Source organism: Oncorhynchus mykiss, chromosome 6 (assembly GCF_057628025.1).
Source record: "Oncorhynchus mykiss isolate SJ-2025 chromosome 6, ASM5762802v1, whole genome shotgun sequence".
Lineage (NCBI taxonomy): Eukaryota > Metazoa > Chordata > Actinopteri > Salmoniformes > Salmonidae > Oncorhynchus > Oncorhynchus mykiss.
The window spans coordinates 2,366,212-2,510,390 of record NC_143027.1 but is presented as its reverse complement, the minus strand read 5'-3'; the positions used below and the strand labels follow the sequence as shown (position 1 = coordinate 2,510,390).

General features: G+C 49.7%; 2 protein-coding genes across 23 annotated transcripts; both read right to left on the bottom strand.

Moving 5' to 3' along the window:
- Positions 1–29,230: 29,230 nt before the first annotated feature.
- mtmr12 (myotubularin related protein 12) lies at positions 29,231–59,472 on the bottom strand. The gene is made up of 16 exons (XM_036979210.2): positions 59,278–59,472; positions 53,795–53,852; positions 53,096–53,235; positions 52,117–52,189; positions 51,779–51,915; positions 51,595–51,685; positions 41,577–41,700; positions 41,318–41,393; positions 41,062–41,159; positions 40,658–40,861; positions 38,225–38,295; positions 37,248–37,420; positions 36,802–36,978; positions 31,552–31,710; positions 30,998–31,260; positions 29,231–30,031 (listed from the first exon to the last, which is right to left on the bottom strand). Exons 1-16 carry the CDS (start codon positions 59,467–59,469, stop codon positions 29,677–29,679), a joined length of 2,391 nt encoding a protein of 796 aa, XP_036835105.1. The 5' UTR covers positions 59,470–59,472; the 3' UTR covers positions 29,231–29,676.
- Positions 59,473–60,442: 970 nt separating this feature from the next.
- LOC110525160 (zinc finger RNA-binding protein) lies at positions 60,443–123,268 on the bottom strand. Of its 22 annotated transcripts, none has more exons than XM_036979203.2 (22): positions 123,138–123,248; positions 122,824–122,905; positions 113,889–113,942; positions 105,607–105,898; positions 104,232–104,424; positions 103,411–103,746; positions 102,963–103,117; positions 100,473–100,559; positions 99,598–99,801; positions 97,907–98,183; positions 80,693–80,859; positions 76,418–76,537; positions 75,699–75,859; positions 74,774–74,948; positions 71,393–71,613; positions 71,081–71,231; positions 70,755–70,917; positions 67,350–67,441; positions 66,291–66,386; positions 65,104–65,215; positions 64,831–64,928; positions 60,443–62,519 (listed from the first exon to the last, which is right to left on the bottom strand). In XM_036979203.2, the coding sequence occupies exons 1-22, from the start codon at positions 123,172–123,174 to the stop codon at positions 62,334–62,336; spliced, it is 3,459 nt and encodes a 1,152-aa protein (XP_036835098.2). In that variant the 5' UTR covers positions 123,175–123,248; the 3' UTR covers positions 60,443–62,333. The 22 variants fall into 22 exon arrangements, 16 of the variants coding, with proteins under 16 accessions (XP_036835098.2, XP_090092970.1, XP_090092976.1 ...); XM_090236844.1 differs by having other exon boundaries at positions 75,714–75,859; XM_090236850.1 differs by having other exon boundaries at positions 103,528–103,746.
- Positions 123,269–144,179: the final 20,911 nt, after the last annotated feature.

Genomic DNA, 144,179 nt, shown 5'->3' with positions numbered 1-144,179 from the left:
GCAATTTATTTTCCTTTAGAGTTTATTCGCCTAAGCATGACCTTCACCCACATACCCATTTTTTTTCCCAAGCTTTGCTTTTTTATCCGGCAACAATTAGACACCCTATAAGTTAACGAACAGAATCAAAACTCAAAAAGGAGAGAGATCCTGGTAGGTACACCTATAGCTCATCTCTTGGCAGTAGTACTGTAGATTACTTTATCACTGACCTCAACCCAGAGTCTCTCAGAGCGTTCACAGTCAGCCCACTGACATCCCTATCGGATCACAGCAAAATCACAGTCTACTTGAACAGAGCAATACTCAATCATGAGGCATCAAAGCCAAAGGAACTGAGTGATATTAAGAAATGCTATAGATGGAAGTAATGTAGTGTGGAAAACTTACCAAAAAAAACAATTAGGCAACAACAAACTCAATCCCTTTTAGACAACTTCCTGGACAAAACGTTTCACTGTAATTGTGAAGAAATTGAGAAACCTGTCCAACCAACAACCAAGAGACCCAGAAAACCTGAGTCTACGCCTTCACTATGGTGAATCACTAAAACAATACAGAAATACACTACGGAAAAAGAAGGAACAGCACGACAGAAATCAGCTCAATGTAATTGAATAATCCATAGACTCTAACCACTCCTGGGAAAATTGGAAAACGCTAAACAAACAACACAAAGAATTATCTATCCAAAATGGAGATGTATGGGTAAACCACTTCTCCAATCTTTTTGGCTCCATAACAAAGAACAAACAGCAAAAACTTATACATGATCAAATACAAATCTTAGAATCAACTATTAAAGACTACCAGAACCCACTGGATTCTCCAATTACATTCAATGAACTACAGGGAAAATAAAAACCCTCCAACCCAAAAAGGCATGGGGTGTTGATGGGGGTGTATTCTCAGTGAAATGAGCAAATATACAGGCAACAAATTCCAATTGGCTATACTAAAACTCTTTAACATCATCCTTAGTTCTGGCATCTTCCCCAATATTTGGAATAAAGGACTGATCACCCCTAGTTTCGGCAAGTCGGTTAGGACATCTACTTTGTGCATGACACAAATAATTTTTCCACCAATTGTTTACAGACAGATTATTTCACTTATAATTCACTGTATCACAATTCCAGTGGGTCAGAAGTTTCCAAACACTAAGTTGACTGTGCCTTTTAAACAGCTTGGAAAATTCCAGAAAATTATGTCATGGCTTTAGAAGCTTCTGATAGGCTATTTGACAACATTTGAGTCAATTGGAGGTGTACCTGTGGATATATTTCAAGGCCTACCTTCAAACTCAGTGCCTCTGCTTGACATCATGGGAAAATCAAAAGAAATCAGCCAAGACCTCAGAAACAAAATTGGAGACCTCCACAAGTCTGGTTCATCCTTGGGAGCAATTTCCAAACGCCTGAAGGTACCATGTTCATTGTACAAACAATAGTACGCAAGTATAAACACCATAGAACCACGCAGCCGTCATACCGCTCAGGAAGGAGACCCGTTCTGTCTCCTAGAGATGAACGTACTTTGGTCCGAAAAGTGCAAATCAATCCCAGAACAACAGCAAAGGACCTTGTGAAGATGCTGGAGGAAACAGGTACAAAAGTGTCTATATCCACAGTAAAACGAGTCCTATATCGACACAACCTGAAAGGCCGCTCAGCAAGGAAGAAGACACTGCTCCAAAACCGCCATAAAAAAGCCAGACTACTGTTTGCAACTGCACATGGGGACAAAGATCATACTTTTTGGAGAAATGTCCTCTGGTCTGATGCAACAAAAATAGAACTGTTTGGCCATAATGACCATCGTTATGTTTGGAGTAAAAAGGGGGAGGTCTCAATATAGGTCTCAATATAGGTTTAAATGTAGGTCTCGATTGGTGCTGACGACTGCCACCAATCGAGGAGGAGAGAGGGTTGGGGGGGGGGAGGGTGATTTGACTGTGTTGAGTTCCAGGTTGTTGTGACTTGACCAGGCGGTCAACCACTCTACGGTACTTCGGAGATGAGACCGACCAGGGTGGTGTCATTAAGTCAACGTGAGTAGTTTGAGGTGCAGTCATTGGTGGAGAGGAACTAGAGGAGAGCACCAACCCTGCGGCACCCCTGTGTTGAGAGAGAGGAAGTCTGAAAGATGTTTTCCTATTTTAATGTGCTGTGCCAGGTTGGTCAGGAAGTCGGTGATCCACAGAAAGATAGTAACCAGATTTCTTCAGCTGGGTGAGTTCGTGCTGTAGAAGGTCCAAAATTATTGTGTTGAAGGCAAAGCTAAGGAGGTGGGGGGGGGGGGGGGGATAAGAAGTAGATGGGATGGGGGGGTGACTTGAGGGGGTTAGACGGCTGAGGTGGTTAGACGGCTGAGGGGGTTAGACGGCTGAGGGGGTTAGACGGCTGAGGGGGTTAGACGGCTGAGGGGACTTGACGGCTGAGGGGTTAGACGGCTGAGGGGTTAGACGGCTGAGGGGTTAGACGGCTGAGGGGTTAGACGGCTGAGGGGTTAGACGGCTGAGGGGTTAGACGGCTGAGGGGTTAGACGGCTGAGGGGTTAGACGGCTGAGGGGTTAGACGGCTGAGGGGACTTGACGGCTGAGGGGTTTGACGGCTGAGGGGTTTGACGGCTGAGGGGTTAGACGGCTGAGGGGTTAGACGGCTGAGGGGGTTAGACGGCTGAGGGCACTTGACGGCTGAGGGGACTTGACGGCTGAGGGGACTTGACGGCTGAGGGGTTAGACGGCTGAGGGGTTAGACGGCTGAGGGGTTAGACGGCTGAGGGGTTAGACGGCTGAGGGGTTAGACGGCTGAGGGGTTAGACGGCTGAGGGGTTAGACGGCTGAGGGGTTAGACGGCTGAGGGGTTAGACGGCTGAGGGGTTAGACGGCTGAGGGGTTAGACGGCTGAGGGGTTAGACGGCTGAGGGGACTTGACGGCTGAGGGGTTTGACGGCTGAGGGGTTTGACGGCTGAGGGGTTTGACGGCTGAGGGGTTTGACGGCTGAGGGGTTAGACGGCTGAGGGGTTAGACGGCTGAGGGGGTTAGACGGCTGAGGGGGTTAGACGGCTGAGGGGGTTAGACGGCTGAGGGGACTTGACGGCTGAGGGGACTTGACGGCTGAGGGGACTTGACGGCTGAGGGGACTTGACGGCTGAGGGGACTTGACGGCTGAGGGGACTTGACGGCTGAGGGGACTTGACGGCTGAGGGGACTTGACGGCTGAGGGGACTTGACGGCTGAGGGGACTTGACGGCAGAGGGGTCTTGACGGCAGAGGGGTCTTGACGGCAGAGGGGTCTTGACGGCAGAGGGGTCTTGACGGCAGAGGGGTCTTGACGGCTGAGGGGACTTGACGGCTGAGGGGACTTGACGGCTGAGGGGTTTGACGGCTGAGGGGTTAGACGGCTGAGGGGTTAGACGGCTGAGGGGTTAGACGGCTGAGGGGTTAGACGGCTGAGGGGTTAGACGGCTGAGGGGTTAGACGGCTGAGGGGTTAGACGGCTGAGGGGACTTGACGGCTGAGGGGACTTGACGGCAGAGGGGACTTGACGGCAGAGGGGACTTGACGGCAGAGGGGACTTGACGGCAGAGGGGACTTGACGGCAGAGGGGTCTTGACGGCAGAGGGGTCTTGACGGCAGAGGGGACTTGACGGCAGAGGGGACTTGACGGCAGAGGGGACTTGACGGCAGAGGGGACTTGACGGCTGAGGGGTTTGACGGCTGAGGGGTTTGACGGCTGAGGGGTTTGACGGCTGAGGGGTTTGACGGCTGAGGGGTTTGACGGCTGAGGGGTTTGACGGCTGAGGGGTTTGACGGCTGAGGGGTTTGACGGCTGAGGGGTTTGACGGCTGAGGGGTTAGACGGCTGAGGGGGTTAGACGGCTGAGGGGGTTAGACGGCTGAGGGGGTTAGACGGCTGTGGGAGTTAGACGGCTGAGGGGACTTGACGGCTGAGGGGACTTGACGGCTGAGGGGACTTGACGGCTGAGGGGTTTGACGGCTGAGGGGTTAGACGGCTGAGGGGTTAGACGGCTGAGGGGTTAGACGGCTGAGGGGTTAGACGGCTGAGGGGTTAGACGGCTGAGGGGTTAGACGGCTGAGGGGTTAGACGGCTGAGGGGTTAGACGGCTGAGGGGTTAGACGGCTGAGGGGTTAGACGGCTGAGGGGTTAGACGGCAGAGGGGACTTGACGGCAGAGGGGACTTGACGGCAGAGGGGACTTGACGGCAGAGGGGACTTGACGGCAGAGGGGACTTGACGGCAGAGGGGTCTTGACGGCAGAGGGGTCTTGACGGCAGAGGGGACTTGACGGCAGAGGGGACTTGACGGCAGAGGGGACTTGACGGCAGAGGGGACTTGACGGCAGAGGGGACTTGACGGCAGAGGGGTCTTGACGGCAGAGGGGACTTGACGGCAGAGGGGACTTGACGGCAGAGGGGACTTGACGGCAGAGGGGACTTGACGGCAGAGGGGTCTTGACGGCTGAGGGGACTTGACGGCTGAGGGGTTTGACGGCTGAGGGGTTTGACGGCTGAGGGGTTTGACGGCTGAGGGGTTTGACGGCTGAGGGGTTTGACGGCTGAGGGGTTTGACGGCTGAGGGGTTTGACGGCTGAGGGGTTTGACGGCTGAGGGGTTTGACGGCTGAGGGGTTAGACGGCTGAGGGGTTAGACGGCTGAGGGGGTTAGACGGCTGAGGGGGTTAGACGGCTGTGGGAGTTAGACGGCTGAGGGGACTTGACGGCTGAGGGGACTTGACGGCTGAGGGGACTTGACGGCTGAGGGGACTTGACGGCTGAGGGGACTTGACGGCTGAGGGGACTTGACGGCTGAGGGGACTTGACGGCTGAGGGGACTTGACGGCTGAGGGGACTTGACGGCTGAGGGGACTTGACGGCTGAGGGGACTTGACGGCTGAGGGGTTTGACGGCTGAGGGGTTAGACGGCTGAGGGGTTAGACGGCTGAGGGGTTTGACGGCTGACGGGTTAGACGGCTGAGGGGTTAGACGGCTGAAGGGTTAGACGGCTGAGGGGTTTGACGGCTTTGGGGTTAGACGGCTGAGGGGTTAGACGGCTGAGGGGTGAGACGGCTGAGGGGTGAGACGGCTGAGGGGTGAGACGGCTGAGGGGTGAGACGGCTGAGGGGTTAGACGGCTGAGGGGTTAGACGGCTGAGGGGTTAGACGGCTGAGGGGTTAGACGGCTGAGGGGTTAGACGGCTGAGGGGTTAGACGGCTGAGGGGTTAGACGGCTGAGGGGTTAGACGGCTGAGGGGTTAGACGGCTGAGGGGTTAGACGGCTGAGGGGTTTGACGGCTGAGGGGTTTGACGGCTGAGGGGTTAGACGGCTGAGGGGTTAGACGGCTGAGGGGTTAGACGGCTGAGGGGTTAGACGGCTGAGGGGTTAGACGGCTGAGGGGTTAGACGGCTGAGGGGTTAGACGGCTGAGGGGTTAGACGGCTGAGGGGTTAGACGGCTGAGGGGACTTGACGGCTGAGGGGACTTGACGGCTGAGGGGACTTGACGGCAGAGGGGACTTGACGGCAGAGGGGACTTGACGGCAGAGGGGACTTGACGGCAGAGGGGTCTTGACGGCAGAGGGGTCTTGACGGCAGAGGGGACTTGACGGCAGAGGGGACTTGACGGCAGAGGGGTCTTGACGGCAGAGGGGACTTGACGGCTGAGGGGTTTGACGGCTGAGGGGTTTGACGGCTGAGGGGTTTGACGGCTGAGGGGTTTGACGGCTGAGGGGTTTGACGGCTGAGGGGTTTGACGGCTGAGGGGTTTGACGGCTGAGGGGTTAGACGGCTGAGGGGTTAGACGGCTGAGGGGGTTAGACGGCTGAGGGGGTTAGACGGCTGTGGGAGTTAGACGGCTGAGGGGACTTGACGGCTGAGGGGACTTGACGGCTGAGGGGACTTGACGGCTGAGGGGACTTGACGGCTGAGGGGACTTGACGGCTGAGGGGACTTGACGGCTGAGGGGACTTGACGGCTGAGGGGACTTGACGGCTGAGGGGACTTGACGGCTGAGGGGACTTGACGGCTGAGGGGACTTGACGGCTGAGGGGACTTGACGGCTGAGGGGACTTGACGGCTGAGGGGACTTGACGGCTGAGGGGACTTGACGGCTGAGGGGACTTGACGGCTGAGGGGACTTGACGGCTGAGGGGACTTGACGGCTGAGGGGACTTGACGGCTGAGGGGACTTGACGGCTGAGGGGACTTGACGGCTGAGGGGACTTGACGGCTGAGGGGACTTGACGGCTGAGGGGACTTGACGGCTGAGGGGACTTGACGGCTGAGGGGACTTGACGGCTGAGGGGTTAGACGGCTGAGGGGTTAGACGGCTGAGGGGTTAGACGGCTGAGGGGTTAGACGGCTGAGGGGTTAGACGGCTGAGGGGTTAGACGGCTGAGGGGTTAGACGGCTGAGGGGTTAGACGGCTGAGGGGTTAGACGGCTGAGGGGTTAGACGGCTGAGGGGTTAGACGGCTGAGGGGTTAGACGGCTGAGGGGTTAGACGGCTGAGGGGACTTGACGGCTGAGGGGACTTGACGGCTGAGGGGACTTGACGGCAGAGGGGACTTGACGGCAGAGGGGACTTGACGGCAGAGGGGACTTGACGGCAGAGGGGTCTTGACGGCAGAGGGGTCTTGACGGCAGAGGGGACTTGACGGCAGAGGGGACTTGACGGCAGAGGGGTCTTGACGGCTGAGGGGGTTTGACGGCTGAGGGGTTTGACGGCTGAGGGGTTTGACGGCTGAGGGGTTTGACGGCTGAGGGGTTTGACGGCTGAGGGGTTTGACGGCTGAGGGGTTTGACGGCTGAGGGGTTTGACGGCTGAGGGGTTTGACGGCTGAGGGGTTAGACGGCTGAGGGGTTAGACGGCTGAGGGGTTAGACGGCTGAGGGGTTTGACGGCTGAGGGGTTAGACGAGTTAGACGGCTGAGGGGACTTGACGGCTGAGGGGACTTGACGGCTGAGGGGACTTGACGGCTGAGGGGACTTGACGGCTGAGGGGTTTGACGGCTGAGGGGTTAGACGGCTGAGGGGTTAGACGGCTGAGGGGTTAGACGGCTGAGGGGTTAGACGGCTGAGGGGTTAGACGGCTGAGGGGTTAGACGGCTGAGGGGTTAGACGGCTGAGGGGTTAGACGGCTGAGGGGTTAGACGGCTGAGGGGTTAGACGGCTGAGGGGTTAGACGGCTGAGGGGTTAGACGGCTGAGGGGTTAGACGGCTGAGGGGTTAGACGGCTGAGGGGACTTGACGGCTGAGGGGACTTGACGGCTGAGGGGACTTGACGGCAGAGGGGACTTGACGGCAGAGGGGACTTGACGGCAGAGGGGACTTGACGGCAGAGGGGTCTTGACGGCAGAGGGGTCTTGACGGCAGAGGGGACTTGACGGCAGAGGGGACTTGACGGCAGAGGGGTCTTGACGGCTGAGGGGGTTTGACGGCTGAGGGGTTTGACGGCTGAGGGGTTTGACGGCTGAGGGGTTTGACGGCTGAGGGGTTTGACGGCTGAGGGGTTTGACGGCTGAGGGGTTTGACGGCTGAGGGGTTTGACGGCTGAGGGGTTTGACGGCTGAGGGGTTAGACGGCTGAGGGGTTAGACGGCTGAGGGGTTAGACGGCTGAGGGGTTTGACGGCTGAGGGGTTAGACGGCTGAGGGGGTTAGACGGCTGAGGGGACTTGACGGCTGAGGGGTTAGACGGCTGAGGGGTTAGACGGCTGAGGGGTTAGACGGCTGAGGGGTTAGACGGCTGAGGGGTTAGACGGCTGAGGGGACTTGACGGCTGAGGGGTTAGACGGCTGAGGGGTTAGACGGCTGAGGGGTTAGACGGCTGAGGGGTTAGACGGCTGAGGGGTTAGACGGCTGAGGGGTTAGACGGCTGAGGGGTTAGACGGCTGAGGGGTTAGACGGCTGAGGGGTTAGACGGCTGAGGGGTTAGACGGCTGAGGGGTTAGACGGCTGAGGGGTTAGACGGCTGAGGGGTTAGACGGCTGAGGGGTTAGACGGCTGAGGGGTTAGACGGCTGAGGGGTTAGACGGCTGAGGGGTTAGACGGCTGAGGGGACTTGACGGCTGAGGGGTTTGACGGCTGAGGGGTTTGACGGCTGAGGAGTTTGACGGCTGAGGAGTTTGACGGCTGAGGGGTTTGACGGCTGAGGGGTTTGACGGCTGAGGGGTTAGACGGCTGAGGGGTTAGACGGCTGAGGGGTTAGACGGCTGAGGGGTTAGACGGCTGAGGGGTTAGACGGCTGAGGGGTTAGACGGCTGAGGGGTTAGACGGCTGAGGGGTTTGACGGCTGAGGGGTTTGACGGCTGAGGGGTTTGACGGCTGAGGAGTTTGACTGCTGAGGGGTTTGACGGCTGAGGGGTTTGACGGCTGAGGGGTTTGACGGCTGAGGGGTTAGACGGCTGAGGGGTTAGACGGCTGAGGGGGTTAGACGGCTGAGGGAGTTAGACGGCTGAGGGGACTTGACGGCTGAGGGGACTTGACGGCAGAGGGGTCTTGACGGCAGAGGGGTCTTGACGGCAGAGGGGTCTTGACGGCAGAGGGGTCTTGACGGCAGAGGGGTCTTGACGGCAGAGGGGTCTTGACGGCAGAGGGGTCTTGACGGCAGAGGGGTCTTGACGGCAGAGGGGTCTTGACGGCAGAGGGGTCTTGACGGCAGAGGGGTCTTGACGGCAGAGGGGACTTGACGGCAGAGGGGACTTGACGGCAGAGGGGTCTTGACGGCAGAGGGGTCTTGACGGCAGAGGGGACTTGACGGCAGAGGGGACTTGACGGCAGAGGGGTCTTGACGGCAGAGGGGACTTGACGGCTGAGGGGTTTGACGGCTGAGGGGTTTGACGGCTGAGGGGTTTGACGGCTGAGGGGTTTGACGGCTGAGGGGTTTGACGGCTGAGGGGTTTGACGGCTGAGGGGTTTGACGGCTGAGGGGTTTGACGGCTGAGGGGTTAGACGGCTGAGGGGTTAGACGGCTGAGGGGGTTAGACGGCTGAGGGGGTTAGACGGCTGTGGGAGTTAGACGGCTGAGGGGACTTGACGGCTGAGGGGACTTGACGGCTGAGGGGACTTGACGGCTGAGGGGACTTGACGGCTGAGGGGACTTGACGGCTGAGGGGACTTGACGGCTGAGGGGACTTGACGGCTGAGGGGACTTGACGGCTGAGGGGACTTGACGGCTGAGGGGACTTGACGGCTGAGGGGACTTGACGGCTGAGGGGACTTGACGGCTGAGGGGACTTGACGGCTGAGGGGACTTGACGGCTGAGGGGACTTGACGGCTGAGGGGACTTGACGGCTGAGGGGACTTGACGGCTGAGGGGACTTGACGGCTGAGGGGACTTGACGGCTGAGGGGACTTGACGGCTGAGGGGACTTGACGGCTGAGGGGACTTGACGGCTGAGGGGACTTGACGGCTGAGGGGACTTGACGGCTGAGGGGTTTGACGGCTGAGGGGTTTGACGGCTGAGGGGTTAGACGGCTGAGGGGTTAGACGGCTGAGGGGTTAGACGGCTGAGGGGTTAGACGGCTGAGGGGTTAGACGGCTGAGGGGTTAGACGGCTGAGGGGTTAGACGGCTGAGGGGTTAGACGGCTGAGGGGACTTGACGGCTGAGGGGACTTGACGGCTGAGGGGACATGACGGCAGAGGGGACTTGACGGCAGAGGGGACTTGACGACAGAGGGGACTTGACGGCAGAGGGGTCTTGACGGCAGAGGGGACTTGACGGCAGAGGGGTCTTGACGGCAGAGGGGTCTTGACGGCAGAGGGGTCTTGACGGCAGAGGGGTCTTGACGGCAGAGGGGTCTTGACGGCTGAGGGGTCTTGACGGCAGAGGGGACTTGACGGCAGAGGGGTCTTGACGGCAGAGGGGACTTGACGGCTGAGGGGTTTGACGGCTGAGGGGTTTGACGGCTGAGGGGTTTGACGGCTGAGGGGTTTGACGGCTGAGGGGTTTGACGGCTGAGGGGTTTGACGGCTGAGGGGTTTGACGGCTGAGGGGTTTGACGGCTGAGGGGTTAGACGGCTGAGGGGGTTAGACGGCTGTGGGGGTTAGACGGCTGAGGGGGTTAGACGGCTGAGGGGACTTGACGGCTGAGGGGACTTGACGGCTGAGGGGACTTGACGGCTGAGGGGACTTGACGGCTGAGGGGACTTGACGGCTGAGGGGACTTGACGGCTGAGGGGACTTGACGGCTGAGGGGACTTGACGGCTGAGGGGACTTGACGGCTGAGGGGACTTGACGGCTGAGGGGACTTGACGGCTGAGGGGACTTGACGGCTGAGGGGACTTGACGGCTGAGGGGACTTGACGGCTGAGGGGACTTGACGGCTGAGGGGACTTGACGGCTGAGGGGACTTGACGGCTGAGGGGACTTGACGGCTGAGGGGACTTGACGGCTGAGGGGTTTGACGGCTGAGGTGTTAGACGGCTGAGGGGTTTGACGGCTGAGGGGTTAGACGGCTGAGGGGTTAGACGGCTGAGGGGTTAGACGGCTGAGGGGTTAGACGGCTGAGGGGACTTGACGGCTGAGGGGACTTGACGGCTGAGGGGACTTGACGGCTGAGGGGACTTGACGGCAGAGGGGACTTGACGGCAGAGGGGACTTGACGGCAGAGGGGACTTGACGGCAGAGGGGTCTTGACGGCAGAGGGGACTTGACGGCAGAGGGGTCTTGACGGCAGAGGGGTCTTGACGGCAGAGGGGACTTGACGGCAGAGGGGTCTTGACGGCAGAGGGGACTTGACGGCTGAGGGGTTTGACGGCTGAGGGGTTTGACGGCTGAGGGGTTTGACGGCTGAGGGGTTTGACGGCTGAGGGGTTTGACGGCTGAGGGGTTTGACGGCTGAGGGGTTTGACGGCTGAGGGGTTTGACGGCTGAGGGGTTTGACGGCTGAGGGGTTAGACGGCTGAGGGGGTTAGACGGCTGTGGGGGTTAGACGGCTGAGGGGGTTAGACGGCTGAGGGGACTTGACGGCTGAGGGGACTTGACGGCTGAGGGGACTTGACGGCTGAGGGGACTTGACGGCTGAGGGGACTTGACGGCTGAGGGGACTTGACGGCTGAGGGGACTTGACGGCTGAGGGGACTTGACGGCTGAGGGGACTTGACGGCTGAGGGGACTTGACGGCTGAGGGGACTTGACGGCTGAGGGGACTTGACGGCTGAGGGGACTTGACGGCTGAGGGGACTTGACGGCTGAGGGGACTTGACGGCTGAGGGGACTTGACGGCTGAGGGGACTTGACGGCTGAGGGGTTTGACGGCTGAGGGGTTAGACGGCTGAGGGGTTTGACGGCTGAGGGGTTAGACGGCTGAGGGGTTAGACGGCTGAGGGGTTAGACGGCTGAGGGGTTAGACGGCTGAGGGGTTAGACGGCTGAGGGGTTAGACGGCTGAGGGGTTAGACGGCTGAGGGGTTAGACGGCTGAGGGGTTAGACGGCTGAGGGGACTTGACGGCTGAGGGGACTTGACGGCTGAGGGGACTTGACGGCAGAGGGGACTTGACGGCAGAGGGGACTTGACGGCAGAGGGGACTTGACGGCAGAGGGGTCTTGACGGCAGAGGGGTCTTGACGGCAGAGGGGACTTGACGGCAGAGGGGACTTGACGGCAGAGGGGTCTTGACGGCAGAGGGGGTTTGACGGCTGAGGGGTTTGACGGCTGAGGGGTTTGACGGCTGAGGGGTTTGACGGCTGAGGGGTTTGACGGCTGAGGGGTTTGACGGCTGAGGGGTTTGACGGCTGAGGGGTTTGACGGCTGAGGGGTTTGACGGCTGAGGGGTTAGACGGCTGAGGGGGTTAGACGGCTGTGGGGGTTAGACGGCTGAGGGGGTTAGACGGCTGAGGGGGTTAGACGGCTGAGGGGACTTGACGGCTGAGGGGACTTGACGGCTGAGGGGACTTGACGGCTGAGGGGACTTGACGGCTGAGGGGACTTGACGGCTGAGGGGACTTGACGGCTGAGGGGACTTGACGGCTGAGGGGACTTGACGGCTGAGGGGACTTGACGGCTGAGGGGACTTGACGGCTGAGGGGACTTGACGGCTGAGGGGACTTGACGGCTGAGGGGACTTGACGGCTGAGGGGACTTGACGGCTGAGGGGACTTGACGGCTGAGGGGTTTGACGGCTGAGGGGTTAGACGGCTGAGGGGTTTGACGGCTGAGGGGTTAGACGGCTGAGGGGTTAGACGGCTGAGGGGTTAGACGGCTGAGGGGTTAGACGGCTGAGGGGTTAGACGGCTGAGGGGACTTGACGGCTGAGGGGACTTGACGGCTGAGGGGACTTGACGGCAGAGGGGACTTGACGGCAGAGGGGACTTGACGGCAGAGGGGACTTGACGGCAGAGGGGACTTGACGGCAGAGGGGTCTTGACGGCAGAGGGGTCTTGACGGCAGAGGGGACTTGACGGCAGAGGGGACTTGACGGCAGAGGGGGTTTGACGGCTGAGGGGTTTGACGGCTGAGGGGTTTGACGGCTGAGGGGTTTGACGGCTGAGGGGTTTGACGGCTGAGGGGTTTGACGGCTGAGGGGTTTGACGGCTGAGGGGTTTGACGGCTGAGGGGTTTGACGGCTGAGGGGTTTGACGGCTGAGGGGTTTGACGGCTGAGGGGTTAGACGGCTGAGGGGTTAGACGGCTGAGGTAGTTAGACGGCTGAGGGGACTTGACGGCTGAGGGGACTTGACGGCTGAGGGGACTTGACGGCTGAGGGGACTTGACGGCTGAGGGGACTTGACGGCTGAGGGGACTTGACGGCTGAGGGGACTTGACGGCTGAGGGGACTTGACGGCTGAGGGGACTTGACGGCTGAGGGGACTTGACGGCTGAGGGGACTTGACGGCTGAGGGGACTTGACGGCTGAGGGGTTAGACGGCTGAGGGGTTTGACGGCTGAGGGGTTAGACGGCTGAGGGGTTTGACGGCTGACGGGTTAGACGGCTGAGGGGTTAGACGGCTGAGGGGTTAGACGGCTGAGGGGTTAGACGGCTGAGGGGTTAGACGGCTGAGGGGTTAGACGGCTGAGGGGTTAGACGGCTGAGGGGTTAGACGGCTGAGGGGTTATACGGCTGAGGGGTTAGACGGCTGAGGGGTTAGACGGCTGAGGGGTTAGACGGCTGAGGGGACTTGACGGCTGAGGGGACTTGACGGCTGAGGGGACTTGACGGCTGAGGGGACTTGACGGCAGAGGGGACTTGACGGCAGAGGGGACTTGACGGCAGAGGGGTCTTGACGGCAGAGGGGTCTTGACGGCAGAGGGGTCTTGACGGCAGAGGGGACTTGACGGCAGAGGGGACTTGACGGCAGAAGGGTCTTGACGGCAGAGGGGACTTGACGGCTGAGGGGTTTGACGGCTGAGGGGTTTGACGGCTGAGGGGTTTGACGGCTGAGGGGTTTGACGGCTGAGGGGTTTGACGGCTGAGGGGTTTGACGGCTGAGGGGTTTGACGGCTGAGGGGTTTGACGGCTGAGGGGTTAGACGGCTGAGGGGGTTAGACGGCTGAGGGGGTTAGACGGCTGAGGGGGTTAGACGGCTGAGGGGTTAGACGGCTGAGGGGTTAGACGGCTAAGGGGTTAGACGGCTGAGGGGTTAGATGGCTGAGGGGACTTGACGGCTGAGGGGACTTGATGGCAGAGGGGACTTGATGGCAGAGGGGTCTTGATGGCAGAGGGGACTTGATGGCAGAGGGGACTTGATGGCAGAGGGGACTTGATGGCAGAGGGGACTTGATGGCAGAGGGGACTTGATGGCAGAGGGGACTTGATGGCAGAGGGGTCTTGATGGCTGAGGGGTTAGACGGCTGAGGGGACTTGATGGCTGAGGGGTTAGGCGGCTGAGGGGTTTGACGGCTGAGGGGTTTGACGGCTGAGGGGTTAGACGACTGAGGGGGTTAGACGGCTGAGGGGGTTAGACGGCTGTGGGAGTTAGACGACTGAGGGGACTTGACGGCTGAGGGGACTTGACGGCTGAGGGGACTTGACGGCTGAGGGGACTTGACGGCTGAGGGGACTTGACGGCTGAGGGGACTTGACGGCTGAGGGGTTTGACGGCTGAGGGGTTAGACGGCTGAGGGGTTTGACGGCTGAGGGGTTTGACGGCTGAGGGGTTTGACGGCTGAGGGGTTAGACGGCTGAGGGGTTAGACGGCTGAGGGGTTAGACGGCTGAGGGGTTAGACGGCTGAGGGGTTAGACGGCTGAGGGGTTAGACGGCTGAGGGGTTAGACGGCTGAGGGGTTAGACGGCTGAGGGGTTAGACGGCTGAGGGGTTAGACGGCAGAGGGGACTTGACGGCAGAGGGGACTTGACGGCAGAGGGGACTTGACGGCAGAGGGGTCTTGACGGCAGAGGGGTCTTGACGGCAGAGGGGACTTGATGGCAGAGGGGGTTAGACGGCTGAGGGGTTAGACGGCTGAGGGGTTAGACGGCTGAGGGGGTTAGACGGCTGTGGGAGTTAGACGGCTGAGGGGACTTGACGGCTGAGGGGACTTGACGGCTGAGGGGACTTGACGGCTGAGGGGACTTGACGGCTGAGGGGACTTGACGGCTGAGGGGACTTGACGGCTGAGGGGTTTGACGGCTGAGGGGTTAGACGGCTGAGGGGTTTGACGGCTGAGGGGTTTGACGGCTGAGGGGTTAGACGGCTGAGGGGTTTGACGGCTGAGGGGTTTGACGGCTGAGGGGTTAGACGGCTGAGGGGTTAGACGGCTGAGGGGTTAGACGGCTGAGGGGGTTAGACGGCTGAGGGGACTTGACGGCTGAGGGGACTTGACGGCTGAGGGGACTTGACGGCTGAGGGGACTTGACGGCTGAGGGGACTTGACGGCTGAGGGGACTTGACGGCTGAGGGGACTTGACGGCAGAGGGGTCTTGACGGCAGAGGGGTCTTGACGGCAGAGGGGTCTTGACGGCAGAGGGGACTTGACGGCAGAGGGGTCTTGACGGCTGAGGGGGTTAGACGGCTGAGGGGGTTAGACGGCTGAGGGGGTTAGACGGCTGTGGGAGTTAGACGGCTGAGGGGACTTGACGGCTGAGGGGACTTGACGGCTGAGGGGACTTGACGGCTGAGGGGACTTGACGGCTGAGGGGACTTGACGGCTGAGGGGACTTGACGGCTGAGGGGACTTGACGGCTGAGGGGACTTGACGGCTGAGGGGACTTGACGGCTGAGGGGACTTGACGGCTGAGGGGACTTGACGGCTGAGGGGACTTGACGGCTGAGGGGACTTGACGGCTGAGGGGACTTGACGGCTGAGGGGACTTGACGGCTGAGGGGACTTGACGGCTGAGGGGACTTGACGGCTGAGGGGACTTGACGGCTGAGGGGACTTGACGGCTGAGGGGACTTGACGGCTGAGGGGACTTGACGGCTGAGGGGACTTGACGGCTGAGGGGTTTGACGGCTGAGGGGTTAGACGGCTGAGGGGTTTGACGGCTGAGGGGTTAGACGGCTGAGGGGTTAGACGGCTGAGGGGTTAGACGGCTGAGGGGTTAGACGGCTGAGGGGTTAGACGGCTGAGGGGTTAGACGGCTGAGGGGTTAGACGGCTGAGGGGTTAGACGGCTGAGGGGTTAGACGGCTGAGGGGTTAGACGGCTGAGGGGACTTGACGGCTGAGGGGACTTGACGGCAGAGGGGACTTGACGGCAGAGGGCACTTGACGGCAGAGGGGACTTGACGGCAGAGGGGTCTTGATGGCAGAGGGGTCTTGATGGCAGAGGGGACTTGATGGCAGAGGGGACTTGATGGCAGAGGGGACTTGATGGCAGAGGGGTCTTGATGGCAGAGGGGGTTTGACGGCTGAGGGGTTTGACGGCTGAGGGGTTTGACGGCTGAGGGGTTTGACGGCTGAGGGGTTTGACGGCTGAGGGGTTTGACGGCTGAGGGGTTTGACGGCTGAGGGGTTTGACGGCTGAGGGGTTAGACGGCTGAGGGGTTAGACGGCTGAGGGGGTTAGACGGCTGAGGGGGTTAGACGGCTGTGGGAGTTAGACGGCTGAGGGGACTTGACGGCTGAGGGGACTTGACGGCTGAGGGGACTTGACGGCTGAGGGGACTTGACGGCTGAGGGGACTTGACGGCTGAGGGGACTTGACGGCTGAGGGGACTTGACGGCTGAGGGGACTTGACGGCTGAGGGGACTTGACGGCTGAGGGGACTTGACGGCTGAGGGGACTTGACGGCTGAGGGGTTAGACGGCTGAGGGGTTTGACGGCTGAGGGGTTAGACGGCTGAGGGGTTTGACGGCTGACGGGTTAGACGGCTGAGGGGTTAGACGGCTGAGGGGTTAGACGGCTGAGGGGTTAGACGGCTGAGGGGTTAGACGGCTGAGAGACGGCTGAGGGGTTAGACGGCTGAGGGGACTTGACGGCTGAGGGGACTTGACGGCTGAGGGGACTTGACGGCAGAGGGGACTTGACGGCAGAGGGGACTTGACGGCAGAGGGGACTTGACGGCAGAGGGGTCTTGACGGCAGAGGGGTCTTGACGGCAGAGGGGTCTTGACGGCAGAGGGGACTTGATGGCAGAGGGGACTTGACGGCAGAAGGGTCTTGACGGCAGAGGGGACTTGACGGCTGAGGGGTTTGACGGCTGAGGGGTTTGACGGCTGAGGGGTTTGACGGCTGAGGGGTTTGACGGCTGAGGGGTTTGACGGCTGAGGGGTTAGACTGCTGAGGGGTTAGACGGCTGAGGGGTTAGACGGCTGAGGGGTTAGACGGCTGAGGGGTTTGACGGCTGAGGGGTTTGACGGCTGAGGGGTTAGACGGCTGAGGGGTTAGACGGCTGAGGGGTTAGACGGCTGAGGGGTTAGACGGCTGAGAGGTTAGACGGCTGAGGGGACTTGACGGCTGAGGGGACTTGACGGCAGAGGGGTCTTGATGGCAGAGGGGACTTGATGGCAGAGGGGACTTGATGGCAGAGGGGTCTTGATGGCTGAGGGGTTAGACGGCAGAGGGGTTAGACGGCAGAGGGGACTTGATGGCAGAGGGGACTTGATGGCAGAGGGGACTTGATGGCAGAGGGGACTTGATGGCAGAGGGGACTTGATGGCAGAGGGGACTTGATGGCAGAGGGGACTTGATGGCAGACGGGTCTTGATGGCTGAGGGGTTAGACGGCTGAGGGGACTTGATGGCTGAGGGGTTAGGCGGCTGAGGGGACTTGACGGCTGAGGGGACTTGACGGCTGAGGGGACTTGACGGCTGAGGGGACTTGACGGCTGAGGGGACTTGACGGCTGAGGGGACTTGACGGCTGAGGGGACTTGACGGCTGAGGGGACTTGACGGCTGAGGGGACTTGACGGCTGAGGGGACTTGACGGCTGAGGGGGTTTGACGGCTGAGGGGTTTGACGGCTGAGGGGTTTGACGGCTGAGGGGTTTGACGGCTGAGGGGTTTGACGGCTGAGGGGTTAGACGGCTGAGGGGTTAGACGGCTGAGGGGTTAGACGGCTGAGGGGTTTGACGGCTGAGGGGTTAGACGGCTGAGGGGTTAGACGGCTGAGGGGTTAGACGGCTGAGGGGTTAGACGGCTGAGGGGTTAGACGGCTGAGGGGTTAGACGGCTGAGGGGACTTGACGGCTGAGGGGACTTGACGGCTGAGGGGACTTGACGGCTGAGGGGACTTGACGGCAGAGGGGACTTGACGGCAGAGGGGACTTGATGGCAGAGGGGTCTTGATGGCAGAGGGGTCTTGATGGCAGAGGGGACTTGATGGCAGAGGGGACTTGATGGCAGAGGGGTCTTGATGGCTGAGGGGACTTGATGGCTGAGGGGTTAGACGGCAGAGGGGACTTGATGGCAGACGGGTCTTGATGGCTGAGGGGACTTGATGGCTGAGGGGTTAGGCGGCTGAGGGGTTTGACGGCTGAGGGGTTTGACGGCTGAGGGGTTTGACGGCTGAAGGGTTAGACGACTGAGGGGGTTAGACGGCTGAGGGGGTTAGACGGCTGTGGGAGTTAGACGGCTGAGGGGACTTGACGGCTGAGGGGACTTGACGGCTGAGGGGACTTGACGGCTGAGGGGACTTGACGGCTGAGGGGACTTGACGGCTGAGGGGACTTGACGGCTGAGGGGACTTGACGGCTGAGGGGACTTGACGGCTGAGGGGACTTGACGGCTGAGGGGACTTGACGGCTGAGGGGTTTGACGGCTGAGGGGTTAGACGGCTGAGGGGTTAGACGGCTGAGGGGTTAGACGGCTGAGGGGTTAGACGGCTGAGGGGTTAGACGGCTGAGGGGTTAGACGGCTGAGGGGTTAGACGGCTGAGGGGTTAGACGGCTGAGGGGTTAGACGGCTGAGGGGTTAGACGGCTGAGGGGTTAGACGGCTGAGGGGTTAGACGGCTGAGGGGTTAGACGGCTGAGGGGTTAGACGGCTGAGGGGTTAGACGGCTGAGGGGACTTGACGGCTGAGGGGACTTGACGGCAGAGGGGACTTGACGGCAGAGGGGACTTGACGGCAGAGGGGTCTTGATGGCAGAGGGGACTTGATGGCAGAGGGGACTTGATGGCAGAGGGGTCTTGACGGCAGAGGGGACTTGACGGCTGAGGGGTTTGACGGCTGAGGGGTTTGACGGCTGAGGGGTTTGACGGCTGAGGGGTTTGACGGCTGAGGGGTTAGACGGCTGAGGGGTTAGACGGCTGAGGGGTTAGACGGCTGAGGGGGTTAGACGGCTGAGGGGGTTAGACGGCTGTGGGAGTTAGACGGCTGACGGGACTTGACGGCTGAGGGGACTTGACGGCTGAGGGGACTTGACGGCTGAGGGGACTTGACGGCTGAGGGGACTTGACGGCTGAGGGGACTTGACGGCTGAGGGGTTTGACGGCTGAGGGGTTAGACGGCTGAGGGGTTAGACGGCTGAGGGGTTTGACGGCTGAGGGGTTTGACGGCTGAGGGGTTAGACGGCTGAGGGGACTTGACGGCTGAGGGGACTTGACGGCTGAGGGGACTTGACGGCTGAGGGGACTTGACGGCTGAGGGGACTTGACGGCTGAGGGGACTTGACGGCTGAGGGGACTTGACGGCTGAGGGGACTTGACGGCTGAGGGGACTTGACGGCTGAGGGGACTTGACGGCTGAGGGGACTTGACGGCTGAGGGGACTTGACGGCTGAGGGGACTTGACGGCTGAGGGGACTTGACGGCTGAGGGGTTTGACGGCTGAGGGGTTTGACGGCTGAGGGGTTAGACGGCTGAGGGGTTAGACGGCTGAGGGGTTTGACGGCTGAGGGGTTAGACGGCTGAGGGGTTAGACGGCTGAGGGGTTAGACTGCTGAGGGGTTAGACGGCTGAGGGGTTAGACGGCTGAGGGGTTAAACGGCTGAGGGGACTTGACGGCTGAGGGGACTTGACGGCAGAGGGGACTTGATGGCAGAGGGGTCTTGATGGCAGAGGGGTCTTGATGGCAGAGGGGACTTGATGGCAGAGGGGACTTGATGGCAGAGGGGTCTTGATGGCAGAGGGGTCTTGATGGCAGAGGGGACTTGATGGCAGAGGGGACTTGATGGCAGAGGGGTCTTGATGGCAGAGGGGACTTGATGGCTGAGGGGTTAGACGGCAGAGGGGACTTGATGGCAGAGGGGACTTGATGGCAGAGGGGTTTGACGGCTGAGGGGTTTGACGGCTGAGGGGTTAGACGGCTGAGGGGTTAGACGGCTGAGGGGTTAGACGGCTGAGGGGTTAGACGGCTGAGGGGTTAGACGGCTGAGGGGTTAGACGGCTGAGGGGACTTGACGGCTGAGGGGACTTGACGGCTGAGGGGACTTGACGGCTGAGGGGACTTGACGGCAGAGGGGACTTGATGGCAGAGGGGACTTGATGGCAGAGGGGTCTTGATGGCAGAGGGGTCTTGATGGCAGAGGGGACTTGATGGCAGAGGGGACTTGATGGCAGAGGGGACTTGATGGCTGAGGGGACTTGATGGCTGAGGGGTTAGACGGCAGAGGGGACTTGATGGCAGAGGGGACTTGATGGCAGAGGGGACTTGACGGCAGAGGGGACTTGATGGCAGAGGGGTCTTGATGGCAGAGGGGTCTTGATGGCAGAGGGGACTTGATGGCAGAGGGGACTTGATGGCAGAGGGGTCTTGATGGCTGAGGGGACTTGATGGCTGAGGGGTTAGACGGCAGAGGGGACTTGATGGCAGAGGGGACTTGATGGCAGACGGGTCTTGATGGCTGAGGGGACTTGATGGCTGAGGGGTTAGGCGGCTGAGGGGTTTGACGGCTGAGGGGTTTGACGGCTGAGGGGTTAGACGACTGAGGGGGTTAGACGGCTGAGGGGGTTAGACGGCTGTGGGAGTTAGACGGCTGAGGGGACTTGACGGCTGAGGGGACTTGACGGCTGAGGGGACTTGACGGCTGAGGGGACTTGACGGCTGAGGGGACTTGACGGCTGAGGGGACTTGACGGCTGAGGGGACTTGACGGCTGAGGGGACTTGACGGCTGAGGGGACTTGACGGCTGAGGGGACTTGACGGCTGAGGGGACTTGACGGCTGAGGGGACTTGACGGCTGAGGGGTTTGACGGCTGAGGGGTTAGACGGCTGAGGGGTTAGACGGCTGAGGGGTTAGACGGCTGAGGGGTTAGACGGCTGAGGGGTTAGACGGCTGAGGGGTTAGACGGCTGAGGGGTTAGACGGCTGAGGGGTTAGACGGCTGAGGGGTTAGACGGCTGAGGGGACTTGACGGCTGAGGGGACTTGACGGCTGAGGGGACTTGACGGCTGAGGGGACTTGACGGCAGAGGGGACTTGACGGCAGAGGGGACTTGATGGCAGAGGGGTCTTGACGGCAGAGGGGTCTTGACGGCAGAGGGGACTTGACGGCAGAGGGGACTTGACGGCAGAGGGGTCTTGACGGCAGAGGGGACTTGACGGCTGAGGGGTTTGACGGCTGAGGGGTTTGACGGCTGAGGGGTTTGACGGCTGAGGGGTTTGACGGCTGAGGGGTTTGACGGCTGAGGGGTTTGACGGCTGAGGGGTTTGACGGCTGAGGGGTTAGACGGCTGAGGGGTTAGACGGCTGAGGGGTTAGACGGCTGAGGGGGTTAGACGGCTGAGGGGGTTAGACGGCTGTGGGAGTTAGACGGCTGAGGGGACTTGACGGCTGAGGGGACTTGACGGCTGAGGGGACTTGACGGCTGAGGGGACTTGACGGCTGAGGGGACTTGACGGCTGAGGGGTTAGACGGCTGAGGGGTTAGACGGCTGAGGGGTTAGACGGCTGAGGGGTTAGACGGCTGAGGGGACTTGACGGCTGAGGGGACTTGACGGCTGAGGGGACTTGACGGCTGAGGGGACTTGACGGCTGAGGGGACTTGACGGCTGAGGGGACTTGACGGCTGAGGGGACTTGACGGCTGAGGGGACTTGACGGCTGAGGGGACTTGACGGCTGAGGGGACTTGACGGCTGAGGGGACTTGACGGCTGAGGGGACTTGACGGCTGAGGGGACTTGACGGCTGAGGGGACTTGACGGCTGAGGGGACTTGACGGCTGAGGGGTTTGACGGCTGAGGGGTTTGACGGCTGAGGGGTTTGACGGCTGAGGGGTTAGACGGCTGAGGGGTTAGACGGCTGAGGGGTTTGACGGCTGAGGGGTTAGACGGCTGAGGGGTTAGACGGCTGAGGGGTTAGACTGCTGAGGGGTTAGACGGCTGAGGGGTTAGACGGCTGAGGGGTTAAACGGCTGAGGGGACTTGACGGCTGAGGGGACTTGACGGCAGAGGGGACTTGATGGCAGAGGGGTCTTGATGGCAGAGGGGTCTTGATGGCAGAGGGGACTTGATGGCAGAGGGGACTTGACGGCAGAGGGGTCTTGACGGCTGAGGGGTTTGACGGCTGAGGGGTTTGACGGCTGAGGGGTTTGACGGCTGAGGGGTTTGACGGCTGAGGGGTTTGACGGCTGAGGGGTTAGACGGCTGAGGGGGTTAGACGGCTGAGGGGGTTAGACGGCTGTGGGAGTTAGACGGCTGAGGGGACTTGACGGCTGATGGGACTTGACGGCTGAGGGGACTTGACGGCTGAGGGGACTTGACGGCTGAGGGGACTTGACGGCTGAGGGGTTTGACGGCTGAGGGGTTAGACGGCTGAGGGGTTAGACGGCTGAGGGGTTAGACGGCTGAGGGGTTTGACGGCTGAGGGGTTAGACGGCTGAGGGGTTAGACGGCTGAGGGGTTAGACGGCTGAGGGGTTTGACGGCTGAGGGGTTAGACGGCTGAGGGGTTAGACGGCTGAGGGGTTAGACGGCTGAGGGGTTAGACGGCTGAGGGGTTAGACGGCTGAGGGGTTAGACGGCTGAGGGGACTTGACGGCTGAGGGGACTTGACGGCAGAGGGGACTTGACGGCAGAGGGGACTTGACGGCAGAGGGGACTTGATGGCAGAGGGGTCTTGATGGCAGAGGGGACTTGATGGCAGAGGGGACTTGATGGCAGAGGGGACTTGATGGCAGAGGGGTCTTGACGGCAGAGGGGACTTGACGGCTGAGGGGTTTGACGGCTGAGGGGTTTGACGGCTGAGGGGTTTGACGGCTGAGGGGTTTGACGGCAGAGGGGTTAGACGGCTGAGGGGTTAGACGGCTGAGGGGGTTAGACGGCTGAGGGGGTTAGACGGCTGTGGGAGTTAGACGGCTGAGGGGACTTGACGGCTGAGAGGACTTGACGGCTGAGGGGACTTGACGGCTGAGGGGACTTGACGGCTGAGGGGACTTGACGGCTGAGGGGACTTGACGGCTGAGGGGTTTGACGGCTGAGGGGTTAGACGGCTGAGGGGTTAGACGGCTGAGGGGTTTGACGGCTGAGGGGTTAGACGGCTGAGGGGTTAGACGGCTGAGGGGTTAGACGGCTGAGGGGTTAGACGGCTGAGGGGTTAGACGGCTGAGGGGTTAGACGGCTGAGGGGTTAGATGGCTGAGGGGACTTGACGGCTGAGGGGACTTGATGGCAGAGGGGACTTGATGGCAGAGGGGTCTTGATGGCAGAGGGGTCTTGATGGCAGAGGGGACTTGATGGCAGAGGGGACTTGATGGCAGAGGGGTCTTGATGGCAGAGGGGACTTGATGGCTGAGGGGTTAGACGGCAGAGGGGACTTGATGGCAGAGGGGACTTGATGGCAGAGGGGTCTTGATGGCTGAGGGGTTAGACGGCTGAGGGGACTTGATGGCTGAGGGGTTAGACGGCTGAGGGGTTAGACGACTGAGGGGTTAGAAGGCCGAGGGGTTAGACGGCTGAGGAGAAGTGATGGCTGATGGGTTAGACGGCTGAGAGTTGATGGCCATTAACATAACATGATGAATTTGATGGATTGGAAATGATTTCCTCACCTTAGCTTCTGGTTTTAGCTACTGGCTCCCTTAACAAACCCTTAATTATGTGAGCTAACATTTCACATGATCAAATCATAATCAATAAGAATGATATAGAAAAGTAGAGTCTATTTTTCAAATGGAGAAGGTTTCTATTGCGAAGTGACAGATGAGCATCTTACGTGTGAGCCTGAAAAAATATTGATAATTGGTCATGGTTATATTGGGCTCAAGTTTGTGAGTTCCAAGACAACTTTGATAGCATTATAACATTTTATTTAAAAAAATTGTATGTTATGGACTGGCCCGCCTGTTCCCCAGACCTGAATCCAATTGAGCACATCTGGGACATCATGTCTCGCTCCAGTCTGCACCACAGACTGTCCAGGAGTTGGCGGATGCTTTAGTCCAGGTCTGGGAGGAGATCCCTCAGGAGACCATCCGCCACCTCATCAGGAGCATACCCAGGCGTTGTAGGGAGGTCATACAGGCACGTGGAGGCCACACACACTACTGAGCCTCATTTTGACTTGTTTTAAGGGCATTACATCAAAGTTGGATCAGCCTGTAGTAGTGGTTTTCCACTTTGATTTTGAGTGTGACTCCAAATCCAGACCTCCATGGGTTGATAAATTTGATTTCCATTGATCATTTTTGTGTGATTTTGTTGTCAGCACATTCAACTATGTAAAGAAAAAAGTATTTAATAAGAATATTTCATTCATTCAGATCTAGGATGTGTTATTTTAGTGTTCCCTTTATTGTTTTGAGCAGTGTATATATATATATATATATATATATATGTATATAATGTAACAAAATGTGGATAAAGGGAAGGAGTCTGAATACTTTCCAAATGCACTGTTTCTAAACATAAGGGAACAAAGTTTGGCATAAACTGTCATGACACTCATCTCAGTTGTGCCACTAGACTAGCGTTTTCTCCGAACTGAACCATTAGAGTCATCAGCTCATTTATAGCCTGGTTCCCAGATCTATGCTGTCTTACCAACTCAAAAAGGTGACAACACAAACAGATCTGGGACCAGGCAAGCTTATCTATTGTGTGGACAAAACATTAGGAACACCGGCTCTTTCCGTGACAGACTGACCAAGTGAATCCAGGTGAAAGCTATGATCCCTTATTGATGTCACTTGTTAAATCCACTTCAATCATTGTAGATGAAAGGGAGGAGACAGGTTAAATAAGGATTTTTAAGCCTCCAGACAATTGAGACATGGATTGTGTATGTGTGCCATTCAGAGAGTGAATGGGCAAGCCAAAATATTGAAATGCCTTTGAACGGGGTATGGTAGTAGGTGCCAGATGCACCAGTTTGTTTCAAGAACTGCAACGCTGCTGGGTTTTCCCACACTCAACAGTTTCCCGTATGAATCAAGAATAGCCCATCAGGCAAAGGACATCCAGTCGACTTGACACAACTGCAGGAAGTATTGGAGTCAACGTGGGCCAGCATCCCTGTGGAACGCTTGACACCTTGTAGAGTCCATATCCTGACCAATTGAGGCTGTTCTGAGGGCAAAAGCGGGTGCAACTCAATACTAGGAAAGTGTTCTTAATGTTTTGTACACTCATTGTTACGCACCCTCCTCCTGAGTACAGTTTCCTGTCACTAGCAGAGGGCTCTGCATTGAAATAATAAACAAACATACTGTACAGTTTCCTGAAGCGGAAATAATCAAACTAGCCTAGCATTCCAGTCATCGAACCAGCCTAGCATTCCAGTCATCGAACCAGCCTAGCATTCCAGTCATCGAACCAGCCTAGCAATCCAGTCATCGAACCAGCCTAGCAATCCAGTCATCGAACCAGCCTAGCATTCCAGTCATCGAACCAGCCTAGCATTCCAGTCATCGAACCAGCCTAGCATTCCAGTCATCGAACCAGCCTAGCATTCCAGTCATCGAACCAGTCATCGAACCAGCCTAGCAATCCAGTCATCGAACCAGCTTAGCAATCCAGTCATCGAACCAGCCTAGCATTCCAGTCATCGAACCAGCCTAGCATTCCAGTCATCGAACCAGCCTAGCAATCCAGTCATCGAACCAGCCTAGCATTCCAGTCATCGAACCAGCCTAGCATTCCAATCATCGAACCAGCCTAGCATTCCAGTCATCGAACCAGCCTAGCATTCCAGTCATCGAACCAGCCTAGCATTCCAGTCATCGAACCAGCCATCGAACCAGCCATCGAACCAGCCTAGCAACCCAGTCATCGAACCAGCCATCGAACCAGCCTAGCAATCCAGTCATCGAACCAGCCTAGCATTCCAGTCATCAAACCAGCCTAGCAATCCAGTCATCGAACCAGCCTAGCATTCCAGTCATCGAACCAGCCTAGCATTCCAGTCATCGAACCAGCCTAGCATTCCAGTCATCGAACCAGCCTAGCAATCCAGTCATCGAACCAGCCTAGCAATCCAGTCATCGAACTAGCCTAGCATTCCAGTCATCGAACCAGCCTAGCATTCCAGTCATCGAACCAGCCTAGCATTCCAGTCATCGAACCAGCCTAGCATTCCAGTCATCGAACCAGCCTAGCATTCCAGTCATCGAACCAGCCTAGCATTCCAGTCATCGAACCAGCCTAGCAATCCAATCATCGAACCAGCCTAGCATTCCAGTCATCGAACCAGCCTAGCAATCCAGTCATCGAACCAGCCTAGCATTAGTGCCGAGCGATCAGTGCTTTTTGGAGGTCGGTTCGATTGTTCTTATTTTTTTTAAATGGTGTTTTAGATTTCAATAAAAAAAATAAAAACATTAAATATTGACATTACAATGATTTTAGAGCTTTTTAATTAAAATACCGAAATCAAAAATAGTGAACATTCAATTGCCAAAACTTTGAAAATATGATATTGTCTCCGTCGGGTCCACCTTGGGTAGACATCCATATAATTATAGTAAATTACTATGAAATAACATTTTTTTCATAGTGTGTACAATATTACCTCAACTACCTTGACACCGGTACCCCCTGTATAAATCCCCGCTATTGTTAATTACTGCTACTCTTTAATTATGTTATTCCTGTCTTACTTTTTTTGGGGGGTATTTTCTTAACTGCATTTTTGGTTAAGGGCTTGTAAAGTAAGCATTTCACTGTATTCGCCACGTGACAAATAAAATGTACATATTATTTAGGTCTGATTTTATGACTTTTACATTTTTAATTCCTTAAAGTCATCATCTCATCTCTGCCCAGGCAGTAGCGGTCAGCCAGACAGTTATCTATGTTCTCCCCATACTGTACTGTCTGTTGTCATCCTATTTAGCTAGCCTGCCTAAGTATGCTGCTGTCTGACAATCATTTGACTAGTTCTTCAAAGTAGATAAGACCTACTTTCACGAACGGTCTCGGTCCCTCATCGTTGTGTTGTGTGTGGTCTGTGTGTACCTATCCTAACGTAGCAGGTGTTAAAGTGTATCCGTCCAGAGATCTGTATATAATGACGAGATGCCCATGTCTCCTCCCTAACAATGGGAGTCGCTGTCCCAAAGCCCATGTCTCCGCCCTTACAATGGGAGTCGCTGTCCCAAAGCCCATGTCTCCGCCCTTACAATGGGAGTCGCTGTACCAAAGGCGGGAATGCAGGCAACAAGTTGAGCCCATTGTGCTAAATTTGGACAGATTTTGTCGTGAGTTCCAAATCTCGCTTCGCCTTTTCCTCTCTTTTCCCGCCTTCTATTCCTACTCTTTCCCCGCCTTCTATTCCTACTCTTTTCCCGCCTTCTATTCCTACTCTTTTCCCGCCTTCTATTCCTACTCTTTTCCCGCCTTCTATTCCTACTCTTTTCCCGCCTTCTATTCCCACTCTTTCCCCGCCTTCTATTCCTACTCTTTTCCCGCCTTCTATTCCCACTCTTTCCCCGCCTTCTATTCCTACTCTTTCCCCGCCTTCTATTCCTACTCTTTTCCCGCCTTCTATTCCCACTCTTTTCCCGCCTTCTATTCCTACTCTTTCCCCGCCTTCTATTCCTACTCTTTTCCCGCCTTCTATTCCCACTCTTTTCCCGCCTTCTATTCCTACTCTTTCCCTGCCTTCTATTCCTACTCTTTTCCCGCCTTCTATTCCTACTCTTTTCCCACCTTCTATTCCTACTCTTTCCCCGCCTTCTATTCCCACTCTTTTCCCGCCTTCTATTCCTACTCTTTTCCCGCCTTCTATTCCTACTCTTTCCCCGCCTTCTATTCCTACTCTTTCCCCGCCTTCTATTCCTACTCTTTCCCCGCCTTCTATTCCTACTCTTTTCCCGCCTTCTATTCCTACTCTTTTCCCGCCTTCTATTCCTACTCTTTCCCCGCCTTCTATTCCTACTCTTTCCCCGCCTTCTATTCCTACTCTTTCCCCGCCTTCTATTCCTACTCTTTTCCCGCCTTCTATTCCTACTCTTTTCCCGCCTTCTATTCCTCTCTTTCCCCGCCTTCTATTCCTACTCTTTCCCCGCCTTCTATTCCTACTCTTTTCCCGCCTTCTATTCCTCTCTTTTCCCGCCTTCTATTCCTACTCTTTTCCCGCCTTCTATTCCTACTCTTTTCCCGCCTTCTATTCCTACTCTTTCCCCGCCTTCTATTCCTACTCTTTCCCCGCCTTCTATTCCTACTCTTTTCCCGCCTTCTATTCCCACTCTTTTCCCGCCTTCTATTCCCACTCTTTCCCCGCCTTCTATTCCCACTCTTTTCCCGCCTTCTATTCCCACTCTTTCCCCGCCTTCTATTCCCACTCTTTTCCCGCCTTCTATTCCTACTCTTTTCCCGCCTTCTATTCCTACTCTTTTCCCGCCTTCTATTCCTACTCTTTCCCCGCCTTCTATTCCTACTCTTTCCCCGCCTTCTATTCCTACTCTTTCCCCGCCTTCTATTCCTACTCTTTCCCCGCCTTCTATTCCTACTCTTTCCCCGCCTTCTATTCCTACTCTTTCCCCGCCTTCTATTCCTACTCTTTCCCCGCCTTCTATTCCTACTCTTTCCCCGCCTTCTATTCCTACTCTTTCCCCGCCTTCTATTCCTACTCTTTTCCCGCCTTCTATTCCTACTCTTTTCCCGCCTTCTATTCCTACTCTTTCCCCGCCTTCTATTCCTACTCTTTCCCCGCCTTCTATTCCTACTCTTTCCCCGCCTTCTATTCCTACTCTTTCCCCGCCTTCTATTCCTACTCTTTCCCCGCCTTCTATTCCTACTCTTTCCCCGCCTTCTATTCCTACTCTTTTCCCGCCTTCTATTCCTACTCTTTTCCCGCCTTCTATTCCTACTCTTTTCCCGCCTTCTATTCCTACTCTTTTCCCGCCTTCTATTCCTACTCTTTTCCCGCCTTCTATTCCTACTCTTTTCCCGCCTTCTATTCCTACTCTTTTCCCGCCTTCTATTCCTACTCTTTTCCCGCCTTCTATTCCTACTCTTTTCCCGCCTTCTATTCCTACTCTTTTCCCGCCTTCTATTCCTACTCTTTTCCCGCCTTCTATTCCTACTCTTTTCCCGCCTTCTATTCCTACTCTTTTCCCGCCTTCTATTCCTACTCTTTTCCCGCCTTCTATTCCTACTCTTTTCCCGCCTTCTATTCCTACTCTTTTCCCGCCTTCTATTCCTACTCTTTTCCCGCCTTCTATTCCTACTCTTTTCCTCTCTTTTCCCACCTTCTCATTTGCTGATTCTTACTACCATCACATTACAGCCAGTTAAAAGTACATTACGATATTGGCTTTGGATTCCATTCCACAGAGATTAGGAATAAAACAGTATAGAAGTTGTAAGGTAAAACAAAACAAAAATAAGCTTCCTTTTTGCAGTATAAAACGTACAGCTGGCATCATTGGTTAACACATACTGTACACTTAGGGCATAGATTCATGTGATTTTGGCTTGAAAATCGGCTTCTAAACCATTAAGCAACCTCTGGCATTCCATCGAGAGACTAGCATTTTTTATTTAATTAAAAAAAGAGCATACAAATGGTAATTCATTATTCAGTGCTTTACAGTAGTTATGTATTTTAGACCGGACAGCTCTATGGTTCTTAACAGGACAGTAGTCAACTATGGATAATTAGGAATTCTTTAAAGATGCCATTTCCTTTAAGCAAGAGACGGGACATATACAGTCACAGTTTTGTTTGTAAGCAACCGGTTAAAAAAAATGTTGCTCGCCACAGTAGTGCACAAATGGTATTAGGATATATAGCTTTGGCCTTCTCTGTCTAAAGCAGGAACATGATGATCCTGTCAACGATGGCTTTGAGCAGTGAGCACCATGACAGGTCCAACACTTTAGGTCCCAGTGTACGTAGGTACAGTAACAGGCCTCCAACCAAACCTCCCCATTGGGTTTGTGATAGACAGGGGGACTGTGTGTATCCTAGACCAGAGACTCCGGGCCACCATCATCCTCTCTATCGGCCAGGTTTCCTGGTATCCCGGTCACCATGAGACTCTGAAGCAGGCTGGTCGGTATGGCCGGTTTGAACGACCAGTTCCTCGACGTCACGAAGGGGAACGATGACGACAGCCTCACCGAAGACCTGGCTGCGATCACCGCCGCCGCTGTCTTGGCCCTTGGCCTCGCCCCCTTGTGGTTGGAGGTTAAAGTGCAGCCGTGGCGATCAAGCTGTCTCTGCAGCTCCTGAACCTCCCCCAGTATCTCAGAGACTTTACTCAGCATGGCCACTGGACCCCCTCCTAGGATCTGGACATCGTGGATCCAGCGCAGGTACCTTTCATAGAAAGACAGAACACTAGAATAGTGATTGGACATCCCAGTAATGTGACTCAAATCGCAGCCATCTTGGTCAGGGAATTTTTCATTCTAGAAACCTATCAACTACAGTCAAATATGGTATATTATTATTATTATAAAACAATTCATTTGTAGATATAACAAGTATAAATATATGTCACAAAATAGGTTTCTAAGTTCAAGGGTCTTTTCCTGGTGGAATAAAGGTTAAAACGCTGCACTTCCTGATTTCGTCTTAGACTTCGTTCGTTAACAAATGATTGCGGCCATGACTGAATTCAAACGTAAACGTGAGTTGGTTTTTGGGGAGGGGGTTGATGTGGGTCGTGTGTGTTCATAGGTGGTTAACCAAATCGTTTCACCAATTAGCTTCAGCAGGCTGGTGTGCATGGAAAAGTTGGTTTGACTTTGGATAGCCGATCTCCAGGAAGAGTTATGGACCGTTAATTAATTACATTAATGTAAATGAGACAATATGTCCATGTTGCACATCTTTTAGTTGTCTAATTAAATGCTTTCAATATTTATATTTTTTGTATTTTTAACAATTTATATTGTTCACTTTTCTTTCTTTTTTTTTTGCTATTGACCTTTTAAAATATTGTCGGATGTACATTGTGTAATTTATTGATGGTCGATAACTGAATTGAACAATCAGCTGCGCTCTGAATTGATGATGACTTGGGTACTGCCAGCTGTGGGCAGGATTGAAACAAACCCAACCAAAACTTTTACCCCAACGCTTCATTTCAACATAATGTTTTCATATCATATTGCAAATCTCAGTTTTTGGACTTTATGACCAAAATGATCCCATTTACATGTTGAGGTAAATTTTTGACACTAAAATAAAAAATGTTTGACTCATATCAATGCAAATTAGGCCGTTTTCAAAAAGGAAAAGTATATTTTTAGGGGGAAGTCTATCTCTACGGGCAGGTACCTCTGCATCCAGACGCGTATGGAGGGACCGTCCAGGCAGGGCAGCAGCAGACCGTGGTAGTCCAATGGTTTAGTCTGCCACGCCTCGTAGAACTCCCTGACTGAAGACGAGGTCTGAGGGGAATCTGAGGAAGGAGACAGCATCCAGCGACTGAGCCTCTTTACGCCGAGGATTTTCTTCAGGTTGTCCGCCTCGTCTTTAAAGAAGCCCTTCTTAGGGGGGGTCTTGAAGGCTGAGCTTGGCAGGGACAGCTGACGCAGGTGCTGGAAGGCAGATATAGAAGAACATTAGAGACATTTTGATCAGCATAATGTTGGAATATAGTAAACTGACTATTACAGTTGAATGGAGTGCGAGAGAGAGCGAGAGAGAGCGAGAGACACAGACAGAGAGAGAGCGAGAGACACAGACAGAGAGAGAGCGAGAGACACAGACAGAGAGAGAGCGAGAGACACAGACAGAGAGAGAGCGAGAGACACAGACAGAGAGAGAGCGGGAGACAGACAGAGAGAGAGCGGGAGACAGAGAGAGCGAGAGACAGAAAGAGAGAGTACCCTGGGCCTGTATGATTTCCTCACAGACGTGTCCTGCTTGGGCTTCTCAGTATACAAAGGGTTAGTGAAGAGATCCTGTGCCTTGCAGTCAAACTGCACCGACCAGTCCCACACTGTAGGGCAGTTCAATGGGCTTCTTTGTGTGTGGGGCGACTCGGCCTGCCAAGACAAGCAAACAGTCAGGCTGGGCGTATGTGGGCATACTGTATATGGTACAGGCTGTTTACCCTACTGTACACAGAAGAAGTGGAGCCTGGTGGAGGGAGGACGGGCTCACTGTAACAGCATGTTAATGGACCGGCGCAGTAATGGACCGGCGCGGTAATGGAACGGCGCGGCAATGGAACGGCGCGGTAATGGCAATGGAACGGCGCGGTAATGGCAATGGAACGGCGCGGTAATGGCAATAGAACGGCGCGGTAATGGAACGGCGCAGTAATGGCAATGGAACGGCACGGTAATGGAACGGCGCGGTAATGGAACGGCACGGTAATGGAACGGCACGGTAACGGAACGGCACGGTAACGGTAATGGAACGGCACGGTAACGGTAATGGAACGGCACGGTAATGGAACGGCGCGGTAATGGAACGGCGCGGTAATGGAACGGCACGGTAACGGAACGGCACGGTAACGGTAATGGAACGGCACGGTAATGGTAATGGAACGACACGGCAATGGAACGGCGCGGTAATGGTAATTTTTTTATTTTTTTTATTTTACCTTTATTTAACCAGGCAAGTCAGTTAAGAACAAATTCTTATTTTCAATGACGGCCTGGGAACAGTGGGTTAACTGCCTGTTCAGGGGCAGAACGACAGATTTGTACCTTGTCAGCTCGGGGGTTTGAACTCACAACCTTCCGGTCACTAGTCCAACGCTCTAACCACTAGGCTACCCTGCCGCCCCCTAATGGAACGGCACGGTAATGGAACGGCACGGTAATGGAACGGCGCGGTAATGGAACGGCACGGTAATGGAACGGCACGGTATTGGAACGGCACGGTAATGGAACGGCACGGTAATGTAACGGTGCGGTAATGGCAATGGAACGGCACGGTAATGGAACGGCACGGTAATGGCAATGGAACGGCACGGTAATGGAACGGCGCGGTAATGGAACGGCACGGTAATGGAACGGCACGGTAACGGTAACGGTACGGCACGGTAACGGAACGGCACGTTAATGGAACGGCACGGTAATGGAACGGCGCGGTAATGGTAATGGAACGGCGCGGTAATGGTACGGCACGGTAATGGAACGGTGGTCACTGTTACATTAATTCAATTCCAGACGTTACAATGAGCTCGTCCTCTGATTTAAAGTGACACCAGCCTCCCCTGGCCCATGGACATTCTGGTACAACACAGCCGGAAGAGTCTGGTGTCTAGTCATCTACACTACAGGCCTTCAGAGTATCTGAGTACAAATCACATGTGCCAAAAATAACAGGTTACAACCTGTTGCAGTGTTACAACCTGTTGCCGCGTTGCAACCTGTTGCCGCGTTGCAACCTGTTGCCGCGTTGCAACCTGTTGCCGCGTTGCAACCTGTTGCCGCGTTGCAACCTGTTGCCGCGTTGCAACCTGTTGCAGCGTTGCAACCTGTTGCAGCATTGCAACCTGTTGCAGTGTTGCAACCTGTTACAACCTGTTGCCGTGTTACGTGTTACAACCTGTTACAACCTGTTGCCGTGTTGCAACCTGTTGCCGTTGTTACAACCGGTTACAACCTGTTGCCGTTGTTACAACCGGTTACAACCTGTTGCCGTGTTACAACCTGTTACAACCTGTTGCCGTGTTACAACCTGTTGCCGTGTTACAACCTGTTACAACCTGTTGCCGTGTTACAACCTGTTACAACCTGTTGCCGTTGTTACAACCGGTTACAACCTGTTACCGTGTTACAACCTGTTACAACGTGTTGCCGTTGTTACAACCGGTTACAACCTGTTACCGTGTTACAACCTGTTACAACCTGTTGCCGTGTTACGTGTTACAACCTGTTACAACCTGTGACAACCTGTTACAACCTGTTGCAACCTGTTGCCGTGTTGCAACCTGTTGCCGTGTTGCAACCTGTTACAACCTGTTGCCGTGTTACAACCTGTTACAACCTGTTGCCGTGTTACAACCTGTTACAACCTGTTACTGTGTTACAACCTGTTACAACCTGTTGCCGTTGTTACAACCTGTTACAACCTGTTGCCGTTGTTACAACCTGTTACCGTTGTTACAACCTGTTTCCGTTGTTACAACCGGTTACAACCTGTTTCCGTGTTACAACCGGTTACAACCTGTTGCCGTGTTACAACCGGTTACAACCTGTTGCCGTGTTACAACCGGTTACAACCTGTTGCCGTGTTACAACCGGTTACAACCTGTTGCCGTGTTACAACCGGTTACAACCTGTTGCCGTGTTACAACCGGTTACAACCTGTTGCCGTGTTACAACCGGTTACAACCTGTTGCCGTGTTACAACCGGTTACAACCTGTTGCCGTGTTACAACCGGTTACAACCTGTTGCCGTGTTACAACCGGTTACAACCTGTTGCCGTGTTACAACCGGTTACAACCTGTTGCCGTGTTACAACCTGTTACAGTGCTCTCACAGTGAAATGCTCACTGACAGGCCCTTAATAATGCAGTCAAGAAAAAAAAGAGAAAAAAAAGTGAAGTACTTACTAAAAATAAACTGAAGTAAAAAATGTAATAAACAAATAAAAAAGAATTATAGAGCAACAAAACAACAGTAGTGAGGATATATACAGGGGGTACTGGTACAGAGTCAATGTGCGGGCGCACCGGTTAGTTGAAGTAATTGAGGTAACATGTACATGCAGATAGTTATTAAAGTGACTATGCACAGATAGAGTAGCAGCAGAGTAAAAATGGGGGGTGGGGGCGTGCAAATAGTCCAGGTAGCCATTTGATTAGCTGTTCAGGAGTCTTATGGCTTGGGGGTAGAAGCTGTTAAGAAGCCTTTTGAACCTCAACTTGGACCTCCGGTACCATTTGCCGTACGGTAGCAGAGAGAACAGTATATTACTTGGTGCCTGGAGTCTTTGACCATTTTTTGGGCTTCCTCTGACACCGCCTGGTATAGAGGTCCTGGATGGCAGGAAGCTTGGCCCCAGTGATATACTGGGCCATACGCACTACCCTCTGTAGTGCCTTGCGGTCGGATGCCGATCAGTTGCCATACCAGGTGGTGATGCTCTCGATGGTGCAGCTGTATAACTTTTTGAGGATCTGAGGACTCATGTCAAATCTTTTCAGTCTTCTGAGGGGGAATAGGCGTTGTCGTGCCCTCTTCAAGACTGTCTTGGAGTGTTTGGACCATGATAGTTTATTGGTATGTGGACACCAAGGAACTTGGGACAGCTTGAAATTGCCAGTAGGTAAGCGCATGCTCAGATTACACATCCGGGTAATCCATCTGGCCCTGCAGAACTTGTGAATGTTGACCTGTTTAAAGGTCTTACTCACATCGGCTACGGAGAACATGATCACACAGTCATCCGGAACAGCTGATGCGCTCATGCATGCTTCAGTGTTGCTTGCCTCAAAGCGATGTGATAACTTGGCCTGGTATCATTAGTAAAAGGTTGGTATTTGATAACACTATTATAAATGTAGTGACTGTTCCAGTATACAGTCTTAAAGAAAAGGAACATCCAATCCACACCAGGGGTTCATCCAGTCCACACCAGGGGTTCATCCAGTCCACACCAGGGGTTCAGTAGAAGCAGGCCAAATGTTATGTGCTGGCATGCATCTACAGATGAGCGGTTTGTAGGCTTAACTACTGCAGAGCGGTTTGTAGGTCTAACTACTGCAGAGCGGTTTGTAGGCCTAACTACTGCAGAGCGGTTTGTAGGCCTAACTACTGCAGAGCGGTTTGTAGGCCTAACTACTGCAGAGCGGTTTGTAGGCCTAACTACTGCAGAGCGGTTTGTAGGCCTAACTACTGCAGAGCGGTTTGTAGGCCTAACTACTGCAGAGCGGTTTGTAGGCCTAACTACTGCAGAGCGGTTTGTAGGCCTAACTACTGCAGAGCGGTTTGTAGGCCTAACTACTGCAGAGCGGTTTGTAGGCCTAACTACTGCAGAGCGGTTTGTAGGCCTAACTACTGCAGAGCGGTTTGTAGGCCTAACTACTGCAGAGCGGTTTGTAGGCCTAACTACTGCAGAGCGGTTTGTAGGCCTAACTACTGCAGAGCGGTTTGTAGGCCTAACTACTGCAGAGCGGTTTGTAGGCCTAACTACTGCAGAGCGGTTTGTAGGCCTAACTACTGCAGAGCGGTTTGTAGGCCTAACTACTGCAGAGCGGTTTGTAGGCCTAACTACTGCAGAGCGGTTTGTTGGTCTAACTACTGCAGAGCGGTTTGTTGGTCTAACTACTGCAGAGCGGTTTGTAGGCCTAACTACTGCAGAGCGGTTTGTTGGTCTAACTACTGCAGAGCGGTTTGTTGGTCTAACTACTGCAGAGCGGTTTGTAGGTCTAACTACTGCAGAGCGGTTTGTAGGTCTAACTACTGCAGAGCGGTTTGTTGGTCTAACTACTGCAGAGCGGTTTGTAGGTCTAACTACTGCAGAGTGGTTTGTAGGTCTAACTACTGCAGAGCGGTTTGTAGACAGCCTAGAGAAAACATGCTGTATTGGTAATGTGTGTGCCTGCCTGCATGTGTCTTTACCCTGAGTAAGCTGCTGTATTGGTAATGTGCCTGCCTGCCTGCATGTGTCTTTACCCTGAGTAAGCTACTGTATTGGTAGTGTGCCTGCTTGCATGTGTCTTTACCCTGAGTAAGCTGCTGTATTGGTAATGTGCCTGCCTGTATGTGTCTTTACCCTGAGTAAGCTGCTGTATTGGTAGTGTGCCTGCCTGCATGTGTCTTTACCCTGAGTAAGCTGCTGTATTAGTAGTGTGCCTGCATGTGTCTTTACCCTGAGTAAGCTGCTGTATTGGTAGTGTGCCTGCCTGCATGTGTCTTTACCCTGAGTAAGCTGCTGTATTAGTAGTGTGCCTGCATGTGTCTTTACCCTGAGTAAGCTGCTGTATTGGTAGTGTGCCTGCCTGCTAGTGTGTCTTTACCCTGAGTAAGCTGCTGTATTGGTAGTGTGCCTGCCTGCTAGTGTGTCTTTACCCTGAGTAAGCTGCTGTATTGGTAGTGTGCCTGCCTGCATGTGTCTTTACCCTGAGTAAGCTGCTGTATTGGTAGTGTGTGTGCCTGCCTGCATGTGTCTTTACCCTGAGTAAGCTGTCTCTGTGGCTGTCGTTGTTAAAGAGGAAGGTGGTGAAGACCGGAACATGGACGCTGTCAGACAGCACGGTCAGGTAGGTCTCTGAGAACTGGAAGGCCGGACCATGCTGCTGCTGTAGCTGCCACACACACTCCAGGAAGAGCAGAAACACTGGAGACTGGCTCTGAGAGGACGGACAGAGGGACACGGTTGTCACCTATACACCACAGTTGTGTGTTTTATTTTTAAACATCTCAAATCCTTGATTCCCCTACAGTCCTTGATTCTTAAAAATTCCTCTCCTTCTCAAAGCTCATTGGAGGATGTCAAGGGGAGGGACTTGAGCCTTTCCTCCAATAAGCTCTGAGAGGGAGGCGGAAGAATCAAGGTTTTGATGGCTAGTTTAAATTGTCAGACGACAGAATAAACAAAAACAGGACACCCGGATCTTACCTCCACCTTGTCCTTGAGGTGTAGATGGTTGGAGCGATCCAGGAAAGCATGTCCTCCTGCTACCCACTCCTTCTGTACCAGACTCTGGAAGCCCAGAAGAGTTCTGTAGTAGGGGTCCAACATCAACTGGACCAGGCTGGAGACCACACAGCACAGGTCTGAACCGCCCTCCTCTGGAAAAATACAACACAATCTAACACCCAGTACAGGTCCTAACCAGCCTCCTCTGATACTATACGATATAGAGGTAGGACCCAGTACAGGTCCTAACCAGCCTCCTCTGATACTATACAATATAGGAGGTAGGACCCAGTACAGGTCCTAACCAGCCTCCTCTGATACTATACAATATAGGAGGTAGGACCCAGTACAGGTCCTAACCAGCCTCCTCTGATACTATACAATATAGGAGGTAGGACCCAGTACAGGTCCTAACCAGCCTCCTCTGATACTATACAATATAGAGGTAGGACCCAGTACAGGTCCTAACCAGCCTCCTCTGATACTATACAATATAGAGGTAGGACCCAGTACAGGTCCTTACCAGCCTCCTCTGCAACACAAACACATATTTAACTGTAGACTCAGCGACATGACGTAGACACAGCATAGTGGGTCAATTTCTTCAACGACTAAGAGCATTGAAGCGCGAGGGTCAACTTCTCTTGTTGTTTTGGTACCCTGGGTACCACACTGTAAACAGCATATACTGTGTGTGACTGAGAGCAATGTCTTGCATCTCGCTTATCTCAATATCACCGGAGCTGCTCGTGGCAACGTCATTTAGCGGAGTCTACCTTCAATTCATGTCATTGTTTTTATAGAACCAGGAGGATAGTCAACTCAGCAACATCCTCTCCTGAGTATCATTGTGGGACAAATGTTAAGCAAATAAAAATATGTCAAACAACATGTCAGGAACTGTTTGGCCAAACCCCTTGTCAAATAAAATACAAGCTTCCTCAAATGGTCCTTACCCATAATGAGAACATTGGTGTTTTCCTTTTCCAGGCTCTCAACTACCTCCACGGCCTTCTGGAGACACTGTCTGCAACACACAAGACATTGGCTCTCCGCGTGAGACAAGACATTGGCATGCCAAGTGAGACGAGACACTGTCTGCAACACACAAGACATTGGCTCTCCGCGCGAGACAAGACATTGGCTCTCCGCGCGAGACAAGACATTGGCTCTCCGCGCGAGACAAGACATTGGCTCTCCGCGCGAGACAAGACATTGGCTCTCCGCGCGAGACAAGACATTGGCTCTCCGCGCGAGACAAGACATTGGCTCTCCGCGCGAGACAAGACATTGGCTCTCCGCGCGAGACAAGACATTGGCTCTCCGCGCGAGACAAGACATTGGCTCTCCGCGCGAGACAAGACATTGGCTCTCCGCGCGAGACAAGACATTGGCTCTCCGCGCGAGACAAGACATTGGCTCTCCGCGCGAGACAAGACATTGGCTCTCCGCGCGAGACAAGACATTGGCTCTCCGCGCGAGACAAGACATTGGCTCTCCGCGCGAGACAAGACATTGGCTCTCCGCGCGAGACAAGACATTGGCTCTCCGCGCGAGACAAGACATTGGCTCTCCGCGCGAGACAAGACATTGGCTCTCCGCGCGAGACAAGACATTGGCTCTCCGCGCGAGACAAGACATTGGCTCTCCGCGCGAGACAAGACATTGGCTCTCCGCGCGAGACAAGACATTGGCTCTCCGCGCGAGACAAGACATTGGCTCTCCGCGCGAGACAAGACATTGGCTCTCCGCGCGAGACAAGACATTGGCTCTCCGCGCGAGACAAGACATTGGCTCTCCGCGCGAGACAAGACATTGGCTCTCCGCGCGAGACAAGACATTGGCTCTCCGCGCGAGACAAGACATTGGCTCTCCGCGCGAGACAAGACATTGGCTCTCCGCGCGAGACAAGACATTGGCTCTCCGCGCGAGACAAGACATTGGCTCTCCGCGCGAGACAAGACATTGGCTCTCCGCGCGAGACAAGACATTGGCTCTCCGCGCGAGACAAGACATTGGCTCTCCGCGCGAGACAAGACATTGGCTCTCCGCGCGAGACAAGACATTGGCTCTCCGCGCGAGACAAGACATTGGCTCTCCGCGCGAGACAAGACATTGGCTCTCCGCGCGAGACAAGACATTGGCTCTCCGCGCGAGACAAGACATTGGCTCTCCGCGCGAGACAAGACATTGGCTCTCCGCGCGAGACAAGACATTGGCTCTCCGCGCGAGACAAGACATTGGCTCTCCGCGCGAGACAAGACATTGGCTCTCCGCGCGAGACAAGACATTGGCTCTCCGCGCGAGACAAGACATTGGCTCTCCGCGCGAGACAAGACATTGGCTCTCCGCGCGAGACAAGACATTGGCTCTCCGAGTGAGACAAGACATTGGCTCTCCGCGTGAGACAAGACATTGGCTCTCCGCGTGAGACAAGACATTGGCTCTCCGTGTGAGACAAGACATTGGCTCTCCGCGTGAGACATGATCCTAAACAAATAGATTGGTAGCACTGGTCAAATATTCAGTGGCCATTTGATTAGGCCTAATGTCTTTAGACCCATCTAGTATTGAGTCAGACCCCCCCCCCCCCCCCCCCCTCCCCCAGAACAGCCGGAATTCATCAGGAGTATGGATTCTACAAGGTATGGCATCCAAAAACATTTTTCGATTGGTATCTAGGGACCTAACTTTAGCAAGGAAAACATTCCCCACACGGGTACACCACCGCCACCAACCGGTACCGGTGACACCAGGCAGGATGGGTCCATGCACGCCAAATCCTGACTGCCATCAGAATGATGCAACAGGAACCGGGATTCGTCGGACCAGGCGATGTTTCTCCCCACTCTTCAATGGTCCAGTGTTGATGATGTCGTGTCCACTGGAGCAGCTTCTTCTTGTTTTTAGCTGATAGGAGGAAGCCCAGTGTGGTAGTCTGCTGCAATAGCCAATCAGTGACAAGGAGCGACAAGTTGTGTGTTCTGGGATGCTGTTCTGCACACCACTGTTGTACTGCAGTTGTGGCCCGCCTGTTAGGTTGCACGATTCTTCCCATTCGACTTCTGTCATCAACGAGCTGTTTTCACCCACATGGATGTTTTGTTTGTCGCACCGTTCTCCGTAAACCCTAGACACTGTGGTGCGTTGAAAGAACCAGGAGGCCGGCCGTTTCTGAGATACTGAATCCGGCTCGCCTTGGCACCGACGATCATACCACGCTCAAAGTCTCTTAGGTCACTAGTTTTACGTTCAACCGAACAGTAGCGAGGCCTGTTTTATAGTGCAAACCACCTGGCTCACTGTCTGTAGGAGCAAACGGCGTGGTAAATAAACTTATAAACCTAATAAACATTATAAAAAACAGTAGTTTGGTTTTCAAATCTCACCTGATGATGTCCAGCCATCCACAGTTGTCCAGTGAGGAGAACCATTTCATATCGGACATCCAGAACTCTGTTGTATTGTCGATGAGGAAGAACTGTTTGAATTTGTTGTAAGACAACAGGATGTCCTGAACGGTCGGCAGTGTGTCGGACAGGTCTTCGGTCTTTACGGAGTACAGGTGGTTGTGAGCCACCGCCGTCAACATTCTGCAACACACCTCACAGTGTTACACAACAGTCGGTACATTTCATAAACATTTAAAAAAATATATATATATAAACATTTAAAAAGGTAGGACTGGAAAAAATCCATAAAATCACAACTTATCAAAATCAATACATACATAAGCATTAATTACTATTAAAAACACAGACAATACGATGTAACCAATCAGGATGTCTTTTACTTCTCCATGTAGGTTTGTGGGACGTTGTCCTCTTGTACCAGGGGTATTGAGGCGGTTTTAAACAAGGCACAGCCGCTATGATGAGACCAGCACCACATCTGAAAACAGACATTATCAAATACATTCATTAATTTATTTGTATACTGACCCCAATACAGCAAGTGAAGAGTTACGGTCATATAATTCAAATGTGATATATTCAATATTAATCAAGTACCAGACACAAAACGACTTAAATAAAAACCCCAACACATACCGGTAATCCCTTTCCCTGGTACTTAGTCAAGTCTTCGTCCGAGACGTTTGTTGGGACTATAAAATACTGAGGCAACCTGCAGGAAATAGACGTTTTGGTTTACTCATAACATGATACAACAGGAAATAGAGGAATCCAAGAGAACGACTTCAACCAAAAGCATGTTGATCAGGATTCAACGTCTTGATATGTAACTAGCATGTTACAGCAGTTATATTTCCCACGGCATTGGTCAGCTGTTTAAATAAAATGTCCGTACTTTGGAGAGAGCTCGAAGTTGCTGTTCTCCGACACCACTCTACAGTTTCCTTTAGTTCTCTTCATGTCTTGAGTCCAGTCCTCCACGGAGTCAAACATCACAGTCTGCTTTTTCCTCTGCGCCTCTGGAAAACACAAGGTACTGTCATTTTCAATGTCTCCTCACTGTGTGAACAGGTCACAGTCACCACACTGGACAGCATTTCTATCTATGTAATCTGCACTTCTCTGCATCTCTGGAAAACACAAAAGTCAGTGTTACTTACAATGGCTCTCTACAGATCCTACACATCCGAGACAGATCTGAGACTACATCTGTATTAGTCATCGTCATGGTTTCCGGTCAACATTCTAGAATGACGTTTATTTTTATTGTCTCCTCGCTACAACTCCCCAACGGGCTCGGGAGGCGAAGGTTGAATCATGCGTCCTCCGAAACGCCAAACCGCGATTCTTAACACCCGCCCCGCTTAACCCCGGAAGCTAGCCAGGTTAGAGAACGATGAGCTAAGTAAAAGCCCCCCCCCCCCCCGGGCCAAACCCGGACGACGCCAACTGTGCGCCGCCCTATGGGACTCCCGATCACAGCCGGTTGTGATACAGCCTGGGTCTGTAGTGACGCCTCTAGCACTGCGATGCCTTAGGCCCCTGTGCCACTCGGGAGGCCTTGTGCATAGACATTCTGTAACAGGTTGGTGATAATGACAGTGGTAAGACAGCGTAAACAGAGCTCTGGCATGCAGGCTAGCAGATCTCAGAGTTAGAGAATAAAAAAATAACAACATGCATTGGTCAAAACTGAAGTCACATTGGCAAAACTCTTCACACAGTCAGCGAAACAGAAGTGTCTGTGGACCAAACTGTGGATCATTTTTCATTGCTTTCACACAAAATGCATTCAAATGACCACATTCTCCAAAATCCATCAACTCTGTTCTCATTCATACTCCGCCACCTGCAAAACTATATATTTGCAGCACGTTTTCAAATGCTAACACACCGTTTCCAAAACTGTTAAAAACACATTCAACACAGAATGATGGCAAATGTCGTGAATTTCTGCAGGAACCAGACTGAAACCTATAGAAAATCTCAGCAGGATATTTAATCATTCCAAACACATCTGAAAGCCGACCCACGAGTCATGTTTTTAGTCTCGTTACCAAACAGACAAAAAGAGGACTGCTTCGGGATGATTTAGTTTGGAAACATGGATCAAGGGAGACAGGTTGGTGGGGGAAGAAGAGTGGCAGGGAGAGGGAGACAGGTTGGTGGGGAGAGAAGAGTGGCAGGGAGAGGGAGACAGGTTGGTGGGGAGAGAAGAGTGGCAGGGAGAGGGAGACAGGTGGGTGGAGAAAGAAGAGAGGCAGGGAGAGGGAGACAGGTTGGTGGAGAAAGAAGAGAGGCAGGGAGAGGGAGACAGGTTGGTGGAGAAAGAAGAGAGGCAGGGAGAGGGAGACAGGTGGGTGGAGAAAGAAGAGAGGCAGGGAGAGGGAGACAGGTTGGTGGAGAAAGAAGAGAGGCAGGGAGAGGGAGACAGGTTGGTGGGGATAGAAGAGAGGCAGGGAGAGAGAGACAGGTTGGTGGGGGAAGAAGAGTGGCAGGGAGACAGGTTGGTGGGGGAAGAAGAGTGGCAGGGAGACAGGTTGGTGGGGGAAGAAGAGTGGCAGAGAGAGAGAGACAGGTTGGTGGAGGAAGAAGAGTGGCAGAGAGAGAGAGACAGGTTGGTGGAGGAAGAAGAGTGGCAGAGAGAGAGAGAGAGAGAGGTTGGTGGGGGAAGAAGAGTGGCAGGGAGAGAGAGACAGGTTGGTGGAGGAAGAAGAGTGGCAGAGAGAGAGAGACAGGTTGGTGGAGGAAGAAGAGTGGCAGAGAGAGAGAGAGAGAGAGAGAGGTTGGTGGGGGAAGAAGAGAGGCAGGGAGAGGGAGACAGGTTGGTGGGGGAAGAAGAGAGGCAGGGAGAGGGAGACGGGTTGGTGGGGATAGAAGAGAGGCAGGGAGAGGGAGACAGGTTGGTGGGGATAGAAGAGAGGCAGGGAGAGGGAGACAGGTTGGTGGGGATAGAAGAGTGGCAGGGAGAGGGAGACAGGTTGGTGAGGAAAGAAGAGTGGCAGGGAGAGGGAGACAGGTGGGTGAGGAAAGAAGAGTGGCAGGGAGAGGGAGACAGGTTGGTGGGGATAGAAGAGTGGCAGGGAGAGGGAGACAGGTTGGTGGGGGAAGAAGAGTGGCAGGGATAGGGAGACAGGTTGGTGAGGAAAGAAGAGTGGCAGGGAGAGGGAGACAGGTGGGTGAGGAAAGAAGAGTGGCAGGGAGAGGGAGACAGGTTGGTGGGGGAAGAAGAGTGGCAGGGAGAGAGAGACAGGTTGGTGGGGGAAGAAGAGTGGCAGGGAGACAGGTTGGTGGGGGAAAGAAGAGAGGCAGGGAGAGAGAGACAGGTTGGTGGGGGAAGAAGAGTGGCAGGGAGAGGGAGACATGTTGGTGGGGGAAGAAGAGTGGCAGGGAGAGGGAGACAGGTTGGTGAGGGAAGGAGGAGAGGCAGGGAGAGGGAGACAGCGTGGAGGACAAAGGAGAGGAAGACCAAGAGAAGTAGTCTCTGATGAGATGAGGGACATAATTACTGACCATTGTAAACCATGGTGTCTCAGAGAGAGACAGGTTGGTGGGGGAAGGAGAGTGGCAGGGAGAGGGAGACAGGTTGGTGAGGGAAGGAGGAGAGGCAGGGAGAGGGAGACAGGTTGGTCGGTGGTGTCTCAGAGAGGACGGTTTAAAGATGCAACCAACCAGCGTTCAGCAGTTGCATCAATAGTACGAATTTACCGGCAAAACAACATGTTGAGATGTGCTTCCTTCCAATGATAACTGAACTACATATTACAGTACAATAACAGTGTGTTCACATTTTTACATGTACTGACATTTAGAAATATATTGATTTGTTTTGTGTTTTTCAGTAGGATCCAAAAGGTTGCCTTCCACAGGAAGGAGAGGCAGAATATTATCCGATGCGCAGGAAATTGCCATGGTTGCCATGGTAATTGGCAACAATGCAATAAAACTGCAGGAAGTTCGGGACAGAGTGCTGGCAGACAATATCACTGTTGGGAATGTGAATACGGTCAGCACAACGACAGTTGCCAGAGTCCTAGAGAAACATGAAACAAGGATGAAGCAGTTGTACCCTTTAAGAGAAACGGGGAACGTGTGAAAGAACTCCAGTATCAATATGTCCAGGTAAGATGTCTGTTCAATAACCAAACAGGGTTTACATACACAGCTATGCATAATGTAAAGTACTGTAAAACTGTGGATTTAAGGTATTTCAGAGAGTAACGGAGAAGCCAGGCGAACAGCACATCATCCACAAAGATACGCTGGATTCAACACGCCCGCAGGGGAAGACATGTGATTGGATAGCAGATTGATTGCTGTTACACAAACCACTCATTGACCCCCCTACAACACAGAGAGGCTAATTTATTTCCTGGATGAATCTGCATAATCGACTTGTGCTAGCGGAGAAGAGAGGGGCATGAAACTCCCCTCTACCTTCGTTGTTGTGTGGGATAATGTGGCATTCCACCACTCTGCTGCACTGCCTTTGTTGTTGTGTGGGGTAATGTGGCATTCCACCACTCTGCTGCACTGCCTTCGTTGTTGTGTGGGGTAATGTGGCATTCCACCACTCTGCTGCGCTGCCTTCGTTGTTGTGTGGGATAATGTGGCATTCCACCACTCTGCTGCACTGCCTTCGTTGTTGTGTGGGGTAATGTGGCATTCCACCACTCTGCTGCACTGCCTTCGTTGTTGTGTGGGATAATGTGGCATTCCACCACTCTGCTGCACTGCCTTCGTTGTTGTGTGGGGTAATGTGGCATTCCACCACTCTGCTGCACTGCCTTCGTTGTTGTGTGGGATAATGTGGCATTCCACCACTCTGCTGCACTGCCTTCGTTGTTGTGTGGGGTAATGTGGCATTCCACCACTCTGCTGCACTGCCTTCGTTGTTGTGTGGGGTAATGTGGCATTCCACCACTCTGCTGCACTGCCTTCGTTGTTGTGTGGGATAATGTGGCATTCCACCACTCTGCTGCACTGCCTTCGTTGTTGTGTGGGGTAATGTGGCATTCCACCACTCTGCTGCACTGCCTTCGTTGTTGTGTGGGATAATGTGGCATTCCACCACTCTGCTGCACTGCCTTCGTTGTTGTGTGGGATAATGTGGCATTCCACCACTCTGCTGCACTGCCTTCGTTGTTGTGTGGGGTAATGTGGCATTCCACCACTCTGCTGCACTGCCTTCGTTGTTGTGTGGGGTAATGTGGCATTCCACCACTGCTGCACTGCCTTCGTTGTTGTGTGGGATAATGCAGCATTCCACCACTCTGCTGCAGTCAGACTGGTTTACGACACATCCAAGGATATCAGTACTATTCCTGCCTCCATACTCCCCCTTCCTAAACCCCATAGAGGGGTTTTTCTCTGTGTGGAGGAGGAAGGTTTATGACCACCATCCACATGACCAGATGTCCTTACTGGATACCATGAATGCAGGGTGTGAAGACACTTCTCCTGAAGACTGGCAGGGTGTGGAGACACTTCTCCTGAAGACTGCCCATTGTGAGGAGACACTTCTCCTGAAGACTGCCCATTGGGAGGAGACACTTCTCCTGAAGACTGCCCATTGGGAGGAGACACTTCTCCTGAAGACTGCCCATTGGGAGGAGACACTTCTCCTGAAGACTGCCCATTGTGAGGAGACACTTCTCCTGAAGACTGCCCATTGTGAGGAGACACTTCTCCTGAAGACTGCCCATTGTGAGGAGACACTTCTCCTGAAGACTGCCCATTGTGAGGAGACACTTCTCCTGAAGACTGCCCATTGTGAGGAGACACTTCTCCTGAAGACTGCCCATTGTGAGGAGACACTTCTCCTGAAGACTGCCCATTGTGAGGAGACACTTCTCCTGAAGACTGCCCATTGTGAGGAGACACTTCTCCTGAAGACTGCCCATTGTGAGGAGACACTTCTCCTGAAGACTGCCCATTGTGAGGAGACACTTCTCCTGAAGACTGCCCATTGTGAGGAGACACTTCTCCTGAAGACTGCCAGGGTTGGATCAAACATTCCAGGAGATACTTTCCATGATGCGTCGGCAGACAAAACATCAGATGTGATGTTGATGAGAACTTGTGGTCAAAAGCAGGAGAGAGGGAGAACCAGAACCCTCACAGTACCGTACAGTATGAGTGATTATACTATACATGTTGATGAGAACTAGAACCCTCACAGTACTGTACAGTATGAGTGATTATACTATACATGTTGATGAGAACTAGAACCCTCACAGTACTGTACAGTATGAGTGATTATACTATACATGTTGATGATGTTTTTTTGTAATTATTATTGCCGTCCTGGAATTTCAGGAATTAGTTTTATTTACAAGTACATTACCATATGCAAAGATATATATATATAAAACAAAGAGGCTATTGAAGCAAATTGTTGCATTTCTGATTCATTCTTGTTACATATAATTTAGTCAATCAACTGAAAAGGTGTTATTCTTATTCTATAATGAAATACTGATTTACGTGAAAAATCATACAAACTTCAAAAGAGAAAAGTTCATCATTTATGTAATGCCCCTTGTTAGTGTTTTTTAGATCGGTGTGTTACGAGGGACAATGTTATGCTTTCTGAGTGAGAATTGTTGCCAGTGTTCTGGTCCAACCAACTGATTTTGAGATGTATGAAGTGTTTTGGTGGTTTGAGTGAGTTTTGGAGGGGAGATGAACCGTTTGGCCTCAGATTCTTGTTGGTAATGCAGCCCTGTGTGAAGAGTTTTGAAAAAGTGGCTTCAGTGTTGACCGACGTTTGTTAGCGATTGAACAAAAACTGTAATACCCTGTCTGGGGCAGGCAGGCTAGTAGATCTGTGTTAATACCAGCCCTGTCTGGGGCAGGCAGGCTAGTAGATCTGTGTTAATACCAGCCCTGTCTGGGGCATGCAGGCTAGTAGATCTGTGTTAATACCAGCCCTGTCTGGGGCAGGCAGGCTAGTAGATCTGTGTTAATACCAGCCCTGTCTGGGGCAGGCAGGCTAGTAGATCTGTGTTAATACCAGCCCTGTCTGGGGCAGGCAGGCTAGTAGATCTGTGTTAATACCAGCCCTGTCTGGGGCAGGCAGGCTAGTAGATCTGTGTTAATACCAGCCCTGTCTGGGGCAGGCAGGCTAGTAGATCTGTGTTAATACCAGCCCTGTCTGGGGCATGCAGGCTAGTAGATCTGTGTTAATACCAGCCCTGTCTGGGGCAGGCAGGCTAGTAGATCTGTGTTAATACCAGCCCGGTCTGGGGCAGGCAGGCTAGTAGATCTGTGTTAATACCAGCCCTGTCTGGGGCAGGCAGGCTAGTAGATCTGTGTTAATACCAGCCCTGTCTGGGGCATGCAGGCTAGTAGATCTGTGTTAATACCAGCCCTGTCTGGGGCATGCAGGCTAGTAGATCTGTGTTAATACCAGCCCTGTCTGGGGCAGGCAGGCTAGTAGATCTGTGTTAATACCAGCCCTGTCTGGGGCATGCAGGCTAGTAGATCTGTGTTAATACCAGCCCTGTCTGGGGCAGGCATGCTAGTAGATCTGTGTTAATACCAGCCCTGTCTGGGGCAGGCAGGCTAGTAGATCTGTGTTAATACCAGCCCTGTCTGGGGAAGGCAGGCTAGTAGATCTGTGTTAATACCAGCCCTGTCTGGGGCAGGCAGGCTAGTAGATCTGTGTTAATACCAGCCCTGTCTGGGGCAGGCAGGCTAGTAGATCTGTGTTAATACCAGCCCTGTCTGGGGCAGGCAGGCTAGTAGATCTGTGTTAATACCAGCCCTGTCTGGGGCAGGCAGGCTAGTAGATCTGTGTTAATACCAGCCCTGTCTGGGGCAGGCAGGCTAGTAGATCTGTGTTAATACCAGCCCTGTCTGGGGCAGGCAGGCTAGTAGATCTGTGTTAATACCAGCCCTGTCTGGGGCAGGCAGGCTAGTAGATCTGTGTTAATACCAGCCCTGTCTGGGGCAGGCAGGCTAGTAGATCTGTGTTAATACCAGCCCTGTCTGGGGCATGCAGGCTAGTAGATCTGTGTTAATACCAGCCCTGTCTGGGGCAGGCAGGCTAGTAGATCTGTGTTAATACCAGCCCTGTCTGGGGCAGGCAGGCTAGTAGATCTGTGTTAATACCAGCCCTGTCTGGGGCAGGCAGGCTAGTAGATCTGTGTTAATACCAGCCCTGTCTGGGGCAGGCAGGCTAGTAGATCTGTGTTAATACCAGCCCTGTCTGGGGCAGGCAGGCTAGTAGATCTGTGTTAATACCAGCCCTGTCTGGGGCAGGCAGGCTAGTAGATCTGTGTTAATACCAGCCCTGTCTGGGGCAGGCAGGCTAGTAGATCTGTGTTAATACCAGCCCTGTCTGGGGCATGCAGGCTAGTAGATCTGTGTTAATACCAGCCCTGTCTGGGGCATGCAGGCTAGTAGATCTGTGTTAATACCAGCCCTGTCTGGGGCATGCAGGCTAGTAGATCTGTGTTAATACCAGCCCTGTCTGGGGCATGCAGGCTAGTAGATCTATGTTAATACCAGCCCTGTCTGGGGCTTGCAGGCTAGTAGATCTGTGTTAATACCAGCCCTGTCTGGGGCTTGCAGGCTAGTAGATCTGTGTTAATACCAGCCCTGTCTGGGGCATGCAGGCTAGTAGATCTGTGTTAATACCAGTCCTGTCTGGGGCATGCAGACTAGTAGATCTGTGTTAATACCAGCCCTGTCTGGGGCATGCAGGCTAGTAGATCTATGTTAATACCAGCCCTGTCTGGGGCTTGCAGGCTAGTAGATCTGTGTTAATACCAGCCCTGTCTGGGGCTTGCAGGCTAGTAGATCTGTGTTAATACCAGCCCTGTCTGGGGCATGCAGGCTAGTAGATCTGTGTTAATACCAGTCCTGTCTGGGGCATGCAGACTAGTAGATCTGTGTTAATACCAGCCCTGTCTGGGGCATGCAGGCTAGTAGATCTGTGTTAATACCAGCCCTGTCTGGGGCATGCAGGCTAGTAGATCTGTGTTAATACCAGCCCTGTCTGGGGCATGCAGGCTAGTAGATCTGTGTTAATACCAGCCCTGTCTGGGGCATACAGGCTAGTAGATCTGTGTTAATACCAGCCCTGTCTGGGGCAAGCAGGCTAGTAGATCTGTGTTAATACCAGCCCTGTCTGGGGCATACAGGCTAGTAGATCTGTGTTAATACCAGCCCTGTCTGGGGCATGCAGGCTAGTAGATCTGTGTTAATACCAGCCCTGTCTGGGGCATACAGGCTAGTAGATCTGTGTTAATACCAGCCCTGTCTGGGGCATGCAGGCTAGTAGATCTGTGTTAATACCAGCCCTGTCTGGGGCATAGAGACTAGTAGATCTGTGTTAATACCAGCCCTGTCTGGGGCAGGCAGGCAGGCTAGTAGATCTGTGTTAATACCAGCCCTGTCTGGGGCATGCAGGCTAGTAGATCTGTGCAAATACCAGCCCTGTCTGGGGCATACAGGCTAGTAGATCTGTGTTAATACCAGCCCTGTCTGGGGCATGCAGACTAGTAGATCTGTGTTAATACCAGCCCTGTCAAGTCACCGCTCTGTGAACATGCGGCAAGCAATGAGAGGAGACCGAGAGAGACCGGAATTTAACACCACACTAAACAATGTTGTGGGACAGCTTCATAGCTGCTCGTCATACTCTGTCAATGCAAGTTACCAGTCCATGACCACAAGGAAGAGAGAGGAGAGACCCTGACAGAGGAGCTTTGAGGAATGTCACAGCAGACATCTCCTGGCCGGGACAGACAAAGGCCCTGTGGAGTCCTGCCTGACGATGAGAGGCAATGTGACAGTGGGCCACTACGGGGATCCTTCATCTCACCAAAAGCTCTGTAAAACGCCCTCCAACACACTTCCTGTTAGGGCTAGAACCCATCATGGGTAACCATAGTAACACCCCCACATTCCAGGAAGCTGATTTAGGGCTTCTCTCACTACCTCAGCCTTCTGCTCACAGAAAACATGCAGAAATATTACTGAGAGACAACTAGAACGGAGGCTTCCACACATTTTCTTTTTGCGGTGACACATCAGGACATTCACTATAGCTACCTGGATACGAGGTGTTCTCAACAGTAACTATAGCTACCCGGATACGAGGTGTTCTCCACGGTAACTATAGCTACCTGGATACGAGGTGTTCTCCACGGTAACTATAGCTACCTGGATACGAGGTGTTCTCCACAGTAACTATAGCTACCTGGATACGAGGTGTTCTCAACAGTAACTATAGCTACCCGGATACGAGGTGTTCTCCACGGTAACTATAGCTACCTGGATACGAGGTGTTCTCCACGGTAACTATAGCTACCTGGATACGAGGTGTTCTCAACAGTAACTATAGCTACCCGGATACGAGGTGTTCTACACCGCAACTATAGCTACCCGGATACGAGGTGTTCTCCACCGTAACTATAGCTACCCGGATACGAGGTGTTCTCCACCGTAACTATAGCTACCCGGATACGAGGTGTTCTCCACCGTAACTATAGCTACCCGGATACGAGGTGTTCTCCACCGTAACTATAGCTACCCGGATACGAAGTGTTCTCCACCGTAACTATAGCTACCCGGATACGAGGTGTTCTCCACCGTAACTATAGCTACCCGGATACGAGGTGTTCTCAACAGTAACTATAGCTACCTGGATACGAGGTGTTCTCTACAGTAACTATAGCTACCTGGATACGAGGTGTTCTCCACAGTAACTATAGCTACCTGGATACGAGGTGTTCTCCACAGTAACTATAGCTACCTGGATACGAGGTGTTCTCCACAGTAACTATAGCTACCTGGATACGAGGTGTTCTCCACAGTAACTATAGCTACCTGGATACGAGGTGTTCTCTACAGTAACTATAGCTAACTGGATACGAGGTGTTCTCTACAGTAACTATAGCTACCTGGATACGAGGTGTTCTCGCAGTAGGAGAAGGCAAAGAGACATCTCAGGGACTTGGGCTCCAGACAGTGGTGGACAATCCCCTGGAAGATCTAACAAGACAAAGTATGTGTCCAATCAATCAAATCAACCAACCAACAAGATATATTACATTTGTGGTGATTTTTGTAAGTCAGGAGCTGCACCTTTTTGGCATCTTCCTCTTTAGAGAAGGACAGAGAGAACTGAAACACCCGTAGGTCTTTACAGTGGATGATAATCTTTGATGGATACTTGTTCTTCACCAGGCCTCCTGTTATCAGCTTCCTCTTGTCTTCAGAACCTGAAGCCACAAAAATGATCAAGACACCAGTGATATTCTTTCAAGAAGGCAACGAAACCCCCCCCCTCTACCAATCTATTCATTCCAAGACTTTAAAATGACTAGTCAACACTGAATTACAAAATGAATGGAAGAAAACTATGAAATATTCAAAACTACGTGAAACAAAACGATGTAGAACATGATTTCAGTAAGCTTCACCTCCATAGATGTTATCCACACACGAAAGAGGGATGTCGTTTTCTCCGTAGAGTTTATTTTTGAAGAGCTGGCCCTACGTAAGGAAGGACATTATTAGAATATATATACACACACATCTCCATTCAGACACTTCCAAGGATAAACAGCAAGTCTGAGCTCTAATCAAAACCAACACTTCTCATGAGTCACGTACTCAGTTCCTCAAATGGCTTCTGTAATAAAGAAAGTGTGTGTTTACTTTCTCTCATCGGAGTAGTTCCTCATCACCATCTGAGTGTGTATGTTTTTTATTATAGATCCTCATTACCTGCTGACAAGGAAGCAGCTACTCTTCCTGGGTGTCCAGAAAAATGTATTTAAAACATTACAATATATTCACGACTGTGACCTCAGGCCACTACTCCACCACTACCACATATATACAGTACAGAATCCATGTGTACGTGTGTGTAGTGCGTATGCTATCGCGTGTGTGTGTGTGTGTGTGTGTGTGTGTGTGTGTGTGTTGCTTCACAGTTCCCGTTGTTCCAGAAGTTATTTTTTTTTATATATATAATTTTACTGCTTGCATCAGTTACTTGATGTTTCTAGTTCAGAGGAACTGCCCACAGGGTGGTAATGAGAAGAGCCATTCGTCTGGATCTCCGAGGTCTGACATCCTCTCCCTGAACTGGTCTTAAAATAACCGTAGAGAAGCTGACAGCAAGTTCAGCAACACCCATTGATACAAGAGGCAGAGAAGCTGACAGCAAGTTCAGCAACACCCATTGATACAAGAGGCAGAGAAGCTGACAGCAAGTTCAGCAACACCCATTGATACAAGAGGCAGAGAAGCTGACAGCAAGTTCAGCAACACCCATTGATACAAGAGGCAGAGAAGCCGCTTTAAAAAACATATTCTATTGAGACGCACCAAATCGGTCCATGACGAAGTGCCCTATCAAAACGGTCCGTTATTCAACGTGACGGCGGTCCTCACCATCTCCTCAGTGGGCGCCTCGTCGCTGACAAAGGACACTCTGAAGTTGGTGCAGAGCAGCGCCCCGAAGACGCCTCGCTGTGACAGGTCATCCTGAGTGTATTTCAACACTGTGCTGGCACTGCAGAACACTACCTCACCTGTAGATGGGACAGGAGACGGAGACGACAGGAGACAGAGACGACAGGAGACAGAGACGACAGGAGACAGAGACGACAGGAGACAGAGACGACAGGAGACAGAGACAACAAGACAGACAACAGGAGACAACAAGACAGACAACAGGAGACAACAAGACAGACAACAGGAGACAACAAGACAGACAACAGGAGACAACAAGACAGACAACAAGAGACAACAAGACAGACAACAGGAGACAACAAGACAGACAACAAGACAGACAACAAGACAGACAACAAGACAGACAACAAGACAGACAACAAGACAGACAACAAGACAGACAACAAGACAGACAACAAGACAGACAACAAGACAGACAACAAGACAGACAACAAGACAGACAACAAGACAGACAACAGGAGACAACAAGACAGACAACAGGAGACAACAAGACAGACAACAAGACAGACAACAGGAGACAGACAACAGGAGTTTTGAGCAAATCAACTTGATGCCAAATGTTTCAATCATGTAGGAAACTCCAGGTTCTGGAGAGAGGAGGAACTTTTCCAGATGCACCTGGTAACAAGTCTGGATGTTTCTCTTTTCTGGAAGGTTCCTTCTCTGACTTGATTTCCTGTGTGAAATGACAACAAAAACATTCATATCACTTTACTACCTCAATAATGTTCAAATATAAGAAAACAAACTAACTCATTCATTCAAAAGGATGTCCTTTAAATGTATACAATTAACCAGGAGAATGAGAAAGACTAAATGTGATGACATGTTTATGTTATTTTCTCTTGACAACAAACAGGGAAAGTCTGGTTTTGACATGCCTTCTAGCTAGCTTCTGGTTCTGTGTAAAGCAGTGACCATAGACGAGGCTCACTGTAAAAGCAGTGACCATAGCCGAGGCTCACTGTAAAGCAGTGACCATAGTCAAGGCTCACTGTAATGCAGTGACCATAGCCGAGGCTCACTGTAAAGCAGTGACCATAGATAAGGCTCACTGTAAAGCAGTGACCATAGCCGAGGCTCACTGTAAAGCAGTGACCATAGTCAAGGCTCACTGTAAAGCAGTGACCATAGCCGAGGCTCACTGTAAAGCAGTGACCATAGCCGAGGCTCACTGTAAAGCAGTGACCATAGCCGAGGCTCACTGTAAAGCAGTGACCATAGTCAAGGCTCACTGTAAAGCAGTGACCATAGCCGAGGCTCACTGTAAAGCAGTGACCATAGTCAAGGCTCACTGTAAAGCAGTGACCATAGTCAAGGCTCACTGTTAAAGCAGTGACCATAGCCGAGGCTCACTGTAAAAGCAGTGACCATAGTCAAGGCTCACTGTAAAGCAGTGACCATAGCCGAGGCTCACTGTAAAGCAGTGACCATAGCCACGCCTCACTGTAAAGCAGTGACCATAGATAAGGCTCACTGTAAAGCAGTGACCATAGATAAGGCTCACTGTAAAGCAGTGACCATAGATAAGGCTCACTGTAAAGCAGTGACCATAGTCAAGGCTCACTGTTAAAGCAGTGACCATAGCCGAGGCTCACTGTAAAGCAGTGACCATAGATAAGGCTCACTGTAAAGCAGTGACCATAGTCAAGGCTCACTGTTAAAGCAGTGACCATAGCCGAGGCTCACTGTAAAGCAGTGACCATAGATAAGGCTCACTGTAAAGCAGTGACCATAGATAAGGATCCTTTTAAAGCTGTCACCATAGATAAGGATCATTTTAAAGCTGTCACCATAGATAAGGATCCTTTTAAAGCTATGGGCTACTGGTTTCCTCATACATCTGACACTTCTGGCCTCACAGAGGAAGTCAACTATTTCTATATTAGTAACAGCAACCCTCCCATTTGTATCTAAAGTCACAGCTAGGCCTAGCTAATGTGAGAGTCAAATATAGCCCTATATTCAGTCAGCGATAACAAACGAGCCTACAACATACTGGCCCTCATTCAGCTTGGAGCCTGGCCAGAAAGTAGGCTACTCCTCTTTGTAGTAAAACAGAGTGCCATTAGTAATAGCCCTATATTCAGTTACATCCCTTTCAAGTTAACATGTTGTTTTTCTGACAACTTTCTTTCCACCAAACGTAGCGGAATAATGGTCTTGGGCTGTTGTTCACGGTTTGGGCTAGGCACCAGTAAAAGGAAATCTCAACACTACAGCATACAAATGACATTCTAGACGATTCTGCACTTCCAACTTTGTGGCAACAGTTGTTTGGGGAAAGCCCTTTCCTGTTTCAGCATGACAATGCAGCCATGCAAAAAGCGAGGTCCATAAAGAAAGGATTTGTCGAAATCGGTGTGGAAGAATTTGACTGGCCTGCACAGAGCCCTGACCTCAACCTCATTGAACACCTTTAGGATGAATTGGAATGCTGACTGTGAGCCAGGCCTAATCACTCAACATCAATGCCTGACCTCACTAATACTCTTGTGGCTGAATGGAAGCAAGTCCCTGCAGCAATGTTCCAACATCTAGTGGAAAGCCTTCCCAGAAGAGTTGGGGCTGTTATAGCAGCAATGTTCCAACATCTAGTGGAAAGCCTTCCCAGAAGAGTGGAGGCTGTTATAGCAGCAATGTTCCAACATCTAGTGGAAAGCCTTCCCAGAAGAGTGGAGGCTGTTATAGCAGCAAAGGGGGACCAACTTCATAGTAATGCCCATGATTTTGGAATGAGAGGTTGAGATGAGCCAGTGTCCACATACTTTTGGTAATGTGGTGTAATTAACATTGCCCAAAACACCAGTAAATACTATGTGAAAGCAGTATTAGGGAACAACAACATCAAGGCAATAGATGACTTGGAAGATAAACACTACAAACTTATTCTGTTTACTACAACATTTTGCCTCATGTTATCAAGATGTGAGAGAGTGTAAATCAGCTCTTCGTCTGAACTTTGAACCCCCATCATGTTGCTGGCTGCTCTTCGTCATAATCAAAACGGTAGTTGGCATAGCAGGCAGCCCAGTAGCCTAGTGGTTAGAGCGTTGGGCCAGTAACCAGCAGGCAGCCCAGTAGCCTAGTGGTTAGAGTGTTGGGTCAGTAACCAGCAGGCAGCCCAGTAGCCTAGTGGTTAGAGTGTTGGGTCAGTAACCAGCAGGCAGCCCAGTAGCCTAGTGGTTAGAGCGTTGGGCCAGTAACCAGCAGGCAGCCCAGTAGCCTAGTGGTTAGAGCGTTGGGCCAGTAACCAGCAGGCAGCCCAGTAGCCTAGTGGTTAGAGCATTGGGCCAGTAACCAGCAGGTAGCCTAGTGGTTAGAGCATTGGGCCAGTAACCAGCAGGCAGCCCAGTGGTTAGAGCGTTGGGTCAGTAACCAGCAGGCAGCCCAGTAGCCTAGTGGTTAGAGCATTGGGCCAGTAACCAGCAGGTAGCCTAGTGGTTAGTGTTGGGCCAGTAACCAGCAGGTAGCCTAGTGGTTAGAGCATTGGACTAGTAACCAGCAGGTAGCCTAGTGGTTAGAGCGTTGGGTCAGAAACCAGCAGGTAGCCTAGTGGGCAGGTAGCCTAGTGGTTAGAGTGTTGGACTAGTAACCAGCAGGTAGCCTAGTGGTCAGGTAGCCTGACCGGGTAGAGCATTAGACTAGTAACCAGCACGTAGCCTAGCGGGTAGAGCATTGGACTAGTAACCGAAAGGTTGGTGGATTGAATCCCCGAGCTGACCTGGTACAAATCTTTCGTTCTGCCCCTGAACAGGCAGTTAACCCACTGTTCCTAGACCGTCATTGAAAACACAAATTTGTTCTTAACTGACTTGCCTTGTTAAATAAAAAATAAATAAAACACAAGCCATTGGAGAGCTTGATAAGAGCAGCCACTGCTCTCTAAACAGCGTTGAAAACATCAGGGATTTCTTATTAGGAGATACTGTGTCACCGAAGCTGTTCAAACATTCACTAACTCTTGTAGAGCCACTGCTTTAATCCTGTGCATGTCCACGTTTCTCCTGTTAGCATTACATTAAAAAGGCAGCTTCCTGTAAGCTAGGATGTCATTCAGAGGACACACACACGACTCCGAACTTGCCTGCTCTGCTTACCACCTAAGTTTATTATGTAGCTGAGTTATTAAGTGTTTGGGAGTCAAACTGCAGCCCACCAGTCATTACTTAGCTGGGTTATTAAGTGTTTGGGAGTCAAACTGCAGCCCATCAGCCATTACTTAGCTGGGTTATTAAGTGTTTGGGAGTCAAACTGCAGCCCACCAGCCATTACTTAGCTGGGTTATTAAGTGTTTGGGAGTCAAACTGCAGCCCACCAGCCATTACTTAGCTGGGTTATTAAGTGTTTGGGAGTCAAACTGCAGCCCACCAGCCATTACTTAGCTGGGTTATTAAGTGTTTGGGAATCAAACTGCAGCCCACCAGCCATTACTTAGCTGGGTTATTAAGTGTTTGGGAGTCAAACTGCAGCCCACCAGCCATTACTTAGCTGGGTTATTAAGTGTTTGGGAGTCAAACTGCAGCCCATCAGCCATTACTTAGCTGGGTTATTAAGTGTTTGGGAATCAAACTGCAGCCCACCAGCCATTACTTAGCTGGGTTATTAAGTGTTTGGGAGTCAAACTGCAGCCCACCAGCCATTACTTAGCTGGGTTATTAAGTGTTTGGGAGTCAAACTGCAGCCCACCAGCCATTACTTAGCTGGGTTATTAAGTGTTTGGGAGTCAAACTGCAGCCCACCAGCCATTACTTAGCTGGGTTATTAAGTGTTTGGGAGTCAAACTGCAGCCCACCAGCCATTACTTAGCTGGGTTATTAAGTGTTTGGGAATCAAACTGCAGCCCACCAGCCATTACTTAGCTGGGTTATTAAGTGTTTGGGAGTCAAACTGCAGCCCACCAGCCATTACTTAGCTGGGTTATTAAGTGTTTGGGAATCAAACTGCAGCCCACCAGCCATTACTTAGCTGGGTTATTAAGTGTTTGGGAATCAAACTGCAGCCCACCAGCCATTACTTAGCTGGGTTATTAAGTGTTTGGGAATCAAACTGCAGCCCACCAGCCATTACTTAGCTGGGTTATTAAGTGTTTGGGAGTCAAACTGCAGCCCACCAGCCATTACTTAGCTGGGTTATTAAGTGTTTGGGAATCAAACTGCAGCCCATCAGCCATTACTTAGCCACACGAATATGGACTACTGGGTCCGTCATGTGATGTCCATAAAACTACGACTTCCTGACAGTGGCATAACAGTATGTTACGGTTTCTGTCATGGGATTTTGACTAATCATTCATTGCTGAATGACTGCTGTTCTGTAGCCTACACTGTGTTACGTTCTTGAATATAATTAGATATATCTTGCCCATGTTAAATGCCCTATAAAAAAAACATGTTGGCTTCTGCACTTTCTGCTACGGCTTCCCACGGAAGTTGTGCTGTTCCCATATGTCCACACTTCAGATACGATGTAGGCAACAATGTGCTCAATCGTCACTGCGATTCCCACACCGGATAATAACTAAATCTACAATGATTTCAGATGGTGTTTTACGGATAGAGAAATAGAAACATTAGATTGCATGTTTACCATCTATATTTTCTAGTTTAACTGACTATTCCATGCAGATCTGACAGATGAAATGTCACACAAACTCAATGTAAAATACATGAGTGTTTTTTAAAGGCTGAGAAACAGGAGTTAACAATGTATCTTGAACTAACTGTTAACAGACTCGTCACACAAAAACAAACACTGTTACCGTTGCCAGGGTGTCTGCTGCCCAAATATTACCGGGGGAAATAAAGCACGATATTTCATATTCATTCAAAACATGACGAGACACTCTATTCTCCGGAGACGAACTGTGTTCCAGGACAAAACAGTCATATCGGATGGCAATGCTTGTTTTTCTTCAACTATGTTTAGCGGGCTACGGCTTTCCAGTAGCACAACCCCGCCCCAGTCATGTTAGTCAGATAGCAGTAATACTAACTAGTCCGTATCAAATAAAGACAGGCTTTTTATCTCTCTCTCTCATCCAACATGCATTATCGCGTACACTAATAAAGCACTATTTAATTAAAAAATATATAACTTACCTCGGGCGTCACATAAGAAACAAACGAAGGTTTGGCAGACTTCCCACCAACGCTCCCTAAACTACTCAACATTTCTAGAACTTGTAGTTGACAACTATCTATTTTCTCTGCCCCCTGAACCCAGGTGGAAATAAGGGGCCAAAACAGAAGAATAACCTGCTTTAACAGAACCCGCCCATCGAACATCCGCATTGGCCTTGTGCCAAGGAGGCCAAAAATGATTCTCGTGATTCTATTGGATGTAACGTCTATCGGTCTTGTATTTATGCCACCTCCCATTCCCCGTTTGGGACGGGCCGATACTGACAGAGGCGAAGCGAGAGGATTTCATCCATCCACAAATCTGTCAGTTTAAGTGAGACAAACTCTTTTAAAACATTTTTTTATATGACGGTCTATGAGAATGGTCAAATTGACTCAGGCTTACTTGATCACATATATACGTCTCGCAAAATGTTTGTTACAAATGTACTGAAATAAGTGGATGCGTTTCGCATTCAGGCAACTTTGAGAAAAACGACTAAGTTGTGCATGTTGGGCACACGCGTATCTGCCCTCTCATTGGCTAGAATGGTCCCACCTGATCTCACTTGCACTCAAATCATGGAGGACATGGATTCTAGTGTTAGAGCGGTCACTCGGGAATCTGGTCAATATCATAGGTCATCTTTGATGAACCATCCACTTGAATTTTTGCTGATCTGAATACAGTACATACGACACGCCTCATTGCTAGTGTCTAGTGGTCATAGCTTGGTTATAAAACTTCATCTTGGGCTGAAATATATTTTTTAAACAAAACAAAATTAACATTTTTGTTTCTTTGATGTGACAAGTGGTGCTCTGATTTCATGGTCTGTCAGCAGAGGAAGCAGGCTATGGAGATCGCATTGTGTGGTCTTCCTGTTTTGAAGGGATAAAATAACTGTCCGTCTAACCTCACTCATCATATCCTGTTGGGACACTGTCAGTAAACTGTCTTCTGCACAGAGGGAAATCTCTATGGTTCCATGTTGTTTCATAAAGCCACTGGGGGACTTCATACAGCTGAACATGACATGTAGAAAGTGCTGAGGTGGTGTCGCCACACATTGGATGTGTATGTATATCCTTGGAAATAGGGAGCTGAGACCCAAACAACAAACCCCACTTAGTCCAGAAGTCCTTCATTTCAGGAAATGTCTTTATTCCGACCATGGTAAAGTGGAGGTACTAAGACAGACAGAGACAAAACAGGCACAGAGCGAGCACGAAAGGCTGACTGACAGGCAGCACACGAGAGAGACCGACCGAGAAGGGAGGAGAGAGAGAGAGAGAGAGAGAGAGCCAGACAGAGAGAGAGACCGACCGAGAAGGGAGGAGAGAGAGAGCCAGACAGAGAAGGGAGGAGAGAGCCAGCCAGACAAAGAGAGAACTTTTGTTTATCAATTTCACTTGCTTTGGCAATGTAAACATATGTTTCCCATGCCAATAAAACACCTTGAATTGAGAGAGAGGCAGACAGACCGAGAGAGAGGCAGAGAGAGGGAGAGGCAGAGAGACCGAGAGAGAGGCAGCGAGAGGGAGAGGCAGAGAGTGGCAGACAGAGAGGGAGAGGCAGGCAGACCGAGAGAGGCAGGCAGAGACAGGCTGACAGTCAAACATTAAATGGATCTACGTTTAAACAACAACGTTACGCTCGTCTTTTTTTAATCCAAATCGGTTTTTCATTTTCTATACATTATTCAAATGAACTATATGTACGCAGCGTTAAACCAAGATGTGGGGCAAGCCAACAAATGTCCCATTATAATCTGTTAAACCAAAATGTTAAAAGCCATAATACAAACAACAAAATCTGAAAGCACGTCCGTGAGTTCTTCCAAACTAAAACACTTTGATCCATTGCAAGATTATCATAGGTATATTTTCATATATATAAGAGAGAGCTACGTTCAAAACAACAAATTAGGAATCAGTGTTTCCCTCAGAAATGTAGTACAAACACCATCACAGTTAAGGAGCCTGTGTTAAACACTAGAACACGTTGCAGTCTGGCCGTAACAAAACAACAAGACCGTAGCTTTTTACGCTACTTTTAACAAGCATCATGACACTTAAAAAGAAGATCATATTCAAAATTACAGCTTATAGGAAAATAAAACATTTACTGGTGACTGATCGAATTATGTGCTTCATAAATGGGTATTTAAATTCACTAAAAAAAACAGCCAACACTGAATATATGCAACTGGAAATAACATGCATGTGATGCATCAACATTTACCGTAGATTTTCCTGATCTAAAAATCAACCACTGGAACAAAAACAGATCTCACTCTAGTTTACGTTTTCGTAACTCGAAAAAGACTGGAAAGTCTGTAACACAAAATAACAACAACAAAAAAGACAGACAATAAGTCTAAAAAGGAGAAGGTTGGGAAAAGGAAGCCCCGTTGTCGTGGTAACTTCTACTGGAGAAATAAAAGAATCAGCTAGGAAGGAGATGTTTATAGGTCCCAACCACAGGTCATATCAATCGCTACCAAAACAGAACATCGTGGACAAACTGGGTACTGCATTAGGCCTATTCAGTAAAGACTGGGTCGTATTCATTTGGGACCAAAAAGGAAGAAAACGGACTGACAATAGAAATGCTCAGTTCTCTCCCCCGCCCCCATTGCAAAATGTTTAAAAACATTTTCTGTTACGTGCCCAAATGAATACAACCCTGATTTACTCATGGCTTACAGGACCAGGCCCTGTCCGATGTTGGTCTTGAGCATTTACACAAACCCACCTGTAGTAGGTGACAGAAGTACATAGGGCTCGTTCCAGGCAGACTACATTGCAGTGCAGGCATCAACCAATGGTTGCACGCCACATTATTGACTGTGCAATCCATCATCAGAATGCTATATGGATTATGGTTAGCGCTCATCTTGAAAACACACATCCAGGTGTCGTGAGATTCCGGCAGGTGAATGCAATGTAGTCAGCCTGAAACGTGGCCACACACACACACACACACAACTTTAAATGAATTGGGGTGGGGGGTGGTGGAGGGGGGCCAGGTCCTAGCAGCTGCTGTCGAAATCCTTCTTGTCCTTCTTCCCTTCACCCTCGAATCCGTCCGTTCCATCGCTGTTGTCGCGGCGACGCTTGCGGTTGGTGCAGACGTTGAAGCGGGGTTTCATCAGGGGCAGTGGGTCCATGCCCAGCACCTTGTGGATCTGACGGAAGGCTAGCAGCCGCAAAGCAAACTGGACAGAGACACAGTTGGTCAATAGAAGACATTCCCTCTAGCAGACAGAGAGCAAACTGGACAGAGACACAGTTGGTCAATAGAAGACATTCCCTCTAGCAGACGGACAGGGAGAGTTAACTACATACAGCACCTTACATTACTACATACAGCACCTTATATTTACGGAGAACCTCAAGAAATATACATTTTTTTCCTTCTTTAAAAAAGAAAAAAGGTAGGTAGGTATGGTGGCCAGTACCGTACATCCATTATCATATATTAAACTTTACATATGGCCAGTACCGTACATCCATTATCATATATTAAACTTTACATATGGCCAGTACCGTACATCCATTATCATATATTAAACTTTACACATCTCCTTCACATAGAGTTGATCAGGCTGTTGATTGTGGCCTGTTGAATGTTGTCCCACTCCTCCTTAAATGGCTGTGGAGGTTTCTGGATATTGGTGGGAACTGGAACAGGCTGTCATACACGTAGATCCAGAGCATCCCAAACATGCTCAATGGGTGACATGTCTGGTGAGTATGCAGTCCATGGAAGAACAGGGACATTTTAAGCTTCCAGGAATTGTGTACAGATCCTTGCTACATGGGGCCGTGCATTATCATGCTGAAACATGAGGTGAGGGCAGCAGATGAATGGCACAACAATGGGCCTCAGGATCTTGTCACGGTATCTCTGTGCATTGGCATTGCTAGAATGCAGTTGTGTTCGTTGTCCGTAGCTTATGCATGCCCATACCATAACCCCACTGCCACCATGTTCACAACGCTGACATCAGCAAACCACTCGGCCACATGACACCATACAAGTTGTTTGCTATCTGCCCGGTACAGCTAAAACTGGGATTCAGCCGGGAAGAGCTTCTCCAGCCAGTGGCCATCTGCCCGGTACAGCTACCAACTGGGATTCAGCCGTGAACAGCTTCTCCAGCCAGTGGCCATCTGCCCGGTACAGCTACCAACTGGGATTCAGCCGTGAACAGCTTCTCCAGCCAGTGGCCATCTGCCCGGTACAGCTACCAACTGGGATTCAGCCGTGAACAGCTTCTCCAGCCAGTGGCCATCTGCCCGGTACAGCTACCAACTGGGATTCAGCCGTGAACAGCTTCTCCAGCCAGTGGCCATCTGCCCGGTACAGCTACCAACTGGGATTCAGCCGTGAACAGCTTCTCCAGCCAGTGGCCATCGTGCTGAAGCATTTGCTTTGCTTTTGTCGGGTTACGAAGCTGAACTGCAGTCAGGTCAAGAACCCTGGTGAGGACGACGAGCACCCAGACGAGCTTCCCCGAGACAGTTTTCTGACAGTTTGTGTAGAAATACTTTGGTTGTGCAAACCCACAGTTTCATCAGCTGTCCTGGTGGCTGGTCTCAGACAAACCCACAGTTTCATCAGCTGTCCTGGTGGCTGGTCTCAGACAAACCCACAGTTTCATCAGCTGTCCTGGTGGCTGGTCTCAGACAAACCCACAGTTTCATCAGCTGTCCTGGTGGCTGGTCTCAGACAAACCCACAGTTTCATCAGCTGTCCTGGTGGCTGGTCTCAGACAAACCCACAGTTTCATCAGCTGTCCTGGTGGCTGGTCTCAGACGAGCCAGCAGGGGAAGAAGCCGGATGCGGAGGTCCTGGGTTGGCGTGGTTACATGCAGTCTGCGGTTGGGAGGCCGGTTGGACGTATTACCAAATTCTCTAAAACGAAGTTGGAGGCGGCTTACGGTAGAGAAATTAACATGACATTTTCTGGCAACAGCTCTGGTGGACATTCCTGCAGTCAGCATGCCAATTGCACGTTCCCACAAAACTTGAGACATTTTGTGGCATTGTGCTATGCGACAATACTGCACATTTTAGAATGGCCTTTTGTCCCCCAGCACAAGGTGCGTGATCACGCCGTTAAATCAGCTTCTTGATATGCCACCTATCAGGTGGACGGATTATCTTGGCAAAGGAGAAATGCTCACTAACAGAGACGTAAACAAATTTGTGCACAACATTTTAGGATAAATAAGCTTTTTGTGCGTATAGAATATTTCTGGGATCTTTTATTTCAGCTCATGAAACTTTACATGTTGCCTTTATATTTTTGTTCAATTTATTTAATACATTATATTTACAGTACCAGTCAAAAGTTTGGATACACCGACTCATTCAAGGGTTTTTCTTTATTTTTTACTATTTTCTACATTGTAGAATAATAATGAAGACCTCAAAACTATGTAATAACACATATGGAGTCATGTAGGCGTGTCCAAACTTTTGACTGGTACTGTGCATTCTATACACGTGTCTGTCAGTACCTGGGCACTTGAGGTGATGTCCTCTCTGTGTTGCTCCTCCATGGCTGTCAGGGTATCAGTGGGGTTCTTCTCACACGGGTCGACCAATCCTGGGCCACCTAGAGGACAACCAAACACACCTATCACCACTCTGCTAATGCCAACACATCATTAACCCCATCCAACTACGCGAAAGTCTGATACGATCATCAACAACAACAAAAAAATGTCTCCCACGATGATATGCGTAATAGTCTGCTATAAGAGTACAGAAAATAAATCGGTTAGACTAACCGGGGAGCAGAATCCCAGAGGAAATGCATTCAAAGACTCGTCTCAGTGCGTCGCCTGGGCTCAGGGGGCCAGAGGCACTGCTAATGGTCTTCTCTACCAACAGCTCCATGGCCTGGAGAACAAGGGAAAGAGAGGGGGATGGTGGAGGAGCAGAGGGGGATGGTGGAGGAGCAGAGGGGGATGGTGGAGGAGCAGAGGGGGATGGTGGAGGAGCAGAGGGGGATGGTGGAGGAGCAGAGGGGGATGGTGGAGGAGCAGAGGGGGATGGTGGAGGAGCAGAGGGGGATGGAGGAGGAGCAGAGGGGGATGGAGGAGGAGCAGAGGGGGATGGAGGAGGAGCAGAGGGGGATGGAGGAGGAGCAGAGGGGGATGGAGGAGGAGCAGAGGGGGATGGTGGAGGAGCAGAGGGGGATGGTGGAGGAGCAGAGGGGGATGGTAGAGGAGCAGAGGGGGATGGTAGAGGAGCAGAGGGGGATGGTAGAGGAGCAGAGGGGGATGGTAGAGGAGCAGAGGGGGATGGTGGAGGAGCAGAGGGGATGGAGACGTTTAGATTCACTCAATGAGGAGTTTAAAGAAGTATTTTGGATCTGTCCTTGCCACCTCACGTCAGGGAAAGAAGACACTTTTTACTACTGAGTTGCAGCCAGTGTGTTCGTCCCAAGTTAACACATCTACTGTTCGACACTCGAACGCATGAACTTAAAGGGATAGTTCAGGATTTTGTCAATGAAGCCCTTTTGTCTACTTCCCCAGAGTCAGATGCACTGGAGGATACCAGTTCTGCGAGCCAATGCTAACTAGCGTCAGCGCAAAGACGAAGTCTACAGGAACAGCGAACGTGCTAGCTGTTCCCAACAACTTACAGTCATTGTACTAAGGCTAGACTCTTCCTTCAAACTGAACAAAGACAAAAAAAAATGGAATCAACAAGTTCATCCAACTCTGGGGAAGTAGATAAAATACTTCAATGCTAAAATCCCCAACTATCCCTTTAATTGACCTATATGGTCGGTTTCCCAGACACAGATTATGCCTCGTCCGGGACGAGAAACAATTCAATGGACTGGGCTTCCTCTGTGTCCAATAAACCGTCCCATTAAAGTCCAATACTTCTCTAACAACATATACAAAAATAAACTCATTTGAGACAGTTGTCGACTCTAGCGTTAGCCTGATGATGAACTCACCCAGCTGGGGAAGGCGGACCATGTGGGAACCCTCTGACAGAGGTCACGCAGGATACGAATAACAATCACACAGGATTGGAGTCCGTTCGCTCTAGCCTTGTGGAGCAACAACACGTTTAGTTTAGAGATAACAGACGGGAGCAGACAGACTATTACAGGGTACATTACAACAGGTCTGTCATAGAGGGCCAAACACTACTGTACACAATGGAAGCTTGTGATAGGTTGATTGAAAACTCAATTAATTAATTGTCCGTAATTGGTTGGAATCAGCTGCCATTTCCAGGAGTATTTCACCTCATAACATTAGTAAAAAAAAAAGAGAGAGCTCACAGTTTGCAAGATGAAACAAGAAAAAAGGTTTACATTTCCTTGTCATCTTATAAACCTTGACTTCTCAAGTTGATCAAGTGTTTGACAGAAGCGTCAGGTACAGAGTTTGTGTTTGTAAAGAAGATCAAGGTTAGGGACTGTGAGAGGGGAGGGAATCTGCTTCACCTGTGCGTTAGCTTTTTCTGCCATTGCAGCGACACAGTGATACTAAAAAAAAAATCAGATGTCCCGTTTCTCTCAATCCCTATTCTTCTATTAAAAATAAATACAAAATCACAAGATACTAATGCTCAACATGGAAGCTCTTATCAGATCTTATGCAAAGATATCTCTGCAGCCTTATGGAATCATGTTTTAACTGACAATATAGTCTGGAAGGGAAAATAATGAAATCATACAAGGATGCCAGTTTTTTTTTTTTTTTGAAAATTATAAAAATCATTACCATACTAAAGTTCAACAATAAATATAAAAAAATTAAGATTGAATATTCAATCTGGTTAGATTTTTTTTTATCATTACGTGTGTGGCATCATTGAATTTATCTTTGTCAAACAACAATTCAACTGTTATCAGGTATTACTGTGTGTTTCTTGTTGTTGTTGTGGGAAGTTGTTAAAATTCATTATTAAAATTCCTTCATTAAAACAAAATTAAAACAAAGGAATCAAAAAAATATGCATCTCATAAGGCTACAATAAGAAAGTAAGATGGATGTGTCCGAACCTGGAACCACTTAGCGTGCCGCAGAGCCGCCAGAGCGGCAAGGCATTTTAGCCTGTCCAAGACGTCCTCTGGGTCTTTCACCAAGGTTACATCTAAAAACGGATGAGTCCAATTGTCAAAATGGTGGTCGGTTGAGGTGTTGAGGAGGAACGGGTGTTTGACCAGGTAGAGCAAGACTCATTAACAAGAAGATACAAACACATTGCCACACATACCAAGATAGGGTTTCAGTAGGGAACCAGGAAGTGAACTAGATTAAAAAAGGTCTAATCTGATTGGCGTTGCTGCCAAATAAACCAATGCGCAACCTGACCTCATTGAAATGACCAAGGGTTTGGAGATGTAGAGTGTCATGTATGTAACGTTAGGTCTACGTTGGTGTTCGGTAAAGGGAAGGTGAATTACGGGACTGCCGTAAAATGAGAGAATAGAAGCAGGATGAGTGAACGGGAACCACCAGAGCGTCAACAGCCTGATCATTATCTAACTCAGGCTGACCTAGTAGCTAGTGTCGGCTGGTACCAACAGTTATTCATTTGATCATGTAGTCAAAGTAACTGAACTGTATGTAGGCCTATTGTTATCATGTGCTGAAATGTAAGCCTTAACAGAGAAGTTTCAAATCTCAAAAAAACTGAGATATAATGTTAGCTTGTTCAAGGAAGCAACGCTACAGCTACGCCAATCATTTGTCACTTTCAGTCTTAGATCTTCTGAGATGACACTGGACGGATACTCTAGGGGGATTCCAATGGGTCGTTAGTCTGGGCCCTGGCGCATTAGTCTGGGCCCTGGTAACTAATAACAGAGGGGTCAGAACAGGAGTGTTAACTGAGCTGATGTCTAACAGTGGCATGGCAATGATAGGTGTGGCAAAGTGTTTGGGTGGTGGTGGGGGGGGGGGGAGGGGGAAACCTTGGTCAAAAATCCTTCCGGAGGAGCTGGTTGGCTGGGGGCCGAGGTTTGAACCCTCCCACATACTGGAGACTTATTTTTTTTGAAAGATAAAACAATTAAAAAGAACAGAGGACTTTGGGGACTGGACTGGTAAAGAAAACTACAAATGATGTTGCAGCAGAAAAACTACAAACATGGAAGCTCCCAGCAGAAAAAAAAGAAGGGTTAGATCGGACATCGTTGCATGCATAACTGGCTGGATTAAAAATCAGTAGGTTGGGCATGAAACCAACAGATAGATAAATCACACTAACTGTATACTGCTCTGCAGTACCCGGGTCCTACCACAGTCTGCCAAAGCCTTCATTCCTGGCCTACTGAAGTCTACTGCAGGCTGGCCACACAGCGTCCCCATTTTGCACCTTTATGCTGAAGTGTGCACTTGCCCACTTCCTGAAACTGGATTTAACAAAATGGTGGATGGATACCCTTCTCTGGGCAACTCCAATCCTTATGCTTTCAAATCCACTTTCTGAAACTGGATTTAACAAAATGCTGGATGGATACCCTTCTCTGGGCAACTCCAATCCTTATGCTTTCAAATCCACTTTCTGAAACTGGATTTAACAAAATGCTGGATGGATACCCTCTCTGGGCAACTCCAATCCTTATGCTTTCAAATCCACTTTCTGAAACTGGATTTAACAAAATGCTGGATGGATACCCTCTCTGGGCAACTCCAATCCTTATGCTTTCAAATCCACTTTCTGAAACTGGATTTAACAAAATGCTGGATGGATACCCTCTCTGGGCAACTCCAATCCTTATGCTTTCAAATCCATTGACAGAGTGTGCAAGTGCACACTTCTGGAATAGGGTGAGAAAAAAAGGAAAAAAAAGTTGGCACAACAAAACGAGGCGTGCTAGATAGATACAGGAGCTTAGCAACACTCACTCCCACCCCTCCATTGTCAACGAATGCAGAGAATGGATCACTTGATCAAAAAGGGCTTTCACGTCATATCTTTTTTTGGGGGGGGTTTGTTAAGAGCATGATTAGCTACAAAAAAAAAGGACAGATCTGTCTGTGCATAGGCTTCTGTGTGGAGGGGGACACCAGTTCACTCAGGGAGCATGTAAGAACAGATCACCTGCTCGCGACCAGACCAACATAAGATTTGTTTCCTGTGGGGATGTGTGAACCCATTTCTTGTCTTTGTGTTCTAGAACAGTCTGTGTTCTAGAACAGCTTGCCAGTGTTCTAGAACCATCTGTGTGTGTTCTGTAACAGTCTTCTGTAACCCTGTTCTTTCTGCTCTTCTCATTTGGCCTAATCCTAACCTGACAAAACGCCCACTCAACTCAAACTTCCGCTAAAAAAAATCTCTCCAGCGACATCAATCTACGCACGATTTGTGCAGAGCTCTGAGTTGTGTGCACGTTTCGTAAGTCAGGATTCGGTGCCTCTCCGCTTCCCCTTCCCAATGGGTCTTTCATTTCTTTTTAATATCTGTAGAGAATAACGTTCCTCTGATGTATGTAGTTCTGATCTAAGAGCGCTAACGATTGACCCGGGGTGGGAGGGTTTATCGTAGTGGTGTGACGGTGGAACAAACGCCCCTGGGAATACAGGAAACAAAAATTAAATCTTACCTGGGAACTAAAAACTAGTCTGAAAATGCAAACACTGTCCATGCTTTGTTTTGTAGGGGACAGCATTACAAGACGCACTGAAGGAGAGTTCCAGATAGAGTAAGAGCTACACTGGTGGCACGAGGAACCGTCAAGACTTTACCAGGACTGCTGAGCTCTAACCATGACTAGAAAGTCAAGTTTCTACAAATACGTTTTTCAACGATGAGCCTTTGGTATATCATTCAGGTTGGTTTTAAGATACAAAAATACAAGTCAAAAAGATGGCTTCAAAAACAGGTCTCTTGGACAATTTGAACGGATCCCCAAAACTTTAGTTCTTTGTATACTTCCCTTTAAACACGGTTTATGATATTCCGTGAATTATTTATGAATTAAAACGACAGAATATTGACCATTTAGTACTTCTCTAATCCCAACGTAAAAAAAAAAAAATAAATCACTGACTATTGGACCTAGAAATCCTAAAGGCCTTTTGAAAGCACACCGTTTTACGAGGACCAATCATCTCATGTCATGACAGAGCTCAAGCGCTTCATTGGTTGAAGTTGAAAATGATAACTAGAGAGTCTATAAAAATGACAAAACTGTGAGAAAGGCTCAACAGGTCAAATCTGAAACTTAGTGCCATACAGCTGGAAGTGCCACCAGGGTAGGTCTCCTCGGATAATGGATCTTACAGGGTGCATTCATTCAGGTACTGGGTGAGCGGTGAACTTTAAGACCATTGGAGAAACAGGACCATTGAAATAGTCCCAAAATGTGCAAACCCCACCCTGAACACACTAATGCACCCATAGCTAAGTGGCAGAGCGAGAGAGAAAAAGGAAGGAGAGTGGGCGATGTCTTTCCAACCTCCGTCCCGTGGCGGGGGTGTGGTAGGGGTCTCCTCCTCCTCTCGGATGCTGGGGGAGGTCAGGGTGATGGTGACTGTCATTTTGGGGTCGGCTCCAGACGTCAGGATGATGGAACAGTTCTCGATGGAACCCTTCACCTCGTACTTCTCTGGGGTCACCACCTGGAGGGGAGGGAAGAAGAGCGAGAGAGGTAAGTGGGTGGGTATCATTGGTGTGTGTGTGTGTGTGTGTGTGTGTGTGTGTGTGTGTGTGTGTGTATCATTGGTGTGTGTGTGTGTATCATTGGTGTGTGTGTGTGTGTATCATTGGTGTGTGTGTGTGTACCGTCAGCTGCTTGGGAAGATGCTCCACTATGCGGCTTAGCAGGTTCTTGGTGGGTTTCTCTGAGCAAAGCAGGACCAGGTTGACATTGTTGTCTCCACAGAGCAGCAGTCCTTTAGCCAGGACCCCCACCCTCATCACCCCCTTCAGAGCTCTACAGGAGGGAGGCGTTCATTAGGTATCTAATGTTAGAAAACCGACTGAAACAGAGCAGCACCCCCATCCTCATCACCCCCTTTCAGAGCTCCGAGGAGACAAACATTCAGGGTTGAGTTTCCCCAACCTTCCATCTATCTATCCCCCACTCATCCTCACCGGTCTTGGGGAGTCTTGGGAACCTCTTTGGTATCCTTGTCCTCCCCAGTAGTCTCCTTGGTCTTGTCCTGGTCGATGATGATGTCTGAGACCAGTTTGAGGGCTCTCTCTGTGATAGAGACGATCTTCTGGATGGCCTGCAGCTCGTCCTCAGAGGGGTAGATGGTCGCGTGCTTCGTCATCACGTAACGGTCGTCTGATGAGTCTGGCCGACGGGGAGGCTGCGAGGTAAAGCACAACGAAAGGTCTCAATGCCACAGCAGTGGGAAGGAAGGGGGTTTAGAAATGATCTTACCATATAGTCACTGGATTCTAAGGCAATCGCTAAAGTATGTGTCGTGGAAAATCCTGTGTTTTACTGTTTAAAGAATTGTCTCTTGTTATATGCTAGTGTTTTTTCTAACCTGATACAAACTTGTCTTTGTGGGACTTAGCCATAAGACTGGGCGTGTAGCTAAGATCTGTTTAGGTGCGACTGCAGCATGTGACATCCCGTGGGTTTACTATCTGCAGGAAGTCAGCTGTGTGGTACCTTGCAGGAAGGAGCAGTGTGAACTGACAAAAACGCCGTTATACGGTCAAACCTTCTTAATATGCACAAACAAACCGCCTTTCAAAAACTCTGTTCCGCCCGTTTCCACACATCTGCTAAACTGCCAAGAGGTTGTGCTTTTTTATTTTTTTTAAAGCAGAGACCCGACTGTGTTTGTTAAGCTTTCAACTGAATCACTCTTGGCAGTGGTTAATTCCTTCATTTTTGCAAATCTTAAAAGGTTGTTGTAAGAGGAATCTACAGTCTCTCTCTTCCTGTAGAATTGCTACGACAATTTAGCGACGAGGATGGGATGGCTAACTTCGCTTGCTGATTGCTCCACAAGGAGACAAAATTGCAAAGGGAGCCCACACCAACTGCAAGGGATGCAAGGGAGCCTACACCAACTAAAAACAGAAAAAAGGGACCCGCCTCGGACCGGCAAAGAGTGGATACGCCATTTTCGGACAGGTGAGATCGATATTATTTTAAACATCACAGAAAATCCTGTTCTGGGAACAGTTGTGCACATGAGGTATTTTGTTGTATCAAAAGATACCCCTAGTTATAAACTTGGTTGTAGCAGAGTTATTTCTGAATAGCAGAAGTCCTAGAATCTTTCATTAGGAAATCATGTAATAAAAACAGAGATTTTTAATTAAAGATAAGTAATTCTAGGGCAAACATCCTGTTGATCTCCAATTTGGATATTTTCGTTGAAGCAGAAGTCTCCTGGTCAGAGACTAGGGGTTGTGTTTCTCTGTTGAACCAGAGAAGTGGTCATGGGATGACCTGACACAGTTATGAGTTGTGATCCCAGGGTACAATCCTGAGAAGAAAAGATTCCTATTTCTGCAGCTAAGAAAAACAAACAGAAAATGTATTAAAATCAGTGTGTGGTAAAACAGTAGGTTATGATTGGGAAACCAGCTATAAATGTAAAACCTACATGGGAAATTTGCCCTAGAATTTGCATAGGAGAAACTACCATGTGGGTATAACATTTAAAATTACATATATATATATATATATTTTAAGTGTGTGTTTGGGGGACGACGACTCTCGTTTGAATTATTACTTTTTAACATTTATTTTACTAAGCAACTCAGTTAAGAACAAATTCTTATTTACAATGAGGGCCTACCCAGGCTAAACCCTCCCCTAACCCGGATGACGCTGGGCCAAAATTGTGCACCGCCCTATGGGACTTCCGATCACGACAGGTTGTGAACAAACTCTTATTTTCAATGACGGCCTAGGAACAGTGGGTCCCTGTTCAGGGGCAGAACGACAGATTTGTACCTTGTCAGCTCGGGGGTTTGAACTTGCAACCTTCCGGTTACTAGTCCAATGCTCTAACCACTAGGCTACCCTTATACCCCTGTAGGCTTTGATGAAAACTACCAATGGGAAGAGAGGGAGGAGCCTATCAGACCCAACTGGCTACAATGTGTGATCTCATAAAATAACATTACCCCACCCATGACCGATTGGGCAGCAGAAAGCTAAAGAGTCGTTGGAAAACTACAGACAGACTGGAGACCTGCTACCGTAAACATAGTGGGTTTAAACCAATGACTGATGACCACTGCAATGATGACTAAACCCTGTCCTGAACTCAGACGTGCCATCCCCTGTAGACCAGGTCTATAAACCCCGTCCTGACCTCTCCTACGTGCTGTCCCCTGTAGACCAGGTCTATAACCCCCGTCCTGACCTCTCCTACGTGGTCCCCTGTAGACCAGGTCTATAAACCCCGTCCTGACCTCTCCTACGTGCCGTCCCCTGTAGACCAGGTCTATAAACCCCGTCCTGACCTCTCCTACGTGCCACCCCCTGTAGACCAGGTCTATAACCCCCGTCCTGACCTCTCCTACGTGCCGTCCCCTGTAGACCAGGTCTATAAACCCCGTCCTGACCTCTCCTACGTGCCACCCCCTGTAGACCAGGTCTATAACCCCCGTCCTGACCTCTCCTACGTGCCGCCCCTGTAGACCAGGTCTATAACCCCCCCCCCCCCCCATTACTGAATGCTGACCGAGAGCTGTTTGTTCATGGCTCCATCCAAAAGGCCACCCGTTGGTGGGCCCCATTGGGGATAAGACCCTATCTGAGCAGACAGAAGACAGTCGCTACAGCTGTAGATACTCACTCTAGAGAGTCCAAAACTGCCATCGCATATCTCTCAGCTCTGGTTGCAGAATTGTTTACACTGACTAAGGTGTGAATTCTAGCTAAGGATAAAACCGCTAGCATTTATACTGATAGCAGATACACATTTCGGTGTTGGTGCACGATTCTGTAACGTTGTGGAAGCATTGTGTGTTCTTTACTTCATCTGGTGAGATGATTTCACTAATGATTTTCTCTAAAACTGATAGCGACCCTGTTGGAAGCCATTCTCTTGCCAACATTACATTTCTGTCTGCAAGTGTCAAGCTCAAACTAAAACGCATCTGACCCTGTCTAAGGGGAATGCTATGGCTGATATGGTTGCAAAAATCAGCAGCCATGTAAATTGTCCCCCCCCCCACGAATCTCTAAATGGTTTTACATTGTGCCTCTGATCTGCAAAATATGTTTTAATTACAGGATGTTTCTGATCTGCAAATCAGGTGCAGGCGAGGTGAGACAGAGAAAGAAGTGTTCCTTGGGGCCAGAATTACTAACACATGTTTGAAAAGTTTGCGTTTCCACCACTAAAACCAACACGATTTTACAAAACCGTTGATTTGAGTGGAAATATATGGTAACCGATTTAAAAAATGGGTTAATTTGTGTAGAGCGGCTGCTTTGCCAGAGGTTCTGGGACGTGTCCAGTCAGAACGTGGTGAGAACCGCTGTCTTACCACAGGTCCCTGTGGCTGAGGGATGGGCATGCCAGGCCGAACCCCCAGTAGACCAGGTGGGCCAGGGGTCCCCTGGAGGTATGGTCCGTCCCCTGGCATCCTGGGGCCCCCACGTCTCTCGTCCCAGTGGTGCTGCTCCTCCATACGACGCCAATACATCTCCTCCTCATAACGTCTAGACACACACACAGGCAGAGAGAGAGCGAGAGACACACACACAGGCAGAGAGAGAGAGAGAGACACACACACACAGGCAGAGAGAGAGAGAGAGACACACACACACAGGCAGAGAGAGAGAGAGAGACACACACACAGGCAGAGAGAGAGAGAGAGACACACACACACAGGCAGAGAGAGAGAGAGAGACACACACACACAGGCAGAGAGAGAGAGAGAGAGAGACACACACAAAGGCAGAGAGAGAGAGAGAGAGAGAGAGAGAGAGAGAGAGAGAGAGACACACACAAAGGCAGAGAGAGAGAGACACACACAAAGGCAGAGAGAGAGAGACACACACAAAGGCAGAGAGAGAGAGACACACACAAAGGCAGAGAGAGAGAGACACACACAAAGGCAGAGAGAGAGAGACACACACAAAGGCAGAGAGAGAGAGAGAGAGAGAGAGAGAGAGAGAGAGAGAGAGAGAGAGAGAGAGAGAGAGAGAGAGAGAGAGAGAGAGAGAGAGAGAGAGAGAGAGAGAGAGAGAGAGAGAGAGAGAGAGAGAGAGAGAGAGAGAGAGAGAGAGAGAGAGAGAGAGAGAGAGAGAGAGAGAGAGAGAGAGAGAGAGAGAGAGAGAGAGAGAGAGAGAGAGAGAGAGAGAGAGAGAGAGAGAGAGACACATTCATTTTTGGGAAGTATTCACTCAATTGGCATTAGCTAGAGACAGAGTTGGTGGATATTAGTATACTGTGTGTGTGTGACCCACCCTATCTCGCCGTACCTCATCTCCATCCTCCATCTCTCCTCTTCCTCTCTCCTCCTCCAGTACTCCTCCTTCTGCATCTGTTTCCTCATCTTCTCTTCCTGGATCTTCCTGGCTCTGATAGAGGGCTTCACCTCCACCTGTAGCTCCGGGTTCACCTTTTTCTACAAGGAACAAAGTAGGGGGAACGCGTTATTGTGTGCGTGTGTCCATAATCGCAGGTCTGAGACCAGGGTTTCCTCAGTCCTGCCCCCCCCCCCTCCCCCGGATGCATGTTTTGGGTGATGAGTTGGTTATTTGAGTCAGCTGTATAGTGCTAGGACACACCTCCATGGTTTCCTATGGAATTAGTTTCATTCCAGTGACTCCACTAACTTTACACCGCAGGCGGTGTCTCCTACCTTTACACCGCAGGCGGTGTCTCCTACCTTTACACCGCAGGCGGTGTCTCCTACCTTTACACCGCAGGCGGTGTCTCCTACCTTTACACCGCAGGCGGTGCAGGCGGTGTCTCCTGCCCTTCAGTGACTCCACTAACTTTATACCGCAGGCGGTGTCTCCTGCCCTTCAGTGACTCCACTAACTTTATACTGCAGGCGGTATCTCCTGCCCTTCAGTGACTCCACTAACTTTATACTGCAGGCGGTGTCTCCTGCCCTTCAGTGACTCCACTAACTTTATACTGCAGGCGGTGTCTCCTGCCCTTCAGTGACTCCACTAACCTTGTACTGCAGGCGGTGTCTCCTGCCCTTCAGATGCATCTCTTTGGCGTTGGGATCGTTGAAGCTACATTCACACAGCTTACAGTGGAACCGGATCACCTTGCCTTCGTCGTTACGCACCTACAGAGAAGAAATCAATGTTTTATTAATGTATTTTTCTACACAAAAGATGGTATTTGACAATAGAACTAAGCAATGTTTCAAATACCATTGTTAATATGGAACGGTTAACTTCACTAGGGTAGGGGGCAGCATTCGGAATTTTGGATGAAAAGCGTGCCTGAATTAAACTGCCTGCTACTCAGGCCCATAAGATAGGATATGCATATAATTTGTAGATTTGGATAGAAAACACCAAAACTGTTAAAAGAATGTCTGAGTATAACAGAACTGGTATGGCGGGCAAAACCCGAGGAAAATCCAACCAGGAAGTACTATTATTTTGAAAGGCTGTTTTTCCATTGAAAGCCTATCCACCATACAAAGACTCCATGGGCTTCCTCAACATGTGACCAGTCTTTAGGCATTGTTTCAGGCTTTTACTCTGAAAAATGAGGGAGACTACAGCACTTTCAAATCAGTGGCCAGTGGAAATTTCCATTCATCAGCCATGCACCCTGATCGGGAACGCACCTTTCTTGTTTCTCCTTTCCCATTGACGAAGCTTTTGTCCGGTTGAAATATTATTGATTATTTATGACAAAAACAACCGGAGGATTGATTTTAAACATCTTTTTGGCATGTTTCTACTAACTTCTATTGTACTTTCTAAAAACTTTTTTCTAAAAACAAATTTTTATGCTATTTCTGACTTTTGTGACACCTCTCCTTGTTTGGAAAATGGCTGCAAGGGCTTCTGTGGCTAGGAACTGACCTAACATAAAATCGCAACGTGTGCTTTCGCCGTAAAGCATTTTTGAAATCTGACACAGCGGTTGCATTAAGGAGAAGTTTCTGTATTCGTATGTTTAACGTTAACACTTGTATTGATTATCAATGTTTATGATGAGTATTTCTGTAATTTGATGTGGCTCTCTGCACTTTCATCAGATGTTTGTTTGAGACAAGGCATTTGACCATAACACGCCAATGTAAACACATTTTTGGATATAAATATGAACATAATTGAACAAAACATACATGTATTGTGTAACATGATGTCCTATGAGTGTCATCTGATGAAGATCAAAGGTTAGCGATTCATTTTCTCCATTTCTGATTTTTGTGACTCCTCTCTTTGGTTGGAAAAATGGCTGTACGGAGTTCTGTGACTAGGTGCTGACCTAACATACATGCATGGTGTGCTTTCGCAGTAAAGCCTTTTTGAAATCGGACACTGGTGGCTGGATGAACAAGAAGTTTCTTTAAAATGGCTTTTTCGGGCTCTTTTAGTCCGCGGCTTCCCTGTCATCTATTGCTGCCCCCTGGACCCTATGATCACTTGGCTACATAACTGAAGCCTGCTGGACTGCTCATTTATCACGGTACTCCATTCTATATATATTTTTTTTTGTTTATCTGCCGGCCCCAGCCGCCGAACTCCGGCTCTGTGTGTAGTTAACCGACCCTCTGGCCCATTCATCGCCATTTTACCTGTTGTTGTCTCACCCGTTGTTGTCTTAGCTAGCTCTCCAAATCAACACCTGTGATTACTTTATGCCTCGCTGTATGTCTCTCTCATATGTCAATATGCCTTGTATACTGTTGTTCAGGTTAGTTATCATTGTTTTAGTTTACAATGGAGCCCCTAGTTCCACTCAACATGCCTCAGATACCTCCTTTGTCCCACCTCCCATACATGCGGTGACCTCACCCATTATAACCAGCTTATCCAGAGATACAACCTCTTATCATCACTCAGTGCCTGGGCTTACCTCAGCTGTACCCACAGCCCACCATACCCCTGTCTGCAAATTATGCCCTGAATCTATTCCACCATGCCCAGAAATCTGCTCCTTTTATTCTCTGTCCCCAACACTCTAGGTGACCAGTTTTGATAGCCTTTAGCCGTACCCTCATCCTACTCCTCCTCTGTTCCGCGGGTGGTGGAGGTAAACCCAGGCCCTGCATGTCCCCAGGCACCCTCATTTGTTGACTTCTGTGATCGAAAAAAACCTTGGTTTCATGCATATCAACATCAGAAGCCTCCTCCCTAAGTTTGTTTTACTCACTGCTTTAGCACACTCCGCCAACCCTGATGTCCTTGCCGTGGCTGAATCCTGGCTCAGGAAGGCCACCAACAATTCTGAGATTTCCATACCCAGCTACAACATTTTCCGTCAAGATAGAACTGCCAAAGGGGGAGGAGTTGCAATCTACTGCAGAGAGAGCCTGCAAAGTTCTGTCATACTTTCCAGGTCCATACCCAAACAGTTTGAACTTCTAATTTAAAAAATGATACTCTCCAGAAATAAGTCTCTCAGTGTTGCCGCCTGCTATCGACCCCCCTCAGCTCCCAGCTGTGCCCTGGACACCATTTGGGAATTGATCGCCCCCCATCTAGCTTCAGAGTTTGTTCTGTTAGGTGACCTAAACTGGGATATGCTTAACACTCCAGCAGTCCTACAATCTAAACTAGATGCCCTCAATCTCACACAAAATCATCAAGGAATCCACCAGGTACAACCCTAAATCCGTAAACATGGGCACCCACAGACAGTATCCTGACCAACTTGCCCTCCAAATACACCGCCGCTGTTTTCAATCAGGATCTCAGCGATCACTACCTCATTGCCTGTATCCGCTGTCAAACGACCACCCCTCATCAATGTCAAACGCTCCATAAAACACTTTAGCGAACAGGTCTTTCTAGTCGACCTGGCCCGGGTATCCTGGGAGGATATTGGCCTCATTCAGTCAGTCGAGGATGCCTGGTCATTCCTTAAAAGTAATTTCCTCACCATCTTAGATAAGCATGCCCCGTTCAAAAAATGCAAAACTAAGAACAGATATAGCCCTTGGTTCACTCCAGAGCTAACTGCCATCGAAAAACATCCTTTGGCAGACTGCAATAGCGTCGAATGGTCCCCGCGATATGCAACTGTTCAGGGAAGTCTGGAACCAATACACGCAGTCAGTCAGGAAAGCAAAGGCCAGCTTTTTCAAGCAGAAATTCACATCCTGTAGCTCTAACTCCAAAACGTTTTGGGACACTGTAAAGTCCATGGAGAACAAGAGCACCTCCTCCCAGCTGCCCACTGCACTGAGGCTAGGTAACACGGTCACCACAGAACTCACTACTGTAATGGTCCAGGTTACAAAGTGGCAACAGATGCTACTGAGCCAGATGTCTATGTGTCAGGGGAGAAGCTCCAGGTGGTATCCGATTTTAAGTACCTTGGCATCATACTTGATTCCAACCTCTTTTAAAAAGCATGTGAAAAAGGTAATTCAAATAACCAAATTCAACCTAGCTAATTTCCGATTCACACAAAATTGTTTGACTACAGAGGTAGCAAAACTGTACTTCAAATCTATGATACTCCCCCACTTAACATACTGCTTGACTAGTTGGGCCCAAGCTTGTTGTACAACATTAAGACCTATTCAGTCTGTCTACAAACAGGCTCTCAAAGTGCTTGATAGGAAGCCCAATAGCCATCATCACTGTTACATCCTCAGAAAGCATGAGCTCCTGAGTTGGGAAAATCTTGTGCAATACACCGACGCATGTCTTGTATTCAAGATCCTAAATGGCCTGGCTCCTCCCCCTCCACTCAGTACTTCTGTTAAACAGAACACCCAAACATATGGCAGCAGATCCACAAGGTCTGCCATGAGAGGTGACTGTATAGTTCCCCTAAGGAAAAGCACCTTTAGTAAATCTGCATTCTCTGTGAGAGCTTCCCATGTCTGGAATACACTGCCATCAGACACACATAACTGCACCACATTTCACACTTTCACAAAAGGCTTGAAGACATGGCTAAAGGTCAATCAGATTTGGGGTACCTGTGGGATACTGTATATATACACTTTTTTTCTACTGTGTCATTGACTTGTTTATTGTGGTATTGGCTTGTTTGTTTTACTCCATGTGTAACTCTGTGTTGTTGTCTGTGTCACACTGCTTTGCTTTATCTTGGCCAGGTCGCAGTTGCAAATGAGAACTTGTTCTCAACTGGCCTACCTGGTTAAATAAAGGTGAAATAGAGGCTGACCTGATCGGTCTTCGTTACCCCTCAGTCCTTCAGAATTACAAGAAATATATCATATATATTCTACTACACCTGTGGCAAGACATTCACTCAGGTTTTTGGTTCTATGTGATCTGACCTCTTCCACATAGTCGTGTCCAACGGGCTGCACGTCATTCTGCAAGGCGGCCAGGGTAGACAGCGAATCAGAGGACTCGTTCTTTGTCTCCTGAGGTTGGGGGACCAATGAGGGCGGAGGAGGCTTGGATGTCTCCACCTTCCCGGTAGTCTGGAGCTTGTTTCCCCCTGGAGACAGAAGAATTGATGAGGATTGGTTAATAATATATAATAATAATAATAAGAAGAAGAAGAAGCTGATTAAACAGCATGATCATTACACAGGTGCACCTTGTGCTGGGGACAATAAACGGCCACTCTAAAATGTGTAGTTTTGTTACACAACACAATGACAGAGATAAAAAATCTAAATTAGGATCTAATAGCAACTAGGATGGGTTGATCTTATGACTGTGCCTTTGGCTTCTGGACAACAAAAGAAAGTCGATATGAAAACTAGAGGTCGTCCGACTAATCAGGGTCGATATCAAGTTCATCAAATCAGTAATCTGCATTTTTGGACGCAGATTATGGCCATTTACACTCCACGAGGAGGCAGGCTGACCACCCGTTACTCCACGAGGAGACTGCGTGGCAGGCTGACCCCCCGTTACTCCACGAGGAGGCAGGCTGACCCCCCGTTACTCCACGAGGAGACTGCTGACCACCCGATACTCCACGAGGAGACTGCTGACCGCCCGATACTCCACGAGGAGACTGCTGACCGCCCGATACTCCACGAGGAGACTGCTGACCGCCCGATACTCCACGAGGAGACTGCTGACCGCCCGATACTCCACGAGGAGACTGCTGACCGCCGATACTCCACGAGGAGACTGCTGACCCCCCGATACTCCACGAGGAGACTGCTGACCGCCCGATACTCCACGAGGAGACTGCTGACCGCCCGATACTCCACGAGGAGACTGCTGACCCCCCGTTACTCCACGAGGAGACTGCTGACCGCCCGATACTCCACGAGGAGACTGCTGACCGCCCGATACTCCACGAGGAGACTGCTGACCCCCCGATACTCCACGAGGAGACTGCTGACCGCCCGATACTCCACGAGGAGACTGCTGACCGCCCGATACTCCACGAGGAGACTGCTGACCCCCCGATACTCCACGAGGAGACTGCTGACCCCCCGATACTCCACGAGGAGACTGCTGACCGCCCGATACTCCACGAGGAGACTGCTGACCGCCCGATACTCCACGAGGAGACTGCTGACCCCCCGTTACTCCACGAGGAGACTGCTGACCCCCCGTTACTCCACGAGGAGACTGCGTGGCAGGCTGACCCCCCGTTACTCCACGAGGAGACTGCGTGGCAGGCTGACCCCCCGTTACTCCACGAGGAGACTGCGTGGCAGGCTGACCCCCCGTTACTCCACGAGGAGACTGCGTGGCAGGCTGACCCCCCGTTACTCCACGAGGAGACTGCGTGGCAGGCTGACCCCCCGTTACTCCACGAGGAGACTGCGTGGCAGGCTGACCCCCCGATACTCCACGAGGAGACTGCTGACCGCCCGATACTCCACGAGGAGACTGCTGACCGCCCGATACTCCACGAGGAGACTGCTGACCCCCCGATACTCCACGAGGAGACTGCTGACCGCCCGATACTCCACGAGGAGACTGCTGACCCCCCGATACTCCACGAGGAGACTGCTGACCGCCCGATACTCCACGAGGAGACTGCTGACCCCCCGATACTCCACGAGGAGACTGCTGACCGCCCGATACTCCACGAGGAGACTGCTGACCGCCCGATACTCCACGAGGAGACTGCTGACCCCCCGATACTCCACGAGGAGACTGCTGACCCCCCGATACTCCACGAGGAGACTGCTGACCCCCCGATACTCCACGAGGAGACTGCTGACCGCCCGATACTCCACGAGGAGACTGCTGACCGCCCGATACTCCACGAGGAGACTGCTGACCGCCCGATACTCCACGAGGAGACTGCTGACCGCCCGATACTCCACGAGGAGACTGCTGACCGCCCGATACTCCACGAGGAGACTGCTGACCCCCCGATACTCCACGAGGAGACTGCTGACCCCCCGATACTCCACGAGGAGACTGCTGACCCCCCGATACTCCACGAGGAGACTGCTGACCCCCCGATACTCCACGAGGAGACTGCGTGGCAGGCTGACCCCCCGTTACTCCACGAGGAGACTGCGTGGCAGGCTGACCCCCCGTTACTCCACGAGGAGACTGCGTGGCAGGCTGACCCCCCGTTACTCCACGAGGAGACTGCGTGGCAGGCTGACCCCCCGTTACTCCACGAGGAGACTGCGTGGCAGGCTGACCCCCCGATACTCCACGAGGAGACTGCTGACCCCCCCGATACTCCACGAGGAGACTGCTGACCGCCCGATACTCCACGAGGAGACTGCTGACCCCCCGATACTCCACGAGGAGACTGCTGACCGCCCGATACTCCACGAGGAGACTGCTGACCGCCCGATACTCCACGAGGAGACTGCTGACCGCCCGATACTCCACGAGGAGACTGCTGACCCCCCGATACTCCACGAGGAGACTGCTGACCGCCCGATACTCCACGAGGAGACTGCTGACCGCCCGATACTCCACGAGGAGACTGCTGACCCCCCGATACTCCACGAGGAGACTGCTGACCCCCCGATACTCCACGAGGAGACTGCTGACCCCCCGATACTCCACGAGGAGACTGCGTGGCAGGCTGACCCCCCGATACTCCACGAGGAGACTGCTGACCCCCCGATACTCCACGAGGAGACTGCTGACCGCCCGATACTCCACGAGGAGACTGCTGACCGCCCGATACTCCACGAGGAGACTGCTGACCCCCCGATACTCCACGAGGAGACTGCTGACCGCCCGATACTCCACGAGGAGACTGCTGACCCCCCGATACTCCACGAGGAGACTGCTGACCGCCCGATACTCCACGAGGAGACTGCTGACCGCCCGATACTCCACGAGGAGACTGCTGACCGCCCGATACTCCACGAGGAGACTGCATGGCAGGCTGACCCCCCGATACTCCACGAGGAGACTGCTGACCCCCCGATACTCCACGAGGAGACTGCTGACCCCCCGATACTCCACGAGGAGGCAGGCTGACCCCCCGTTACTCCACGAGGAGACTGCGTGGCAGGCTGACCACCCGTTACTCCACGAGGAGACTGCGTGGCAGGCTGACCCCCCGTTACTCCACGAGGAGACTGCGTGGCAGGCTGACCCCCCGTTACTCCACGAGGAGACTGCGTGGCAGGCTGACCCCCCGTTACTCCACGAGGAGACTGCGTGGCAGGCTGACCCCCCGTTACTCCACGAGGAGACTGCGTGGCAGGCTGACCCCCCGATACTCCACGAGGAGACTGCTGACCGCCCGATACTCCACGAGGAGACTGCTGACCGCCCGATACTCCACGAGGAGACTGCTGACCCCCCGATACTCCACGAGGAGACTGCTGACCGCCCGATAATCCACGAGGAGACTGCTGACCCCCCGATACTCCACGAGGAGACTGCTGACCGCCCGATACTCCACGAGGAGACTGCTGACCCCCCGATACTCCACGAGGAGACTGCTGACCGCCCGATACTCCACGAGGAGACTGCTGACCGCCCGATACTCCACGAGGAGACTGCTGACCCCCCGATACTCCACGAGGAGACTGCTGACCCCCCGATACTCCACGAGGAGACTGCTGACCCCCCGATACTCCACGAGGAGACTGCTGACCGCCCGATACTCCACGAGGAGACTGCTGACCGCCCGATACTCCACGAGGAGACTGCTGACCGCCCGATACTCCACGAGGAGACTGCTGACCGCCCGATACTCCACGAGGAGACTGCTGACCGCCCGATACTCCACGAGGAGACTGCTGACCCCCCGATACTCCACGAGGAGACTGCTGACCCCCCGATACTCCACGAGGAGACTGCTGACCCCCCGATACTCCACGAGGAGACTGCTGACCCCCCGATACTCCACGAGGAGACTGCGTGGCAGGCTGACCCCCCGTTACTCCACGAGGAGACTGCGTGGCAGGCTGACCCCCCGTTACTCCACGAGGAGACTGCGTGGCAGGCTGACCCCCCGTTACTCCACGAGGAGACTGCGTGGCAGGCTGACCCCCCGTTACTCCACGAGGAGACTGCGTGGCAGGCTGACCCCCCGATACTCCACGAGGAGACTGCTGACCCCCCGATACTCCACGAGGAGACTGCTGACCGCCCGATACTCCACGAGGAGACTGCTGACCCCCCGATACTCCACGAGGAGACTGCTGACCGCCCGATACTCCACGAGGAGACTGCTGACCGCCCGATACTCCACGAGGAGACTGCTGACCGCCCGATACTCCACGAGGAGACTGCTGACCCCCCGATACTCCACGAGGAGACTGCTGACCGCCCGATACTCCACGAGGAGACTGCTGACCGCCCGATACTCCACGAGGAGACTGCTGACCGCCCGATACTCCACGAGGAGACTGCTGACCCCCCGATACTCCACGAGGAGACTGCTGACCCCCCGATACTCCACGAGGAGACTGCGTGGCAGGCTGACCCCCCGATACTCCACGAGGAGACTGCTGACCCCCCGATACTCCACGAGGAGACTGCTGACCGCCCGATACTCCACGAGGAGACTGCTGACCGCCCGATACTCCACGAGGAGACTGCTGACCCCCCGATACTCCACGAGGAGACTGCTGACCGCCCGATACTCCACGAGGAGACTGCTGACCCCCCGATACTCCACGAGGAGACTGCTGACCGCCCGATACTCCACGAGGAGACTGCTGACCGCCCGATACTCCACGAGGAGACTGCTGACCGCCCGATACTCCACGAGGAGACTGCATGGCAGGCTGACCCCCCGATACTCCACGAGGAGACTGCTGACCCCCCGATACTCCACGAGGAGACTGCTGACCCCCCGATACTCCACGAGGAGGCAGGCTGACCCCCCGTTACTCCACGAGGAGACTGCGTGGCAGGCTGACCACCCGTTACTCCACGAGGAGACTGCGTGGCAGGCTGACCCCCCGTTACTCCACGAGGAGACTGCGTGGCAGGCTGACCCCCCGTTACTCCACGAGGAGACTGCGTGGCAGGCTGACCCCCCGTTACTCCACGAGGAGACTGCGTGGCAGGCTGACCCCCCGTTACTCCACGAGGAGACTGCGTGGCAGGCTGACCCCCCGATACTCCACGAGGAGACTGCTGACCCCCCGATACTCCACGAGGAGACTGCTGACCCCCCGATACTCCACGAGGAGACTGCTGACCGCCCGATACTCCACGAGGAGACTGCTGACCGCCCGATACTCCACGAGGAGACTGCTGACCCCCCCGATACTCCACGAGGAGACTGCTGACCCCCCGATACTCCACGAGGAGACTGCTGACCGCCCGATACTCCACGAGGAGACTGCTGACCGCCCGATACTCCACGAGGAGACTGCGTGGCAGGCTGACCCCCCGTTACTCCACGAGGAGACTGCGTGGCAGGCTGACCCCCCGTTACTCCACGAGGAGACTGCGTGGCAGGCTGACCCCCCGTTACTCCACGAGGAGACTGCGTGGCAGGCTGACCCCCCGATACTCCACGAGGAGACTGCTGACCCCCCGATACTCCACGAGGAGACTGCTGACCGCCCGATACTCCACGAGGAGACTGCTGACCCCCCGATACTCCACGAGGAGACTGCTGACCGCCCGATACTCCACGAGGAGACTGCTGACCGCCCGATACTCCACGAGGAGACTGCTGACCCCCCGATACTCCACGAGGAGACTGCTGACCCCCCGATACTCCACGAGGAGACTGCTGACCGCCCGATACTCCACGAGGAGACTGCTGACCGCCCGATACTCCACGAGGAGACTGCTGACCCCCCGATACTCCACGAGGAGACTGCTGACCCCCCGATACTCCACGAGGAGACTGCTGACCGCCCGATACTCCACGAGGAGACTGCTGACCGCCCGATACTCCACGAGGAGACTGCGTGGCAGGCTGACCCCCCGTTACTCCACGAGGAGACTGCGTGGCAGGCTGACCCCCCGTTACTCCACGAGGAGACTGCGTGGCAGGCTGACCCCCCGTTACTCCACGAGGAGACTGCGTGGCAGGCTGACCCCCCGATACTCCACGAGGAGACTGCTGACCCCCCGATACTCCACGAGGAGACTGCTGACCGCCCGATACTCCACGAGGAGACTGCTGACCCCCCGATACTCCACGAGGAGACTGCTGACCGCCCGATACTCCACGAGGAGACTGCTGACCGCCCGATACTCCACGAGGAGACTGCTGACCGCCCGATACTCCACGAGGAGACTGCTGACCCCCCGATACTCCACGAGGAGACTGCTGACCGCCCGATACTCCACGAGGAGACTGCTGACCGCCCGATACTCCACGAGGAGACTGCTGACCGCCCGATACTCCACGAGGAGACTGCTGACCGCCCGATACTCCACGAGGAGACTGCTGACCGCCCGATACTCCACGAGGAGACTGCGTGGCAGGCTGACCCCCCGTTACTCCACGAGGAGACTGCGTGGCAGGCTGACCCCCCGATACTCCACGAGGAGACTGCGTGGCAGGCTGACCCCCCGTTACTCCACGAGGAGACTGCGTGGCAGGCTGACCCCCCGTTACTCCACGAGGAGACTGCGTGGCAGGCTGACCCCCCGTTACTCCACGAGGAGACTGCGTGGCAGGCTGACCCCCCGTTACTCCACGAGGAGACTGCGTGGCAGGCTGACCGCCCGTTACTCCACGAGGAGACTGCGTGGCAGGCTGACCACCCGTTACTCCACGAGGAGACTGCGTGGCAGGCTGACCCCCCGTTACTCCACGAGAAGACTGCGTGGCAGGCTGACCCCCCGTTACTCCACGAGGAGACTGCGTGGCAGGCTGACCCCCCGTTACTCCACGAGGAGACTGCGTGGCAGGCTGACCCCCCGATACTCCACGAGGAGACTGCTGACCCCCCGATACTCCACGAGGAGACTGCTGACCGCCCGATACTCCACGAGGAGACTGCTGACCCCCCGATACTCCACGAGGAGACTGCTGACCGCCCGATACTCCACGAGGAGACTGCTGACCGCCCGATACTCCACGAGGAGACTGCTGACCCCCCGATACTCCACGAGGAGACTGCTGACCCCCCGATACTCCACGAGGAGACTGCTGACCGCCCGATACTCCACGAGGAGACTGCTGACCGCCCGATACTCCACGAGGAGACTGCTGACCCCCCCGATACTCCACGAGGAGACTGCTGACCCCCCGATACTCCACGAGGAGACTGCTGACCGCCCGATACTCCACGAGGAGACTGCTGACCGCCCGATACTCCACGAGGAGACTGCGTGGCAGGCTGACCCCCCGTTACTCCACGAGGAGACTGCGTGGCAGGCTGACCCCCCGTTACTCCACGAGGAGACTGCGTGGCAGGCTGACCCCCCGTTACTCCACGAGGAGACTGCGTGGCAGGCTGACCCCCCGATACTCCACGAGGAGACTGCTGACCCCCCGATACTCCACGAGGAGACTGCTGACCGCCCGATACTCCACGAGGAGACTGCTGACCCCCCGATACTCCACGAGGAGACTGCTGACCGCCCGATACTCCACGAGGAGACTGCTGACCGCCCGATACTCCACGAGGAGACTGCTGACCGCCCGATACTCCACGAGGAGACTGCTGACCCCCCGATACTCCACGAGGAGACTGCTGACCGCCCGATACTCCACGAGGAGACTGCTGACCGCCCGATACTCCACGAGGAGACTGCTGACCGCCCGATACTCCACGAGGAGACTGCTGACCGCCCGATACTCCACGAGGAGACTGCTGACCGCCCGATACTCCACGAGGAGACTGCGTGGCAGGCTGACCCCCCGTTACTCCACGAGGAGACTGCGTGGCAGGCTGACCCCCCGATACTCCACGAGGAGACTGCGTGGCAGGCTGACCCCCCGTTACTCCACGAGGAGACTGCGTGGCAGGCTGACCCCCCGTTACTCCACGAGGAGACTGCGTGGCAGGCTGACCCCCCGTTACTCCACGAGGAGACTGCGTGGCAGGCTGACCCCCCGTTACTCCACGAGGAGACTGCGTGGCAGGCTGACCGCCCGTTACTCCACGAGGAGACTGCGTGGCAGGCTGACCACCCGTTACTCCACGAGGAGACTGCGTGGCAGGCTGACCCCCCGTTACTCCACGAGAAGACTGCGTGGCAGGCTGACCCCCCGTTACTCCACGAGGAGACTGCGTGGCAGGCTGACCGCCCGATACTCCACGAGGAGACTGCTGACCGCCCGATACTCCACGAGGAGACTGCTGACCCCCCGATACTCCACGAGGAGACTGCTGACCGCCCGATACTCCACGAGGAGACTGCTGACCCCCCGATACTCCACGAGGAGACTGCTGACCGCCCGATACTCCACGAGGAGACTGCTGACCCCCCGTTACTCCACGAGGAGACTGCTGACCGCCCGATACTCCACGAGGAGACTGCTGACCGCCCGATACTCCACGAGGAGACTGCTGACCGCCCGATACTCCACGAGGAGACTGCTGACCGCCCGATACTCCACGAGGAGACTGCTGACCGCCCGATACTCCACGAGGAGACTGCTGACCGCCCGATACTCCACGAGGAGACTGCTGACCCCCCGATACTCCACGAGGAGACTGCTGACCCCCCGATACTCCACGAGGAGACTGCTGACCCCCCGATACTCCACGAGGAGACTGCGTGGCAGGCTGACCCCCCGTTACTCCACGAGGAGACTGCGTGGCAGGCTGACCCCCCGTTACTCCACGAGGAGACTGCGTGGCAGGCTGACCCCCCGTTACTCCACGAGGAGACTGCGTGGCAGGCTGACCCCCCGTTACTCCACGAGGAGACTGCGTGGCAGGCTGACCCCCCGATACTCCACGAGGAGACTGCTGACCCCCCGATACTCCACGAGGAGACTGCTGACCGCCCGATACTCCACGAGGAGACTGCTGACCCCCCGATACTCCACGAGGAGACTGCTGACCGCCCGATACTCCACGAGGAGACTGCTGACCGCCCGATACTCCACGAGGAGACTGCTGACCGCCCGATACTCCACGAGGAGACTGCTGACCCCCCGATACTCCACGAGGAGACTGCTGACCGCCCGATACTCCACGAGGAGACTGCTGACCGCCCGATACTCCACGAGGAGACTGCTGACCGCCCGATACTCCACGAGGAGACTGCTGACCCCCCGATACTCCACGAGGAGACTGCTGACCCCCCGATACTCCACGAGGAGACTGCGTGGCAGGCTGACCCCCCGATACTCCACGAGGAGACTGCTGACCCCCCGATACTCCACGAGGAGACTGCTGACCGCCCGATACTCCACGAGGAGACTGCTGACCGCCCGATACTCCACGAGGAGACTGCTGACCCCCCGATACTCCACGAGGAGACTGCTGACCGCCCGATACTCCACGAGGAGACTGCTGACCCCCCGATACTCCACGAGGAGACTGCTGACCGCCCGATACTCCACGAGGAGACTGCTGACCGCCCGATACTCCACGAGGAGACTGCATGGCAGGCTGACCCCCCGATACTCCACGAGGAGACTGCTGACCCCCCGATACTCCACGAGGAGACTGCTGACCCCCCGATACTCCACGAGGAGGCAGGCTGACCCCCCGTTACTCCACGAGGAGACTGCGTGGCAGGCTGACCACCCGTTACTCCACGAGGAGACTGCGTGGCAGGCTGACCCCCCGTTACTCCACGAGGAGACTGCGTGGCAGGCTGACCCCCCGTTACTCCACGAGGAGACTGCGTGGCAGGCTGACCCCCCGTTACTCCACGAGGAGACTGCGTGGCAGGCTGACCCCCCGTTACTCCACGAGGAGACTGCGTGGCAGGCTGACCCCCCGTTACTCCACGAGGAGACTGCGTGGCAGGCTGACCCCCCGATACTCCACGAGGAGACTGCTGACCCCCCGATACTCCACGAGGAGACTGCTGACCCCCCGATACTCCACGAGGAGACTGCTGACCGCCCGATACTCCACGAGGAGACTGCTGACCGCCCGATACTCCACGAGGAGACTGCTGACCCCCCGATACTCCACGAGGAGACTGCTGACCCCCCGATACTCCACGAGGAGACTGCTGACCGCCCGATACTCCACGAGGAGACTGCTGACCGCCCGATACTCCACGAGGAGACTGCGTGGCAGGCTGACCCCCCGTTACTCCACGAGGAGACTGCGTGGCAGGCTGACCCCCCGTTACTCCACGAGGAGACTGCGTGGCAGGCTGACCCCCCGTTACTCCACGAGGAGACTGCGTGGCAGGCTGACCCCCCGATACTCCACGAGGAGACTGCTGACCCCCCGATACTCCACGAGGAGACTGCTGACCGCCCGATACTCCACGAGGAGACTGCTGACCCCCCGATACTCCACGAGGAGACTGCTGACCGCCCGATACTCCACGAGGAGACTGCTGACCGCCCGATACTCCACGAGGAGACTGCTGACCCCCCGATACTCCACGAGGAGACTGCTGACCCCCCGATACTCCACGAGGAGACTGCTGACCGCCCGATACTCCACGAGGAGACTGCTGACCGCCCGATACTCCACGAGGAGACTGCTGACCCCCCGATACTCCACGAGGAGACTGCTGACCCCCCGATACTCCACGAGGAGACTGCTGACCGCCCGATACTCCACGAGGAGACTGCTGACCGCCCGATACTCCACGAGGAGACTGCGTGGCAGGCTGACCCCCCGTTACTCCACGAGGAGACTGCGTGGCAGGCTGACCCCCCGTTACTCCACGAGGAGACTGCGTGGCAGGCTGACCCCCCGATACTCCACGAGGAGACTGCTGACCCCCCGATACTCCACGAGGAGACTGCTGACCGCCCGATACTCCACGAGGAGACTGCTGACCCCCCGATACTCCACGAGGAGACTGCTGACCGCCCGATACTCCACGAGGAGACTGCTGACCGCCCGATACTCCACGAGGAGACTGCTGACCGCCCGATACTCCACGAGGAGACTGCTGACCCCCCGATACTCCACGAGGAGACTGCTGACCGCCCGATACTCCACGAGGAGACTGCTGACCGCCCGATACTCCACGAGGAGACTGCTGACCGCCCGATACTCCACGAGGAGACTGCTGACCGCCCGATACTCCACGAGGAGACTGCTGACCGCCCGATACTCCACGAGGAGACTGCGTGGCAGGCTGACCCCCCGTTACTCCACGAGGAGACTGCGTGGCAGGCTGACCCCCCGATACTCCACGAGGAGACTGCGTGGCAGGCTGACCCCCCGTTACTCCACGAGGAGACTGCGTGGCAGGCTGACCCCCCGTTACTCCACGAGGAGACTGCGTGGCAGGCTGACCCCCCGTTACTCCACGAGGAGACTGCGTGGCAGGCTGACCCCCCGTTACTCCACGAGGAGACTGCGTGGCAGGCTGACCGCCCGTTACTCCACGAGGAGACTGCGTGGCAGGCTGACCACCCGTTACTCCACGAGGAGACTGCGTGGCAGGCTGACCCCCCGTTACTCCACGAGAAGACTGCGTGGCAGGCTGACCCCCCGTTACTCCACGAGGAGACTGCGTGGCAGGCTGACCGCCCGATACTCCACGAGGAGACTGCTGACCGCCCGATACTCCACGAGGAGACTGCTGACCCCCCGATACTCCACGAGGAGACTGCTGACCGCCCGATACTCCACGAGGAGACTGCTGACCCCCCGATACTCCACGAGGAGACTGCTGACCGCCCGATACTCCACGAGGAGACTGCTGACCCCCCGTTACTCCACGAGGAGACTGCTGACCGCCCGATACTCCACGAGGAGACTGCTGACCGCCCGATACTCCACGAGGAGACTGCTGACCGCCCGATACTCCACGAGGAGACTGCTGACCGCCCGATACTCCACGAGGAGACTGCTGACCGCCCGATACTCCACGAGGAGACTGCTGACCGCCCGATACTCCACGAGGAGACTGCTGACCCCCCGATACTCCACGAGGAGACTGCTGACCCCCCGATACTCCACGAGGAGACTGCTGACCCCCCGATACTCCACGAGGAGACTGCGTGGCAGGCTGACCCCCCGTTACTCCACGAGGAGACTGCGTGGCAGGCTGACCCCCCGTTACTCCACGAGGAGACTGCGTGGCAGGCTGACCCCCCGTTACTCCACGAGGAGACTGCGTGGCAGGCTGACCCCCCGTTACTCCACGAGGAGACTGCGTGGCAGGCTGACCCCCCGATACTCCACGAGGAGACTGCTGACCCCCCGATACTCCACGAGGAGACTGCTGACCGCCCGATACTCCACGAGGAGACTGCTGACCCCCCGATACTCCACGAGGAGACTGCTGACCGCCCGATACTCCACGAGGAGACTGCTGACCGCCCGATACTCCACGAGGAGACTGCTGACCGCCCGATACTCCACGAGGAGACTGCTGACCCCCCGATACTCCACGAGGAGACTGCTGACCGCCCGATACTCCACGAGGAGACTGCTGACCGCCCGATACTCCACGAGGAGACTGCTGACCGCCCGATACTCCACGAGGAGACTGCTGACCCCCCGATACTCCACGAGGAGACTGCTGACCCCCCGATACTCCACGAGGAGACTGCGTGGCAGGCTGACCCCCCGATACTCCACGAGGAGACTGCTGACCCCCCGATACTCCACGAGGAGACTGCTGACCGCCCGATACTCCACGAGGAGACTGCTGACCGCCCGATACTCCACGAGGAGACTGCTGACCCCCCGATACTCCACGAGGAGACTGCTGACCGCCCGATACTCCACGAGGAGACTGCTGACCCCCCGATACTCCACGAGGAGACTGCTGACCGCCCGATACTCCACGAGGAGACTGCTGACCGCCCGATACTCCACGAGGAGACTGCATGGCAGGCTGACCCCCCGATACTCCACGAGGAGACTGCTGACCCCCCGATACTCCACGAGGAGACTGCTGACCCCCCGATACTCCACGAGGAGGCAGGCTGACCCCCCGTTACTCCACGAGGAGACTGCGTGGCAGGCTGACCACCCGTTACTCCACGAGGAGACTGCGTGGCAGGCTGACCCCCCGTTACTCCACGAGGAGACTGCGTGGCAGGCTGACCCCCCGTTACTCCACGAGGAGACTGCGTGGCAGGCTGACCCCCCGTTACTCCACGAGGAGACTGCGTGGCAGGCTGACCCCCCGTTACTCCACGAGGAGACTGCGTGGCAGGCTGACCCCCCGTTACTCCACGAGGAGACTGCGTGGCAGGCTGACCCCCCGTTACTCCACGAGGAGACTGCGTGGCAGGCTGACCCCCCGATACTCCACGAGGAGACTGCTGACCCCCCGATACTCCACGAGGAGACTGCTGACCGCCCGATACTCCACGAGGAGACTGCTGACCGCCCGATACTCCACGAGGAGACTGCTGACCCCCCGATACTCCACGAGGAGACTGCTGACCCCCCGATACTCCACGAGGAGACTGCTGACCGCCCGATACTCCACGAGGAGACTGCTGACCGCCCGATACTCCACGAGGAGACTGCGTGGCAGGCTGACCCCCCGTTACTCCACGAGGAGACTGCGTGGCAGGCTGACCCCCCGTTACTCCACGAGGAGACTGCGTGGCAGGCTGACCCCCCGATACTCCACGAGGAGACTGCTGACCCCCCGATACTCCACGAGGAGACTGCTGACCGCCCGATACTCCACGAGGAGACTGCTGACCGCCCGATACTCCACGAGGAGACTGCTGACCGCCCGATACTCCACGAGGAGACTGCTGACCGCCCGATACTCCACGAGGAGACTGCTGACCGCCCGATACGCCACGAGGAGACTGCTGACCGCCCGATACTCCACGAGGAGACTGCTGACCGCCCGATACTCCACGAGGAGACTGCTGACCGCCCGATACTCCACGAGGAGACTGCTGACCGCCCGATACTCCACGAGGAGACTGCTGACCGCCCGATACTCCACGAGGAGACTGCTGACCGCCCGATACTCCACGAGGAGACTGCTGACCGCCCGATACTCCACGAGGAGACTGCGTGGCAGGCTGACCCCCCGTTACTCCACGAGGAGACTGCGTGGCAGGCTGACCCCCCGATACTCCACGAGGAGACTGCGTGGCAGGCTGACCCCCCGATACTCCACGAGGAGACTGCGTGGCAGGCTGACCCCCCGTTACTCCACGAGGAGACTGCGTGGCAGGCTGACCCCCCGTTACTCCACGAGGAGACTGCGTGGCAGGCTGACCCCCCGTTACTCCACGAGGAGACTGCGTGGCAGGCTGACCCCCCGTTACTCCACGAGGAGACTGCGTGGCAGGCTGACCGCCCGTTACTCCACGAGGAGACTGCGTGGCAGGCTGACCACCCGTTACTCCACGAGGAGACTGCGTGGCAGGCTGACCCCCCGTTACTCCACGAGGAGACTGCGTGGCAGGCTGACCCCCCGTTACTCCACGAGGAGACTGCGTGGCAGGCTGACCGCCCGATACTCCACGAGGAGACTGCTGACCCCCCGATACTCCACGAGGAGACTGCTGACCGCCCGATACTCCACGAGGAGACTGCTGACCCCCCGATACTCCACGAGGAGACTGCTGACCCCCCGATACTCCACGAGGAGACTGCTGACCGCCCGATACTCCACGAGGAGACTGCTGACCCCCCGATACTCCACGAGGAGACTGCTGACCGCCCGATACTCCACGAGGAGACTGCTGACCGCCCGATACTCCACAAGGAGACTGCTGACCGCCCGATACTCCACGAGGAGACTGCTGACCGCCCGATACTCCACGAGGAGACTGCTGACCGCCCGATACTCCACGAGGAGACTGCTGACCCCCCGATACTCCACGAGGAGACTGCTGACCCCCCGATACTCCACGAGGAGACTGCTGACCCCCCGATACTCCACGAGGAGACTGCTGACCGCCCGATACTCCACGAGGAGACTGCTGACCGCCCGATACTCCACGAGGAGACTGCTGACCCCCCGATACTCCACGAGGAGACTGCTGACCCCCCGATACTCCACGAGGAGACTGCTGACCGCCCGATACTCCACGAGGAGACTGCTGACCGCCCGATACTCCACGAGGAGACTGCTGACCCCCCGTTACTCCACGAGGAGACTGCGTGGCAGGCTGACCACCTGTTACGCGAGCGCAGCAATGAGCCAAGGTAAGTTGCTAGCTAGCATTAAACTTCTCTTATAATTATTTTTTTTTAAATCAATCTTAACATAATCACTAGTTAACTACATATGGTTGATGATATTACTAGTTTAACTAGTTTGTCCTGGGTTGCAAATAATCAATGCGGTGCCTGTTAATTTTATCATCCAATCACAGCCTACTTCACCAAAGGGCATTCGTGAAAAAAGCACCGTTGTTGCACCAATGTACCTAACCGTGAACATCAACGCCTTTCTTAAAAATCAACACACAAGTATATATTTTTTTAACCTGCATATTGTTAAAATAAATTAATGTTAGCGGGCAATATTAATATTAACTTGTCACTTCTCTTGCAATCTGTGTAAGCAGAGTCAGGGTATATGCAGCAGTTTGGGCCGCCTGGCTCGTTGCGAACTGTGTGAAGACATTTCTTCCTAAAAGACTGTAATTAAATTTGCCAGAAATGTACATAATTATGACATAACATTGAAGGTTGTGCATGGTAACAGGAATATTTAGACTTCGGGATGCCACCCGTCAGATAAAATATGGAACGGTTCCGTATTTCACTGAAAGAATAAACGTTTTGTTTTCGAAATTATAGTTTCCGGTTTGACCATATTAATGACCTAAAGCTCGTATTTCTGTGTGTTCTTATGTTATAATTAAGTCTATGATTTGATAGAGCAGTCTGACTGAGCGGTGGTAGGCAGCAGCAGGCTCGTAAGCATTCATTCACACAGCACTTTCCTGCGTTTGCCAGCAGCTCTTCGCAATGCTTGAAGCACAGCGCTGTTTATGACTTCAAGCCCATCAACTCCCGAGATGAGGCTGGCAATACTATAGTGCCAATAAGAACATCCAATAGTCAAAAGGTCTATGAAATACAAATGGTATAGAGAGAAATAGTCCTATAATAACTTCAACATACAACTTCTTACCTGGGAATATTGAAGACTCATGTTAAAACAAACCACCAGCTTTCATGTTCTCATGTTCTGAGCAAGGAACTGAAACGCTAGCTTTCTTACATGGCACATATTGCACTTTTACTTTCTTCTCCAACACTGTTTTTGCATTATTTAAACAGGTTTCATTATTTATTTGAGACTAAATAGATGTTTAATTTATGTATTAGGTTAAAATAAAAAGTGCTCATTGTGTATTGTCATTATTACAAATATTTATAAAAATACAACATTCGGTCGAATCATTGGTATCGACTCTTTTTGGACTTACAATAATCGGTATTGAAAAATCATAATTGGTTGACCGCTAATGAGAACCAATAGAACAGGAGAGAAATGCTTGTTAGCGGCATAAGGAAGTCTATAAAATAATTGCCTCCATGTTTCTATGGATGGATTTTGGCAAAGTTACTTAAAGTCAAACTTTCAGTTTTCAAAAAAACACCGCCTGCAGCTCACGCCGCCCGCTACACCGCCTGCAGCTCACGCCGCCCGCTACACCGCCTGCATAAAATGGGAGGAGTGCTCTCCTCTAACTCGGCTCTGCATGACGACTAACGAAAATACACGCCACAATTTAATTCCACTAAATTATGCAAATTAACCTATAGACCGATATCGAATTTATCAAATTTATTTTTCGGCAGTTAACCGATTAACGGTTAACCGTTAACATCCCTAAGCGAGCTAGATTGGCAGAGAAAGCTGGCCTCAGCCTGACTTTAATCTCAGAGACTGGCAGCGATTCAGCTCCCCATTGGCATGTCCTGCCAACACAGCTCAACCACCCACAGCTCAACCACTAGCCTAGAGCAGTCTCGGCCTCTAGAATTTCATCATGGACCACGTTCCACACACAAACTCCATTTAAATACATTCTCCGAATTGAAAAAGCTAAATTCAAGTTTCAGTGAATTATTGGATCTTTATTTAGGAGGAATATACTGGAACAGCCTTACCGACAAAGTTGATCTTGGGGGTGTTGACCTTCTTGACAGCTGTGGTGGCATTGGCTGCTGATAGGTTGTTCCCCACTAGACCCTTCCCCAGTCCGGCCCCCGCACCACCCTGGCTCACGATGTTAACCGGCTTCAGGTAGGAGGAGTTGGAGGTGGAGCCTGTAGGGGTGGTAGAGGAGGAGACAGGAGTCTTGGAGGAGGCCGTGGAGGTTTGGGTCACTACACTTGGTTCTGTGGAAGGGATGGGCTTCCCCAGCTTGGTGTGGAGCTTCACCACCTGACAGGACAAAACAGAGACAAAATACAATGTTATATACACACACGGAACAAAAACATAAAACGCAACATGTAAAGCACAGCCTGGGATTGAACCAGGATCTGTAGTGACGCAGCTAGGTTTCCCAAACTATTTTTTTCCCCCCCTTTTTTCTCCCCAATTGGTTACAGTCTTGTCCCGTCGCTGCAACTCCCGTACAGACTCGGGAGAGACGAAGGTCGAGACGACCCAAGCCGCACTGCTTCTTGACACTGCTTGTTTAAACCGGAAGCCAGCCGCACCAATGTGTCGGAGGAAATACCATACACCTGGCGATCGTGTCAGCGTGCAATGCACCCGGTTTTTCAACAGGACAATGACCCAACACACCTCCAGGCTGTGTAAGGGCTATATGACCAAGAAGGAGAGTGACGGAGTACTGCATCAGATGACCTGGCCTCTGCAATTACCCGACCTCAACCCAATTGAGACTGTTTAGGTTGAGCTGGATCGCAGATTGAAGGAAAAGCAGCCAACAAGGGCGCAGCATATGTGTGAACTCCTTCAAGACTGTTGGAAAAGCATTCCTCATGAAGCTGCTTGAGAGAGTCAAGAGTTTACAAAGCTGTCAACAAGGCAAAGGGTGGCTACTTTGAAGAATCTAAAATACATTTTGATTTGTTTAACACTTTTTTTGGTTACTACATGATTTCATGTGTTATTTCATTGTTTTGATGTCTTCAGTATTATTCTACAATGTAGAAAATAGTAAAAATAAAGAAAAACCCTTGAATGAGTAGGTGTGTCCAAACACACACACACACACACACACACACACACTTAGTGGATTCGGCCATTTCAGCCACACCCGTTGCTGACGTGTATACAAAGAGCACACAGCCATGCAATCTCCATAGACAAACATTGGCAATAGAATGGCCCATACTTAAGAGCACAGTGACTTTCAACGTGGCAAGTCAGTTCGTCAAATTTACATTTTTTTTCTCCACTCACTCAGTGGTGTACAAAACATCAGGAACACCTGCTCTTTCCATGACACTGACTGACCAGGTGAAAGCTATGATCCCTCGTTGATGTCACTTGATGAGCATTAACATTAGCATATGTTATGGAATCAACACGGCACTGCAGAGTGATGTCATAATAGACTAAGTGAATGACCAAACAGCCTCCCTTTCCCACCCCATCCCCCCGAGACATGCCCTGGATGTATTTGATAAGAGTTTGTCCTAATGCAAACGGACATGAACAATACAAAAAAAGCTAAGTAAAGCCTAGAACCATATCCATTACACTCAGTATTCCTGGACCTCTTCGGGGCGGGGGGGGGGGGGGGCTAGGCCGGGTAACTCTAAACCACGGATGTAAAAGAGAAAAGGGGGCTTTATAAAATCCATTTGACCAAGGAGCTTACCTTCTGGTGCTTGGCTCCTCGGATGTGTGCAGCGTATGCATCTGCCCCAGTGCAGGAGACGTCACAGAGCTCACAGCGGAGCTGGTTCTGAGTCCCCCGGGCTGAGCCTCCTCCACCTCCACTACTGCTGCTGCTGCTCTGGGAGACTTTCAGGGCCACCTCCTTCTTCTTGTGCTTCTGGCCCTCCAGGTGCTCCTTGTAGGTCTGGGTGGATGAGAGGGAGAAATCAGTTCTCTCTAGATAGAGCTAAAGCTAAGGACAGGCAGGTAGCATGAGTCTCTGCGCTAACCTAAGGACAGGCAGGTAGCATGAGTCTCTGCGCTAACCTAAGGACAGGCAGGTAGCATGAGTCTCTGTGCTAACCTAAGGACAGGCAGGTAGTATGAGTCTCTGTGCTAACCTAAGGACAGGCAGGTAGCATGAGTCTCTGCGCTAACCTAAGGACAGGCAGGTAGCATGAGTCTCTGCGCTAACCTAAGGACAGGCAGGTAGCATGAGTCTCTGCGCTAACCTAAGGACAGGCAGGTAGCATGAGTCTCTGTGCTAACCTAAGGACAGGCAGGTAGCATGAGTCTCTGTGCTAACCTAAGGACAGGCAGGTAGTATGAGTCTCTGTGCTAACCTAAGGACAGGCAGGTAGCATGAGTCTCTGTGCTAACCTAAGGACAGGCAGGTAGCATGAGTCTCTGTGCTAACCTAAGGACAGGCAGGTAGTATGAGTCTCTGTGCTAACCTAAAGACAGGTAAGGACAGGCAGGTAGCATGAGTCTCTGGGGTCCTGGCTAGAGGTGTTCTCTAAACTCACCTGGGGTCCTGGCTAGAGGTGTTCTCTAACCTCACCTGGGGTCCTGGCTAGAGGTGTTCCCTAAACTCACCTGGGGTCCTGCACAGCTGATCTTGCAGACGTCACAGTAGTGGATCTGTGGTGGTTTGGGGGGCTGCTTGGGTTTCAGCTGCTTGCTCTGGAAGGGGGGGGGGGTAAAAATATAATAAAATACTGACTGGACAAAACAAAGAACACCTGCTCTTTCCATGACAAAGACTGACCAGTTGAAAGATATGATCCCTTATTGACGTCACTTGTTAAATCCACTTCAAAATCAGTGTAATGGGCCCCTGAGTGGCGCAGCAGTCCAAGGCACTGTATGAGGCGTCAATTACAGTCCTTGGTTCGAATCCAGGCTGTATCACATCCGGCCATGGATTGGGAGTCCCATAGGGCAGCGCACAATTGGCCCAGGGTCGTCTGGTTTGGCATTGTAAACAATAATTAGTTCTTAACGGACTTGCCTAGTTAAATAAAGAAAAGGTTAAAGGCCACAAGAGGTCCAATTCACCCCAAAGGTGTTTGACGAGGTTGAGGTCAGGGCTCTGTGCAGGCCAGTCAAATTCTTCCACACCGATCTCAACAAACCATTTCTGTATGGACCTCGCTTTGTGCACAGGGGCATTGTCATGCTGAAACAGGAAAGGGCCTTCCAAACTGTTGCCACAAAGTTGGAAGCACAGAATCATCTAGAATGTCATTGTATTCTGTAGCGTTAAGATTTCCCTTCACTGGAACTAAGGGCCCGAACCATGAAAAACAGCCCCAGACCATTATTCCTCATCCACCAAACTTTACAGTTGGCACTGTGCATTGGGGCAGGTAGCGTTCTCCTGGCATCAACCAAACCCAGATATGTCCATCTGGACTGCCAGATGGTGAAGCGTGATTCACCCCTCCAGAGAACGTGTTTCCACTGCTCCAGAGTCCAATTGCCTCGAGTTTTACACCCCTCCAGCCGACGCTTGGCATTGCGCATGGTGATCTTAGACCTTGTATGCGGCTGCTCGGCCATGGAAACCCATTTCATGAAGCTCTTGACGAACAGTTATTGACGTTGCTTCCAGAGGCAGTTAGGAACTCCGTGAGCGTTGCAAATGAGGAATATTTTGATTTTTAAGCTGTTTAACCAGCTTCTTGATATGCCACACCTGTCAGGTGGATGGATTATCTTGGCAAATGAGAAATGATCACTAACAGGGATGTAAACACATTTGTGCACAACATTTGAGAGAAATAAGCTTTTTGTGCGTATGGAACATTTCTGGGATATTTTATTCACACACACACTTAAGTTTGTTTTGGCTCTATAGTTCAGCACTTTGGGTTTTAAATAAAATAATGAAGTTTAATTTTACGGTATTTTCATCCATATAGGGGTGAACCGTTTAGGAAGTACACAACTTTATGTACATTGTCCCCCAATTTTAAGAGACCAAACTAATTTAATGGACCAAAAGCACTCATTATTCACGATTAATTCAGGATAATCTGTAATCACGGTAGCATCCACATTAATGTAGGTGTGTTTAGAAACATATTATATTCTTATTTACAATACAATTGACTCCAAAATGACACAAAATACATTAAATTTACTATTCATTTCTATTGGACACAAAATAATCTGAAACACAACCAAAACAAACAGAAAATGCATTGAACACATCTGTAGAATCACACGTTTGATGTAATGACTGCGTGCTAGAAATATGGGACCCAATACTGAAATATGGGACCCAATACTGGAATATGGGACCCAATACTGGAATATGGGACCCAATACTGGAATATGGGACCCAATACTGGAATATGGGACCCAATACTGAAATATGGGACCCAATACTGGAATATGGGACCCAATACTGGAATATGGGACCCAATTCTGGAATATGGGACCCAATTCTGGAATATGGGACCCAATTCTGGAATATGGGACCCAATTCTGGAATATGGGACCCAATACTGGAATATGGGACCCAATACTGGAATATGGGACCCAATACTGGAATATGGGACCCAATACTAGAATATGGGACCCAATACTGGAATATGGGACCCAATACTGGAATATGGGACCCAATACTGGAATATGGGACCCAATACTAGAATATGGGACCCAATACTGGAATATGGGACCCAATACTGGAATATGGGACCCAATACTGGAATATGGGACCCAATACTAGAATATGGGACCCAATACTAGAATATGGGACCCAATACTGGAATATGGGACCAAATACTGGAATATGGGACCAAATACCCCACGTTTCACTCCTTTAAAACGCACATACGGGAATTTTTCCGATCCTTTTTAGGGGGACCAAAAGTGAGGACTACGTACAAAAACAACAGTTCACCCGATATGGATGAAAATCCCCTCAGATTAAAGCTGACAGTCTTTGAACCTCATTAGTATCAATTCAAAATCCAAAGTGCTGGAAAACAGAACCAAAAACAACTTCAAAACATCGTCACTGTGCCAATACTTTTGGAGCTCACTGCAGTCAGAAAACATTGGGTTAGAAATATGGACCTGGAAGGGAGGTTTCTTGGTGAAGGAGCTGCCTGTCCAGGCTGCTGAAGCTGCGACAGCCGCCACAGCCTGTTTCTGCTGCTGCTGCTGTTGTTGCTGGTAGTAGGTAGAGGCAGCAGAGTACACCGCAGCCTCGTAGCCCGAGTACGACGTACCTTGGGGAGGGGCGGAGAGAAGAGAGAGAGGGGGGGGGGGGGGGGGGGGTGTTAATTCCCACACATCTAACTTCCAACTTTGCACAGGCCAGGAGCCGGACAGTTGGGGAGGCAATGCGTGGCGCAATTACACATTTCCAGTAACAATCCCAGGATTCCTATTAGGTTTCCCAGAAGGCTTTGTTGGAGCATATTCCTCCAGAAACCAAAACTATATCTGGAAAACCTGGGTGGGAATTCTATGGGAAAGTTAAAGAGAATTTTATAAGTCTATTTCGTATTTGAATGCTTACCAGAGTAGGCGACGGGGTTGGTACTATACGTGGGACTCTGGGAGTACGTGACTGCGTTGGTTGAGTAGGTAGTTGGCAGGTAGTGCATGCTGGTTACGGCTTGCATGTCGTGCTTACCAGAGTACGTGACCGCGTTGGTGGAGTAGGTGGGGCTCTGAGAGTAGGAGGGGACGACGGAGGCGACGGCAGCCACGGGCTGTACGGTGGACACGGGGTAAATGGAGAATGTGGAGGAAGCTGGGGAGGGAGTGACAGGCTTGATGGCCGTCACCTGACGAGACTGTTGCGTCTGGGTGTAGGGGGTCAGACTGGCCTGGCTGTAGCCTGTCTTAGGGGCTGAGGGGGAGAAGCAGAGACATTCATTTAAAAACAAAATTGGGTTATTCTTAATGTACGTCTCTCTTACAGAAGGGAGGAAATTGGTCAAAAGCTGTGTAGCCCGTCTTAGGGGCTGCAGGAGGAGAGAGCTTGATGTTGGTCAAAAGTTCACCTGTTAAGTACAGTACTACAATACTGGATACAATATTAGAATACTGGATAAACATGGGTACAATACAGTAGAATGTTACTGAAATAATAGTCTCCATCCAAGTGACTATGGATAAAGGAATGAATCATTTTCATTCCAGTACAACCAACATTTATTCAATGAAATGTGTAAAAATCACAAAGGAAAAGGAGTGTAGCTGAGCATTGCTTTCGCTCTGGGGTTTTAGGCAGGGTGACCGTAAAGCACTTTGTGGCATCTGTTGACGAAAAAAAAAAGGGGCTTTCTGGAAAAACACATTTAATTGATCTAGTAACTATCTGACCGCCATCACCTGGTAGGGATTTCTTCCACGTGGTGTCCCAGGAGGTGTTAAGGGAGGCGGCCTGGTAATAGGACTCAGCGGTGGGTTGGGGCTGTACGGCTACCGCAGCGGCGACTGCAGAGCTGGCTACGGGTTGCTGGTAGTACTGCTTGGGGTCGTAGGTTACCGCTGGGGCCGTGGACCGTACGTAGGAGTAGGAGTCCTGAAAAACAGAGACACAGTGGAGTCAGGGAAAAGAAACACGGAGGAGTAGGAGTCCTGTAAAACAGAGACACAGTGGAGTCAGGGAAAAGAAGCACGGAGGAGGAGTGCTGTAAAACAGAGACACAGTGGAGTCAGGGAAAAGAAACACGGAGGAGGAGTCCTGTAAAACAGAGACACAGTGGAGTCAGGGAAAAGAAACACGGAAGAGGAGGAGGAGTCCTGTAAAACAGAGTAACAGTGGAGTCAGGGAAAAGAAACACGGAGGAGGAGTCCTGTAAAACAGAGACACAGTGGAGTCAGGGAAAAGAAACACGGAGGAGGAGGAGGAGTCCTGTAAAACAGAGACACAGTGGAGTCAGGGAAAAGAAACACGGAGGAGGAGGAGGAGTCCTGTAAAACAGAGACACAGTGGAGTCAGGGAAAATAAACACGGAGGAGGAGGGGAAACAAACACCACAGAGATGTTGGGCTGTTTCAGTACATTCAGCATCCTGATTATTTCACTTTGTTTAATCCATGCTGGGGAATGTTCAGCTGCACACTAGGAGAAGGTACGAAGGACCCTTTAGGTAGAGGTCACGAGTTCATTAGGGGACTTCTTTAGACTAGCAGACACAGACAATGTGCTTAATTAAATACATCATTAGTCTAGTCATCACAGCATATGAATGAATAGTAATTAAAATAAACCATCTATCAGTAGAGTTGTGATCACTACTGACAGAGGAGTTATCTATCTGGGGTTAAAAAAATAAAATCACAAGCTGCAGTTTAAACCAAAGTAGTTCACTCCATCGTTCAGCCCAACAGCATCTGGGCTCCAGATTGACGCAGACTTTCACAGAATAACAAACAAGCAGATGTGAGGTCCAACACCTTGATTCAATCAACTTGAGGATTCTTGGGGTGAGGAATAACAACTTCTGTGTGACTTTAAATATTTTACAAATATATATTTAAAAAAAAAAACATTAAAAAAATTAAAAAATGGAGGAGACGTTCTCAAAAACAAATCCTGAAGCTTCAAATTCTCCCCAATGCTGTTTTGCAACCCTTTTTGGGCTAGTGTTAAAACTGCCTCAGAACACCGCCCAGCCCGGGTTTAAGAAAGCTTTAAAGATGAAATGGACTCCAAAACACTAACATGTTGAATATAACATTGAGGTGGGACGTTAGTTACCTGGTATCCTACCTGGTAGTTCTGGGACGTGACAGGGGGGGGCGGCGGGGGGACGTCCGGCTGGCGTGCGTAGCCGTAGTCAGCGGTGGCGTGCGCCGCCTGGTACCCTCCGTAGGCTGCGGCAGTGGCTGCTGCTGCCACGGCGACAGGGGCAGGCCTGGCTACGGCGACTGTGGCGCCGGTGGGAGCGTAGGCTGCTGCCACGGAGTGGGCCGCCATCGGTGCCTGGTGTACGGTGTAGCTGGCCACGGTGGTAGGGTGGGTGTAGGCCACCCCCGCAGCTGGCTGCTGACTGGAGAGGGAGAGAGAGAGAGAGAGAGAGAGAGAGAGATCAGGTCTGACTCTGCTGAGAAGGAAAGTCAGTACCGAGGCGGTGGCAACATTGTGGTGGTGCTGATGTAGGCCTAAGGATGGGTAGGGGGGGTCCGGAGTGTGTGAGTCAACTTCCCCCTAAGGAATTTGGAGCATTTATTTTTTTTACATTTAATTGTCATTTCCTGAAACCTAGAGTACAGAGTCTTAAACAATGGTGAATCCTAAATTAAATTGAGATGGTCTCAAAGACACATTTTTGGGGGGTTAAATTTAGGGCTAATGATTATTCTAAATTAGTCGGTGTCTTTATGTGGATAATCTAGCGAAAAATGTAAACTTGCTTAAAATGTTGTTCTGAATAATTTAATTACTGGAGTCAATGTCCATTTTACTGTAGAAAATGTGGAAACTGAACTCAACTAGGGCTATATGGAGCCCTCCCTGACCATCCCTGACCTTAGCCTTCAGATCTGGCGACTAGGCTACCAGCCAATCAACATGCCTTGTTGTCGTCATCGGTGACTTGACTATTATGACATCACTAGCGGCCTACTTGTTGACCTCCAAGCTATACGAAGAGGTCAAGATCCACAACTGATTAAAACATCCAGACCAGCATAACTTTCTGTGAAGGACAGGTATTAGCCGGAACAGCTCTCTGCCGCGGCGGGCACCCTAACTAGCGCAACGCCGCGGCGGGCACCCTAACTAGCGCAACGCCGCGGCGGGCACTTTTCCCTGCTCGTTAATACGCTCACACGCCTACTTACCGATGATATCAAAGCATGTGTGTTATTTAACTAAAACAACGCTGTAGCTAACTACAAAATAGTGGTTATTTGCTTGACAAATATACACTTTTGGCAAAATTATCTCTACCCCCCCCCCCCTCCCTCAAATAAGATGGAATCAAAGGACAAAGTGGGCTGCTGCCATCAAGCTCGGAAGAGGAAGCGAGACACCCCACTCACTGCTTTTTTTCCGTCTTTCTGGCTCAAATTCAAATCCATTTAGTAAGTCGACCTATCGCATTGGTGCCTATAGGGGAGCCACCCCTTTAAGTAGACAGGAACAGACCACCCCATGGTAACCTTCTTATCCACCATCTTTGATAGTCATAGTACTACGGAGCGAGATAGTTGTTTCTCCTCGTCACAAGTACACTGATTGGCTCAACTCCCACTTCAAGACGGTTGAGTCAAAGACCACAATGTGTCTACTACAATTAGAGGGCAATCGCCTCTGGTGTCCCAGGAGGTCTAAATGAGTCCCTGATTAGAGGGGAACAATGAAAACAAATGCACTGGCATCCAGTTTGAAGGACCTATATCATTCATCAATTTAATAAGATAAATGTTTTATCAATTTAGGAAATGAAAGTCAGCCTTGTATGCTTCCTTAGGTTTCTAAAAATTACCCTGTAGAAAGATGGCAGGCCGTCGGCATGTTTAAAAATGAAGAATGATTTAAGGAATGCCTTGAATATTTGACAACACTCACTGAGCGAGCAAGAGACAAATCACTGCATCAAAAATGGGGAGCCAGGTGTTGAAATAGGAAAGGAAAGAAAGAACAGGAAAGAGAACGAGCGACAGAGAGAGAGACAGAGCGAGCGAGCGAGCAAGGCATAGCGCGGAGGTATTCAGGAAAGTCCTTTGATTATTTCCCTGATGAGCAGCAGACCAAAAGAGGTCTCTGAGTGGAGGAGAGTGCAGTGTGTAGCCCCTGGCCTACTCCTTCCAACACACAGACTAAGCACTACCGTTGACCAGGTCTGTCTAGTGGGCTCCCGATTGGAGATCTAAGACACTGCATCTCAGTGTCTTAGACAGACCCTGGTTCAAATCCAGCCTGTATCACATCTGGCCGTGATTGGGAGTCCATAGGGCGGCACACAATTGGCCCAGCGTCGTCCGGGTTTGGCCCGGGGTAGGCAGTCATTGTCAATAAGAATTAGTTCTTAATAACAGACCTGCCTAGCTAAATAAAAAAAGGTAAAATTACAAAATAAATTGAAATTGTTGCATGTTGCGTTAATTTTTGTATGGTAGTAGTTAAAAAAAAAAAAAAATGTCTACAAGTTTTTATTCATTAATGCGTCAACTCAGTCAATTTAATTTAAATCACAGTATGGATTTATTACCCATATAGCCTTGGTTTTATTACCCATATAGCCTTGGTTTTATTACCCATATAGCCTCGCACTTGCGTGACCATTCCTCAAAACACAGAATAAAATCAACTACACAATGTTCACATGTAAGTCGTGTCACCATGCGCCCACAAACAATGCCTTTCTAAACGCAAACTAATTCCTCTTGCCTCTGAATTCCAAGATGTGCAGAGAGGTCTGGTCTATAAGAAGAAGGGCATCCATCTTGATGTCAGTCTCAATGAGCCCGTTTTAATAATTCAAAATGGCTGGTCACGCTTCATGTTTTATTAAAATCGTATGTACGGGATACACCAGCCAATGAAACGCTTCCTTCTGGACAACGCAACAATACATTCATGAAAGATAAAAGTCAAATGTCTCGGTAGAATAGAACAAATATTTTTAGCATAAAGTATAACACAGGAAGGCACAATTTATAGTCCAATATTTACACTCGTTTTGGGAAAAGGAGCAAGTTTTTAAAATTGTGAAGACGAAGAACCAAACGTTAGTAGTAGCAGTTGTGATGTGTGTGTGTGTGTGTGTGGAATCAGAGCAGGTCAGTCCAGTTTAACTGTTCAGCAGTCTGATGGCTTGTAGACAGAAACTCAGAGCCTAAATGGTATCATGTTCTGATACCGTTGGGCAGGCGCTAAGGGAGTGAACAGCTCGTGGCTGGGATGTGTGGGGTCTTTGACGATGCTGACTACACCGGGCACGTACGCCATGTTGATTTTGTCCATCCACACCAGACGAGGTCAGGACACGCAGGTTGAAATATCAAAAAAACACTCTGAACCAACTATAACTAAAAAAATATATATAAAAAAAATATATATAAAAATGGAAATTTAGCTAGCTAGTTAGCTAAAATTTGTCCTGGGAGATAAGTAGACCCCTACTTTCTATAGGCCGTGTCGTCAGCACACTTGACGGAGTTTGTTACGCATCACCTCGTAGTCGTGGGTGAACCAGGAGTACACCAGTACACCTCTGTGTTACGAGTGGAGGAGGTTTTGCCGATCTTCACGTCGGCCGGTGGTCTGCCCGTCAGGAAGACCAGGACCCAGTGGCAGAGGGTGGTGTCCAGAGCTCTGAGCTTGGAGGGAAACAATGGCGTTGAATGCTGAACTGTAGTCAATGAACAACATTCTCATATAGGTGTTCCTGTTGTCCAGATGTGTTAGGGCTGTGTGAATAGTGATGGAAATAGCATCTTCCGTGGATCTGCTGGAGCGGGAGGCTGATTGGAATGGGTCCAGTGGGCCTGACATGCTGGCCTTAATGACCAGCCTCTCAAAGCACTTCATGATGACCGAGGTGAGTGCGACAGTTACCTTGATTGATCATATTGGACACTGTGATGGTGTCCTTGGAAAACAGGTGGGGACAACAGCCTGGGAGAGGGACACCGTTGGAATATGTCAGAGAAGATGCCCGCCAAAAGGGTCAGCACGGACTACTCGGGAGGACGTGGCCAGGGATGCCATCTGGGCCCGTGGCTTTGTGATTCACTCGAGAGATAGAATTTTGGAAGGCGGAAGCACCTGGTCGTCCGGAGAGTCTTCCTGGATGGCTCTGCATCGTCTGCCTCGAAGCGGGAATAGAATGTGTTTAGCTCGTCTGGGAGGGTGGAGTCGGTTTGGATTGGTCTTTGTAGTCTGTGATAGGGTCTGTAGTCCTTGCAGATGCGTAGAGAGTGTGTTGTCGAACTTCAATTAAAGTCTATTGTCTTTATGCGCCCCTAATGGTTTTGAAGGAGGTCATACCTGCCTGCCTTGTAATCGTCGCACGTCACTGGGTCACCAGGGTTCAGCTAGTATAGCATCAACAGCTAGTATAACAGACAGCTAGTATAACAGACAGCTAGTATAACAGACAGCTAGTATAACAGACAGCTAGTATAACAGACAGCTAGTATAACAGACAGCTAGTATAACAGCCTTTGGCTGAAATGTTGCTAGCGGTACAAGAAACCACCAAAAATGTTCATTCCTAATCCCGTTTTAGTAGCGTCTGCTTGGCGATTTGAGGAGTTGAGACAAGGGGGGGGGGGGGCGGGGAATACATTTAAAATAATAATATATATATATATATATATTAAAAATAAAATAAATAAATAAATATATATATATATATATAATATCGTTTTTTAAATCGCTAGAAAAGTTAAGTTCTGTATTACAGTAAAGTCATGTTTCAATGTGTTTGTGTCCATTATGTTTGGGCCAAAACTCAAACTTCAAATAGAGAGTTGAAACTGCTTGTCAGCGAGGAAGAAATGATCTCTCATCTTTGTTGTTGTTGTGAGTGGCAGGGGAGGTGCTTGGTGTTATATAAAACAAATGGGAAGGCGCACACAGCCAACAGTCATTGCATACAGCACAGAAGAAGCGAAGGAATAGTCGCCCTCAAAACATGATATCGATATATCACCCAGCCTTACGTTGGATAGGATCAGCCCTAGTACATAAAAACACATTTCTTAATGAGGCCTGTCACTAACGATGTTCAGGAGTCCTGGGTGGATGAATCTTTGAACCTACTCCAATCAGTATTCTCAAAAACAGTCCTGCAGCATTAAGTCTGCCTCCTCTGTCCAGTGCCTAACAGTTCTGTGTGTTGGTGACTACCTCAAGTTCCTGCTTGTAGGCGGGGAGTAGGAACCGAGAGACGTGATCTGATTGGCCGAAGTGGGGGACGTTTTTTTTTTAATATTTTTTTTTTTACACACATATATATTCCACTCAGAAAGTATTCAGACCCATTAAATTTATCCCACAATGTTGTATTACAGCATGAATTTAAAGTGAATTAAATCAATCACCCAATTTACACACAATACACCATAATGACAGTGAACTTCCAATATACAGTGCCTTGCGAAAGTATTCGCCCCCCTTGAACTTTGCGACCTTTTGCCACATTTCAGGCTTCAAACATAAAGATATAAAACTGTATTTTTTTGTGAAGAATCAACAACAAGTGGGACACAATCATGAAGTGGAACGACATTTATTGGATATTTCAAACTTTTTTAACAAATCAAAAACTGAAAAATTGGGCGTGCAAAATTATTCAGCCCCTTTACTTTCAGTGCAGCAAACTCTCTCCAGAAGTTCAGTGAGGATCTCTGAATGATCCAATGTTGACCTAAATGATTAATGATGATAAATACAATCCACCTGTGTGTAATCAAGTCTCCGTATAAATGCACCTGCACTGTGATAGTCTCAGAGGTCCGTTAAAAGCGCAGAGAGCATCATGAAGAACAAGGAACACACCAGGCAGGTCCGAGATACTGTTGTGAAGAAGTTTAAAGCCGGATTTGGATACAAAAAGATTTCCCAAGCTTTAAACATCCCAAGGAGCACTGTGCAAGCGATAATATTGAAATGGAACGAGTATCAGACCACTGCAAATCTACCAAGACCTGGCCGTCCCTCTAAACTTTCAGCTCATACAAGGAGAAGACTGATCAGAGATGCAGCCAAGAGGCCCATGATCACTCTGGATGAACTGCAGAGATCTACAGCTGAGGTGGGAGACTCTGTCCATAGGACAACAATCAGTCGACAATCAGTCGTATATTGCACAAATCTGGCCTTTATGGAAGAGTGGCAAAAAGAAAGCCATTTCTTAAAGATATCCATAAAAAGTGTTGTTTAAAGTTTGCCACAAGCCACCTGGGAGACACACCAAACATGTGGAAGAAGGTGCTCTGGTCAGATGAAACCAAAATTGAACTTTTTGGCAACAATGCAAAACGTTATGTTTGGCGTAAAAGCAACACAGCTGAACACACCATCCCCACTGTCAAACATGGTGGTGGCAGCATCATGGTTTGGGCCTGCTTTTCTTCAGCAGGGACAGGGAAGATGGTTAAAATTGATGGGAAGATGGATGGAGCCAAATACAGGACCATTCTGGAAGAAAACCTGATGGAGTCTGCAAAAGACCTGAGACTGGGACGGAGATTTGTCTTCCAACAAGACAATGATCCAAAACATAAAGCAAAATCTACAATGGAATGGTTCAAAAATAAACATATCCAGGTGTTAGAATGGCCAAGTCAAAGTCCAGACCTGAATCCAATCGAGAATCTGTGGAAAGAACTGAAAACTGCTGTTCACAAATGCTCTCCATCCAACCTCACTGAGCTCGAGCTGTTTTGCAAGGAGGAATGGGAAAAAATGTCAGTCTCTCGATGTGCAAAACTGATAGAGACATACCCCAAGCGACTTACAGCTGTAATCGCAGCAAAAGGTGGCGCTACAAAGTATTAACTTAAGGGGGCTGAATAATTTTGCACACCCAATTTTTCAGTTTTTGATTTGTTAAAAAAGTTTGAAATATCCAATAAATGTCGTTCCACTTCATGATTGTGTCCCACTTGTTGATTCTTCACAAAAAAATACAGTTTTATATCTTTATGTTTGAAGCCTGAAATGTGGCAAAAGGTCGCAAAGTTCAAGGGGGCCAAATACTTTCGCAAGGCACTTATATATATATATATATATATATATATATAAAATTAAATACAGAAACAGAATTTACGTAATTATTCATACCTCTGAGTCAATACTTTGTAGAAGTATCATTGGCAGCGGTTACAAATGTGAGTCTTTCTGGGTAAATCTAAAAGCGCTTCGCACACCTGGATTGGCCAACATTTCCCATCCAGAGTTCGTTCTGTTCGGTGACCTAAACTGGGATATGCTTAACACTCCAGCAGTCCTACAATCTAAACTAGATGCCCTCAATCTCACACAAAATCATCAAGGAACCCACCAGGTACAACCCTAAATCCGTAAACATGGGCACCCACAGACAGTATCCTGACCAACTTGCCCTCCAAATACACCTCCGCTGTTTTCAATCAGGATCTCAGCGATCACTACCTCATTGCCTGTATCCGCGGTCAAACGACCACCCCTCATCAATGTCAAACGCTCCATAAAACACTTCAGCGAACAGGTCTTTCTAGTCGACCTGGCCCGGGTATCCTGGAAGGATACTGATCTCATCCCATCAGTCGAGCATGCCTGGTCATTCCTTAAAAAGTAATTTCCTCACCATCTTAGATAAGCATGCCCCGTTCAAAAAATGCAAAACTAAGAACAGATATAGCTCTTGGTTCACTCCAGTGCTAACTGCCATCGACCAGCACAAAAACATCCTGTGGTGGACTGCAATAGCATCAAATAGTCCCCACGATATGCACCTGTTCAGGGAAGTCAGGAACCAATACACGCAGTCAAAGGCTAGCTTTTTCAAGCAGAAATTCACATCCTGTAGCTCTAACTCCAAAACATTTTGGGACACTGTAAAGTCCATGGAGAACAAGAGCAACACCTCCCAGCTGCCCACTGCACTGAGCCTTCCGGTTACTAGTCCAACACTCTAACCACTAGGCTACCCTGCCGCCCCTCCACTCTAACCACTAGGCTACCCTGCCGCCCCTACACTCTAACCACTAGGCTACCCTGCCGCCCCTCCGCTCTAACCACTAGGCTACCCTGCCGCTCCTCCACTCTAACCACTAGGCTACCCTGCCGCCCCTACACTCTAACCACTAGGCTACCCTGCCTCCTCTACACTCTAACCACTAGGCTACCCTGCTGAATTTGCAGTAACTTTTTTCCCCCATTTAAAGATGTTGCTGCAAAAAACAAAAAAAATGAAAGTGGAAATGACTCGACCATTGATTGATGTTTCAGCTTTTCCCGCAGTGATAAGTTCAGTGTTCGACTAGTGACATGCAGTTACAAGCCTGCTAGAGGTAGCAGCTAGTTACCCTAGTTACCCTTACCAGAAGCAACAGTTCGATCCATGTGGAAAATCTGGTTGAATAGCAGTCAAGTGTCTGTAAAAAAATAAAAAAATAAAATAAAATTCCCCAACATCCCTCTGGAAGGTTTGCTCTGAGTTAAGTTTATTTAGGGAGAAAGTTAGAGGCATAAATATCATATACAGCCAACAAATACCATTAGAGTAACAGAGAATGTATATTTGTTGGCTGTATGATATTTATGCCTCTAACTTTCTCCCTAAATAAACTTAACTCGGAGCAAACCTTCCAATCTCAGAGACATGTTACCCCATCACCATTACAGTAACAGGGAATGTATGAGGGGTTAACATCCCTCTGAGATGGGAAGGATTGCATTCCCTGTTACTGTAATGGTGAGGGGGTAACATGTCTCTGGCATATGATATTTGTGCGGCTAACTTTCCTCACTCCAGTATTCGTGATTCAGTCAGGATTATCTGTAAATCATGGTAGCAGCCACTTTAAATGAAGTGTTTAGAAATATATTTTTAAAAAGCGACACAATATCAACTATTTATTTCTATCGGTGCAACAAAATGTTTTTACCTGAAATATAACCAAAACAAAAACAGAACATTTGTACTCACAAGCTTGACGTAGACGTCGATTGGTATGAATGTGAACAAATACTAAACTTTTTACTACACCTAAAAAATAAAAATAGGGAGACATGCTGTAATTTTCTAAACAGCTCACCTGATATGAAAATACCCTCAAATTAAAAAGCTGACAATCTGCACTTAAACCTCAGTCACATTGTATCATTACAGTGCTGCAGTACAGAGTCACAACGTGGGTCAATGTCCCTGTCGGAGCTCTGTGGAGTTCTGTTCTGTGGAGTTCTGTTCTGTGGAGTTCTGTTCTGTGGAGTTCTGTTCTGTGGAGTTCTGTTCTGTGGAGTTCTGTTCTGTGGAGTTCTGTTCTGTGGAGTTCTGTTCTGTGGAGTTCTGTTCTGTGGAGTTCTGTTCTGTGGAGTTCTGTTCTGTGGAGTTCTGTCCTTTCTGGTCTATTAATGTTCTGTTTTATGTCCTGTTTCATCCCCAGGAAGAGCACCCGCTGCTTTAGCAACATCTAAATGTGGACCCCAGGAAGAGCACCCGCTGCTTTAGCTACATCTAAATGTGTAAACCCAGGAAGAGCACCCGCTGCTTTAGCTACATCTAAATGTGGATCCTAATCCCATGTCAAATAATACTTAGAGGTAGATTTAGCATTTAAAAATAAATAAATAAATAAAAAGCAGACATTTCAGTTATACCTGATCTCTACCCAAAACAGCCAACTGCAAAGCAACAGAAACATTGAGTGTCACAGGCAGCATTTTGGTCATATATGAACCAGATATCATAACAGACCATTCCACACAATGGTAGAGTAGAATTCTGTCGAGAAACATGCGCACTCAGAATTAGTCAAAAGTAGTTTGGTGCCAATTCCCTCGTAGTTAAAACCAAACTCAGTAAGACAACAAAATAGCAAATTTCCTTTTCTGGTGTAATATATCTGGAAAAATTGATAGATTAAATGCTTAAAATTAGTGATTTGTCTCATTTGAAAAGTTATTATTAAAATAAAGTTTTCTACACAAATTAAAATCACTGAAGATATGGTGTACCGTTGTCCCATTCATTTCCTAATGGATGATTTCACACCATTGGTCTCTCTGACAACAGAGGGAAGGGGGGGGGGGGGGGGGAAGCCATTTTGTCCAGTGGTCAGCATGCTGACAGGTCAGAAAGAGCCACCATGCTCTGCCTGCTAATGCCATGAAGAATAGTCTTGGCTTTCCATCAATGAGCTCTAAGCTGCTGCTACAGGAAACGTGCTCTCAAAAAGAGACGCAGGAAAATTGCCCTGAAAAACATTTAAAACAGCACCCCACAACTAAAATGGTCATTAAAACATTACCACCTAATAGGCCGAACTGTTTCTCATAAATACTGTTGTGTGTTTATGGGTTAAATGGCACAATCCTCTTGGTACGACAACAGCCATCTAAGTTGTCGACTAAAGTTGATTTGGATAGAAATATTGGGTAGCCTACTACAGCTGTGTTCTAGTAAACCAAATCATTCTAAAGGACTATATTGGGTAGCAGCTGTGTTCTAGTAAACCAAATCATTCTAAAGGACTCTAGATTAGCTGTGTTCTAGTAAACCAAATCATTCTAAAGGACTCTAGATTAGCTGTGTTCTAGTAAACCAAATCATTCTAAAGGACTCTAGATTAGCTGTGTTCTAGTAAACCAAATCATTCTAAAAGGACTCTAGATTAGCTGTGTTCTAGTAAACCAAATCATTCTAAAGGACTATATTGGGTAGCAGCTGTGTTCTAGTAAACCAAATCATTCTAAAGGACTATATTGGGTAGCAGCTGTGTTCTAGTAAACCAAATCATTCTAAAGGACTCTAGATTAGCTGTGTTCTAGTAAACCAAATCATTCTAAAGGACTCTAGATTAGCTGTGTTCTAGTAAACCAAATCATTCTAAAGGACTCTAGATTAGCTGTGTTCTAGTAAACCAAATCATTCTAAAGGACTCTAGATTAGCTGTGTTCTAGTAAACCAAATCATTCTAAAAGGACTCTAGATTAGCTGTGTTCTAGTAAACCAAATCATTCTAAAGGACTCTAGATTAGCTGTGTTCTAGTAAACCAAATCATTCTAAAGGACTCTAGATTAGCTGTGTTCTAGTAAACCAAATCATTCTAAAGGACTCTAGATTAGCTGTGTTCTAGTAAACCAAATCATTCTAAAGGACTCTAGATTAGCTGTGTTCTAGTAAACCAAATCATTCTAAAGGACTCTAGATTAGCTGTGTTCTAGTAAACCAAATCATTCTAAAGGACTCTAGATTAGCTGTGTTCTAGTAAACCAAATCATTCTAAAGGACTCTAGATTAGCTGTGTTCTAGTAAACCAAATCATTCTAAAAGGACTCTAGATTAGCTGTGTTCTAGTAAACCAAATCATTCTAAAAGGACTCTAGATTAGCTGTGTTCTAGTAAACCAAATCATTCTAAAGGACTCTAGATTAGCTGTGTTCTAGTAAACCAAATCATTCTAAAGGACTCTAGATTAGCTGTGTTCTAGTAAACCAAATCATTCTAAAGGACTCTAGATTAGCTGTGTTCTAGTAAACCAAATCATTCTAAAGGACTCTAGATTAGCTGTGTTCTAGTAAACCAAATCATTCTAAAGGACTCTAGATTAGCTGTGTTCTAGTAAACCAAATCATTCTAAAGGACTCTAGATTAGCTGTGTTCTAGTAAACCAAATCATTCTAAAGGACTCTAGATTAGCTGTGTTCTAGTAAACCAAATCATTCTAAAGGACTCTAGATTAGCTGTGTTCTAGTAAACCAAATCATTCTAAAGGACTCTAGATTAGCTGTGTTCTAGTAAACCAAATCATTCTAAAGGACTCTAGATTAGCTGTGTTCTAGTAAACCAAATCATTCTAAAAGGACTCTAGATTAGCTGTGTTCTAGTAAACCAAATCATTCTAAAGGACTCTAGATTAGCTGTGTTCTAGTAAACCAAATCATTCTAAAGGACTCTAGATTAGCTGTGTTTTAGTAAACCAAATCATTCTAAAGGACTCTAGATTAGCTGTGTTTTTGGTAGGTTTGTGTACGATAGGTGACAGCAAGATACAGGGTCTTGCAAAAGTATTCAAACCCCTTAGATTTGACATTGTGTTAAAAAGTGAGATTTTAAAAAAAACTTTCATTTTGTGTCAACAATCTACACAAAATACGCTAAAATGTCAAAGTGGAAGAAATTCTATTTAAAAAAATAAGATTAAAACAAATAAAATAACTCAGTCAGTTCATTTGGAAAGAATTCAGACCATTTTCCACATTTTGTAACATTACAGCCTTATTCTAAAATGCATTTAATTTTCCCCCTTGTCAACCTACACACAATAGATACATTTTTACAAATAAAAAACACTGAAATATGACAAGTATTCAAACCCTTTAGTCAGTACTTTTGGCAGCGATTACAGCCTCGAGTCTTCTTGGGTATGACGCTACAAGCTTGGCACAGCTGTATTTGGGGAGTTTCTCCCATTCTTCTCTGCAGATCATCTCAAGCTCTGTCAGGTTGGATGGGGAGCGTCGCTGCACAGCTATTTTCAGGTCTCTCCAGAGATGTTCGATTAGGTTCAAGTCTGGGCTCTAGCTGGGCAACTCAAGAACATTCAGAGACTTTGTGCTTAGGGTCACTGTTCTTTTGGAAGGTGAACTGTCGCCCAGACCGAGGTCCTGAGCACTCTGGGGCAGGATTCCATCTCTCTGTACTTTGCTCCGTTCATCTATCCCTCGATCCGGACTAGTATCCCAGTTCCTGACGCTGAAAAACATCCCACAGCATGCACCATGCTTCACCGTAGGGATGGTGACTGGTTTCCTCCAGATGTGACGCTTGGCATTTAGGCCAAATTGTTTCATCTTGGTTTCATCAGACCAGAGAATCTTGTCTGAGACACCTATAAGTGCTTTTTTGGCTAACTCCAAGTGGGCTGTCATTGGGGCTGATGCGGTGACCGTATCACGTCGATGTTCACAAGTCATGAAGGTTTCCGCTCAGGTTAAGGATGTGTCACTGCAACCTTAAAGGTTCTCGATGATGTCACCATTGCCCCTTGATTCTAAGCAATGTTGTGCTGCTATTTTTATTGACTTGGCCAAAGCTTTTGATACGGTAGAACATTCCATTCTTGTGGGCCGGCTAACGAGTATTGGTGTCTCGGAGGGGTCTATGGCCTGGTTTGCCAACTACCTCTCTCAAAGACTGCAGTGTATAAAGTCAGAACATATGTTGTCTCAGCCACTGCCTGTCACCAAGGGAGGACACCAAGGCTCGATCCTAGGCCCCACGCTCTTCTCAATTTACATCAACATAGCAGGCAGTAGGAAGCTCTCATCCATTTACAGTTGAAGTCGGAGGTTTACATCCACTTAGGTTGCAGTCATTAAAACTCGTTTTTCAACCACCCCACAAATGTATTTTTAACAAACTATAGTTTTGGCAAGTCGGGATAGGACATCTACTGTATGCATGACAAGTAATTTTTCCAACAATTGTTTAAAGACAGATTACTTAACTTATAACTCACTGTATCATAATTCCAGTGGTTCAGAAGTTTACATACACTAACTTGGCTGTGCCTTTAAACAGCTTGGAAAATTCTAGAAGATTATGTCATTAGAAGCTTCTGATAGGCTAATTGACTTCATTTGAGTCAATTGGAGGTGTACCTGTGGATGTATTTCAAGGCCTACCTTCAAACTCAGTGCCTCTTTGCTTGACATCATGGGAAAATCAAAAGAAATCAGCCAAGACCTCAGAAACAAAATTGGAGACCTTCACAAGTCTGATTCATCCTTGGGAGCAATTTCCAAAACGCCTAAAGGTACCACGTTCATCTGTACAAGCAATAGTACGCAAGTATAAACACCATGGGACCATGCAGCCGTCATACCACTCAGGAAGGAGAAGCATTCTGTCTCCTAGAGATGAACGTACTTTGGTGCGAAAAGTGCAAATCAATCCCAGAACAACAGCAAAGGACCTTGTGAAGATGCTGGAGGAAACAAGTACAAAAGTAACTATATCCACAGTAAAACCAGTCCTATATCGACATAACCTGAAAGGCCGCTCAGCAAGGAAGAAGCCACTGCACCAAATCCTCCATAAAAAAGCCTGACTACGGTTTGCAACTGCACATGGGACAAAGATCGTACTTTTTGGAGAAATGTCCTCTGGTCTGATTAAACAAAAATAGAACTGTTTGGCCATAATGACCATCGCTATGTTTGGAGGAAAAAGGGGGAGACTTGCGAGCCAAAGGACACCATCAAAACCGTGAAGCACGGGGGTGGGGGTGCTTATCTGCAGGAGGGACTGGTGCACTGGTGACTGGTGTCACAACATAGATGGCTTCATGAGGATGGAAAATGATGTGGATATATTGAAGCAACATCTCAAGACATCAGGCAGGAAGTTAAAGCTTGGTCGCAAATGGGTCTTCCAAATGGACAATGACCCCAAGCATACTTCCAAAATTGTGGCAAAATGGCTTAAGGGCAAAGTCAAGGTATTGGAGTGGCCATCACAAAGCCATAACCTCACACCTATAGAACATTTGTAGGAAGAACTGAAAAAGCATGTGCATGCAAGGAGGCCTACAAACCTGACTCGGTTACACCAGCTCTGTCAGGAGGAATGGGCCAAAATTCACCCAACTTATTCTGGGAAATTTGTGGAAAGCTACCCAAAACGTTTGACCCAAGTTAAACAATTTAAAGGCAATGCTACCAAACATTAATTGAGTGTATGTAAACTTCTGACCCACTGGGAATGTGATGAAAGAAAAAAGCTGATATAAATCATTCACTCTACTATTATTCTGACATTTCACATTCTTAAAATAAAGTGGTGACTAACTGACCTAAAACAGGGAATTTTTACTAGGATTAAATGTCAAGAATTGTGAAAAACAGAGTTTAAATGTATTTGGCTAAGGTGTATGTAAACTTCCGACTTCAACTTTAGGTTACAGTCTAACAAATAACACTTAAACTTTCAACGTCAACTGTATATGCAGAAGATAGTCTTATACTAAGCTGGCCCCTCCCCGGATTTTGTGTTAAATGCTCTACAAAGCTTTCTTAGTGTCCAACAAGCTCTCTCTTTGGTAAGAAGAATGCCCCTCTCCCCACAGGTGTGATTCCTACCTCTGAGGGTTTAGAGCTCGAGGTAGTCACCTCATACAAATACTTGGGAGTATGGCTAGACGGTACACTGTCCTTCTCTCAGCACTTATCAAAGAAGCAGGCTAAAGTTAAATCTAGATTTGGTTTCCTCTATCGTAGTCGCTCCTCTTTCACCCCAGCTGCCAAACTAACCCTGATTCAGATGACCATCCTACCCATGCTAGATGACATAATTTATAGCTCGGCAGGTAAGGGTGCTCTGGAACGGCTAGATGTTCTTCACTATTCGGCCATCAGATTTGCCACCAATGCTCCTTATAGGACACATCACTGCACTCTATACTCCTCTGTAAACTGGTCATCTCTGTAAACCCGTCGCAAGACTCACTGGTTGATGCTTATTTATAAAACCCCCCCCTATGTGAGATATCTACTGCAGCCCTCATCCTCCACATACAACACCCGTTCTGCCAGTCACATTCTGTTAAAGGTCCCCAAAGCACACACATCCCTGGGTCGCTCCTCTTTTCAGTTTGTTGCAGCTAGCGACTGGAACGAGCTGCAACAAACACTCAAACTGGACAGTTTTATCTCAGTCTCTTCATTCAAAGACTCAATCATGGACACTGACAGTTGTGGCTGCTTTGCGTATTGTAGTCTCTACCTTCTTGCCCTTCGTGCTGTTGTCTGTACCATGCTGTGTTGCCACCATGCTGTGTTGCCACCATGCTGTGTTGCCACCATGCTGTGTTGCCATCTTAGGTCTCTTTTTATGTAGTGTTGTCTGTCTTGTCATGATGCGTGTTTTATATAGTAATTTTTTATCCCAGCACTCCCCGCAGGAGGTCTTTTGGTAGGCCGTCATTGTAAATAAGAATTTGTTCTTAACCGACTTGCCTAGTTAAATAAAGGTTAAATAAAATTTTAAAAAATATTTTATTTTTCCAGCTGCATTTAGTTTCAGGACTGGGTTTTATTTTAATGTTACCGCCTATCAGCCATTGTTTATTAAATCAGAATCCGCTGCGAAGTTGAAGGCTCTGCTGTATCTACAGAAGTCAGGTCCTGAATACTGAGCAGAGCTGTTGAGTGTTTATACTGGAACTGACGCCCCCACCTACCATCAACCAATCATGTCAATGTGGAACGAACAGAGCAGAGCTGCACCGTCACACAATGTGGGGTATGGAGATCAATTAGGCCTGTGCATGCGCCGCTCACCCCCTCCAGACGAAGCCCATGACCCTATTTTTGGATCAAGCATAAACTGGCAGATTTGCCAATTTATGGAAGATGACAAAACTCGAGATAAATATAGATGGCAAATTCAAAAGATACGCCGGTAGTTTCCATCGGTGACGACGTTTTACCAAAAAGAGACTTAACAAATCCAGCTCCAGAACCTAATCTTGTCATTTTTTTTTTTAACAGCAACAGATAACATTATAGCCTCCCTACTGTTATTTTTTACTGTTTTTATTTCTTTACTTATGTTGTTCACCTAATACCTTTTTTTTTAAACTTGAAAATCACTATTGGTTAGTAAGCATTTCACTATAAGGTCTACTACACCTGTTGTGTTCGGCGCATGTGACAAATAAACTTTAATTTGATTAGCTAGTTAGCTAAGTTAGATATGGTTAGCAAGATAGCTAGTTTGCTAATGTTACCATGCTAGCTACACTGACAGCTGTCAGTGCCCCATTTGTTGATGTTTATTCCTAGCCAACATGCTTCTACATTGCTTACTGTTTGGGGTTTTAGGCTGGGTGTCTGTACAGCACTGTGACATCGGCTGATGTAAAAATAAATATATATATTAAAAAAAGGGCTTTATACAATTTGATTGATTATTAACTCCATGCTTAATTTCCCACAACCAATTATTGAATATGTATAAGTAACCTTCAAATTAAATCGGAGGTGGAACCAAACGTACATTTCCCAACGAGGACAGGATATTACGGCAAAGTGGAGGCCGCAACTTCCTTTGGGGAATCCTTTAAAGGTCCGGGATCCTTGGGCCGTGTGCCCTCCCCCCCATTGAAGTGTATATATTTTTTTTTATTGGCTAGGTTAGGGTTAAAGGTAGTGAAGGTCCCTAGGATCCCTGATAGCACCGACTGTCCTTTAAAATTGGGTTCCCGCAGTGATGGATCGCATATTTCCAATTCCAAGGAGTCATATCCTACCTGTACTGTGCAGCACCACCGTGGGTAAATCCAAAGTAGTTGCCGGTAGCCATTTTGGCATCTTCACCAAGCCGGCTGGGCACTGCAGAAAGGGGACAAAGATACATCGAGGGTGAACGGTGGGTTAGGTAGCTAGCTACTGTTTGAAGCAAGACCCCCGCATACAGTACACTGCAGAGGCGTTAAAACAGGCAGAAAGAGCACTTCAAGGACACACCGACAAACCCACCCCCAGCTTTCCTCGTAAATGTTATAAATTATTAATTGTTAAGTCTTGTTACCTAATTCAATCGTTTTTATTAACGTTAACTCACCATAGGTGAAGGAGACCACTGGACATATAGGAATCATTGGGTTTGTATTTTCTGACGAACTCTTGTCTTGTAACCCTGCGTATTTATATGAGAAGGTCGGACCAGGAAATGGACCAGGCGCGCATGCAGATATACATGGGAATTGTAGTTCTATTAGGCCTCTGATTATTTTTATTTTTTTCTGATGTCGACGGACTTGGCCAAACCATAATATCAAATTATCAGGGGTGGAAAAAGTACCCAGTTGTCATACTTTAATAGAGAATGACTCAAGTAAATGTGAAAGTCACCCATTAAAATATTACTTGAGTAAAAGTAAAAAAGTATTTGATATTTTCGCTACACCGGCAATAACATCTGCTAAACATGTGTATGTGACAAATAACATTTGATTTGATTTTTCAGTATCGAAAGTAAATTTAATTTCTAAAATATTAAGTATCAAAGGTAAAAGCATGAATCATTTCAAATTCCTTATATTACGCAAACGAGACGGTACCATTTTTTTTTTTAATGAATGGATAACCAGAGGCACACTCCAACACTCAGACATAATTTACAAACGAAGCATTTGTGTTTAGTGAGTCTACTCTGCCAGATCAGAGGCAGATGCATTTTGGGATGTTCTCTTGATTAGTGTGTTAATTGGACCATGTTCCTGTCCTGCTCAGCATTCAAAATGTAACTAGTACTTTTGGGTGTCAGGGAAATGTATGTTGTAAAAAGTACTTTATTTTCTTTAGGAATGTAGTGAAGTAAAAGTAAATTGTCAAAAAATATAGATAGTAAAGTAAACTCCTTAAGTGGTTCTTTCAAGTATTTTTACTTAAGTACTTTGCACCACTGCAAATAAATAGATTATTTATATGAAATGTATCTATGCATTGTGTTGAACTATTATAAGGCAATTAACATCTTTTGGTTATATTTTTCTCTTACAAAACTATTACAGCAAATTCAGGGGGTAGCCCCACTGGGGCTCGTACCGTACCACAGGAGGTTGGCAGGCACCTTAATTGTGGAGGACGGGCTGGTGATAATGGCTGGAGTGGATCCAGTGGAATCAGTGGAACGATATCAAATACATCAAACACATGGTTTCCATGGTTTCCAGGTGTTTGATGCCATTCCATTAGCGCCGTTCCAGACATTATTATGAGCCGTCCTCCTTCCCTCAATAGCCTCCACTGACTCGTCCCAGGTCCAGCAACTGTCAAGCCAACACCTTAATTAACCGCTACGCCAAGAATTCCAGAATGAGGTCGCTACAATATTCAATTTAGCAGACACTCGTATGACTGGTGGTTCGGAGCTATGAATGATGATGATGACGATGATGAGTATCCCTTGCCTGCAGTGCTGAAGACTGTCTTTAGCTCAGTGGGCAACAGTCATGTGAATAGCAGGAGACTCAGGTTTTGAAGCCCAAGTTGGTCACAATGGTGACATGACTGTGATCTGTCTCTACAGGGTGGAGGTCAAATGGGGGTGAAGTGTAGCAGTACTGTAGTTCTGAGCTACACTTCTGTGAGGAACCATGACAGAGATTTTAAAGACTTGCATTAGCTCCCCCTCACCAAAGCTAATGCTTTCCCACCTAACAAAATGTTATTCGATGTTATTTCGGTCGAAAGTAAAAGTTGAAAATATGTATTTTTCAGGTAGTTGAAAAGACAACTATACAAAGACTTCCGTCTACGTTCAGTTCGACTTAATTTCGGTGTACTTGCAGCCTTTACACGTGAATGCAGTGTCAAAAATTGGTCTATGAACAATTCTATAATAATAATAGATCATTCCAGTATTTGCACACAGCATTTATATACAACATTCAAGTGCTAATTGTCTTTATTCCACTACTGAAGAAGCATGACTCGATTCATCATTGGCTAAGGTGTACATCATTTGTGGAGGGGGTGAAAAATGAGTTTTAATGACACCAACCTAAGTGTATGTAAACTTCCGACTTCAACTGTAAATGGATCACATTCCCTGTGTATGATCATATATTTTGATACATTGAATGATAATATTGTGAAACTATGCTATATATAATCTTTTTTTACGTGTTTCAGGAAGTGATGTCACTGAGTACTGCCCCTATGTGTAGGACCTTCCACCCCCCACCAGGGATATGGATGCCCGAGGAAGACTTAAGGGTCTAAATGTTACATAAATATAATCTAAGAGCGTGAGCAGATGTTAGCAGATGTTAATGCTAGTGTAGCGAAATGCTTGTGCTTCTACTTCCGACCGTGCAGTAACATCTAACGAGTAATCGAACAATTTCACAACAACTACCCTATACACACAAGTGTAAAGGAGTGAATAAGAATGTGTACATGGGGAGGCATGGTTAGAGAGTTGGACTAGTAACCGGAAGGTTGCAAGTTCAAACCCCCAATCTATTGTTCTGCCCCTGAACAAGGGAGTTAACCCACTGTTCCTAGGCCGTCATTGTAAATTAGAATTTGTTCTTAACTGACTTGCCTAGTTAAATAAAGGTAAAATAAATAAATATATGGATGAGAACGCGAAGCGAGGCGGCCATCTCTGTCGGCACCGGTTTGTGTTCCTTTCTGTTTTCTATGAGTTTGTCTACAACTACTGACCCTGACCTCCAGCAGTTCAGTTTCCTGCGGGAAAGTTCCTGTTCTTCAGCTTTCGTAATGAACAATGAACATTGGATGCCAACCGCCGTTGAATCTCTTCGATGTTCGATCGGGTTCAAGTCCGGGCTCTGGCTGGCCACTCATTCAGACTTGTCCCCAAGTAACTCCTGCGTTGTCTTGGATGTGTGTTTAGGGTTGTTGTCCTGTAGGAAGGTGAACTTTTGCCCCAGTCTGAGTTCCCTAGTGCTCTGCAGCAGAGGCGGTCCTCATGAGAGCCAGTTTCATCACAGCGCTTGATGGTTTTTGCGACTGAACTTGAAGAAACTTTAAAAGTTCTTGCAATTTTCCGCATTGACTGACCTTCATGTCTTAAAGTAATGATGGACTGTCATTTCTCTTTGCTTGTTTGAGCTGTTCTTGCCATAATATGGACTTGGTATTTTACCAAATAGGGCTTTCTTCTGTATACCACCTCATACCTTGTCACAACACAACTGATTGGATCAAATGCATTACGAAGGAAAGAAATTCCACAAATGAACTTTTAACAAGGCACACCTGTTAATTGAAATGCATTCCAGGTGACTACCTCATGAAGCTGGTTGAGAGAATGCCAAGAGTGTGCAAAGCTGTCATCAAGGCAAAGGTTGGATACTTTGAAGAATATCAAATCAAAAATATTTTGGGGGATTTGTTTAACACTTTTTTGCTTACTACATGATTCCAGGTGTGTTATTTCATAGTTTTGTGATGTCTTCACTATTATTCTACAACGTAGAACATAATACAAAATAAAGAAAAACCCTTGAATGAGTAGGTGTGTCCAAACTGTTGACTGGTTCTGTACATGATGCACATTGTGGCCACTTGGTGGCAGTGTTGTACTTAATATGCTACTGTCATGTTGACGCCCTTCTATGTTTCCCAGCAAAATGCCCAAATTAAAGGAAATGTTGTCGTCCACATCTGGCAGCAAACTCTGACAGTGAGGTGGACACCAATGTATGCAGTCCTGTCGGTCTGTGTCTGAAGGCTTGAGGTAAAGCAACTGACAGTGAGGTGGACACCAAGGTATGCAGTCCTGTTGGTCTGTGTCTGAAGGCTTGAGGTAAAGCAACTGACAGTGAGGTGGACACCAAGGTTTGCTGTCCTGTCAGTCTGTGTCTGAAGGCTTGAGGTAAAGCAACTGACAGTGAGGTGGACACCAAGGTATGCAGTCCTGTCGGTCTGTGTCTGAAAGCTTGAGGTAAAGCAGAAATAAAGGTCTGTGTGTTGTGAATATTCCTAACTGAACATACGTTTCATCCCGAGGAGAAGAAGCCCAGTGCGCCACCTGAGAAGATCTCTACACCTGGAGCAGGACGGTTCCGCCGGCCAGACGACGGTCATGTTCCAGGTTAGTCATAGAAAGGGCCTTGACACCTCTAACCCTGGCAAATTGACAGTTAGGGCAGGCATGTACTGCTAAGCCCAGTTCAGATGCATAATAGTGATGGGGGGGTCGGGGGGGGGGGGTCATATGGTGAGCAATATGTTTGGAACATCAAATTGCAATAAAATCACAGGATCGAATCGCAATACAATATGGAATCGTAAGAATCACAATATACACTGACTGTACAAAACATGAAGAACACTTGCTCTTTTCCCATAACTGTAGACTGGCTGGGGGAATCCAGGGGAAAGCTATGATCGCTTATTGATGTCACCTGTTAAATCCACTTCAATCAGTGTAGATGAAGGGGAGGAGACGGGTTGAAGAAGGATTTTTAAGCCTTGAGACAATGGAGACATGGATTGTGTACGTGTGCCGTTCAGAGGGTGAACGGGCAAGACAAAATATTGTTTTATATATATTTTTATTTTACACCCTTTCTTCTCCCCAATTTTCGTTGTATCCAATTGCTGGTAGTTACTGTCTTGTCTCATTTCTACAGCTCCCACACGGACTCGGGAGAGGCGAAGGTCGAGAGCCATGCGTAGTGCGCGATGAGACAAGGATATCCCTGCCGGCCAAACCCTCCCTAACCCGGACGACGCTGCGCAGCCGCCGCTTTCGGCCCGGCTGCGACAGAGCCTGGGCTCGAACCGGGCAAGATAAAATATTTAAGTGCCTTTGAATAGAGTACGGTAATTGGTGCCAGAAGCACCGATTTGTGTCAAGAACTGCAGCGCTGCTTGGTTTTTCACGTTCACGTGTGTATCAAGAATTGTCCACCAACAAAAGGACATCCAGCCGACTGGACACAACTGTGGGAAGTATTGAAGTCAACGTGGGCCAGCATCCCTGTGGAACGCTTTAGACACCTTGTAGAGTCAACATGGGGCCAGCATCCCTGTGGAACGCTGTAGACACCTTGTAGAGTCAACATGGGGCCAGCATCCCTGTGGAACGCTTTAGACACCTTGTTGAGGTCCATGCCCTAACGAATTGAGGCTGTTCTGAGGGGAAAAGCGGGGGCAACTCAATATTAGGAAGGTGTTCCTAATGTTTTGTACACTCAGTGTGTATCGCATCGGCACCTAAGTTTCATGATAATATCATATTGTGAGGTCTCTGGGCCTCCCCGGGCCTCCCCGGGCGGCCCCGGGCCTCCCCAGCCCTGTAATACATAAGATGAGACTCCACGGTCTTCAGGAGTTATAGAAAAAAAAGTTTGTATGATCTGAACGATCTAGTTTTAAAACCTCTCATATTGTCAAGAAATAACATGTCACATCTTTAGCTAAAGTCTTGTGACTAGACAGATCCATTTTTTTTGCAATCAGAGAACAGTGCGCTGACTTTCTGTGTTCAGCCAAGCAGCTAGCTAGCCATTTTTCTGCACATAGCTGGCCTAGCTTGCTGCACATAGCTAGTCTAGCTTGCTCCACCTAGCTAGGCTAGTTTGTTGCTCACAGCTAGCCTAGCTTGCTGCACATAACTAGGCTAGCTTGATGCTCACAGCTAGCCTAGCTTGCTGCACATAGCTAGCCTAGCTTGCTGATATCTGATATCTGATAAGTCAGTGTACCCTGTTCCTGGTGCATGCATTTCATGACACTAGTTTGTGTGTGTGACTGAATCCTAAATCACCCCCTTTCCCTTGGCCCTCCATTTGAGCGTTCACACGCACCTCCGCCATTTGTCCCAAAGCTGACGGAGTAAACATTATTACACATTTTTACACCTACCAAGAGAGTCAAATATTGAGAACGTTTTACATCTACCAAAATATTCAAATACTGAGAATGTTTAAAACCTACCAAGAGTCAAATATTGAGAACATTTTACACCTACCAAAATATTAAAATACTGAGAATGTTTAAAACCTACCAAGAGTCAAATATTGAGAATGTTTTACACCTACCAAGAGAGTCAAATATTGAGAACGTTTTACACCTACCAAGAGTCAAATATTGAGAACGTTTTACACCTACCAAGAGAGTCAAATATTGAGAACGTTTTACACCTACCAAGAGAGTCAAATATTGAGAACGTTTTACACCTACCAAGAGAGTCAAATATTGAGAACGTTTTACACCTACCAAGAGAGTCAAATATTGAGAACGTTTTACACCTACCAAGAGAGTCAAATATTGAGAACGTTTTACACCTACCAAGAGAGTCAAATATTGAGAACGTTTTACATCTACCAAGAGTCAAATATTGAGAAGGTTTTACACCTACCAAGAGAGTCAAATATTGAGAACGTTTTACATCTACCAAGAGTCAAATATTGAGAAGGTTTTACATCTACCAAGAGTCAAATATTGAGAACGTTTTACACCTACCAAGAGTCAAATATTAAGAACGTACCAAATCAGCAGATGGCGCCAGCTGCTCATCTTTGCTTTCTGTTTACTTGAATACAGTTTTCTTCAATTGGGACCAGATTACCACTTAAATATGCAGATGTATAGACTACGGAGTGGACCTCTCATCGTAATATTTGTGGAACACCGTGCACTCTACAGGTACACTGCTTTAGAAGACGCTAGGCTGAGAGGTCTCTGCTTACTGTCTTGTATACATGTAGGCCTTCATTGTCATTCTCCTGTGTAGCTCAGTTGGCACAAGTGTGGCGGTGGTAACACCGAAGTCGTAGGTTCAATTCCCGCAGGGATCACATGCTAAAAATGTATGCAGTCCCTGTCCTGTAAGTTGCTTTGGATATAAGTGTCTGCTCAATGGCATATATTGTTAAATGTTATCATCAATAATCATTATTGTTAAAAGGATTTTGAAAACAGTAATTTGATGAAGAGTTAGTTGCCCCTGTTTGAGGATAGAACTGATCAAGCACTGCTGCCCACAATACTGATGTAGCAGCACTGAGCCAGGATCCCATCCACTCACACTGAGCCAGGATCCCATTCACTCACACTGAGCCAGGATCCCATTCACTCACACTGAGCCAGGATCCCATTCACTCACACTGAGCCAGGATCCCATCCACTCACACTGAGCCAGGATCCCATTCACTCACACTGAACCAGGATCCCATTCACTCACTGTGAACCAAGGATCCCATCCACTCACACTGAGCCAGGATCCCATTAACTCACACTGAGCCAAGATCCCATTAACTCACACTGAGCCAGGATCCCATTCACTCACTGTGAACCAGGATCCCATTCATTCACACTGAACCAGGATCCCATTCACTCACTGTGAACCAGGATCCCATTCACTCAATGTGAACCAGGATCCCATTCACTCACTGTGAACCAGGATCCTATTCACTCACTGTGAACCAGGATCCCATTCACTCACACTGAGCCAGGATCCCATTCACTCACACTGAACCAGGATCCCATTCACTCACACTGAGCCAGGATCCCATTCACTCACACTGAGCCAGGATCCCATTCACTCACACTGAGCCAGGATCCCATTCACTCACTGTGAACCAGGATCCCATTCACTCACACTGAGCCAGGATCCCATCCACTCACACTGAGCCAGGATCCCATCCACTCACACTGAGCCAGGATCCCATCCACTCACACTGAGCCAGGATCCCATCCACTCACACTGAGCCAGGATCCCATTCACTCACACGGAGCCAGGATCCCATCCACTCACACGGAGCCAGGATCCCATTCACTCACTGTGAACCAGGATCCCATTCACTCACTGTGAACCAGGATCCCATTCACTCACTGTGAACCAGGATCCCATCCACTCACACTGAGCCAGGATCCCATTCACTCACTGTGGACCAGGATCCCATTCACTCACTGTGAACCAAGGATCCCATCCACTCACACAGAGCCAGGATCCCATTCACTCACACGGAGCCAGGATCCCATTCACTCACTGTGAACCAGGATCCCATTCACTCACTGTGAACCAGGATCCCATTCACTCACTGTGGACCAGGATCCCATTCACTCACACTGAGACAGGATCCCATTCACTCACTGTGAACCAGGATCCCATTCACTCACACTGAGCCAGAATCCCATTCACTCACACTGAGCCAGTATCCCATTCACTCACTGTGAACCGGGATCCCATCCACTCACACTGAGCCAGGATCCCATTCACTCACACTGAACCAGGATCCCATTCACTCACACTGAACCAGGATCCCATTCACTCACTGTGAACCAGGATCCCATCCACTCACACTGAGCCAGGATCCATTTCACTCACACTGAGCCAGGATCACATTCACTCACTGTGAACCTGGATCCCATTCACTCACTTTGAACCAGGATCCCATTCACTCACTGTGGACCAAGATCCCATTCACTCACACTGAGCCAGGATCCCATTCACTCACACTGAGCCAGGATCCCATTCACTCACACGGAGCCAGGATCCCATTCACTCACACTGAGCCAGGATCCCATTCACTCACACTGAGCCAGGATCCCATTCACTCACACAGAGCCAGGATCCCATTCACTCACACGGAGCCAGGATCCCATTCACTCACTGTGAACCAGGATCCCATTAACTCACACTGAGCCAGGATCCCATTCACTCACTGTGAACCAGGATCCCATTCACTCACACTGAGCCAGGATCCCATTCACTCACACTGAGCCAGGATCCCATTCACTCACTGTGAACCAGGATCCCATCCACTCACACTGAGCCAGGATCCCATTCACTCACACTGAACCAGGATCCCATTCACTCACACTGAACCAGGATCCCATCCACTCACACTGAGCCAGGATCCCATTCACTCACACTGAGCCAGGATCCCATTCACTCACACTGAGCCAGGATCCCATCCACTCACACTGAGCCAGGATCCCATTCACTCACTGTGAACCAGGATCCCATTCACTCACCGTGAACCAGGATCCCATTCACTCACTGTGAACCAGGATCCCATTCACTCACACTGAACCAGGGTCCCATTCACTCACACTGAGCCAGGATCCCATTCACTCACTGTGAACCAGGATCCTATTCACTCACTGTGAACCAGGATCCCATTCACTCACTGTGAGCCAGGATCCCATTCACTCACTGTGAACCAGGATCCCATTCACTCACTGTGAACCAGGATCCCATTCACTTACTGCGAACCAGGATCCCATTCACTCACACTGAACCAGGATCCCATTCACTCACACTGAGCCAGGATCCCATTCACTCACTGTGAACCAGGATCCCATTCACTCACTGTGAACCAGGATCACATTCACTCACTGTGAACCAGGATCACATTCACTCACTGTGAACCAGGATCACATTCACTCACTGTGAACCAGGATCACATTCACTCACACTGAACCAGGATCCCATTCACTCACTGTGAACCAGGATCCCATTCACTCACTGTGAACCAGGATCCCATTCACTCACTGTGAACCAGGATCCCATTCACTCACTGTGAACCAGGATCCCATTCACTCACACTGAACCAGGATCCCATTCACTCACACTGAACCAGGATCCCATTCACTCACACTGAACCAGGATCCCATTCACTCACTGTGAACCTGGATCCCTTTCACTCACTGTGAACCTGGATCCCACCCATTAACAGGGGGCTAATGGGCATTTCGAAAAGTGCTACGAATTCAGGTTTGAGTCTGAAAGATCCATTGGCAAAGCAGTTTTCGTCATAATGACCTGGTGTTGATTGTTTCACAAAACTTGATAACAAATGGAATTCAAACACGCTGCATGCTTCAGAAGCCATCATGCTAATAATAGCACATAGTACAGTAAAGAATTGTTTGTTTCCAGTGGTAGCATGTGGCTAATAAACAGAGAATCGTTTGTTTCCAGTGATAGCATGTGGCTAATAAATAAAGAATTGTTTGTTTCCAGTGGTAGCATGTGGCTAATAAATAAGGAATAATTTGTTTCCATTGGTAGCATGTGGCTAATAAATAAAGAATTGTTTGTTTCCAGTGGTAGCATGTGGCTAATAAATAAAGAATAATTTGTTTCCATTGGTAGCATGTGGCTAATAAATAAAGAATCATTTGTTTCCATTGGTAGCATGTGGCTAATAAATAAAGAATAATTTGTTTCCATTGGTAGCATGTGGCTAATAAATAGAGTCGTTTGTTTCCGGTGGTAGCATGTTTCTAATAAATAGAGAATCGTTTGTTTCCAGTGGTAGCATGTGACTAATAAATAGAGAATTGTTTGTTTCCGGTGGTAGCATGTGGCTAATAAATAGAGAGTTGTTTGTTTCCGGTGGTAGCATGTGGCTAATAAATAGAGAATTGTTTGTTTCCAGTGGTAGCATGTGGCTAATAAACAGAGAATTGTTTGTTTCCAGTGGTAGCATGTGGCTAATAAATAAATCGATCTGGTTTGGAGGGACCGGCCGATCCTGCAACCAGCACTTGGGACCTAGATGAGTCGGTTCTCGGATGGTTCTATGGTGGATTGAAGCATGTGAAGAATATCCTGTCAAAAATCTAGGAGGAGAGACGGGAGGGAAGGAGAGAGGGAGAGAGAAAGAGTGAGAGAGAGAGAGAGAGAGAGAGGGTGTGTGCTCCAATAACGTGGGGCACTAATGAATCTGAAGCTATGAAAGTCCCTAGACCGACATCTGCTTATATTTCAGGGCACTGATATACTGTGCGTCGAGCCCTGAAACATCCACAGGCTTCCTTGAGGTTGTTGAAACACGGAAGCTCCTGTCACTCGAGACCCCAGTATTCCCTCCATGACTGGTGTTCCATTGCTAGTAGCTAGACTCACTACATCAAACCCAGGTTAGGATCTACTCTGACTCCAGACCTAGACTCACTACATCAAACCCAGGTTAGGATCTACTCTGAATCCAGACCTATAGACTCACTACATCAAACCCAGGTTAGGATCTACTCTGAATCCAGACCTATAGACTCACTACATCAAACCCAGGTTAGGATCTACTCTGACTCCAGACCTATAGACTCACTACATCAAACCCAGGTTAGGATCTACTCTGACTCCAGACCTATAGACTCACTACATCAAACCCAGGTTAGGATCTACTCTGAATCCAGACCTATAGACTCACTACATCAAACAAACCCAGGTTAGGATCTACTCTGACTCCAGACCTATAGACTCACTACATCAAACCCAGGTTAGGATCTACTCTGACTCCAGACCTATAGACTCACTACATCAAACCCAGGTTAGGATCTACTCTGAATCCAGACCTATAGACTCACTACATCAAACAAACCCAGGTTAGGATCTACTCTGACTCCAGACCTATAGACTCACTACATCAAACCCAGGTTAGGATCTACTCTGACTCCAGACCTATAGACTCACTACATCAAACCCAGGTTAGGATCTACTCTGACTCCAGACCTATAGACTCACTACATCAAACCCAGGTTAGGATCTACTCTGACTCCAGACCTATAGACTCACTACATCAAACCCAGGTTAGGATCTACTCTGACTCCAGACCTATAGACTCAATACATCAAACCCAGGTTAGGATCTACTCTGACTCCAGACCTATAGACTCAATACATCAAACCCAGGTTAGGATCTACTCTGACTCCAGACCTAGACTCAGGCGTCTGATGGTAACCTGCTAAGAGCATGGGAACGCTCATCTTGATTATTTTACCACAAACTGACATTAAGGAGAGAGAGAGAGAGAGAGAGAGAGAGAGAGAGAGAGAGAGAGAGAGAGAGAGAGAGAGAGAGAGAGAGAGAGAGAGAGAGAGAGAGAGAGAGAGAGAGAGAGAGAGAGAGAGAGAGAGAGAGAGAGAGAGAGAGAGAGAGAGAGAGAGAGAGAGAGAGAGAGAGAGAGAGAGATATGAGGGAAGATGAGAGAGAGAGAGAGAGATATGAGGGAAGATGAGAGAGAGAGAGAGAGAGAGAGAGAGAGAGAGAGATATGAGAGAGAGAGAGAGAGATGAGGGAAGGAGAAAGAAAGGAAAGGTCCTTGTTCTGTTTCTTATTTGTGGTGAGTGTTGTTCTCAGAATGGTTGCTAATGTACAGTAAGTGATCCGGTTCCATGGAAGGAATGTGTTGGTCCATTGAGATGTGAAGTGCATATTGATTATGGGACTTCAGTTTCCTGTCTGTGACGCCGATGCTACGGGCGCGACCATCTTTAGTTATTAACTAGCCACACCGGCTCGACAAAAGTCTGCACTGTTATTATCTTAGTGACGGACAAATTATATCTGAAAGTTTACAGCCCCGAAAACACTTCGCCGGAAAGCGAGGGGGGGAGAAAGAGAAATAGAGATGGAGTGAGAGACTGAGAACAGGAAGCATAGATGGAGAGAGAGAGAGATAGAGAACAGGAAGCATAGATGGAGAGAGAGAGATGGGGAGAGAGAACAGGAAGCATAGATAGAGAGAGAGAGAGAGAGGGAGAGAGAGAGAGAGAGAACAGGAAGCATAGATGCAGTAAAGAGGTCAATGGAACACAGACCAAATCCATCCTGATTGGCTGTTTTCACTGCATAACATTTAGAAGTAATCCCTTTCTCAGTTATAGAAGAAGTGACTGCTAAATGCTAACTCCCATTTGTAGAAGCTGGTAGCATAACTAGCATACAGAGATTGGTGGTGGTAGTCAAAGTCGTTATTTTAGCTGTAATTCAGTTGATTGGTGATGATGACATGAACCTGTGTTGGTGTTGGCATCAATACCATTATACTCAGATTTTAACCTCGACATCGTGGGAAATACACATAGAAAGAATAGCCTAAATCAAGGCTAATTGTGCAGGGAGATTTGAGAACTTTCCCCGCACAGCATCTTTCCCCCACTGCGTTTCCATGGCATTTCCATTGTCATGGTTGAGTTCCGTTGACCTCTTTACCACATTTACATGTTAGTCATTTAGCAGACGCTCTTATCCAGAGCGACTTACAGGATAAAAAAAGGGTGCCTTGCTCAAGGGAACATCAGCAGATTTTTGAACTAGGGGATTCGAACCAGTGACCTTTTGATTACTTCCCCAACGCTCTAACCGCATCGATGATTTTATACATTATATTATTCTATTATATATATTATATTATTATAATAGTATTATTATTATAGTATTATACTATATTATGATGTTATATATATTATTCTATTATATATATTATATTATTATAATAGTATTATTATTATAGTATTATACTATATTATTATGTTATGTATATTATTATATTACATATATATATTATATTATGTTATTATATTATCTATATTATATTATATAATATGTTATATTTGATAAATACTGTATATCTGATATATATAATACCGCTTCTCTGTCAATTCAATTCCTTTGTGGTTTTAAACAGCGGAAATTGTAGTGCGTAAAAGCAAGAACGCACAGTAACTTTTTTTACAAGTTGCTGAGGGAGGGAGGGAGGGAGGGAGAGAGGGAGAGAGAGAGAGAGAGAGAGAGAGAGAGAGAGAGAGAGAGAGAGAGAGAGAGAGAGACACACACACACACACACACACACACACACACACACAGAGAGAGACACACAGAGAGAGGGAGAGATATCATAGTAGTATGTATATGTGTTGAAGGCCTGTACAGCATTGGGCAGCTGATCAAAACAAACCAATGTCCTCTAAAGCTGTGAGAGCAGATGGCAGAGCTCCTAACGATATGATGAGATGCTGTTTGAGTGTAATGATGAGCTGCAGGCTGCTTGGTTCCCGGCTAGTTCAGATACTTTGAAAATAAAATCACAGATGGATGATTCTGTTTGATCACACCTCTTAAAACAGGGTCGGATTACCGAATGACATGCCCCAGGGCACCCGACCGACCCCCTGGATGTAGCCTGGCACTGCTCTTAAAGCCTCTCTCTCCGGGTATTTTTTTTTTTTTAAAGAATAATCATATGCATAAGAAACTAAGACCAAAACGGTTGATGAAATACAACATCTGAGATTGATTCTAACTTGAGTGATTCAAGAGATTCAAGAGTTAATGAAGACCTGAGTGAACAAATTCAGTTGGCCCCTCCCTGTTTTGTTCCGTTTGCTTCCGTTTTAGAAACGTTTTGCAACAGAATTTACATAATGAATACGCCCCTGGTCAAATGGAAGAATATAATGTAGTTTGCAGTTAGTCTCTTTTTTCAGCATTTATTGATTTTTTGTTGTTGTTGATATCTATTCATAGACATTGGATGTGCGTATGTAATCATTCCAACCGAGGCATTTCAGAGTGTTCGTTCTGCCTTTAAATCTCCTGCCTTCATGTAGCTTTAGTCTTGGTTTGACTGCAGATGTGTTGGGAGTGTTTAATTTAGTGTGACCCGGAAGCTCTGAGCTTGTCTCAGTGTTGCATGGCGGTGTTAAAAGCCCTGAGGTGTTTGTGTGGCGGCTAACTTTACCCTTTGACCTTACGTATCAACATCTGGACAGAATACGGAAGTCATACTGACGCTCTTCAGTCAAACGCAACACGTCATCAACATCATCATCATCATCATCATCATCATCATCATACTGAATGACTGGATGCGAATTGAATTAGACCACATAGTACACTACAGATAGAATTGAAGTCGGAAGTGTACATACACCTTAGCCAAATACGTTTAAACTCAGTTTTTCACAATTTCTGACATTTAATCCTAGTAAAAATTCCCTGTCTTAGGTCAGTTAGGATCACCACTTTATTTTAAGAATGTGAAATGTCAGAATAATAGTAGAGAGTGATTTATTTCAGTTTTTATTTCTTTCATCACATTCCCAGTGGGTCAGAAGTTTACATACACTCAATTAGTATTTGGTAGCATTGCCTTTAAATTGTTTATCTTGGGTCAAACGTTTCAGGTAGCCTTCCACAAGCTTCCCACAATAAATTGGGTACATTTCAGCCCATTCCTCCTGACAGAGCTGGTGTAACTGAGTCAGGTTTTTAGGCCTCCTTGCTCGCACATGCTTTTTCAGTTCTACCCAAAAAAATTCTATAGGATTGAGATCAAGGCTTTATGATGGCCACTCCAATACCTTGACTTTGTTGTCCTTAGCCATTTTACCACAACTTTGGAAGCATGCTTGGAGTCATTATCCATTTGGAAGACCCATTTGCGACCAAGCTTTAACTTTCTGACTGATGTCTTGAGATGTCGCTAGGAGGCCTGCGTCTTGTGACTGTAGCGTACGTGTAGGTATGTACGGCAGGACCAAATCAGAGAGATAGGTAAGAGCAAGCCCATGTAATGCTTTGTAGGTTAGCAGTAAAACCTTGAAATCAGCCCTTGCTTTGACAGGAAGCCAGTGTAGAGAGCCTAGCACTGGAGTAATATGATACAATTTTTTTGGTTCTAGTCAGGATTCTAGCAGCCGTATTTAGCACTAACTGACGTTTATTTAGTGCTTTATCCGGGTAGCCGGAAAGTAGAGCATTGCAGTAGTCTAACCTAGAAGTAACAAAAGCATGGATTCATTTTTCTGCAACATTTTTGGACAGAAAGTTTCTGATTTTTGCAATGTTACGTAGATGGAAAAAAGCTGTCCTTGAAACAGTCTTGATATGTTCTTCAAAAGAGAGATCAGGGTCCAGAGTAACACCGAGGTCCTTCACAGTTTTATTTGAGATGACTGTACAACCATCAAGATTAATTGTCAGATTCAACAGAAGATTTCTTTGTTTCTTGGGACCTAGAACAAGCATCTCTGTTTTGTCCGAGTTTAAAAGTAGAAGGTTTGCAGCCATCCACTTCCTTATGTCTGAAACACAGGCTTCTAGCAAGGGCAATTTTGGGGCTTCACCATGTTTCATTGAAATGTACAGCTGTGTGTCATCCGCATAGCAGTGAAAGTTAACATTATGTTTTCGAATGACATCCCCAAGAGGTAAAATATATAGTGAAAACAATAGTGGTCCTAAAACGGAACCTTGAGGAACACCAACATTTACAGTTGATTTGGCAGAGGACAACCCATTCACAGAGACAAACTGATATCTTTCCGACAGATAAGATCTAAACCAGGCCAGAACTTGTCCGTGTAGACCAATTTGGGTTTCCGATCTCTCCAAAAGAATGTGGTGATCGATGGTATCAAAAGCAGCACTAAGGTCTAGGAGCACGAGGACAGATGCAGAGCCTCAGTCTGACTCCATTAAAAGGTCATTTACCACATTCACAAGTGCCGTCTCAGTGCTATGATGGGGTCGAAAACCAGACTGAAGCATTTTGTATACATTGTTTGTCTTCAGGAAGGCAGTGAGTTGCTGCTCAACAGCCTTTTCAAACATTTTTGAGAGGAATGGAAGATTAGATATAGGCCGATAGTTTTTTATATTTTCTGGGTCGGTTTAGCTTTTTCAAGAGAGTCTTTATTACTGCCACTTTCAGTGAGTATGATAGAGAGCCGTTTATTATGTTCAACATAGGAGGGCCAAGCACAGGAAGCAGCTCTTTAAGTAGTTTAGTTGGAATAGGGTCCAGTATGCAGCTTGAAGGTTTAGAGGCCATGATTATTTTCATCGTTGTATCAAGTGATATAGTACTAAAACACTTGAGTGTCTCTCTTGATCCTAGGTCCTGGCAGAGTTGTGCAGACTCAGGACAACTGAGCTTTGAAGGAAAACACAGATTTAAAGAGGAGTCTGTAATTTGCTTTCTAATAATCATGATCTTTTCCTCAAAGAAGTTCATGAATGTATTACTGCTGAAGTGAAAGTAATCCTCTCTTGGGGAATGCTGCTTTTTAGTTAGCTTTGCGACAGTATCAAAAAGAAATTTCAGATTGTTCTTATTTTCCTCAATGAAGATGGGAAAAATAGGATGATCAAGCAGCAGTGAGGGCTCTTCGGTACTGCACTGTCTTTCCAAGCTAATCGGAAGACTTCCAGTTTGGTGGAGCAGCAGTGAGGGCTCTTCGATACTACACGGTACTGTCTTTCCAAGCTAGTCGGAAGACTTCCAGTTTGGTGTGGCGCCATTTCTGTTCCAATGTTCTGGAAGCTTCAGAGCTCTGATATTTTCTGTGTACCAGGGAGCTAGTTTCTTATGAGAAATGATTTTAGTTTTTAGGGGTGCAACTGCATCTAGGGTATTGCGCAAGGTTAAATTGAGTTCCTCAGTTAGGTGGTTAATGGATTTTTGTCCTCTAACGTCCTTGGGTAGACAGAGGGAGTCTGGAAGGGCATCAAGGAATCTTTGTGTTGTCTGTGAATTTATAGCATGACTTTTGATGCTCCTTGGTTGGGGTCTGAGCAGATTATTTGTTGCAATTGCAAACGTAATAAAATGGTGGCCCGATAGTCCAGGATTATGAGGAAAAACATTAAGATCCACAACATTTATTCCATGGGACAAAACTAGGTCCAGCATATGACTTTGACAGTGAGTAGATCCAGACACATGTTGGACAAAACCCACTGAGTCGATGGCTCCGAAAGCCTTTTGGAGTGGGTCTGTGGACTTTTCCATGTGAATATTAAAGTCACCAAAGATTAGAATATTATCCGCTATGACTACAAGGTCCGATAGGAATTCAGGGAATTCAATGAGGAACGCTGTATATGGCCCAGGAGGCCTGTAAGCAGTAGCTATAAAAAGTGATTGAGTAGGCTGCATAGATTTCATGACTAGAAGCTCAAAAGACGAAAACGTCATTTGTTTTGAGGTAAATTGAAATTTACTATCGTAAAATGTTAGCAACACCTCCGTCTTTGCGGGATGCATGGGGGATATGGTCACTAGTGTAACCAGGAGGTGAGGCCTCATTTAACACAGTAAATTCGTCAGGCTTAAGCCATGTTTCAGTCAGGCCAATCACATCAAGATTATGATCAGTGATTAGTTCAGTGACTATAATTGCCTTTGAAGTAAGGGATTAAGTAGCCATATTTTGAGATGTGAGGTATCACGATCTCTTTCAATAATGACAGGAATGGAGGAGGTCTTTATCTTAGGCGAACCCCGCCATGTTTAGTTTTGCCCAACCTAGGTCGAGGCACAGACACGGTCTCTATGGGGACAGCTGAGCTGACTACACTGACTGTGCTAGTGGCAGACTCCACTTTGCTTGGCAGGCTTTTCTAACAGCCTGCTGCCTGGCCTGCCCCCTATTTCATTGGGGAGCTGGAGGATTTAAAGCCCTGTCTATGTTGGTAGATAAAATGAGAGCACCCCTCCAGCTAGGATGGAGTCCGTCACTCCTCAGCAGGTCAGGCTTCCCCGCACTTGCCTTGAGGTGCGTGTCATCAGACCGGTGCCACCTGTACCGGTCCAACGCATCAGGCCTCCAGAGCTTCCGGCGACAGTTCCCAGTCCAGAGCTTCCGGTGAAGTTTCACAGTCCGGAGCCTTCAGCGACGGTCCCCAGTCCAGACCTTCCGGCGAAGGAAACCTCCAACGACGGGCCGCAGTCCGGAACCTCAAACGGCGGGCCACAGTCCAGAACCTCCTGAGACGGTCCACAGTCCAGAACCTCCTGAGACGGTCCACAGTCCGGAACCTCCTGAGACGGTCTACAGTCCGGAACCTCCTGAGACGGTCCACAGTCCGGAACCTCCTGAGACGGTCCACAGTCCGGAACCTCCTGAGACGGTCCACAGTCCGGAACCTCCTGAGACGGTCCACAGTCCGGAACCTCCTGAGACGGTCCACAGTCCGGAACCTCCTGAGACGGTCCCCACTGGACTTTTTTTGGAACACCATCATTTTTGTCTTACTTAGATTTACTGTCAGGGCAGAACAGAACAGAATCTGTGCAGAATATCTAGGTGCTGCTGTAGGCCGTCCTTGGTTGGGGACAGAAGCACCAGATCATCAGCAAACAGTAGACATTTGACTTCAGATCCTAGTAAGGTGAGGCCGGGTGCTGCAGACTGTACTAGTGGCCTCACCAATTTGTTGGTATATATGTTGAAGAGGGTGGGGCTTAAGCTGCATCCCTGTCTCACCCCACTGCCATGTGGAAAGAAATGTATGTGTTTTTTGCCAATTTAACCGCACACTTGTTGTTTGTGTACATGGATTTTATAATGTTGTATGTTTTACCCCCAACACCACTTTCCATCAATTTGGATAGCAGACCCTCATGCCAAGTTGAGTCATAAGCTTTTTTTAAATCAACAAAGCATGAGAAGTCTTTGCCCTTGTTTGGTTTGTTTGTCAATTAGGGTGGGCAGGGTGAATAAGTGGTCTGTCGTACGATAATTTGGTAAAAAAAACAATTTGACATTGCTCAGTACATTGTTTTCACTGAGGACATGTATGAGTCTGCTGTTAATGATAATGCAGAGGATTTTCCCAAGGTTGCTGTTGACTCATATCCCACGGTAGTTATTGTTATTGGGGTCAAATAGTTCTCTACTTTTGTGGATTGGGGTGATCAGTCCTTGGTTCCACATTTTGGGGAAGATTCCAGAGCTGAGGATGATGTTATAGAGTTTAGGTATAGCCAATTGGAATTTGTGGTCAGTATTTCATTTAAGACATCATCAACACCACATGCCTTTTTTTTGGGTTGTGGGGTTTGTATTTTGTCCTGTAGTTCATCCAATGTAATTGGAGAATCCATTGGGTTCTGGTCGTCTTTAGTAGTTGATTCTAAGATTTGTATGGAAATGATTGATTTCCCCCTCCTGTCTCTCTCTGCCCCCTCTCTCTCTCTTCCTCTCTCTTCCTCTCTCTCTCTCTCTCTCTCTCTCTGTCTCTCTCTCTCTGTCTCTCTCTGCCCCCTCTCTCTCTTCCTCTCTCCCCCTGTCACTCTCTCTCTCTCTCTCTCTCTCTCTCTCTCTCTCTCTCTGCCCCCTCTCTCTCTCTCTCTCTCTCTCTCTCTCTATGCCCTCTCTCTCTCTCTATGCCCCCCCCTCTCTCTGTCTCTGTCACTCTCTCTCCCTCTCTCTCTCTCACCCTCTCTATTTTCTCTCTCCATCTCTCTCTGCCCCTCTCTCTCACGCTCTCTCTTCTCTCTCCATCTCTCTCCATGTCCATCTCTCTATTTACCTCTCTCTCACTCCATGGCTGCATGCTGTTGATATTGGCCCAGGCACGGCAGTGTGGACTGGAATGTAGAGGGCTTGTTGATCGCCTTGATCCGCTATGCCCTCCACACCCCACACCTCACCTCCTCCCCACCCAGGCTTTCACCATCCGACCCTGTGGAGACCATCCCCCTGAGGCTCACCTGGAGGTGCCCCCAAACCACCCCCTTTCCCACGCCAACACACACACACACACACACACACACATACATACACACACACCATCCTCAGAGGCCTCTATATACAGTATTCTGGCAAACCAGCCTTGTATAAACAGCTATAGAGGAGTCTCTGTTTTGCCCTCCCTTCTCCCCTGTCCCCTCTCCCCTGCTTCCCTCTCCAAACTTCCCTGCTTCCCTCTTCCCGTTTTCCCTCTTCTCTCTCTCCTCTCTTCCCTGCTTCGCTATCCCCTCTTCCCTCTTCCCTGATTCCCTGCTTCCCTCTCCTCTTTCCCCTCTTCCCTGCTTCCCTTTCCTCTCTTCCCTATCCCATCTCTCCTCTTCCCGTCTTCCCTACTTCCCTCTCCCCTGCTTCTCTCTCCCGTCTTTCCTCCTTCCCTGATTCCCTGCTTCCCTCTCCTCTTTCCCCTCTTCCCTCTTCCCTGATTCCCTGCTTCCCTCTCCTCTTTCCCCTCTTCCCTGCTTCCCTATCCTCTCTTCCCTATCTCATCTCTCCTCTTCCCCTCTTCCCTACATCACTCTCCTCTCTCCCCTGCTTCTCTCTCCCATCTTCCCTCCTTCCCTCTCCTTTGCTTCTCTCTCCCGTCTTCCCTCCTTCCCTCTCCTCTGCTTCTCTCTCCCGTCTTCCCTCCTTCCCTTTTCCCTCCTTCCCTCTCCCCTGCTTCTCTCTCCCGTCTTCCCTCCTTCCCTCTCCCCTGCTTCTCTCTCCCGTCTTCCCTCCTTCTCTTTTCCCTCCTTCCCTCTCCCCTGCTTCTCTCTCCCGTCTTCCCTCCTTCCCTCTCCCCTGCTTCTCTCTCCCGTCTTCCCTCCTTCCCTCTCCCCTGCTTCTCTCTCCCGTCTTCCCTCCT

Bases quoted from the DNA above. Each gene is read 5' to 3' on its own strand.
- mtmr12 (XM_036979210.2), bottom strand. From the start codon at position 59,469: ATGCGGATGTTCGATGGGCGGGTTCTGTTAAAGCAGGTTATTCTTCTG. The intron at 38,296-40,657 runs GTGAGATTTGAA...TGTGTGTTGCAG, and splicing joins GGATGGCTGGACATCATCAG to ACAGTGTCTCCAGAAGGCCG. The intron at 31,261-31,551 runs GTACTCTCTCTT...TCTGCCTTCCAG, and splicing joins GGAAATCATACAGGCCCAGG to CACCTGCGTCAGCTGTCCCT.
- LOC110525160 (XM_036979203.2), bottom strand. From the start codon at position 123,174: ATGATTCCTATATGTCCAGTGGTCTCCTTCACCTATG. The intron at 103,747-104,231 runs GTGATGGCGGTC...TCTCCCCCTCAG, and splicing joins GTGGAAGAAATCCCTACCAG to CCCCTAAGACAGGCTACAGC. The intron at 100,560-102,962 runs GTCCATATTTCT...CCCCCCTTCCAG, and splicing joins CCAAGAAACCTCCCTTCCAG to AGCAAGCAGCTGAAACCCAA.